Source organism: Camellia sinensis, chromosome 2 (assembly GCF_055761805.1).
Source record: "Camellia sinensis isolate YWXY chromosome 2, ASM5576180v1, whole genome shotgun sequence".
Taxonomy (NCBI): Eukaryota; Viridiplantae; Streptophyta; class Magnoliopsida; order Ericales; family Theaceae; genus Camellia; species Camellia sinensis.
This window is the reverse complement of record NC_138962.1, coordinates 181,860,647-182,004,825: the sequence shown is the minus strand read 5'-3', so window position 1 is coordinate 182,004,825 and position 144,179 is coordinate 181,860,647. Positions and strand designations below refer to the sequence as shown.

Below are 144,179 nucleotides of genomic sequence, written 5' to 3'. Positions count from 1 at the left end.
CAAAAGTACAACAACTCGATAAACAAATTGCAGTAACACAAGCGCGACTTCGCAAAATCATCACCGGAAGGCATTTGAAGTGGAACCAGTCACAAGTTCTCAACATGTTCAACACATATACAGCTCAGAGAATAAGGGGAGAGACCATCGGCCAAGAGGAGAGGCCATCGGCCACAAGAAATGGCCATCGGCGAACATTACTAGCCGATCGGCCAAAAAAAGATGGTCGGTCGACACTATTTTTGGTTGATCGACCAAAAATGGCAAGCACCTCCAGAATGTTGACACCTGTCTTCCACTCAACACCTTATCTTCTATAAAAGCCTCAGCTTCGTAGTTTTCCCCATTTCAGCTCAGTTTGCACCAAATGGAAGCATTTCTTGTCCAAAATATCACAGATTGGATTGCCAACTTGGATGGCTCGGAAAAGCTGAACTTTCGGGGCTTTGACATAAATGCACTATTCACGTTGAGTCGCACCCCGCTGCGTTTTCCGTTCCTCCATGCCGCGGTAAGGTTTTGGAATCCGGTGACACACGTCTTTAGCTTTGGCGGACAAGAGATGTGTCCCACTTCCGAGGACTTCTAAGCATTAATGGAGTCCGAGCGCGATGAAGAAATCTTGCCTCAATTCTGGTTCGGCTACGTCCAAGCCTTAGGACGGATGTGTGGCCTTACTTTGAATGATGCTCGGTCATTGATTCACGACAGAGAGTTGGACATTCCAAGCTTGATTCGTCAGTTTTCTGATGCCGACGACCGTGGCGATCATCATTGGCAGGGTTATCGGTGACATGCACTTTGCATATGCATGCTGTCTCATTTCTTGCTTGCCCCAAGCTCCGGTGGGTTTAGTACTCGTTTGATTGAGGTCGCTGAGGGCTTAAAAGAGGGCAAGAGCTGCATCGCCATGACGCTAACTGAGACATTGATGGGTTTAGACGTTTTTCATCGCCAGGAGACGACTAGATTCGCGGGGAGTCCACTACTACTGCAGGTAATGTTTCCCACCCCATCTCGCATATATTTCTCACATCACTCGGCCCTCAGGCTCGATTTTTCTCTCAAAACCTTTTTCTCACTTTTTCCCTCAACATACACCTCTCTATTCTTTAATCTCTCATTTTTCATCCCTCCCCAAGTATGGTTGATGGATAAATTGAGAGTGGTGGACTCATGCCTGACATATTCAGCTCGCAGTTACTTTTTCCGGCGACATCTAGTCGATGCCCCGGATGAGGGATGGTGGTGCAACTGGATGTGCAGTTTGTCTACTCTCGACATTGTTTGGCGCTGCCCCTGGCTTAATTTACCGACGATGAGCTATAGTATGACTCGCCAGCCCGGGATTCAGTTGATTGGCTTGACACATTGTGTCTTTTACTTTCCGTTCCAGATCCGGCGCCAGTTCGGACATGATCAGACTTGTCTAGAGGAGGGAATAGAGTACCCTGCTACATTTTTGGTCTGAGGTGCAGAGCTAGCTCGGTATGCCGCAGCATGGAGGACGAGAGAGCTTCTGGCCCCCCCCTCCCACTTTCAGTTGCACCCTCTCTGATGAGTGCATAGATTGGCTCAATGAAGAGGCACAGGTAAGGCCCACTTTGGCATCAGAGGCTTCGACCAGCTCTGGGAGGGGACGTAGGAACACCTGATTATGCCCCAGATTTATTTGCTTTAATCAGAACTTTCAAGTTTTCTATATGAGTGTAATGAAAAGCAACTTAAATTTGTATTCAATAGTAGAAGAACTCTGTATTGAAATCAATGTAATTGAAGGTTGTGGGTACTAAAAATTTTCCGTTTGGTCCAAAAATGGTCTAAGTTGTAAAAAGATTAATTTGAGCAAAATCAACTTTTATTAAAACTTTTCAAAGCCATTTTCGATATGGATCAGAACTAGACACGCCTGAGATCTATCACTGAGATGTACAACCTCAGATCCCAGCAACTGGAAAGTTGCCCCTAGTCTGAATAGCACTATATCGGACATCACAACTAAGCTCCTGAATGCGGAATAGACAAAGATGACCAAACATGATCACATGGACAAAGTTGATCGGGGAATTGTTTATGGCTGGACTTCAGGATGAAGTTGCCTACGTATCCCAAAGATGGGAATTAAGCCTTACGTAGTTCGGCTCTGGTTCACTTGTGTATTAACTCTTTTCTTTTGCGCTCTAATTTTTGCCAAGGCCGCCTTTTTTGGGTTTTCAACCTTGCGAGCTCAGTTTTTATCATTTCAAATTTTCTGTGCTCTAACTTTTGCCTAGGTCGCCCTTTCGGGTTTTCGGCCTAGCGAGCCACTCAGGGAAAGTATTTCTTCAACTTGTCCATGTTGATCTGTTGGGAGAACTCTAGGCCATCTAGGTCTATCAAAACGACAGCTCCACCTGACCAGATAGACTTGATGATGTAAGGGCCAGTCCAATTGGGTCTGAACTTGCCCCTAGGGTCGTGGATGGGAGCTCGGTTGTCTTTGAGCACCAAATCTCCTTCTTTCAAATTTCGGGACTTAACCTTCTTGTTAAAAGCCCTGGCAATTCGTCGTTGATAACCCTGAACATGATACAGTGCTTTCAGCTTTCTTTCATCAAAGAGCATGAGTTCTTCGAACCTGCTTTGCTACCAATCTGCCTCGGCTATCTGACACTCAGCCAGTACTCGTAGTGACGAAACCTCAATTTCGATAGGTAGAACGGTCTCCATCCCATAGACCAAGGAATACGAAGTCGCCCCAGTAGAAGTTCAAATTGAAGTCCGGTAGCCCCACAGAGCAAATGGCAGCTTATCTGGCCAGTCCTGGTAGGTTTCCACCATCTTCTGCAAAATGTGCTTGATATTCTTGTTGGCGGCGTCAATAGCTCCGTTGGTTTGCGGCCGATATGTAGATGACTTGTGAAAAGCCACATTGTATTTTTCCAACAAGTCGATCACTTCCTTCTTGAAGTGGGAACCATTATCTGAGATAATCTCGTTCGGGACCCCGTAGCGATAGATGATGTTGTTCCTGATGAACTTTGCAACGTGTGATGCCTTTAACACCGCATAAGATTAGGCATCAGCCCACTTTGTAAAATAGTCTATCGCGACCAGAATGAACTCATGTCCATTGGACCCCTTCGGAGTGACAGCCCCGATCACATCAATCCCCCAGACTGAAAATGGCCATGGCAAAGTCATGTTGTACAGCTTCGACGGCAGAATGTTCATGCGGTTTACATGGATCTGACATTTGTGGCATCGCCGGACAAAGCCAATACAATCCTCATCCATGTTGGACCAGTAGTAACCCTGTCTGAGAATTTTCCGGGCTAGCATCACCCCGTTCATGTGTGCTCCGCACTCTCCTCCATGGATGGCTTCCATCAGGCGCTTTAATTCTTCGGCATCAACACACAGCTTATGCATCTCGAGATGACCTCTCTTATACAGTTTTCCCCCGCAGACGATGAACTGAACAGCCATTCTCCGAATTGCCCTTTTGTCTTTGGCATTTGCCCCTGGTGGATACGCTTCTTTTTCCAAGAAGTTCCAGACATCGTAATACCAGGGGTTCTCATCTTGTACCTCATCTATGGCAGCAATCAGCTCGTAGGTCGGCGTAAATTCTGTTCGATGATAATCGGACGCTTCCGGACTCCAAAAGGGTTGTCTATCATAGAAGATAGAGTTGCTAGTGAATCAGTGAACCTATTATTTTCTCTTAACAGATGAGCGAAATTCAATTTCTCAAACCGAGGAATCAGCAAGTGTAAGGTCTGGTGGTAGATTCTCATCTTTTCTTCTTTGACTTTCCAATCTCCTTTAGCTTGAGATACAACAAGGTTCGAGTCCCCGATGACGTCCAACCGTTTTGTCCCTAGTTCCAGAGTTGCTTCTAGTCCAGCAATACATGCCTCATACTCTGCCTCGTTGTTCGAGACTTTGAACTGGAGTTTGAATGCTAAAGGTATGCGAAAATTGTCGGGCACTATCAGTAACACCCCTATCCCATACCCGTATTGGTTTGATGCTCGGTCAAAGTACGTCGTCCAGAACTCTTCTTCGATATGTAGAATGGCCTCGTCTAGGAACAAGTACTCAACTGCTTCATCCCCTTCCACTAGGTGATCGGCTAGGAACTCCGTTACCGCTCTCCCCTTCACTGACTTGCGCGTCATATACTTCAGATCGAATTCGCCTACCCGTAAGCGCTGGTTTCTTGAAGAGATATTTGATGGGATCTAATCTTGAAACCAGTATTACAGAGTGAGCTAACAGGTAGTGCCGCAGCTTCCTAGTAGCCCATACCAAGGCCAGACAAGCCTTCTCCAGCAGAGTGTAGCGGGTCTCGTAATCTAGCATTTTCTAGCTCATGTAGTAGATAGCTCTCTCCACCTTGTCCTCAGACTCCTGTGCAAGCATGCAGCCCATTGTAGTTTCAGTCACTGAAAGATACAGAATCAACGGTTTCCCCGGCTCAGGCAGTGACAACACAGGTGGGTTCTGTAAATATTGTTTGATTTGTTCGAAATCAACTTGGCATCGGCCGTCCTATTGGAATTTCTTTCCTTTCTTCAGGAGACCAAAGAGTGGTTCAAGAGTCAAGGTTAATTTTATAATAAACCGTCTTATAAATTGTACTTTACCCAGAAAGCCTCGCACCTCCTTTTTAGTCCTTGGTGGTGGCATTTCTAAGATGGCCTTGATTTTGGAAGGGTCGACTTCGATACCTCTCTATGTAATCAAGAACCCCAGCATTTTTCCTATTGTAACACCAAACGTACACTTCTGCGGATTCAGCCGCAACCGATATTTCCCGATCCGTTGAAAGAATTTCTGCAAGGCGGTGTAGTGGCCCTCTCTTTCCTTGGACTTGACAATCATGTCGTCTACGTACACCTCAACCTCCTTATGGATCATATCATGCAAAATTATGGTCGCAGCCCATTGATATGTAGCCCCAACATTCTTCAACCCAAACGGCATCACCCTATAACAATAGGTTCTCCACGGGGTGGTAAAAGCAGTCTTCTCCCGGTCTTCGGGTGCCATTAATATCTTATTGTAACCAGAAAAGCCATCCATGAATGAGAGCAACGCATGCCCAGCAGTGAAGTCCACCAATTCATTGATATGCAGCAGAGGAAAGTCGTCCTTCGGACTGGCTTTGTTTAAATCCTTGAAATCCACACATACCCGAATTCTGTTGTCCTTTTTCGGCACTAGAACTATGTTGGCTAACCAAGTTGGGTATTCAAATACCAGCAGGAACCCTGCGTTAATTTGCTTGGTGACCTTTTCTTTGATCTTGATGCCCAGTCCGGGCAGATCCTTCTGAGCTTCTGCTTAACATGTCGGGCCTCTAGGTCAAGAGGGATCTGGTGCTGTACAATCTCAGGATCGATTCCAGGCATGTCTTCGTAGGACCACGCGAAAACATCTTTGAAATCTTTTAATAAAGCGACTAAGTGCTCGCGCTCCTCCGAAGACAACGTGAACCCGATCTGGACCATCCGCGGGTCCTTCTTAGTACCAACATTAATTTGGATGATTTCATCAACCAATGGTTTAACAAACCTCTCCTGCTCTTGATCTAGCAAATATTTCAAAACTGGAGGAATTTCTTTCTCATCATTTTCATTGAAATTTTGAAAGTCTGAATTAATGCAATAAATCAAGGGCACAGAAAAATACTCAAAGACCACAGCCATTCCATTCTCATTAATCACTTCCAAGTCGACTGATTCTTCTGTTACAACAGACTCAAAGGAAAAAGAAAAATACGACCTAGATAGGACTGTGGCATCCGGGTTGTCACCTCCAGGAATACCGGACTCAGACTCAGACGAGCTGGAACCTGATTCCGACTCTACAGACTCAATGGAATCAGCTTCCGGCTCACTACCTGACCCGGTGCTGCTCGATAAGAATCCCTTCTCGTACTGCCAGACGAGGGAGGGTGCGATGGACGAATCCAGAATGTTTGAAAGTGGGCTCGCAGCCATTTCATTCCCGATCATAGACACTGAGAGGTCATCCCCCAAGCACTCATGTATGATCAGAGGATCTGAATGTAGACAAGCCAGTGCTACCCCCAGTTTAATCTCGGTGCTCTTGGAATCCACTTCCTCACACTGCTCAACCTCAGCTGATGGGTCTGTCTGCTCTTCGGCAACATCATCCCCGGACAACTGCAAGTCAAAGAATATTTCAAAACCCGACAGGCGCCTCTTCTCGGCATTCAACCATGGTTCTGGAAAGCCGCAGAATGGAAAGTCTTCCCTCTCCCGGACAAAGCGTCCGTTCAGGGTGCCTTGGATAGGTGGATGCATCAACTCAAAATGCCTCTCGGTCTGCTTGGCTCTGGCTCTCCCAGCCATTTCTTTGCCTTTCCTCACCCAGTCCTCTTTGATAGGTAGATAGCCTAAGCCAAAGGTATGCGGGTTATGCTGCACTTCGGCCGATACGGTAATGCCCTTTCGGCCACTTCTTCCTAGTCCCATCCCAGGGATGTGCTGGAGCTTGTTCATGAGGTACACTAACTGTGCGCTGACATACAACCCTTCATCAATAGCCAAAATGTTCTTTACGACCCGGGCCTCGGCTAGGGTAAATTCTGACAGGAACACATCCTCCGTGCCATGCTCGACTTCCAAAATCGGTGTAGACACCTCTGGCGGCGGATGGATTCACGAATTCTCAAAAACTATAGCTACTCCCTTCCCATGGGGGTATTTCAACATCTGACGCAGGATGGAAGAGACTGCCTTCACTTGGTGCAACCACGGCCGCCCTAGGAGTAGATTAAAGGTTGTGGGAACGTCCAAGACATGAAAGTCAATCTCGTGTTGTCCTGGACCAACCTGTGTTTGGATCTGCACAGTCCCCATCACCTCTCTGCTAGTATTGTCGTAGGCCCTTATCACCTGGGCAGTTGGCACAAAGTTCGTGGGCTTCAACTCGATTGCATATGCCGTCCTCGACGGGCACACATTAATGACGGATCCCGTATCGACAAGAACTACCGGTATCCATTTTTCTCTACACTCGACAGAGATGTAGAGAGGTTTGTTATGGTTTGCACCCTCAGGCGGCAGCTCCTTGTTAGTGAAGGTCAATGTTGAGGAAGCTCCTCCCGGAAAGACCAGTCCTACCAGCTACTCAGGCGTGGTATCTATTGAAAGTTTGGCCTTGTCCATTGCAGAAAGGACAGCTTGTCTATGTACTCTTGAGGCCATAAGCAATCCCCAGATGGGGATGTCTGCTTGTATCTTCTTAAGCTGTTTCAGCACTACCTCCTCTTCGAGCATTTTATTTTTCTGCTTCTCCGCCTCCTTGTCTTTCTTGGACGCTTCTGGTTGATCTAAGTGCGGGGGCTTGAAATACTGCCCACTCCTAGTCATGCGGTCTACTTCGCCAATGTACCAGGTATCATCCAGATGGCTTCGTCGCCAGTCTTCATCTGTGTGGGCAAGACACAGGTCATCATCTTCCCACCACATGCCATCAGCAGCCAACGGACACTTGTCTGGCTCCGTTACGACTATTCCTGTGCCCACAGCACCTTGTATTCCTGTGCTCACAGCACGCTCCGTTCCTGTGCACACAGCACATTCTATTCTTGTGCACACAACATATTCTATCCCCACAGGGGCTTTGGCCTTTCTGACGCTCTCAGAATCTTCGATCCTTTCTCGCTCAAATTGCTTCAGAGCAGCTTGTTGTTCAACATCTTCTGTATTCAAATTGCCCAGATCCCGAGCGAAATTCTTAACACCGGCGCTCTCCAGTGATGCATTCTAATTTTCGGCCCTTCCGGCCACTGTTGATGTCCCCGTCCCTAGCGGACCCTGTTCTAGCTAAGGTTGTTCAACAACATCTGGCTGGTCGTCAAGCCACCCTGTAGACTCTGTTGATCCATCCAAATCAAATGAGTTGACTGTCACATCTCTCGGATCTTGTTCATTGAAAAACTGAAGGTTAGCAATGTCCTCTCCCAAATCCGCTAGGTCATCTAGCCCCTGATTAGGTCCATCCTCTCGTACTACACAAATCTCTGCCCCCACTGAAAATTTCACATTCGGCCTAGCCTGGCCGGCTGATGTAATGTAACCGCGCGGGTTGTACATGAGGCTCGCAGACCCCTCAGGCTCTATAGAATCATTCTCATCTGCCCCCACAGTCGTCCCACTTCTATCTTCGATAGCCACCACCACTGTTTCAAGTTGGGTTTGGGAGATGTCCAACATGCACAAGTCAGTGCTGTCAGGAATGAACACCTCCGGCTTAGGTAGGTAAGAAGGGGTGATATATATGCTAGGAACCCCAGTTTGGATCATATTGATGCGTTTGGGAGGTGGAGCTTGGTTATGTGGTGGAAGAGGGTTGGTTGTGACATTTGGCTTCTCCGAAAGCACGATCACCCTGTTGTCAACGAGATCCTGAATCTCGTGACGCAATCTATAGCACTGGTCAGTGTCATGATCATGTTGTTGGTGAAACGCGTAGTATTTAGCTGGGTTGTGGGGGGGGAAGTTTTTCTGGCAACGGTCGCGGCTCTAGGGGCTTTAAGTGCCCTTTCCTGATCAAAACCCCTAAAGCCTTGGACAAAGACATGTATAGTGGGGTGAAGGTTCTTTGGCCTCGGGGTGGAAACTTGGTTATTTGTGACCTACTTCCGGACGCACCGATGAATGGTGTAGCTGAAAGGGTTCTTGGGGTGGTGGTGGTGGTAACCATACTCACATCTGAAGCTCTGGCAGCTACAGCACTACTTGTGCCTGCATTCGTACTGCGGTTGAATGCCCTCTTGGGTTGTTCTCTCTCATGATCAATGAGGCCCTGTTTCATAGTGTCCTTGATCTGCACCCATATCTCATGTAAATCTGCAAAGGTGGAGAGGGGGAGAACGATCATCTTCTGCATGAGCTTGGGCTGGAGGTTGCGCACAACCATCCGAATCTGATCTTTGTCAACAGGCCTGATGGTCATCATTAAGGCCTTGGCCCTCCACCGGGTCACAAAATCAGAGAAGCTCTCCTTCGGCTCTTGCCTAGTTGTCTCGAGATCACGAGTTATGACCTCGATCTGTGTATTGTAGGAGTATTGAGATACAAAGGCCTCAGTCATCTCCTCCCAGTTTCTCTTAACAGAGTCCTCCAGTTTTGCATACCAAATAGCCGCTACACCCGACAGGGTCCGGCCAAACAAGGAAAGTTCCTGCAATCTGGAGAGGCCCATCGGCCTTAGTATGTCCGAAAACAGCCGCAAATGCACCATAGGATCTCCAGATCCGTCGAAATGGTCTATGTGTGGCATTTTAAACCGATCTGATAGAGTCACGGCCGAGTCGGTATACCCGTCCTCTATATTCGGGATGGATTTCATGCCCTGAGACTTCTTGAATAGCTTTTCAAGCTTGCTCACTTTTAACGCTGTGGGGTCCACCTCAAACTCAAAGGGAGAATCCGGTAGGTTGATAGGTGCGTTGGATAGCTGGGGTAGGATCGGGGGCGGGGCCTGCCCCGTTGGATCGTCTGTATTATCCTGGACATTAGCTGTCTCCCCAAGTATTGAAACTCTTGGTGGGGAAGGAGCTAGGTGCAAAGCAGATGCTTCGGCTTGCTGTGGTGGTTGTTGTTGCTGCAGTCTAGCAATCAACTCTGCTTGTTGGGCCATAACCTCGGCCTGGCATGAGGAAAATTCTACTTGACAGGCAGCGTCCTGCTGCATGGCTTTCATACTCTCCTGGAGCTGACGCATCATCTCCTCTATACCTGCCATATTATGCTGATCTATCTGAACAACCGGTATATCTGTCCCTACAGTGGAAACTGAGACCTTAGCCTGACTATTCGCTAGTGGGGTAGACAACTGATCTAGCGATCGCTGTACTGATACACTGTGCCTTTTTGACCTCCGTCTGGTAACCGGGGGTAAAGAAAGGAACACTGCTTGTCCTGCTATCAGATCCCTGGATTGATTAAGCCTACGACCTCTAACCCATAGTGCTTGGGGAATATTTACCTGGTCAGATGCAATGGTGCTAAACTACCTTGCAAAAAGATAAATAAAGCATAATAAGGAAATAATGAACAAAAAAACGGATAGCATAACAGCTTAAATAAAGACAACACACAGTTGGCAAACACAAGCCGAAAGAACTGTCCTCAACCACTGACCACTGTTCCTAAATCACTGCCCCAAATCTGAATCTGATACTCACAGGAAAAACTGATTCCCCAAATACTGCTTCTTCGAATATGATGCCCGCAGGCCTGATACCCAGACTTGCAAACTGATATGTGCATTCCTGTAGAGGCCAACTCTAAAAGCACATAATAAGCAAGTGAGAGCCAAAACACCCTTATGGAGGGGTAGGGTTCCCCTGTCCTATTGTTAGGAGCTAGGGTTTCACTATACATGTAGCGGTTTCAAACAACCTATAATCGGGTAAACAACCTGTCCTAGCTTGGAATAGTCACTATGGATTCCGATATGCACTAGGTCGAATGGTCAAAAAGGGTGCCCCGGTAAAACCGGGGTTCATGTTCTTGTCGTAGCAGAGCCCGCAACCGCTCAGTCTGATGGCACGCTTCTCAAAGTGAGCCTCCGGCAAACCGTTCAGGAATAGCATACGGCAAACACGGTGTCCTAGGCGCACCAATGCAAATGCAATGCAAAGAGACACATAAGTGTAGTCAAAACAAGATATCATGAGTTCAAGTCAAGTTCTCTAAATCCCCAGCAGAGTTGCCAGAAACTGTAGACGTGAACGAACGTCTCGGCTCCGTGCGCGAAATGGCGCGAAAATTCGTTTTGTTCTTTGGGCTAGTACAGTTCGGACTCAAATGTCATAGTTCTGAATCTAATCTCGCAAAGTGCAATGCAAGACCGATAAATCACCAAAGAATCCAAATCTGGCAAATCGTTTTGGAAAACTGATTTTTATAAAGAAGTGCCAAACATGGACTGCTTTGCCAGATACCGAGTCGCCACCTAAATGTTTTATTTTTGGGGAAATTTAGGAAACCCTGACTCGTTGCCTAAGGCCACGTGTCCGTCATCACCAAAGTTGCCTCGGCTCGGGAACTTGGGTACAAGAGGGGAAGGTCATGTAATGAGCACCCCCGCTCGCCCGATCAAAGATCGGCCTTTACTAACATGATATCTTGTTTTTGAAAACACATGCGTGCATTCTTATTCTGGTTATTAGCCTAGAATTACTATGTGATGCGCACAACACACAAGTATAGACTAGATCGCCTAAGTTGGAACAAAACATCTCATGTTTGTTTGTTTGAAAATGGTTTGAAGGTGCTACTCGCAAGTAGGCTAAGACGTGGATTTGCCACCCTCAAGTGGGCTTAAGAAAACATGATTTTGCCATCCTCAAGTGGGCTTAAAGCACACATTCCAATGAATTGTTCCAATTCAGGTGCAGTTAATCAATTAAGCAGTTAGCCTCATGGCAAGCATGCTATCATGACAACACTCACAGTCATCCAAGATGCTAAAGCATAAAAGCTTACCTAGTACTCCGAGCCAAAACAATAGCTAGTTAGTAATCACGCATGACCCTAGTTTATGTTAAGATGGCTAATGCAACACATGCAAAATACAATTAGAAATAGGCTCAGCTATTCTAAAATGGCATATGAAATGCAACACTTGATAACATGTATTCAAGTAGGAATTGAAATACGATGCAGTTAGTATGATGCGCCGAGCCCGTTGCATGCAATACGAATGAATGTATGCAAACATGCTATCATAAGTATGCTAATTGAAACATGACCTAGAACTAACCATCGTAAGCGGTTAAGTAAAAGGAAGAAAGATGTGGGGTTGGAAGACATTCACACACTCACGCACACTTATTACAAAATTCGCCCTCTCGACGGAGGGTCCGAATAAATAATACAAACCAACTAATTAACTAACTATCCAAGCTAATTAATTATTACAAAACCTTAATTAATTAAGCAAATTAATTAAGTTACAAAACAGACTAAGTATGAAACTAAAGAGACTGCCACAGCTCCGCCTCGGAATGATTGAATGATGCATGCTCAATCGCCTCGCTTGGAAACCCATTGCCATGCCTCATGTTGCCTCTGTTTGCACTGTTTTGCACCTCTAAGAACTGTGAAAATATCTGTGATGCTTCTGAACCACTTCATGGCTATGCTGAGAGGTCATCGGCCAAAATATCAGGCCATCGGCTAGAGAACAATGGCCATCAGCCATATTTGATGATATCGGCCAAAAATTGTTAGCCGCTCGGCACTGAAAATAGCCGATCGGCCATCTCTTCCTGCAGACTGCTCCTTTTGCTGCAGCAGAGGACAAACAAGGGCATGGCAATACATTTGCAAGAAAATATTGTGCACCTACACCCCTTATCATGTTTGAGACTCAAAGGAGTGTAGTGTTCGACTCTTGGGCCATCAATCACGCATTTTGATACATGATGGTCAAAGATTGCACAAATCGATATGGAATGAATGCACAAAAACACATGAATGCCTCACACTCTATCATGTTGGATCAAGAGTGTCGGTGACCGAGGATTGAGGCACATTTCATCACTTCAAGTACGAAACGCCCCTCGGTCCTCGTGTTTGATTTGACACCCCAAACCAAACACAATGCAATGCATGCAACATGGAAAAGCTATGCAATGCAACATAAGCATGACAAATGCAATATGACTCAAATATGCACACAAGGCTAAGGTAACAAGCATGCCAAATGCAATGCAACCTAAATAAGCATGTGACAAAATACAAACTAGCAAGCATGCAAAATGCAACCTAATCATACAAACATGCATGGTATGCAAAGATGGACAAGTATGCAACAACATGCAAACTAGCAAGCATGAAACAACATGCAAGATGTCAAGCATGCAACAACACGCGAAGATGGACTTAAACCGAAATGGGCAGACCTCAGCCATGCTCAAATCAGTGGCCAAAATGATGAATTGGAAGTATGAAAGCACATACAAATATGCACACACTTTGGTCTATAAACAAGGCAACAAGACACCTACTCTTAAGAGCACTTAAAAAGTGAAAAGTGTGGACATGTGACAAGTATTATAAGCTCTAAAATCATGCATGAAATGGTGCCAAACCATCCAAATTACACAAGTATGGCATGCAAGAGGCTCAAAACTTGAAGCTAGCAAAAGAGACTTGTACTAAGGCTATGCAAAACATGAAGCCAATGGCAAGTACAACCCAAAACAGTCTTAGATCATGCCAAAATGAGTCTAAAACAAGCATGGTGCAAAGCCAAAACAAGCCAAGAACAAAAGACCAAAAGCATGAAGCATGCAAGGCTACAAAGAGGTTTTACACTACACCTATTACAACCAAACATGGCATGACTTAACCAATGAAAAATAGAGTTATGGCATGTCAAAATAAGCCCAAAAATCCACTGAGATGGCATCCCAAAGGCCCAAGCATGGAGGCATGCACAATGATCCATTCATGAGGCGTAAAACATCAACTCTTTAAAGCATTAAAGGAGTGACAAGTGCAAGTGTATGACCACTCTATATGGCCTGAAATCACATATGAAATGATGCCAAATCATGAAAATGGTCCAAGTAATGCATGCTAATGACTTGGACACTCAAAGCTAATAAGCTAGATTGAACCATGGCTATACAAAACAATGCATGCATGACTAAAACAACACCAAACAGAGCTTGAACATGGTAAAACATGACTAAAATTTTCTTTGAGTTGAGCCAAAATATGCAAAGCATGATGGTCCAAATGCATGATGTATGTTAAGGCAAATGAGAGGATTGCAAGACAAGTGCATGATGCATGTAAGAGGCTATCAAACCAACTTAAAATAGAGGTCTAGCATGGCCAAATAACACCAAATACTTGCTGAAATGAAGCCAAAACATTTCAAGCAAACATGCTACCATTATAAGCCATAAATACAAGCAAATGAGAGACAAGGAGAGAGGGGTGTCCCTCTCCTATAAAAGAATCTAAAACCACTTCTTCACAACTGAAAATCCTTTAGATTTCAGTGGTGAGAAGGTCAAAACAAGATGGTTCCAAAGCTCAAAAGAGAAGGCACAAAACAAGGCCAAACAAGGCCTAAGAGGGGGTAGACTACCCCCAACCAAAAAGTGACCTTAAACAAACTTCACAAGCATGCAAAATCAGAACTTTTTACAGTTTAGAGTTAAGCTTAAAACAATATGCAAATATGTCTAAAAGCTTAAGCAAGAATGGGGGATTAAAAGGGAGTTTACTCACCCTTGAAGAACACCTTCAAGAACACAACTCCAACAACTTTTTTTGACCAAAAACACTCCAAGAACTCTAAAACCAACTCCTAAGGACCTCAGCAACCAAAGGATGGTGTTCTACTAGGTGCTCTAGTGCAAAAGTATGAACAAAATGCACTTTCAAGCACAAACTCACACAAATATAGAGAGAGAGGGAGGAATATAGAGAGAGAGATATAGAACTTGTATATCAAATTTTCAGAACCTCTAGAAAGGGAGGGGAGGCTTCCTTCTTATAGAATTTCAATTCTCAAGCTTGTTGAACAAGCTTGAGTCTTGAAGCAAATCCCTTCATACACGTGTATAGAGGATGGGAATTGTGCCCACCAGCTGTCACAACTGGTAGAAAATATCTGCAAAAAACAGATGGAAAGGTCTCGGCTCAAAAATATGGCCGATCAACCAAACAAAGTGCCGATTGACCAAAAAAAGTGCCAATCGGCCACCACTTTTGGCCGATGGCAAGAAAACAATGTCGATGGCACAATGCCTTAGCCAATGGGTTGAGGGAATGGCCAACAAGCCACCCTCTTCCCTCAGAAGCAAAACCACAAGTCCTTGGTCCACAACCAGGCACAAAACAGACAAGTTGAGAGATCCTAAGGCAAGGCGTGCAGCCGAGACCTTCGGGAACTCAAAACAAACACGAGCATGGATGATCATCGAGTGTTCAAACGATGATGTCCAAGTCTTGATGACGGTAAAAAATGGGGTGTCTACACACTCCTAGAATATGGATCTCTAAGTTACCAAAAAATGCAAACAAATAAATTTGACAGCTATACATTTTGCGCTATAAATGCCACAAAATATGGTTGTTTTTCCTCTGTGATATAAAGAGATGCAACAACGGGGCCCACAAATCCATAACACAAAAATCAAACCCATAAAACAAAAATTAATACCATTTTGGACATGAAGAATTTCATAATTTTATAGAAATCAAACACTTCAACCAATGAGCCCTTAACCGAAATCAGTACAAAAATAAACTAAAAAAGCATATAAACCCTAGATGAAGTGTGAGAAATGGGGAAATAAGGGAAGGGGGAGAGAGAGAGAGAGGGAACCAGAGAGATGGCTTGATAAAGAGAAAGAGAGAGAGAGAGAGAGAGAGAGAGAGAAGCAGATTGTAATGCCCGGGACAGGACTGAACAGAAAGAGATAGAGACAAACCTGTGATTTACGGTAGTGTTGGTGGTGATTTCGGCATCGGTGGTGGTGGTGGCGACGTGCGACAGTGGGGACGGACGGTGGCCAGCGACGGTGGTAGTGACAATCGGTGGTGAGCGGGCCTCTGGTTTTGTGGTGAGTGGTCTATGTTTGTGAGACAAAATAGATGCAAAAAAAATAAGTGTGAACAAGAGGGTGCCAATTCAAAAGCTTCCCTCTAATTTTTTTTGGCCTACTTTTAGCGACCAAATTCTGTTTGGTCGGCAAAAATAGTCAATATTTGTCTAATTTGGCTACAAAGTATTCTTTTTGTCAGAAAATACAAACCATAAAACGACTAAATTATTTTAGTCATTGATAGTTTAGTAAATAAACCTATCTTTTGGCGACTAAACTTTTTTTTGGTCGCCAAAAGGATATATACGCCGACTAAAATCAATTTTAGTAGCCAAAAAATAGACAAACACCCACTAAAACATTTTTAGTCGCCTATTTAGATGAATTTTAGCGACTAAATTTTTTTTTAGTCACCAATAACTAATATATGGCTACTAAAAAATTTTAGAAGCTAAAATGCTAAATATTGGCGACCAACAGCAAGGTTAGTCGGTAAAAGTGTGACTTTTGGCGACTAAAAAGGTTTTAGTCGCCAAATTTGGTCGGTGAATGTGCAAATTGTTGTAGTGTTATATGATTTTTATAATATTTTCTTTTATATTTTTCTCTTCTTTGTTTATTATAAAATGTTTTGTTTTTTTATTGTATATTTTTCTTCTTAAAAAGCTTGCATCCCCATGAATTAGATGTTTGCCAGCAACATAAGTATTGTTTATTTCAATTTTCTTCTTTGTTTCATTTTTATGCATTATTGTTCTACCCCTTCTCTTAGATATCTAATTTTATTACCCAAGTTATCGCTTGTGACGTTTGCTAATTCTTTTAACCGTTTTCTATATTTTTCTTCTATATTAACATTTATAGGATAGGATAGTTTATGAAAAAACATAGTTAAATGAATTTTATTTCTACCTATTTGATAGTAGTAATAGGAGTATTTGCATATATAATTTTCTATATATTCCATTACATGTTTATATATTACTTTTAGTTTTCTAACCCATTCTCTTTTTCTTTTATCTTCATCCCACTCTTTTTCTACAAATTCATTTTCGATATATTTTACAAATAAATTTAATATATCTTCTGAGGTAGTTTCTGTCGTTAATTTTTCTTTGTCACTTTCTCTCAAGTTGTCGTACCAACTTGTTACTATACCCGTGAAGTTATGTTCAATATAATCAGAAAACTTTGGGTGCTCCAGCTACTGCTGTAGATATTTAGGTGAAACAAAAAAACTACATCCTTTTGGTTTTACTACTTCCATTTCAGTATCATAAACATTATTTGTTTCTTCGAAATCTTCTAGAATATTATTTTCTTTTTCTGCTTCACTATTTTTCATTATTTGTTTTAAGTCTTTAAGGGAAATGTGTTCCATTTGTCCCAGACTAATTAACCCTAATTATATATATATATATATATATCTTCTTCTAATTCTATGCAATTATTATTTATTTCTTCTATTATTTCTTCATCTGCTTTATCTAATTGTGTAGCTATCTCTAATATTATTTTATATTTTATTTCAATATCATTTTTTTTTCCAGCAATTTCTTTTAGTTGTTTTAGATTGTATTTACTTAACTCTATTATTTTTTTTTTGATTTTCAAGTGAAACTAATTCGAAGGTTCTTCTAGATTATTTACTTTATATGGATAAGGATATAGATACAAGTCTTTTTGTTTTTCTTCAAAAATAACTACTTGTTTTTTTGGATGTTGTTTCAAATGTCTAAATTCGTTTATTATTTCTAACTAATTATTTCTAAGATTTTCACTAATTTCTTTTAATAGCCTAATAAAAGTATTATTATTTAAGTTGCCAGCTTTGACTTCTTCACTATATTTAATACTCACGCAAATATTATTGGTTAGGTTGAGAAACCGAACTTTGATACCAATTTTAATTTTGGATTTGTAGACCTAATTTAATATTAAGGCATCGTTTGGCAAATGACTTTTTTAGCCAAAAAGTTAAAAAGTTACTAAAAAGATCAAAAAGCTAATAACATATACCAAAAAGTCAAAGATCCACTTTTCTCTTTACTTTTGGCACATCATTTCATAAAAAATTAAAAAGTCATCCCAAACATACTAGTTTTTTTTACATCGTATTTTAGTTAAAAAGTCAAAAAGGTACTAAAAAAGACTGTTCCTAAACGAGACCTAACTCTTATAAAAACTTTTGTTGGTAATCTACACTTGTATTTTCTAAAGATATTTTATTTTAACACTAGTAATTTTCTGACTATAATTTATTATAAATTGTTCAGAAGTAATAGTCAAGAGAGAATTTAATCTATTTAACTCACTTTCTAACTCATAATATAATATAAACTATATTTTATTTCAACTCTAAGTGCTATAATTAAAAACATGAAAATATTACTTATAATATTTTACATAAATATAATTTTTCCTAATGTTTTTATGTTTTTTTTTTTTTTGTAATTTTTCAAACTTTTTGGGATCAACTTGTAATATGATTGGGCTAGATGAGGTGGAGTGAGGTGTGTAAAGTGTATGCTCCATGTGAGATTCGGGTGATTCGAGCCTTATGGAATTCGATTGATGGAAAATTATTCTCTGTGTCAGTATAATTCTTTTGAAATTTGATGTGATTTATTCAAATTAGGACCTAAATCAGATGGAATTGTGTGGGGATATATTTTTTGAGTACCAACATGTGGCCAAGGTGACGCCGACGTGTCAGCCAGGGTGCCACGTGTCCTGGTCATGACGCCGAGGTGATCTCGGCTAGGTCGAGGTTATCTCCGAAGATATCGGAGTCCGGGATAAGCAGATAAAGGACAAGAGTCCTTGAATGAGGAAGAACTTCAGCCTGGACAAGGATAAAGCTCTTAAGGAGTTTATCTTTATCTATTGGAGAGTTCAAGATAAGCACTGAGCTGAAGTCCATGGAAGCTAGGCTTCTATTGGGACTGGGATTGAGTTGGCTATAAAACAGAGGCACCCCCAATGGGTCTAAGGTATGCAATTTGTACTCTGAATAGTGAATTGTGCACCTTTTTTTATTTTTATTTTTGAGAGATAACTGACTTGAGCATCGGAGTGCCCCCAGTGGACGAACCACTGCTGGAATCTCTTCTTTCTGTTGCAGGTCATTCAGGCGCCATCTATTCTGCCAGTGCTCTCCAGTTGAATACTGAGTTGGTAGTGTGGTCGGAAATTGACACACATAATTTGGCGCCGTCTGTGGAAAAGAAAGGAGAATAGATGGCCAACAATGGACAGAAAGAGAAAATTGGGGATGATACTCTTACTGGGAGTGGGAGACCTGTTGACCTTAACGTCGAAGAAAACAACTGCAACGAATAGACTCGTGATCAGAATCACAGCGGAAAGGACGTCGTCCAGGAAGGCGACGTGCCAAAGAAAACGGACCAAAGCGGGTACTATAACGAGGATAACCTCCAAGTATGGAAAGATAGATGCCTACAGAGGGATGAAGAGATGAAAGGGATGGCGAACAAATTGGCAGACCTGCAATCGGTCGTCAATTTCATTATGCAAAACAACGTCATGCAGCCATCATTCCCGCTGCAGGACACGCCGATTCCAGCGGCCAATACCCAGAAGGGAGGACAGAAACAATCCCAGTAGCCCCCCAACACACCAGGAGCGAAAAACATTCTCACCGGCCTTTGAGGGAGGTCGGGTGAGGAGAGTCGAGAAGGGAAGAATCTCGAAGGATACACCGCACCAAGGAAGCAGATCTCAGAGAACATCGGCATGTTGAAAGGCAGGAGTTGTGCTTCGATGCAACCAATGGAGAAAGGTCGAAAAGGCCTCACAACGAAGCTGAGAGTAGTGCACCTAAAAGATTGAAATCAGGAGATAGCCGAGCTCCTGGGCGGACCAAAGAGGACTTGAGAGATTACCTCAAGAGGAAGCAACAAAATGCTGAAGTAACTTCCCCTGTTAAGCCGAGAACACCATTCTCGGTGGAGTTGGACAAATTTGAGGCCCCGAAAAGATTCAGTATGCCGAGATTCCAGATATACGATGGTAAGTCGGACCCCAACTTTCACGTCGATTTATATCTAAACTCGATGGCATTGTACACTGGGAACGAGCCGTTGCTTTGCAAGGTGTTTCCCTCATCCTTCAGGGAAATTACATCGGATTGGTTTCACAAATTACCAAAAGGAAGTGTGAAGACCTGGGAAGGCCTGGTCGAGATGTTCGTGGCCAGGTTCGTAACAAACAAACTATAGCCATTAAGGGTAGAAGCCCTAATGGCTCTGAGAATCAGTGAGGATGAAGGCCTTAGGGCCTACACAAAAAGGTATTGTGAGGTGTTCAACCGAATGCCCGAATGCAACCAAGAGGTGGCGGTCGTGTCATTCAAGAACGGCCTAAAAGATGATTATGCATTACGAAAGTCATTGGCAAAGGCATTGCCAAAAAGCATGGAGGAGCTCATGGCCAGAATTGAGAAATACTCCAGAGCCGAGGAAGACATGCCAGGGATTAAGGTGACAAAGCAAGAGAAAGGAAACGGCTCGCCGAAGCGAGGTCGAGGTAACAACAGATCCAACAAACAAGAGGTAGGACTGAGGACTGCACATGCAGTCATAACTGTATTCCGAATCCCAATTCACAAGGTCCTGGATAAAATCTGAACCCAACCCTATTTTAGAGCACTAGCAAGGATACCGGGAGAGTTTATGGGAAGAAGCCTTGGAAAGCATTGTGCTTACCATAATGAAGAAGGACATCTGACTCAGGGTTGCAGAGCCCTGAAGTCACACCTAGAAGACCTGGTAAGGCAAGGCCATTTGAGGGACGTTGTAGATAAGGCCAAGACAAAGGAAGAGCAGGCAAGACTGCCTCAGGCACCAGCAGCTCCATCTCCCCCAGCACAGCAATCGCAGGTAGGCGAACCTCGGGTAATTAACGTAATTCACTCGAAGGTCAACGAAAATGAAATTCGGGGGGAGACCCAGAAGGTAAAGCACTTGCAGCATGTGTACCAGGTCCAGCAGAAAAGACCTCGGGCTGAGGAGTGCCAGAGACCAGTGGTGTCCTTTACTGAAGTTGACCTGGGGATGGTCCAACATCCGTACAACGATGCCTTGGTAGTATCCCTCCAGGTTGGGGAGTGCCAAGTGAATCGCATCCTAATCGACCAAGACAGCTCTTGTGACATCATGTATGTCAGGTGTTACAAGGAGCTTGACCTTCACCTAGACGATATGAAGCAATCCAATGGCCCAATGGTCGGGTTCAATGGAACGTCGATGTGGCCACTGGGAGTAGTAAGCTTGGAGGTGCAGGCTGGCACCAAGAAGATAAAGACAGAGTTTACCATAATCGACACACCCTCCCCTTACAATGTTATCCTGGAAAGGCCATGGTTACATGCAATGGGGGCTATTCCCTCAACATTGTATCAGCTATTGCGGTTCCCAACAGAGCACGAGATAGAGGAGGTCAGAGGGGATCAGCTGCAGGCAAAGAACTGCTCTATGGTAGCAATGAAATCCACCTGCAGCATACGAGAACCAGAAATGGCAGAGATCGAAGACGAGGACGTGGAAGTCCTAGAGGACGTCAGCAATAAGCCAGCCAAGAAGAGTGAAGAAGCCCTAAAGAAAATCCTCGTCTAGCAGGGGGATGAAGAACGCTTCTTCCTTCTCTGATCGGGCTTAGCCGAAGAAGAGGAAAAAGAACTAGAGGCTTTCTTGAGAGGAAATATCGAAGTGTTTGCCTGGACGCCTTACAAAATGTCAGGCATTGACCCTGAGGTCACTTGCCACAAACTGAACGTAGACAGGTCGGCTAAACCTGTAATCCAACGGGCAAGAAGACCGACGTTGATGCATGTTGAAGCAGTGGAAGAAGAAGTAGACAGGCTTCTGGAGGCCAGAGCCATTCGAGAGGTAAATTACTCAACATGGCTATCGAATACAGTGGTGTTGAAGAAAAAGAATGGTAAATGAAGGGTCTGTGTGGACTTTACCAGCCTAAACAAGGCCTGTCCCAAAGACAGTTTTCCTTTACCCAAGATTGACCAATTGGTGGATGCCACTTTAGGGCATGAAAAGATGAGCTTCCTGGATGCCTACAGTGGGTACCATCAGATAGCCATGTACCCCCCAGACGAGGAGAAGACTACGTTTATCACTCCAAAAGGGCTGTATTGCTACAGAGTAATGCCATTTGGGTTAAAAAATACAGGAGCAACTTACCAGAGGTTGGTGACCAAGATGTTCAGACACCTAATTAATCGAACAGTGGAGGTATACATCGATGACATGGTCGTGAAGACAAGGGAACCTAAGGACCATCTAGAAGACTTAAAGGCAGTCTTTGACATCCTAAAAACATATCGGCTCTGACTCAATGCATCGAAATGCGCATTTGGAGTTGGATGTGGTAAGTTCTTGGGATACTTGGTGACTAGAAGGGGCATTGAGGCCAGCCTAGATCAGATCAAGGCCATCCTAGAACTGAAAAGCCTAACATCGGCGAAGCAAGTACAGATGTTGACTAGAAGGGCTGCAGCCCTGAATAGGTTCATAAGCAGAAGTTCTGACAAATGCAAACCCTTCTTCAGCTTAGTGAAGAAGGCCACTGACTTCTTGTGGACAGAAAAATGCGAAGTCACCTTGGCCGACTTGAAGAAGCATTTGACCACGACTCCAGTTCTCTCAAATCCAGAACCTGGAAAGAAACTATTCCTATACTTAGCAGTTTCGGAACATGCGGTAAGTGCAGTGGTAATCCGAAAAGAAAAAGGGGAACAAAGGGTTGTTTACTATGTAAGCAAAACCCTGGCTGATACAGAAACCAGGTATTTACCATTGGAGAAGTTAACACTAGCTTTAGTAATGGCTTCAAAGAAGCTGAACCATTACTTTCAAGCCCACAAAATTGTGGTGCTAGTTGAACATCCTTTGAAGTCCCTGTTGTAACAGGGAGATCTGACTGGAAGAATAGCCAGATGGGCACTGACCTTGGGCCAATATGACTTGGACAGCAATCAAAGGCTAAGTCTTGGCCGACTTTGTGGCCGAGTTCACTCGAGGAGCCATCGTACATCGGGCTCCGTTGAGCCGAGGTGAACGATGTCCAAACAAGCAAAGAGGAGCCCAGTCGAGGGCAACAGAACAAAGGAAAGAAGAAAAACTCAGGCCCTGCAGCATTTATACCGGCGACTCCTTTCGACTGTTTGTTGATGGGAGTTCAAACCGACAAGGAGCGGGGGCAAGAGTAGTATTGGTATCTTCAGATGGACAGATACTAGAACAATCTATTCATTTGGGGTTCAAAGCCTCAAATAAAGAAGCAGAGTATGAAGCACTGATTACAGGACTGAAACTGGCAGTAGCAGTAGAAGCAGATGAGGTGATAGTCTTCTGTGACTCTCAGCTTATAGTCAACCAGAAAACAGGCGAGTTTGCAGCCCGAGACGAAAGGATGTCGGCCTATGTGAAGGAGCTAGGCAGATTGATGGCTCTATTTCAGAATTTCTAGTTACAACAGATTAGCCAAGATGATAACAGTCACACCGATGCCCTGGCCAACCTGGCTAGTGCAATACAACCTGGAAAGGCAAGGACGATAATGATTGACTACTTGTCGGGCCCGAGCATTGAACCACTGACCATAGAGCGTAAAACAATGTGTGTGGACATGAGACCAAGCTGGATGGACGCAATAATAGCATTCCTGAAAGAAGGAAAACTGCCAGATGATCACAAAGAGGCACACAAGATCAGATTGAAATCAGCAAGATTCAGTCTAACAGCAGAGGGACATCTCTACAGAAGATCCTTCATTGGACCTCTTCTGAGGTGTGTACATCCTTCACAAGTTGAAGATTTTTTGTACGAAATACATGAAGGAATATGTGGAAGCCACGCTGGGGGCAGATCACTTGCTCATAGGGCCATTACCCAGGGGTATTGGTGGCCCTACATGCAGAAAGATGCAGAGGCCTATGTCAAGAAGTGTGAAAAGTGCCAAAGGTTTGCACCTCTGATACACCAACCAGCAGCAGACCTAAACCCAGTATCCAGTCCTTGGCCGTTTGCCCAATGGGGCATGGATCTCGTTGGGAAACTGCCCAAGTAACTGGGCAAAGGAAGTACCTGCTGGTAGCAACAGATTACTTCACCAAGTGGATAGAAGCTGAACCCCTTGCCAAGATAAGAGATGTGGATGTGAAGAGCTTCATATGGAAGAACATCATCACCAGGTTTGGGATCCCAAGAGCAATAGTTGCAGACAATGGAATACAATTTGACAGTAAGCTAATCAAGAGCTTCTGTGCAAAATTTAAAATCAAGAATTATTTTTTGACCCTAAGTTTTCCTCAAAGCAATGGACAAGCAGAAGCGTCCAACAAAGTTATCTTGGACGGGATAAAGAAGAGGTTGTAAGCAGCAAAGGGAAAGTGGGTGGATGAGCTGCCCAGTGTACTCTGGGCATATCGAACTACGTCGAGAAGATCAACGGGGGAATCCCCATTTGCCATGGCTTATGGCACAGAAGCAGTCATTTTGCTGGAAGTCAACATCCCAGGAATCAGAACCCAAGCAGTGGAGAATGGAACTAATAATGTACTCTTAGCCCGAGATCTGGATCTGTTGGAAGAAAGAAGGGAGAGAGCTGTAATTCAGTTGGCGGCATACCAGCAGCAGCTTACCAGGGCTTATAATAAGAAGGTCAACCCAAGGGAGTTTCAAGTCGGTGACCTCATCTTGAGAAAAGTCGTCGGCAACAAGAAGGATCCCAGAGAGGGCAAGCTTGGCCCAAATTGCGAGGAACCCTATAGAATCACCTTGGTATTGGGCAATGGCGCATATTGGCTTGAAGATAGTGAAGGCAAAGAGTTGCCAAGGCCCTGGAATACTTGCAATCTGAAATTTTTTTACCATTAGACTTTCTTGTTCTTTGTTATTAGCCGAAGTAATAAATAAAGTTTTAGCTTGATTTTTCACACTTGTGACTGATAAGATAGTTGATGGTGTTTTTAGAATACATGCATAATGAGAACCCAAGTAGAACTTAAGTTCACATTAGGGGGCAGAAAGTTGGAAAATGGTTCCTGGCAAGGTAGAATATACAAGCTAAAATCAGTCTAACACTTGTTGAAATTTGAGAAAAATTTACAAGTTGAAGTTAGACCGAGATCATGTTTAACACTTGTTGAAATTTGTGAAAAATTTACAAGTTCAAGTTAGACCAAGATCATGTTTAACACTTGTTGAAATTTGTGAAAAATTTACAAGTTGAAGTTAAACCGAGATCATGTTTAACTCTTGTTGAAATTTGAGAAAAAATTATAAGTTGAAGTTAAACCGAGATCATGTTTAACATTTGTTGAAATTTGAGAAAAATTTACAAGTTGAAGTTAAATTGAGAGCATGTTTAAACACTTGTTGAAACTTGAGTTTACAAGTTGAAGTTAAACTGAGATCGTGCTTAATACTTGTTGAAATTTGTGAAAAATTTACAAGTAGAAGTTAAACCGAGATCATGTTTAACACTTGTTGAAATTTGAGAAAAATTTACAAGTTGAAGTTGAATTGAACACTTGTTGAAATTTTTGAAAAAATTTACAAGTTAAGGCCAAGGTTATATTAAAATAAGTACTTATGTACTTGCCGATGTAAACTGTTGGGGGGTATAACCGAGGTATTTCATCCCGAGAAGATTACACAGTTAAGGTGTACATTGAAGATATGCAAAATATTCTAAGTATAAGAGTCATACAACAGCAGTAAAGGGAAGACAAACATATAAGCATTCAAAAGAAGAAGTTGTATTTACATTCAAAAGATGACATGTCGGCCACATAAAGAGCTTACATTGTTTCAAAGAAAGAAAAAAAGTACAAAAGAGAAAAACATCAAGCTAAGGCTCTTCAGCGCCTCCAGCTGGTTGGGTCTGGAGTTCAAAAGACTGCTGAGAAGATATCTCGACAGCCTTCTTAGCCGCGAGCTCGACATCTATTTCTTGAAGGGTTTGGTCGAGGCTCTTGTCAGCGATAGGCACGTTCGATGTTGCCTTCTCAGGAGTAGCATCCTTGGAGACCTCCTCACCCTCCTTATCCTGAGTCAAGTCCAGGACTTGCTCATTTGGAGTAGGGGACTTGGCCCCAGCAGCTTCCTTCGACTTCCTCACCAAAGCTTCCTCCTTAAACTCAGAATCGTCTTCGGATTAGCTTGGAGTAGGGGGGAATGGCAGGGGTAGGACGTCGACTTTCTTGAGGGGGGAGTCCTCAGGGATGTCAAGCTTTTTTAGAGCGGCCATCTAACCAAAGGTGAAACCCTTGTTGCATGCCTGCTTCACTTATTTTTTATAAGCCTCCTTGACATCGGCTGCCCCCTCTGCATATGCCCTCTCATCGGTGGACTTGATCTCGGCCTCCTTTATGGCTAGGGCATCTTGGAGTTCTTTCTAGGCCTTGGCCGTCTTTTTTTCGGCCTCTTTCTTTTGGGCCTCAAGAACTTTGTTAATGGCCTCAGCAGCATCTGCTTTTTCTTCGGCATCATCCTTAGCTTTGAAAGCATCCTCGGCCTGGTCTGCCAAAGTCTTCATTTTTGCCTCGGCCCTTTTGATAGCCTTCTATAAACTAGAGACCTCCCTGGTCTTGTCGGCCAACTCCTTCCTTATTTCAAAAGATTGCATCGAGAAGGAGTGGGCGTTCTGGATCGCCTGAAAGAAAAATGAACAGAACAAAAGTTGGTAGAAGTTCTAAAGGTATGAAAAAATAGAGAAAGAAAAATACTAAGTGTAAGAGACTTACTTGAACGGAATGGTGCAGAATCAGAGCAAAATTTTCGTATTCGCTCATTTAAGCATTACGATTAAGATCTTCGGGCAAAAGTAAGGCGGTGGAGAGAGCAACGCCGACCTCAATGTTGTTGGCGCTGTCACCAGCCTTAACCGGCTTATCGTCGATTGTGATTGGCGGGGCCCAGGGGGAATCGTGTTTTAATGGCCTCGAGGTGGTCGCAGAAGACGACCTCGGCCTCTTTGATCTTGTAGATTCGGATGGTTGCGCCTCGGTGGGCCTCTTCTCGGCAGCAGAAGGGGTCTTCTCGCTCTCGGCCAATTTAGAAATTGGCAAGGTTCCTCAGTGTCAATTTGAGTCACCGTTGCCTTAGGTTAAGCCTTCTTCAGACGTTTTGGCTTTGGCTTTGGTTGAGGCTGGGTTTGTGCTGATCGAGCGTCAACTAAGTCAGGGATGTCGGCTAGAAGATCGTCAGCGACAACTTTCTTGCAACCCATCTTGGCGAAAATTTCATTTCTATGACGACGTTGGCATTGAGATGGTGGGATCAGATATGGAGCCGAGGTTGACGGCTGCTCTGCTGGATCAAAGGTCGATCCTTGATCTGGCCGAGATGTTGAAGTGATGGAAGGAGTAGTGGCGGACGGAGGAGATTGACTATTTTTCTTCTTCTTTGGAACGTTGGGAAGAACCAACTTGTAATTGGGAATGAAATTGAGCAGCAGAGGGGCTCTCCGCTTGTGGACTGGCAAATCCAATAGCTTCTTCAAGTCCTTGCTAGGGAAGAAAGACATGCAAAAGCCCTTTGGTGGTTGGGAAAGAACTGCAAAAAGAAGAGCACAGATGTTAGAACAAAGTATTGAAAACTTTAAAAAAGAGAGCAAGAAAAGGTGACACTTGACCCTTACCATCTCCCTCCCCGAAAACTGTTTGGCTTAGGGGATAAAGGTGGAGGTCATCGTTTGGTTGAAACTCCCAGTTGCCCGAGACGATGAAGTAATCATCTCCAACACCCTTGTTTGAGTCTGAGAGGTCGGCAATGAACTTGTACTCAGTAGACCTCGGCTTGAGGTAATAGATATGGCCTTTTTTCGATTTCAGGCGACACATAGTGCAACAGTACTGGATATCGACAAGAGTAACTATAGCATTCTCTTGTTTGGCTAAGGCTATTATACCGTTGATAACTCGGTAAGAGTTGATGACAAGCTGCATTGGGTTCAATTTATAGTTGGGAAGGATTTCTCGAAAAAAGGTGTCAAGTGGAAACCTAAGTCCACACTCGATAAATGCCACTATTGGGAAAGGCATGAGGTTCACATCGGGCATAATGGAATCCTCCTCCCCTGCCAACCTGAGGTGGACGTTGGCAGGGATGGAAAACTCCAGCCTAAAGTATTCTAACTTGGTCGGAGTGTCTATCCTATGCTTCCACATACCCATGACGTCGGCTTAATTGGAGGAGTTGGATTTCAGAAGAGAGTGTTTTGGAAGGGTTTGAGAGACCTTGGCTAAAACCTAAAAAATGCACTATGGTCAAAATTTGTGGGGATTCTAAGGGGAACTCGTTTCAATTTTTCCTAAAGTTTGTAGGTTCTACAAGCAAATCCCAAACCTAGATTTATGAAAACAAAGATTGAAGGCACGAATCTGGAAAAGACACAGAAAACAGAAAACAAAGAACGTGTTTCAGAATCAAGAACAGTGATGAACTATCAAGAACACTGTGATGAAGTGTGCACAAGGGTGTGAGGTCAAGAGCAGTGCAAAGGTGAACAAATTTGTGAGCAATGTGTGTATTCAAGACACGAATTGGGCAAAAGCAAAATCGTAAAATAAATATGCTCAGATACGTGATTTATAAATCAAGAACTTGAGCAAAACAGCAATGGCAACAAATAATAAAACTTTATCAAGAAATGGAAACCAGGAGGGAACAGAAGCTTACCAGAAGAGTGAAGCCGGTGTTGAAGACGCCGGAGTCAGGAGACGGTTACAATCAGAAGAGGACAGTGAAAGCTTCACTGGAGGAGAGGAATGAAAGCAGTTACAGAGCTTGAAAATCTGGAACAATGGCGTATTCTTAAGAGAGAAGTTACAGAGAGAAAGAGTTAGGAACTTGGGAACGAGGATGCAAAAGTGAAGAGACGGAGAAAGAGAATTGATTTTGATCAAAACGCGGAGAATGGCGGCAAAAAACCATCAAATGCATCTAGGGCGACGTGCTTGTCAGACGGCGCACCCAGACACAAGACAACTTACAAGCACGTATCGGACACGATCCAGTGGGGGATAAACGCATGGCAGAAACGGTTGATTTATTTTGCGTGACAGCTCATACGCTTGATAAAACTCTTGGAGTTCTTGGTTTTATGAAGCAATGACCTCGGCTGATAGGAAGATCTCGGCCAAAAAACTCGAATAAATTAGGTTATTGGTCCTAAAAGCCTTGATGAGACAGACTACAGGATCTGATCGTGTGAAGCTGACTTGTTATGACCTCAGTAAATGAATGATACAACAAGATCACCGACATGCACGATATAGGTTCCATCACCTCAGGATGCCGAGGTAATAGAACCTAAGGGGCAGTTGTGAGGATATATTTTTTGAGTATCAACACGTGGCCAAGGTGACGCCGACGTGTCAACCGGGGTGCCATGTGTCCTGGTCGTGACGCCTAGGTGATCTCGGCTAGGCCGAGGTTATCTCCGAAGATATCGGAGTCCGGGATGAGCGGATAAGAGACAAGAGTCCTAGAATAAAGAAGGACTTCAGCCTGGATAAGGATAAAGCTGTTAGGGAATTTATCTTTATCTATTGGAGAGTCCAAGATAAGCACTAAGCTGAAGTCCATGAAAGCTAGGCTTCTATTGGGACTGAGATTGAGTTGGCTATAAAACAGAAACACCCCCAATGGGTCTAAGGTATGCAATTTGTACTCTGAATAGTGAATTAAGCACTTTTTTTTTATCTTTGAGAGATAACTGACTTGAGCATCGGAGTGCCCCCGGGTGGACGAACTACCACCGAAATCTCTTCTTTCTGTTGCAGGTCATTCAGACGCCATCTATTCTGCTAGTGCTCTCCAGTTGAATACTGAGTTGACAGTATGGTCGGAAATTGACACACACAAATTATAACTTAGATGTCTCAATTTATATTTTTTACAACATGTAAATTGATTGTGTGCTACATTAGAATAAAATTTATATTTTTTAAAATCAATTTTAGCACTAAAATAATAACTTTCAGTGATTTTAAATTCCTTATTTTTTTTCTTAAAAATATGAAAAACAAAAATAATGAAAAATAAAAATGATCTTAAAACCTTTTCTAATGAGATCACGAACAAAATAAAAAGCCTGGGTTGTGTTTCTCACATATTACGTGAATTACCATGTTTATTTTCAGTTTTTCAACAATATTTTTCAAAAAAATTTATTTTTTTGTTTTTCATACATTTTTTTATTTTTGCTGAATTTTTTTAATATTTTAAGTAATTTTTTTTTTTAATTTTTAGACACATCTAACATAAATACATTTAGAAAATATAATTTTTGTGAAAAAAATCTTTAAAAGATTCGCTAAATACCAAAAATACAAAAAAAATAAAAATAAAAATTCAGTATATTTTTCACATTTTTTGTATATTTATTAATTTTTTAAAATATTTTTTCACAAATATTTTACTTTTTAGATACATCTAAGTAAGGTGCATCTAAAAAAATTAAAAAAAAAATACTTAAAATTTTAGAAATATTCACTAAAAATAAAAAAAAATACGAAAAACAAAAAACAAAAAACTCAATTTTCAGAAAATTGAAATCAAACACTATTTTTTTTTTTTTAGTACATTAATGTGGGGTTCATTTAGCAATACTATAGATAAGGTACTTAAGCTGTATTTGATTGGGGATATGAAAAGGATTTAGAAAAGGAAATGAAAAAGGTAGATAAAATGTGAATAAAATATATTTATATTTTATTTAATTTTATATACTTTTTTTTTTCTTTTCAAATCTATTTCCAAATTATTCAATCAAACACAACGTTATTGACTTTTAAATTTATTTGAGTCATATTATTTCTATTTTTTTATATGTCTTTTTATAATAAATTAAAGAGAATTTATAAATCATCTCCAAAACAATTCATAAAAGTTATGCGAATATTTAAACTCGAACCCTAACCATGAGTGCGGAATATACGATTCCTACCCACCTGGAGACCCGCCGTCCTCGTGAATAACGTTTTCAACTACCGTGACTTCATCATTTTGCTTGAAAATGTTTTTCAACAACCATGGCTTCGTCATTTAGCCCGAAAATGTTTTTCATGAATTTCACTATCGCGGGTCATTTTGGGGACAATGGTAAAAAATTAATTTTTTTATTTTTTTAGTTAAAAAAATTAATTTTTTTACTCAAAACAATCCAATTTTTTGTCAAAAAAATCACTAAAAAAGTCAAAAAGTTAAAATTAACTTTTTGCCAACTTACCAAAACACTACATTATTCTTTGAAACGCACGGTAAAAAGTTTGGATAAATTACCCTTCTCTCTCTCTGTTTTATTATTTTTTATATTTTGGTTCTTAATTTTTTTTTTCATTTTGTTTTCAGATGTTTTAATTTTTTTTTCAATTTACTTTCAAAAATAATTTATGTACAAAATTAAACCAAAAAAAAATATCATGTTGATTGTCATGTGATATAAAAAAAAAAATTATTATATTTGAATTTAAGTTTAGGTCAAAAGTGCAGGTTAAATATAATAATTTTTTTAGCCAATATCATTTTACTCTCTAAACTATCACTTGCAAATAAATTCAACCCCTATACTTTCAATTATATCAATTTTACATTAACCTATTCAATTTTAGATCAATTTCACTCCTACTGTCAGTTGTCGCCTATAATTTGACGACACTTGCTAACGTGATATCAAATTTCATTTAAAACATCAATGCCCCTCAAACTATCTGTAAAAAATAAATTAGAACCCTAATATAGAAAAAAAAATTAAACATTTAATAATAAGTTTTCATCTAAAAAAGTGAGAAAAATAAATTTTAAATGAAAAAATTGAGTATCAGTCCCGTTTAGTATTATTTAGAGAGTAATTGCTGACTTTTGCCTTAAATTGTCATTCAATCAATGATAAGACCAAGTAGGTACTAATCTCAAATTTTTAGGTAGATCTCGACATATTCATTTTTAGCATTCAATATAATTTTTCAAATGTCAAAAAAAGATGTTACTCTCATAATAAGTGGTCTAAATTTTTTCCCACTCAATTTCGAAATTAATATAAGTCGATTAATTCTATTGAAATTAATTTGTGAAATAAGCTAGCTACAATTGTGTGTGCGTAGACACATAGAGCAGTCAAGAAATTTTTGGCTCGATTAGTTTCTCTAGGGTTGATTCGATATAATTTGAAAGTTAAAGAGATAAATTTAAATGAGGATTTTTATATTTTCTTAATTATTTTTTGCAAAGTGTATTATTTAATTTTTTTTTTCATTTTTGAGATAAGAAAATTATTAATTAAATATTAAAATTTTTAAATTTTTTTGGGGGATCTAATTGATTTTTGAGGTATAGTTTAGGGGGGTAAAATGAAATTTTAAATAAAATTTAATGTCACATTAGCAAATTTTGTCTGATTTTAGATGGCAATGTACGACGGGGTGAAATTGATCCAAAATTGAATGATTTATGTGTAAAATTGATATAATTGAAAGTATAGGGGTGAAATTAATTTTTGAGTAATAATTTAGAAGGTAAAATGATATTTCCTCTAATATGTGGATATCTTGCATAGAACTCTTATGGGACGATAATAGTGATGAACATTTAGTGTTTGACAAGCATAGGAGTGGTGAAAATGTTGCAGAGCATCTATGCTTGGAGAAAACTAAGTTAATTAATATTGTCATTACTCCATCAAAGAAGTAATACTTTGACAAGGGAACGACTTAAATTACCCTTGGCAAGAGCTATGCTTATGTACTATTTTCAGAAAATAAAATGTACAATTTATTCGGATGGTGATTTAATTTGATTGTATTATGCATGACTATGAAATAATGAAGTCATTGTACTAGAATAATATATATGACATTGATAATATCAAAAGTTGATGTTGAGTTATATATATAGTTTTTGAGAGGGAGTTTTTATGTGCATTAGGGCCGAACTAGGCCCAGACTTAGTAACGGGCTGGGGTAAAAAGGGCGTAGCAGGATGGATCTTGATTGTTAGCTCGGTCCAAACATGTTTTCAATCACCACGATTGGAGTGGTGATAATTAGCTCAGTCATAGTATTCGGAGCCGAGGTGCTTGTACTTCTTAAGGTGGACTTTGCCTTGTTAACTCGGTCCAAACTTATGTACGGTTAGCTCGGTCTCAACAGGCCAAAACCGAGGTGCGAGTGAAAAGAGAGCCGAGCTATGAGTTGTAAGTGAAGACGTTGGATTAAGTATGACAAAGGGCAAGTGTTAGCTCGGTCATACTGTCATCCAACCGTGGTAAAACCATCTCACTTGGTTTAAGCAGTGAGGGGGGTGTTGAAGGATAAACATTATCTTTCAGGAGTGTGATTCACAGGAGGACTCTACGTGGAGGAATAAGAGTCCTACTAGGATTGTGCCAAGCAAAAACCATAAAAGCTCACAAAAGAACCTATGTAGAGGTAACACAACTTTGATTCTCGAATACACAGAGCTTTTGTCTATTTTTCTGACTTAGGCATCGGAGAGGTATCTGGCACACACCCGCCGGCTAGCTCACGTTTGTGTTTTCAGGGAGTAGAGCGACGACGTTTGGAGGAGCGCAGACTTGATCAACAGGATTATACGAGAAGATAATTTCGTGCTTACATCCAAGCAGATGCAGAAAAGTATGTCAAGAAGTGCGAGAAATGTTAGAAGTTCGCACACCAAATACATCAACCAGCCAGAGAGCTTCTACCATTAACTAGCCCATGGCCCTTCGCAATGTGGGGCTTGGACATAGTAGGACCACTTCCAACGGCGCCCGGCAACATAAAGTTCTTTCTTGCGGCAACAGACTACTTTACAAAATGGGTGGAAGCAGAAGCACTCTGTAGACACCCCATTTTTTACCGTCCTCAAGACTTGGACATCATCGTTTGAACACTCGATGATCATCCATGCTCGTGTTCGTTTTGAGTTCTCGGAGGTCTCAGCTACACACCTTGCCTCAAAATCTCTCAACTTGTCTGTTTTGTGCTTGGTTGTGAACCAAACACTTGTGTTTTTGCTTCTAAGGGAAGAGAGCGGCTTGTTTGCCATGCCCTCAACCCACCGGCCAAGTTTTGAAGCCATCGGCCTTGTTTTCTTGCTATCGGCCAAAAGTTTTGGCTAATCGACACTATATTTGGTCGGCCGGCACTTATTTTGGTCGATCGGCCATTTTTGGTGGCCGGACCCTATTCATCTGCTTTATGCAGATATTTTGTGCCAGCTGGAACAGCTGGTATTCACAATTCACCCCCTCCATACACGTGTATGGAGGGATTTGCCCTTTGCTTAGCTTCTCTTAGAAGCTTTAGAATTTGAACTTCTATAAAGAGGGAGCTCTTCCTCCCTCCTCCAGGGTTCAGAAAATTGCCTTAGAAAAGATAGATATAGCCTTGTATCTATCTTGCCTTGTTTCTCCTTTTTTGTGATTCAAAAGTGTGATTTTGTCTTACTATTGCACACAAACACCTAGCACTACACCATCCTTGGTTGCTGAGGCATTAAGGAGTTGTTGTTAGGGTTCTTGGAGTGGTTTTGATCAGAGAAAGGTGCTGGTGCTGTGTTCTTGAAGGTGTTCTTCAAGGGTGAGCATTCTTGCTTTAGATACCCCTTTCTTGCTTAAGCTTTTAGCCCTTCTTTCTTATTGTTTTAAGCTTAGCTATTAACTGATAAAAGTTCTGATTTTTATTGTTTAAGACCTTTGTTTAAGGTCATTTTTGTGTTTGGGGTTGTTTACCCCCTTTTAGGCCTTGTTTGGCCTTGTTCTTGTGCTTTATTTTTAAGCTTTGAGATCACCTTGTTTTGGCCTTCTCACCACTGAAATTCAAAGGGATTTCAGTGGTGGGGATGGTGTTTTAAGGTCTCAAATAGGAGAGGGTCCTCCCCTCTCCTTTGTTGTCTTGAATGTTTACATAAATGGCTTATGTTGGTGGCTTGTATGCTTAGCTTTTTTTAGCTTCATTTCAGTATATATTAGGCTTTGTTTTGCCATGATATAGCACTGTTTTGACTTGGTTTAGACATACCATGCATGCTTCATGTACTTGTCTTGTAATCCCATGATTTGCCTTAACATGCATCATGTTGTAACATGTCATTTTAGCATGATTTTGGCTCAACTTCATGAAGCTTCTAGCTTTGTTTTAACATGCTTGAGCTCTGTTTTTCATCGTTTTGGTCATGCTTACATTGTTTTGTATAGCTACCATGCAATCTAGCTTGTTAGCTTTGGGTGTTTGAGTCACTAGCATGCTCTATTCGGATCATTTCAGTGGTTTGGCATCACTTGTAATGTTATTTCAGTCCATGTTTCATGCTCAAACACTTGCACTTATTACTCCTTTAATGTTTTAAAGGGTTTGTGTTCTTATGCCTCATGAATGGTCTATTGTGTATGCCGCCATGCTTAGGCATATGGGATGCCATCTAAGTGAGTTTTGGGGCTTATTTTAACATGCAATAGCTCTGATTTTGGTTGCTTAAGTCATGCCATGTTTGGTTGTGTTAAGTGTAGTGTAACACCTCTTTTGTGGCCTTGCATGCCTCATGTTTTGGCATTGTGTTCTAGCTTGTGTTGGCTAGTTTTGAGCTCACTTTTGATCTTGTTTAGACCTGCCTTGGGACTGTTTTAGGTCCCCTTGACCCTTTGGGGCTTGCTTCATGTAGCCTTGGTTCGAGTCCCTTGGCTAGTTTCAAGTTTTTGGGCTTTATTGCATGCCTTACTTGCATTATTTGGTTGATTTGGCACCTCTCCTAACATGATTTCAGAGCTTAACATATTTGTCACATGTCCATGTTTATCCTCTCCTAAGTGTGCTTAAGAGTTGTTCTACTATGCTTAAGTGTTAGGCCAATTGGCATGCATGTTTGTATGTGTTTTTTGTCCTCATTTCCCTAGCATATTGGCCACTGATTTGAACCTATTTGAGAGCTGTCCATTTTGGTTTAAGACCATTATCGCATGTTGTTGCATGCTTGCCTTGCATGTTGTTGCATACTTGGCCTATTCCATGTTGTTGCATGTTTGAGTTATATTGCATTCGGTATGCCTTTTGTTAAGTTGCTTTGCATATTTGCATGCATTGTCCCTTGCATGTTGTTGCATGCTTGCCCCACATGTTGTTACATGCTTGCCTATCCTTGAATGTTGTCGCATGCCTTGCATGTTTGCATGCTTGTTTAGGTTGCATTGCATTTGGCATGCTTATTACCATTAGCCTTGTATGGCATTGTCCTTAACATGCTCATGTTGCATTAGTTTTTCTTGCATGTTTACATCCCTTGCCTCTTGATAAACCATGATAGAGGTTGGGGTTATTTATGGGTTTTTGTGTGCATTTCATTTGACATTAAAATACACACTTGGCTCCTTTGGCCATCATGCATTGAAATGCATAATTGGTGGTCCGAGGGTCGAGGGCTATACTCCCTTGAGTTCATGACATGATAGGGAGGGTAGTCGTGCAAACATTGCCTTGAAAATGCATTGCCATGCTCTGTCTGTCCTCTGTTGCAGTAAAAATAGGATTCTGCAGGAAGAGATGGTCGGTCGGCCATCTTAAGTGCCGGCCGGCTATGCATTGTTGGCCGAGATACCCACAAATGGTCGATGACCAGTTCCTCTTGGCCGGTGGCCTTAACTTTCGACCGGTGACATCCCATAGTGCTCAGAAGGTGATTTAGAAGCATTCTTGAGACTTGCACAGTTTTCAGAGGTGCAGAGCAGTGTAAACAGAGGCAGCATGAGCATGGCGATAGATTTTCGAGCGAAGCCGAGCATGCATGCATTCGTCCCTCTTCCCGAGGCTGCTTTACTGCTTTCATAGCTTAATTAATTTGTTTAATTAGTTAAGTGTTGTGTAATAATTAATTAGTTAGGATAGTTAGTTAATTAATTTGGTTTGTATTATTCTTTCGATCCCTCCGTCGAGAGGGCGCAATTGTGTAATAAGTGTGCGTGTGTGTGATGCATGTCTTCCAACCCCACGTCTTTTTCCCTTTTACTTACCGCTTACGATGGTTAGTCTTAGGGCATGTTTCTTTTAGCATCCTTATGCTATGCATGTTTGCATCCATCCATTTATATTGCATGCACTGGGCTCGGCACATCATACTAATTGCATTGTATTTCAATTCCTACTTGAATACATGTATCGAATTGTCGCATCTCATATGCCATTTTAGATTAGCTGAGCCTATTCTAGTTGCACTTTGCATGTGTTGCATTAGCCATCTTAACATGAACTAGGATCATGCATGATTTCTAACTAGTTTCTTGTTTTGGCTCGGAGTACACTGTGAGTGTTTATCTTTAGCATCTTGCATGCATGTGAGTATTAACATGACAGCATGCTTGCCATGAGGCTAATTGCTTATATGATATAACTGCCTGCATGCCTGTGGGTGAAGGTTGGGTTGCTTGAATTGGGACAATTCATTGAAATTCGTGATTTAGCCTACTTGCGAGTAGCAAACCTTGAACCGTTTTCCAAACAAACGGATATTCGATGCTTTGTTCCAAATTAGGCGATCTAGTCTATACTTGTTTGCTGTGCGCATCACATAGTAATTCTAGGCTAATAATCGGAATAAGAACGCATGTGTTTTCAAAAAACAAGATATTATGTTTAGTAGTGGCCGATCTTTGATCGGGCGAGCGGGGGTGCTCATAGATAACCTTCCCTAATCATACCCAAGTTCCCGAGCCGAGGCAACTTTGGTGATGACGGACACGTGGCCTTAGGCAACGAGTCAGGGTTTTCTAAATTTCCCAAATTAAAATATTTAGGTGGCGACTCTGTATCTGGCAAAGCAGTTCATGTTTGGCACTTCTTTCTTAAAAATCAGTTTTCCAAAACGATTTGCCAGATTTGGACTCTTTGGTGATTTATCGGTCTCGCATTGCACTTTGCGGGATTAGATTCAGAACCGTGATATTTGAGTCCAAACTGCTGAAAAGCATAAAGCCCTCGAGGGCGCGGCCACACACTCGCCTCAATAAAAGAGAAAGATGTGAAGAAGTTCGTGGGACAGAATATCATCACTCGGTTCGGCATACCCAAGGCTCTAATATCAGACAACGACACTCAGTTTGATGGTAAAATTTTTAGAGGCTTTTGTGAGGAGTACAAGATAGAATTCTACAACTCTACACCAGCATACCCCCAAGCAAATGGCCAGGCGAAAGCATCAAACAAAGTCGTCTTGGATGGATTGAAGAAAAGGCTGGAGAAAGCAAAAGGCAAGTGGGCTGAGGAGCTCCCTTATGTTTTATGGGCCTACCGTACCACACCTCGGCGGTCTACTGGAGAAACACCTTTTTCCTTGGCCTATGGCATGGAAGCAATAATCCCACTGGAAGTTGGCCTCCCCACCATTAGAAGTGAAAATTTTGACCCAAACTTAAATGGAGAAGCCATAGCATTGGAGCTCGACCTTGCAGAAGAGAGAAGAGAAAGAGCACTGGTTCACATCGCCTCATACCAGCAAGAGTTATCCAGAAAATATAACAAGACGGTACATCCGAGGCAATTCAAGATTGGAGATTGGGTGTTGCGCAAAGTAATAGGAAACACCCTAGTACCCGGTAATGGCAAGTTAGGGCCTAATTGGGAAGGACCTTACAAAGTGGTTGGATTAGCAGGAAAATGGGCATACCACTTGGAAGATAGAGACAGCAAGGCCACTCCCAGGCCATGGAACACTGTCAATCTCAAACTATTTTATTTTTAGCTTTTCATTAAAGTACTTGTAATTTTTCTTTTTTCCAATAAAGCAAGCAGTTTCCTTTTCAGCATAATGGTTTTCTTCTGTAGAAGTTGTTTTAGTAGCTAGGGGCAATGAAAGTAGTGTTGGTCGGAATAACCAACACTTCGCTCTAGGTTGGCAGGAATAACAAACTTTGAGCTCTCTTCAGACGAGATCAAAATCCAGGCTGAAGAGGTTGGCTGGAAAAACCAACACTTACTTCTCCTAAGCCGAGATGAGGATCTAGGCTGCAGGAAGTTTGGTCGGAATAACCAAACACTTGGCTCTAGGTTGGCCGGAATAACCAACACTGAGCTCTCTTCAGCCGATATCAGGATTTGGGCCGAAGAGGTTGGCTAGAATGCCCAACTTTGAGTACTCTTCAACCGAGATAAGGATCTAGGCTGAATAGTGGTTGGCTGGAATACCCAACTTTGAGTACTCTTCAACCGAGACAAGGATCTAGGCTGAAGAGTGGTTAGCTGGAATACACAACTTTGAGTACTCTTCAATCGAGATTAAGATCTAGGCTGAAGAATGGTTGGCTAGAATAACTAACTTTTAGTACTCTCCAGCCGAGATGAGGATCTAGGCTGAAAAGGTTGGCAGGTATGACCAAATAGATTACAAGGTTAAGACCGATAAAGGTATCTCGGCCAGAAAATGTTATAATGAATACAAATCATACTAGAAAAGTGCAAGCATGGAGTAAACCGAACAAAAAGTTGAGGAAATAAAAAAAAAAAAAAAGAAAGATTTCATTCAAAATTCAAATCAACATTACAAGAAGTGGGACTTTAGCCCGGTTACACATTCTTTCGAAGAAGAAAAAAGCAAAAAACACAGGATCAAGCAAAAAGGTCGTCGAGATCAACGTCCAGATCAACTCGAAGCCCGGTCTCAGTAGGTATCTCGGTTACATTTTCAACCAAGTCTTCTACCGGTGGCTCCACCAGAGCTGACTGAACAGTGGGATCATTGGCGACGACCGGGGCGTTGTTGGGCTCTGATGCTTCTTCTTCTTCTTCCTCAACTTGAAGAAATTTTTGTTGAATGGCGTTGGCATACTCCGCCATGTAGCTCGGTATGAAATGTGGAGGAGGGTTCAGGAAGACCTCGGTCTCTGGGCCATGACTGAGCTAGGCCACGGCTGCTTTCCACCCACATTTGAAAAATATATCCTTAGCAGCTTCGCACTGTAGGATATAGGTGGCTTCACCTTCTTTGTAACTGCGGTCTTCCGTGTCTTCCACCTTCTTCTCCAGATCGGTTATCTCGGCGTTCTTCTTCTTCTCGACCTTAGCTAGCTCGCGGAGATAGCGGTTCTTCAGCTCGGTCAAGGCCTTTTGTTTGTCCACCTCCGCCGAATCTACTAGCCCAGTGAGTCGGGCGACTTCTGATTGCTGCTCGGCCATTTTTTGCTTAGCTTCGTTTAGCTCAGCTGTCTTGCTATCGATCTCAACCATGGCCAGCCTTGTCATCTTGCACAGTTCTAGCACACGCTTATGCGCAATGTGGTTTTTCTGCATGGCCTACGAAAGAAGAGATAGCAAATATGAGTAAAAACCGAGCAAACAAATGGTATAAAATGAAAGACGATTAGAATGAGTACTTCCCAGCACCATTGACTTCGTCGCCGACTGGATGGCCTTTAGGTCAGTCAAATGGTCATGATGTTCCATGTCTGGGGACAAGCACACACTCCTAGCTAGGTTAAAGGTGAGTGTATGATCTTTGTCTGCTACCACAGAATCCTTGTTTTGTATAGCTCGGTTCCTAAAGGTAAGTTTTGGGGCCCACTCAGAAGAGTTAGCCGGTCGGAACATTCGGGTTCTGGGCTCAGTAGCGTGGTTTGGGGAAGTATGGTGTCTTCTTCGTCAACGAGGCGTGGCTCGGTTGAGAAAGTGCGAGCACGCTTACTTGGCCGAGATGATGAAGGCTGGGCTGTTGGAAGAGCCACCATGGCCACTTGTGTTTGGCCAGCTTGTGGTACCTCGGCTTGATTCGTCTCGGTAATGAGCGCTCTGACTACTCTCTTCTTGGCCATCTCTTGTTCTTCGGTTAGTGGGATGAGATTGATTTGGGATAATGATGGATCAGGTTCTGGGGAAGGTTCCAGAAAGAAGTCTGTCACCCTAGTCTTCCTCCTGCTGCTATATCTGTACGTCGGTTCGAAATTAAGTAGCTCGGCCCAACCTCTATGACGGTATCGGAGTGCGGCGCATAGTGCGTCAAGATTGGGGTAACTGTACTGCGACTTTAGATGGTTCAAGTCTGCATGGGGAAAAAAAAAAAACAACGGTTAGCGCGGTGCAAAACATATAAACAGGGTAAAGAACGCACACAAACTGAGCCGAGGTATATATACCGGCTACTTCTTTGTTCCAGTTAACCCGGTCTCCTGATATTTGGGCTTCTTGGTCTTCAAAATTCCCAGAAACCCAGAAAAAATGATCATCATTTACGTCTTTGTCTTGGGTGTTCTTTATTATTTTTTCTCGGCGGCGTCTTATTCTTAAATAATATACCCAGCCGTCTTCATTTTGGCCAAGGGAGTATTGGTGGAATAGCTTGGCTAAACCGAGGTTCAGGCCAAGGCGGCGATTTAGTTCGGTGATGCCATTTATTATTTTGTACGAATTTGTGGAGAGCTGGCTAGGGCAAAGTCTTGTTTGTCTGAGGAATTTACAAAGAAGAGGCTGTACAGGGAATCAGAGTCCGGTTTCTATAATAGAAAGGAGGGTGAAGGGAACGAAGCCCGATTTTTCCCAAGGAGTGGTGTCTAGTTCAACTAAACTAAGATGAACATCATCAGGGATGTTGTAGTCCCTTCGGAACTCGGCCATAACCCCTGGAGAGTTTACTAAGAATCTATATTTACCCATGTGGACTTAAATTAGGTATAAATTAGCTCGGTGTTGAGAAGGTGTTGAGTATCTCAGTTGAAGTGTTCAAAGGAGTGCCTGGGCAACCTAAGTCAGTCTGCAAAGTGAAAAGGACAAGTGTTAAGCACAGATCGTTGGACCGTGCTAAGTACAAAGGAAAAATAAGTATAAGCCTAGCTCGGCTATGAGGAATACTATATGTTCTTAGTTCGGTTGTTGCAAAGGATTTTTGCTCGGCTAAATGAAACTAAAAGTTTGGCATGAAGTTTTAGTTCGGTCATTTGAAGAGTTATCTAGTTTGGCATGAAGTTTTGGTTCGGTTATTGGGGAAGTCATCTAGTTTGGCTGGGTGCACACCTAGAAGGTTCCCTAGTTCAGTTGAACCTAAGCCTTGAGTTGCCCAAACAGGTTTTTAGCCCGGTCACACCACGATTCTAGATTCAAACTTTATGATTTTTGAATCCAGAGGGTGTGCTCTTAAACACGAACCTATGGTTTGGGGGTTTGGTTTTTGGTACTATCTGTTCTTACTCATAACATGTTTACAGAGAATATGTTTTGTGATATATATGAGTGTATATGTATCTATATTATGTATATTCACAGAATGAAAGAAAAGAAATAGAGGATTGAGCTACTTACGGTTTGAAGACGGGAGGACGTAGATCAAAAACCACGAAGATGGTGATAAGAACGCGGGATTTGCAGATGCTGTGGCTACAAAAATGGAGGCTCAAACGAACGAGAGAGAGAAGATGAATAGTAGAAATGGTTGGTTCAAAACATAGGGTTTTTGTATAAAGGCGTATGAAAAAGGCAGGACTGTTCAAATTTTTCGGAGTACGAAGACGGTGTAACAGCTACACTGGGCCAATGAGAGCTAGCCACGTGTCCATGGAATAGAAAGCGATCCAATTACAGCGACTGAAAAGACGTTTTGATCGGACAGATTAGTAGCCCGGTGTGAATTTAGCACGGTTGAAGGCCACTGTTTAGCTCGACAGATAGAAAGGTAATCCCAATCATGCTATGCAGATGGAATTAAGGGGCAATTGAGAGGGAGTTTTTATGTGCATTAGGGCCGAGCTAGGCCCAGGCTTAGTAATGGGCCAGGGTAAAAAGGGCTTAGCAGGATAGATCTTGATTGTTAGCTCGGTCCAAACATGTTTTCAATCACCACGATCGGAGTGGTGATAATTAGCTCAGTCATAGTATTCGGAGCCGAGGTGCTTGGACTTCTTAAGGTGGACTTTGCCTCGTTAGCTCGGTCCAAACTTATGTACGGTTAGCCCGGTCTCAACAGGCCAAAACCAAGGTGCGAGTGAAAGGAGAGCCGAGCTATGAGTTGCAAGTGAAGACGTTGGATTAAGTATGACAAAGGGCAAGTGTTAACTCGGTCGTACTGTCATCCAACTGTGGTAAAACCATCTCACTTGGTTTAAGCAGTGAGGGGGTGTTGAAGGATAAACATTATCTTTCAGGAGTGTGATTTTTAGGAGGACTCCACATGGAGAAATAAGAGTCCTACTAGGATTGTGCCAAGCAAAAACCATAAAAGCTCACAATGGAACCTATGTAGAGGTAACACAACTTTGATTCTCAAATACACAGAGCTTTTGTCTATTTTGCAGACTTAGGCATCGGAGAGGTATCCGGCACACACCCGCCGGCTAGCTCACATTTGTGTTTTCAGGGAGTAAAGCGACGACGTTTGGAGGAGCGCAGACTTGATCAACAGGATTATACGAGAAGATAATTTCTTGCTCATACAGTTTTTATTACAACAAATGAAAGTTTCAAAATACAACTTTAGGGGAAAAAATTATTTTTTAAGAACAAAATATTTTAGTTGTTAAGAGTATCATTGTTGTAAATTTAGCGATGAATTGGACATTTGGTGACGAAACAATTTTTTTGAGACCAAAATTTTTGTCTCTCAAAGTAAACCTTCCAGGGACCAATTTGGTTTTATCTCTAAAAATGCATTTATTAATTACATTTTTAAAATTTTGTTTTTAAAATATTTTGTTATTCTTTTTGGAATGACCTTCTAGCAACAATCAGGGCCAACCCTGAGGTGAGGTGACCAAGGCAGTCGCCTCGAGCCCCCAATTTTGAACAAAATTTAGGGCCCCACCTAGGGGTGTATATCATGTCGTATTTCATAATAACCTCAGTACTAGCTCAATCCATTTATTTTCATGTTGTCGTATAGTGTTTTTTTTTTAATCTATGTCTGATTGATGTTTAATGCGAAAACTCCTAGCAAGTGTATGTCGAGATTTAATTTTTTCCACAAGTTAAATTTTATAAAATTTATTTCTACTAAATAAAATTATCCATAAAATGTTTGATTTCAATTCAATTGCAATTTACTAATTAAAAAAAATAATATATTTTTTACTAGATTGACTCTAAAATAGGTAACAAAAAAAATATCTTAAATGAAAAAAGATATTGAACTTAAAATATTATTTTACATACTTTTTTTATTCAATTAAATGGAGTTAAATCAAAAATTAAAAAATATCATATCACCCCTTAGTAAACATTAAAATATATAACTAACAATTCATGTTATTGAGTCATATCATACCCTAACTTGCTAATTTTATATATTGCTTGAGTTGAGTAGAAAATTCTGATCCTTATCCCAAATTAATTTTAGCTCTTATAGCATTGGTAAACTAAAAAATAATGATTCGATTCAACTAATTGAAGTTCAACTATTTTATGTTTTTTTTCTCTTTTGTTATCTAAATTTTGTTAAATCACAAAGCAATAATACTATATTTGTATTCTTTTTAGTTCTTATAATGATTTTTCATGTCTTAATATCGTTTTATTCAAAAACCTTTTTTTTTCGCGGGGGGTGGGCGGTAATGATATATGAAGGGCTCAATTTTAAAAATTCGCCTCAGGTCCCTAATAACTCAAGGTCAGCCCTAGCGACAATCCTCACGGCGACATAAATTAATCCCCCATTTTTTTGTTTTTAAAGTTAAAGTAAAGGATAAAAAGTATAATTTTCCTAATGAATATTTTGTGTGAAACGAAATAGAAGCTCTTGTGTCTAGTTTATTTGTGAAGCAGTAATGTTAGAAAACCAACCACTGTACCAACAGATATACTACCACCAAAGACACAAGATATACATGTAAAATTTATCACTTAACGTGGGGCTTACTTAATATTGGGACTAGTTCATCTATTTGTTGGTCTAATGATTTTGTTTCTAACATTATTGTTGTAGGAAAAATAATACGTCTATAAAATAGCAAACGGTGTGTATTTAATAAAATCATTACTGGAAATAAAATTTTAAAACTAAATTTTAAAATGTAAATTTTAATTCCCAAAACTTAGAAAAGAAAATTTTTTGAAAACGAAGGAAAGGAAAGAAATTTCTTGTTCAAGTCTAAAACAAGAACAAAAACACACACTGAAATAAAACAGGAAAAATTTACATACTAAACAACTTATAGATTATTGCTGTAGAAATGCAGAAAAGAAAGACACCCGAGGCGTGTGTTGGACACACTTTCCTTAAGATTGTTACGTCCTCACTACGGTGCTCGAGAACAAATGACGCCGACCTTCTAGGATGCAACCACTATATCCCAGAATTGCAGTATTACAATCTGGGTCTGGCAAATAGACTGAATTGTATCTCTCTCTTTTACAGAATATATAAGAATGCAAAAGAGCAATACAAAGAAAATGAAGAAAAACGAATGAGAGAATTGGTTGGAGAAAGTCTGTATTTATAGGCAATCAGGTGATTGCTCGGATGGGTTTGGAAGCCCTCTGAACAAATGTGAGAAACTGTCGAAATAAAGTGAAGTGATCAGAGAAGGAAGGGACCCCATTGTTCAGGTTTGAATTTGAATTTTTGGTGCAAGTGTTTGAATTTTTCCCGTGAGGAATTTAAATTTTCCAGCAAGAATTGTGGAAATAAAATAAATAAATAAATAATTTAAACAAATTAAAGCTAGGACCCGACCCCGACCCGCACCCGTGTGTGGCCGGCCGGACGGCAGTGGCGACGACAGCACATGCAGTGGTTTTGGGCCGAGCCCACATTGTCCATAACTCCCCTCCTTACAAAACTTGGGATGCCCCTTGGGGCCTAACCCAAGTGTGTCAACCTAGAGCTTATATACTCACACTAGCTCTCTTAAAGTTTCAATGTAGGACAACCAATTTAAGGAAACCCACTTTTGACTCTTTAAATTCCCATTTCACGAACCTGAAAATGATGTCAAATTCCCCTTCACTCATAAATGGTTTTGACGAACGGTCTTCACTGTGTGACTTGCCACGCGTCAAGAAACACGTCACCTCTTTAAACTCACCACAAAAGATGTGTAGGCCCCACTCAAATTTGGGCTCAAAGGTGACCCAAAATAAGCCTATGAAAATCATAATTTCCAACAATCCCCCACATGAATGGAGTTGACGGAAACGGACGCGCAACAATATGCAAAAAATGTAAGAGAGTACATTGAGGAGATACCCTACTTCGGGATAGGTAGCTTTTGGCTTTGAACCTCCCCTAGTGAAAACCTATCGGACTTACTAGCTGTCTAGTGGACGTAATGCCTTGAATTGTTCAGTCGTTAGTGTAAGCCAAGACAATAGATGACACACAAAGTATTACCAAACACAGTATTGTTCTACGGTTGTGTTCATTTTGGCCCTGAATAATACCCGGTTTTGTGAGTGTTCTAGAGAATTCAGCCTTTTAATTCTCATAGAATCAGTCCAATTCACACTCGTATAGGTAATTCTTATTAAGAATGTCCTGCCACACTTCACTTGGATAACCAAGATATAAGAATCATTAAAAGCAAAGCTTATCTTGACTATGCTGCAGGGATCACTCTTCTTATTATAGAAAATGGGTAAGAGAAAGAACCTCTCTAGTGATCGGGGAATCTCCATAATTCGATTGTCCCATTGAACCTAGTTCTTAGGATCTCCAGTCTTCTAGCTTGGGTTGCCATTATGGCGATTCTTAGTTAATAGGCTTTAATCACATTCCCCTCGATAAACTAAACACTTGCTCTCTAGCTAGCCCTTTTGTTAACGAATCCACGATATTATCTTTAGACCTTATATAGTCAATGGTAATTATACCATTTGAGAGCAACTGCCTAACGGTATTATGTCGTTGACGAATGTGTTGAGACTTGCCATTATATATATGATTATGTGCCCGTTCTATTGCTGCTTCACTGTCATAGTGTATGCATATAGCTAGCACGGACTTTGGCCACATTGGAATATCTTCTAGGAAATTTTGAAGCCATTCTGCTTCTTCTCCTGTTTTATCTAAAGCTATAAATTCAGATTCCATTGTGGACCTTGCAATGTAAGTCTGCTTGGAGGACTTGCAAGAGATTGTTGCGCCTCCCAGAGTAAAGACATATCCACTAGTGGACTTTGAGTCTTTGGTATCCAAAATTCAATTTGCATCACTGTACCCTTCAAGTACTGGTGGATATTTTGTATAACGCAAACCATAATTTTGGGTATGTCTTAGATATCTAAGTACCCTAATTATAGCTGTCCAATGATCCTTCCCTGGCTACTTGTGTACCTACTTAATTTGCTGACTGCAAGGCCATGTGCAATTCATTAAGTACATCGAGCTTCCAATGATTTGGGAGTATTCTACTTGTGATATTCTTTCTCTTGTATTTTTTAATAAATGAGCATTAGCATCTATAGGTGTCTTAGCAGGACAGTTGTCATGCCTCTCAAATTTTTCCAAAATTTTCTCAACATAGTGAGATTAAGATAAGGCATACCCATCAAATGTTTTAAAAATTTTCATTCCAGGTATGACATTTGCTACTCTAATACCTTTCATGTCAAACCTTTTGTTTAACAATTTCTTCGTTGTTTTTATCATTTCGATATTGCTACAAATGATGAGCAAATCATCTACATAGAGACAAATGATGACATAACCTTTGTCGATATTCTTGACATAGACACATTTGTCACACTCGTTTATTCTAAACCCATCCGAAATTTTAACATGATCAAACTTCTCATACCATTGTTTTGGTGCTTGCTTTAATCCATATAAGGATTTGACAAGTCTACAAACCTTCTTCTCTTGGCCAGGAACTTTGAATCCCTCGGGTTGTTCTATGTAGATTTCTTCATTTAAATCTCCATTTAGAAAGGCGGTCTTAACATCTGTCTGATGTATTTCAAGGTTATACAAAGTTGCTATAGCAATCAACATGCAAATGAATGTTATTCTTGTTATAGGGGAATAGGTGTTAAAATAGTCAAGACTTTCTTTTTGTCTATATCCTTTGATTACAAGGCAAGCCTTGTATTTATCAATTGACCCATTCGCTTTCATTTTCCTTTTGAAAATCCACTTATATCCAAGTGGTTTGCACTCTGGAGGAAAATCAACCAATTCTCAAGTATGGTTTTGTAGAATGGACTCAACTTTGCCATTTATAGCCTCTTTCTATAATGGTGCTTCAGGACCTGACGTCACTTCCTTAAAGCTTTAAGGCTCATTTTCTAACAGAAAAATTAGAAAATCTGGACCAAAAGACTTAGATGTCCTTAGTCTCTTTCCACATCCAAGCTCATCTCCTTGTTGGTCTTTGCCACTTTCCATGGCGTCAGTAAAAGTTCGTTTATTAGAACTTGGCTTTTCTAATTCAGATGACTCGGCATGTTCAGCCATTGTCTCTGTATTTGTAGGAATTTGATTTTCTTCATCCTTTTTCCAATGAAAGATATGTTCGAAAAATGATGCATTTCATGACTCAATAATAGTATTTGTGTATATATCAGAAATAATTGATTTAACTACCAAAAATTGATATGCACTATTATTATTGGCATAGCCAATGAATACACAATCAACGGTACTTGGTCCAATTTTAGTCTTTTTAGGACTAGGGACCGCCACCTTTGCCAAGCACCCCCACACTTTTAAGTAATTATAAGAAGGTCGATGACCTTTCCATAGTTCATAAGGTGTTTGGTTAGTTTCCGTGTGAGGTATCCTATATAGGATATAATTTGTTGATAAAATAGCCTCCCCCCCACAAGTTCTGGGGTAAATCTGAACTTATCAACATAGCATTCATCAACTCTTTAAGAGTGCGATTTTTCCTTTCAGCCACTCCGTTTGATTAAGGAGAATAAAGTGCAATGATTTGGTGAATAACACCAAATTCTTAGCAAAACTCATCGAATGGTGCATCATATTCACCGCATCTATTACTTCTTATAACCTTAATCTTTTTTCCAAGTTGATTTTCAACTTCTACCTTATATTGCTTAAACGCTTCTAAGGCCTCATCTTTACTTCTCAATAAGTATACATAGGAATATTTATTGCAATCATCAACAAAAGTTATATAGTACTTTTTACCACCTCTAGTTTGCACAAATTTTAAATCACCAATGTCAGTGTGAATTAAAGCTAGTGGTTCAGTACTTCTCTTAATTTTATTAAATGATACTCTAGTCATTTTAGCTTCAACACATATTTCACATTTATGATTAGGATCAAGATTAAATTTAGGTAAACATTCTAGATTAACTAGTCTACGCAAAGAACCATAGTTTATGTATCTTAATCTACCATGCTATAAATGAGAAGAATCAACAATATAAGCAAAAGATGTGTTCTTATTATTAAAAGCAATAGTTGGTACAACAGTTAACACATTAAGCTTAAAAAGCCCATCAGTCATATACCCACGACCTACATACATTCCAACCTTAGTAAGTACAACTTTTTCAGATTCAAATACTAGCCTAAACCTGTTATTAATCAACAATGACCCATAAATTAAATCTTTGCATGAAATACATTGTTGAGAGTGAGTTCCTTCCCTAAGGTCATCTTTAGCACTATATTCCCTTGTCCTTCTACAATTGATATGGAGGAGTTTTCCATGAACAATTGTTTTTCATTTTCCACCATTTTGCAGGTTGTGAACATTTTCTTATCGGCACAAATGTGGCGGGTTGCTCCAGTATCCACCCACCATTCTTTAGGGTTGCCCACCAAGTTAGCCTTAGAGACTACTGCAGAAAAGTTGACGTTTGCCAATCCCTTAGAAAGATTGTATCCCTTCGTTATGTTGGCTTGTGCCTGTTTCTTACTAGAACTTACTCCATCTTTGCGGCTTCAACAATCCTTTACTCGATGTCCATCACCACCACACACATAGCACTTGTCTTTGAATCTTTTGTTGTTCTCACCTTTGAAGCCTTGCTTGGACCCTTTGCCATCACGCTTTCTCTTTTTGTTGTTAAACCTTGAACTCTGTCCTTGTTCCACAACATTTGCCTTAACCTGCATGACTTGGTTCCCAGACTTCTTCTCAGATTTTCGGTTGTCCTCTTCAATCCTCAGTCACATGATAAGTTCTTCCAACTTCATTTCCCTGCGTTTGTGTTTACGGTAATTTTTGAAGTCTTTCCATACTGGTGGAAGTTTCTCAATAATAGCAGCAACTTGAAATGATTCATTTAGAATCATTCCTTCGAAAATGATGTCATGTATGATCAACTGAATTTCTTGGACTTGGCCAACCACCGTTTTGGAATCTAACATTTTAAAATCCAGAAAATGTCTGACAACAAATTTCTTTGCACCAGCATCTTCAGTTTTATACTTTAATTCAAGAGATTTCCAAAGTTCTTTGGTCACCTTATTTACACAATATACATTGTATAAAGAATTATCAAGTCCATTTAGTATGTAATTTCGACACAAAAAGTCACCTTGTTTCCAGGCATCAATTGCAGTAACAAGTTAACGATCAGCGTCCTTCTCCTCTGTCTGTTTTGGGGCCTCCTCACAGATGTACCAGGCTAAATGCAAAGTTGTAAAATAAAATAACATTTCTCTGAAACACTGTTCCATTGAATTTTTCTGGTTTCTCTCCATGGTTTATAGGCACCGTAGGAGTCACTGGCGATGGTACTGAGACTGTTGGTGTCACGGTCCAAATAGTCTAAGCACCATCCGTTGCTATTTTTTTGAAAATCACAATTTCAGAAATGAAATAAATACACATAAAGCAAAACAAAAAATAAGGATCTTAAGTTGTAGGAAAAACAATACGTCTATCAAATAGCGAACTGTGTGTATTTAATAAAACCACTACTGGAAATAAAATTCTAAAACTAAACTTCATAATGTAAATTTTAATTCCCAAAACTCAGAAAAGAAAATTTTCTAAAAATGAAAGAAAGGAAAGAAATTTCTTATTCACATCTACAACAAGAACAAGAACACACACTGAAATAAAACAGGAAAAATTTACATACTAAACAACTTATAGATTATTGTTGTAGAAATGCAGAAAGGAAAGACAGTTGAGGTGTGTGTTGGACACACTTTTCTTAAGATTGTAATGCAGAAAGGAAAGACAGTCGAGGTGTGTGTTGGACACACTTTTCTTAAGATTGTTACGTCCTCGCTATGGTGCTCAAGAACAAATGACGCCGACCTCCCAGGATGCAACGACTATATCCCATAATTGCAGCACTACAATCAGGGTTTGGCGAATAGACTGAGTTGTATCTCTCTTTTTTACAGAATATATAAGAATGTAAAAGAGCAATACAGTGAAAATGAAGAAAAACAAATGAGAGAAATGGTTGGAGAAAGGCTGTATTTATAGGCAATCAGGTGACTGTTCGGATGGGTTTGGAAGCCCTCGAAACAGGTATGAAATTGACAAATTGCCGAAATGAAGAGAGGTAATCTAAAAATGAAGGGATGCCACTGTTCAGGTTTGAATTTGAATTTTTGGTGCAAGTGTTTGAATTTTTCCCATTAGGAATTCAAATTTTCCCTCAAGAATTGTGGAAATAAAATAAATAAATAAATAATTCAAACAAATCTTGTCCAAAATCAGCCGGACGGCGGTGGCAACACGCGCGTTTGTAATGGTTTTAGGCCAACCCCACTTTGTCCATGACTCCCCTCCTTACAAAACTTGGAGTGCCCCTCGGAGCCCAACCCAAATGTGTCAACCTGGAGCTTGTATACTCACACTAGCTCTCTTAAAGTTTCAATGTGGGATAACCAATTTAAGAAAACCCACTTTTGACTCTTTAACTTCCCATTTCACAAACCCGAAAACGACGTCAACTTCCTATTCACTCATAAATGGTTTTGATGAACCGTCTTCACCGTGTGACCTGCCACGCGACAAGGATCACGTCATCTCTTTGGACCCACCCCAAAAGGCGTGTGGGCTCTATTCAAATTTGGGCTCAAAGGTGGCCCAAAATAAGCCTATGAAAACCTATGTCTATAAAATAACAAACTGTGTGTATTTAATAAAACCACTACTGGAAATAAAATTCCAAAACTAAATTTTAGAATGTAAATTTTAATTCTCAAAACTCAGAAAAGAAAATTTTTTGAAAACGAAGGAAAGAAAAGAAATTTCTTGTTCAAGTTTAAAACAAGAACAAGAACAAGAACACAAACACACACTTATAAAATTTTATGTTCCACAGTTATCTTAGTTGTTTACATGGATTTTAATGTGTACTATTTTGGTATTGTTTTTATATATTTTTGAAGGGTGATACTTTTGCCAAGTAAATTTTCTACTTTTTGCTACGATATGTACTATGAAAATATGTCATGTTCCTAAATACTCTTATCTAGACTTTATGTCCCTAAATAATTTTTTGAAATATGTCATGTTCCTAAAGTAATCTTTCTTTTTTAATCTTCTTCCTTATTCATTCTAAATACTCTACCACTGTTGGTTGGATATGAATCTATAGGAATATGTTAGTTTTGATGCTCATTTTCTTTGAAAAAATTCACAATAGTTTAAAGTTTGTAATATTTTATTTACCAGTGTGAGCACTTCCAAATTGAGGCATGAGTTATAGTTATAAAGGTAAATTCATGATTTAATTGTTAAGCTTCGTTGGAGGGTTTATTTAATATGATTTGAATTTTTTGGATAGAGGATCATGTATATTTTTGGATCTCAATTAAAATATTATATTGTCCTTCGTCTCTCTTTTATTTTTATTTTGTATTTTTTAACCTTTATAATTAACATTGTTTCCAACTGGTTTGTTTTCTTGATGGGAACTCAAAGCAACATATTCATCCAAAAATGAATATTAAACACGAGGTAAACTTTAATTGTTTTTTGATTTTTTTTTTCATACTCATTTTATAAATTTGAATTTAATTATTTGTCGGTTTACAATCTTAAAAAATTCTTATCCATTGTTTAGTCATGATGTGTAGGCATAAAAATAAATAAGGTAAAATTATAACTTTTTTTTAAATATTTGGTCAGTCATGTAACTTTTCTTTTCTATGAAATACATGTCTCACACTCATTTTTGGGGTTTCCATTGAACAATACTCTCAATGAGTTAGAAGAGTGTAGGAATAGCCTAGACTCTTGCATTGGGAAAAAATACACAGATTAGTAGGTACTTGGATTATTTTTCTCTTACAAGATTGTCTTCCACTATCAACTGAATTTTGTTTTATATCATGGTTTTAGTATTGAATTTTGCTTTTTCTTTGGTTGTTTTCTTTTTCTTATTGTATCAAACATGATGTTTTCACTACAATAGGTTTTTAGGTAGCTACAGTTTTGAGGTTTGTATGATTTGTTGTCATTCTCAATTTCACTCTCTATGATATTGTTTTCTTTCTATTCATTTATCAACTATAATAGTGCAGACGCATGTCTATTCACTTGAACATGGAATGACACGTTTCAATTGACCATAATAGCTGCATTGCTTTAAACGGTGATGTTGGCATTTGCAAGAGAGTTTGAAGTTATTATATTGCGTTGTCGATATCTGAACATTGAATCATGTATCATATCAATTCTCTTTTATGTGGCATGCTACTTTCTTTCTACCAAGTTACTAACCTAACTTTCACAATTTGCATTAATTTCTCACAGGCCAATGGAAGCAAGAGCAAGATGGTGATAATCATGATCATGTTGCTTAGAGCTTTAGAGCCTTGAATAGATAACCATAAGTGATGATATACTTGGATGAAGAATATGACTCTGTTTTGTCATCACTTGAATTGTGAAGCTTTGTGAATTTCGGAAATTTAGGAATCATTGTTATTACATTGTTCTGTACTTTGTATCATTGTCCAAGTAGAGTGATTGGACAGTTGTCTCATGTATCATTTTAGATGGTCAAGATCAATTTTAAACAGTTTGTCGGATCTCATACAGCTAAGATCAAGAAGGCATCTTTTTTAAAGTATCTTGAATATTTTGGTAAGACTGATTATTTCTTTCTAAGATCAAATGGTGAGAGATTGTTTTTTCACCTTTAAATTCCCTCTCAAATGTGTCATGTTCGTTGATAAATTTCACCTTTAAAGATCTCTAAATTTTTTGTATCTTGCTTCACTTCAAAGCTCACTCCACAAACCTTTATCCATCTCTCCTCGCTTTAACCATCTGCATTTTATCCCATTCATTTTCTCTTAACATGTGGGTATGATCTATGTTTGATCTTGAGGGTTCATTTCTTTGGGATTGTGTACTTTTTTTTATTGTAGGTATGTGTAACTCATTTATTGCTTCAGGACTCAATTTATGGGTATGTGATTATTTGTGACTTTTGGTGAATATATGTTGACAGTTTTGTGAAATAATTGATTTCAATGTTTTCTTTGGTGGGTTTTAAAGGTAGAATGAGAGAAAAGCTTAACACTATGATAGATTTTTGACCTAAACAGAAAGAGCGACTTTAATTTTTTTTGTTCATATTTTTTAATTCATAGTTATTTATTTATTTATTTTTTTAGAGGTCCGTAGTTATTGATTTTTTGTTTGTTTTCTTATTATTATGCTATCCACTTTAACCAAGAGGAGTCTGGTTGATGGAATTGCATAATTTTAATTTTGGTGTCATTTTGAAAGAAAAAATGAGTAATATTGAATTTTCAAATTACTTTCCAATTAACTTTCTAGTTTTCTTCTAATCTCATTTTCTATCGGCTTTTATTTGTTGATCAGATTTTTATCTATTTTGTGTTTGAGTGATCTAATGAAAATTACTGTTTTTGTTTAAAACCGCTTAATTGAGCATAGTCTATTGATTGCCTTTTTTTAGCAATTACAGTATTAATTTTTAATCATAACTGTTTTCGAACTTATAACCCATTTGATATATTTATTTGAAATCATACAAAGAATTCATGAGATACGGTATGCAAAAATTGATAGAAAACATGCTTAGATATATATTTTTTTTTCTTTCCTTTTGGAATGTTTTTAGGCACAAGTCAATCGCTAATTGTCTTATATGAAAATGAATTAAAATAGCAAATGACCCGTGCCTGATTGGGAATAAAAAGATCTTAGTATCTTTGTAGAATTTTCACCAAGATTGCTTACGAAAATTGCAGGTTAAGCCATTTTTTTTATATTTTATTTCTTCGCATCTTGATTGTAACCCATTAAATATTTTCTATCCGTGACACTTAATTACTGGAATTAATTTTGGAAAAATTGCAAATCAGTGGTAAGACCAATTAAAATTGCAAAATCATGGGAAACTTTATCACTTAAATTATTAAGGTTGATAAGCTTTACTATTGATTTGCAATTTTCCTATTAATTTTTAGATTTTATTATCGATTTTACTATCAATGGTTTTATTTCGAAAAGTGGAGAGACGAGTTGACTTTTTGCTATTCGTTTTAAATTCTCAAAAGATGTACAAGTGATTTGGAAAAAAATATTTGACTGCTATTTATGGTTGTTACTTTTTGTAAGGTTGCTATTTTTCGTACAAGTGATTTAATATTTTTCATGGATGTACAAGTGATTTAGTATTTTCATGGATGTACAAGTGATTTAGTATTGCTCAAAAAATGTACAAGTGATTTAGTATTAATCAAAAAATATTGTTGATTACTCAATGACCCAATGTCTAGCTTTATATTGAACTGCCTAGGTATATTAGTTGTTTCTCAACTTAATTAGTTATATCTGAAAGTTTGCATAACATTTGTAGGTTTTTGGTTGATGTCAGATTGTGTTGAGAGTACATTTTTCTCATGTCACATTGTTTGTAGGCAAGTTAAATTATTATTATTTTTTCTATATTTTTCTCACGTAGTTTCAGGTTTATAATTTGCAAAGAACTATTATAATGTGATTTGCAGTAGTAGCACCAGCAGGTGTACATTACTTGGTATTTAAATTAATTTTTTTAGATTGCAGAGCACTGGTTGGTGTGCATTTCAATTTTAATTTTTCTTAGATTGCAGAGCAATAGCTAGTATGCGTAGGTTGGTATTTAATTTTAATTTTTTTTTTTTTGAATTGCAGAATACTGGCTGGTGTGCATTGTTTGGTGTAATTTTTTTTGGATTATAGAGTGTTAACAAATGTACAATACCTTGGTTTGTATGTTTGTTTTGTGTTTACAATTTTTTATTAACTTGCTTAGCAATGGTGCTTTTATTTTTAATGTTTGTACTGATATAAATTTTATACTTTAGAGTCATAAAATATTTTAATAAAAATGAAATGTGTATGATTGCGTTACTTGCCATACTTTAAATAGTTGATTGGAAAATGTTTATTTTCAAAATGTACAACTAAAAATATTTTCAAGTTTTTTTAATAAAAAATTCTTTTCAAAACTACCCAGACCTTCATTCATATTTTGACTTCAAATTTTTAACAACAAATGGGATAAATTACTTTTTAACCCAATAATTTTATATTTAATTACATTTTGATCTCATCATTATTTGCACCGTGCCTTTAGGCACAAGCATACACTAGTACACTTATATAATATACCCCAATAGTGCCTAAAAACAACTTTCGGCTTTAATAATTCTAGGCTGACAAGATGAATAGTTAGGCTTAATTTGTGATGCGGATTGATTTTTTGACTTTTTTATTATAATTTAGGTTAAAGGTCTTGTTTAAATTTGATTTTTTGATTTTTTTTATTTTTATAAAAGAAAAAGTAAAATAATTATAATTTAAAAATAATTTTTTATTTTACTAATTAATGATGTGTTATTTTTCAGTTGTACTCGACGACTTCTTCACGAATCACGTGTACACTTGTTCAACGCATGCAAAATGCGATGGAGATACGGACAAATGTTAGTGATGTGTCCTCTTCTGAGGAACAATTGCCAGAAAATAGTACAAAGAAAAAGATAGAAGAGACGCATAGGAAACAAATCTAACGATGAGATTGCATTATTACTTAGAGTCGGCACAATCAAATTTTATTTAGGTACATTATCACAGGTTTTAATAATTTTTATTAAAAATAAATTTTAAAAAATCATCGTTAAAAATAATTTTTAATATATGCTACTAAAAATTAATTATTAGTGACTTTTTTGTAGCGATTTTTATAATTGGTCGTTAAAACTTATAATTAGTGACTTTTTCTGTGATGAATTTTTCAAATTGTCGTTGAAAGTTAAAAATTAGTAACTTTTTGAAATAATTTTTTTAAACTGTCGCTAAAACTTTCAAACAAAAGTCACTAATTTTAAAGGGAACCCCTGTGAGATTATTATATCTTTTATGTGGAAATTATCTATTGTATAGAAATATCTGTTTTGGTCTATCAGTGGAGGATAGTTTTGATTGTTATAGAAATTGTATGGAGGATAATTTTGATTGTTAAAGAAATTATATGAGGATTATGTGAATTGAAACCATATATTCATACATCTTACATCGAGCATTGTTGCATACTTAAACATTAAAAATGTTCTGTTTTGAGAAAAAGATGTGAATACCTTGGCAAATTTAGTTAGGGGTTGGGGTTGTAGTTATTATGTTAGCTTGTGTGTCCTTAGTGAAAATCCAGAAATCCGCGCGGTTAAGTGTTGATCCTTCCAATTAGTACAAGTAAAATGGCTTTGGTAGTGCTTGTATAGCCTACTGGCAGACACGTATTTAGAGATTTTCAGTGTTATATATCCACTGCCATGTTTTCTGTTATAAAAGGATTATTTTCATGACTTGATATATAATTTGGCATTGCATAATTTTGAGATGAAAATTGAGGAATGTTTAACAAATGGCATGCATGTGTATTCACTGTATGACTTTGTTAAAATTCATCTATTACGTTAAAGTATCTTTACTGGATTTTGGCTCGCCATATGTGGAAAACAATTTTTAGGTGCTAATCAAGGACGAAGCCAGAATTTCAATTACGGAGGGGCCGAGATATGAAAAAAAAATCATTTATATATCAATTGTTATCTACTGTCATATTTCAATTCAAAAATCAAAAATAACTAAGATTTGATATTAAAATAAGGTAATCGTTATTCCCACTCAACTTTATTCCAAATACACTCCCTTTTTTATTTTTATTATATATAGAAGGAAGCGTATTTAGAATAAAGGAGAATGAGAATAGTAACTATGTATAATAAGGACAAAGAAGGGAGTGTATTTGGAGTAAAGTTGAATAGAAATAATGACTCCCTTAAATAATACGTAAAATTTATTATCTATTTAGTCTTCAGATGATCAAAAAGGAAGTCATATCTACTTAACTTTAATAAATAAATAACAGAGAAATCATAAATTAGTTGATTCTTTGTATATGCTAACTCAATTATCTATTAAAGCAAAAGTAATTTTTTCTTTTCTTTTCTTTTCAAATTTCAGAAGTTTTACTAGGTGTCACGTGAATCTCATTAATATAATATCAGCATTATGAGTATGCTTCATGTGGTGATAAATAAATTGTGATAACAATATATATATATATATATATATATAATTATGTATTATTACTGTTAAATTATGCTTTTATTAAATAAATTTAAAAAAATAATAATAATTCTATTTTTTTGGTGTTCCAATTCTTTCGTACAAATGAACTTATTTTATTAAGGCCCATTAAGTTTTCAATATTCCTAAGATAGAGCAGCAGGGGCCATTTGTAATAACAAGAAAGTTTTGGATAATATAGCATATCATCCTAATAGCATTGTTTCCTTTGAACATGGGGCAATGGCCCCTCACTGTCTACAAATAGATCCGTCCCTGGTGCTGATGATATGTCTCCACCAATGATATAGCTTGGGAAGACTTGGAGCCAAAAGCTTCTGTTTGTTTGATGTAATTATTTTGTATAAGCCTTGGGTTTAGTTGTATTGAGTTAAACTCATTTTGATATACCTAAGTGTCGATTTGGAAAGATATAGCCATTAGAACTAAAGGTGAGCAGCGGATATACCAATTCGCCAAAACCGACCGAACTGAACCGATGGACGGATGCGTAATGACGAGCTGACGGTTGTGGATTGATTTTCTCCAATCTGCCAATCTGACGGACGAATGGCGGATTTGAGATTCCTTTGGCCGCAACCAAACCATCAAATCGCAACCACCCCTAGTAATTTGTAAGACTTTGTGTTTTCAGTTTGTTTAAATATTCTCTTTGTGTTTTCAATTAAAAAAGAGTTTAAATATTCTGTTGAAAAAAAGTTTTCAACTCGAATATCTTTTTTGAATTGAAAAAAATAAACGTGTTATTTATCTATATTTTTTGGTGTTTAAATCTATCTCTAAAAATAATAAATAGAAAATATGATATATGCTGGTTGGTTTTTATTTTTCAAAAACAGATATAAATGTAACAATACAAAGACATACAATCTCTACTACTACTCTGTTCATGGTTTTGGTGATTTGAATTGTTTTTATATTTTAAGAATCACAGATTGTAATACTTTATATAGATGAGACATGCTGTGATTGTAGTATATGGATGAGGCATGCAGTGATTGTGATATTCTAAAGTTGCATGCAGTGATTGTAATATTTTTTTAAGTCATTAACTGTAATACTTTCTTTTTTCTTTTTTCTTTTTTCTTTTTTCTTTTTTCTTTTTAGGAAGTGCACAAGTTGAATTATGTTGAAAATTTAGAAAATTTTAAACCGCCAAACCGATTCGCATCCATCCGCCAAACCGCCAATCCATTCAATCCACATCCGCCGGATTGGCGAACGGATGCGGATTGATTTTTTCCAATCCGCCAGTCTGGTGGACGGATGGCGGGTTGGAGGTTTCGTGGCCGCAACCGACCCGCGCCCACCCCTAATTAGGACATATGATTACTTGATTTATTTTTATTTTAAATTCGTGTATCCATGTCATATATTATAAATTCAAGATTTAGAATTTATAAATGTATACCGCACATGTCATCTTTTGTGCGATCAAGATTATGAATAAAATATAAGATATGAGTTTATTGATTATTTGTAAGAAATATTACGAGATGGGATATTATTATTTATTTTGGAACGTTACACAAAAACAACTGTCACAATCTTCTCAAAAATAAATAAGTCAATATAATTTGTAAGGATTGATTTCTAAATTCCAACATAAGAATGTGCAAAAGTGGCCAACTAAGTTGGTTCAATTAATTAAAAACTAATTCTATTCAAGTATAACACACATTTTCTCCCTCCGTTTTTTTTCTCTCCAATCCCTCTACAGGAAAATGTCTAATTCAATATTAAAAATGTAATTTGTAAAAAAAAATAATCGGAGGGAACAGAGGAGAGCGGAGTGGAAAAAGAGCCTAGCAGGTACAATCATGTATGGCAACAATCGTCACTAAAAGAGGGCGAAGTCAGGTAAGAGTCTCCTACGATTGGCTTTCTTTCAATCTGTGACCAAATTAAAAGGTGTTATTAGATCCATGGGGCTCCATCACCATTTTTATTTTGATAATCTAAACCATTCAATATATAAAAATTTTCGAATACTATATGTCTGTAAAAAATCATGTTGATCAGATATCGATAGCTAGTTCATCGGATCAAATTTATATCAATCGTTTATTTTTTCACCGTCTATTTTTTTTTACAAAACTGGTTTGAACACATGGTTATCAATATCCGATCAATGTGATTTTTTTATATATATAATATTCGACGAGTTCTACACATTAACGGTTCAATTCATCAAAACAGGACCTGTGATAGGCCTTCACAAGTCCAATAACACCCCCGGTCCAATCATGAACAGGAGGGGAAGCCAAACCCCCTCTACTAATAGTTGTTCGTAGTGATCTTCCAGGATGAGTCTCACAATTTTAATTAATAAAAATTAAATTGTTGCATCATGTGTTATTGTCTTTGGAACAATAAATAATTTTTCATAAAATACAGTAATTATATATCTAAAGGCTTTTTTTGACCTAAGATTTGTGTAGCAAAGCGAAAAGAAGAAATAAATAAATAAAATCAATCAAATAAACAACCAATTTGTGCTTAGAAATGATAAAGAAAAATTAATAGATATATAAAATAAAATAAAAAGTTTAACAGATGTGATTCTTTTTTTTGGTACATCGGAAAATATAACAGATGTGATTCACAAGCAACTTATCTAGTCTTGGGTTGGAACAGAAAAAGGGGAGAAAAAATGAAAATGGTTTGCCTATGCATTTCCATGTGAAAAAAAAAAATGAAAATGGTTTGGCTATGCATTTCCATGTGAAAGGAGATTTACCAATAAATTTCATCTTACAAACAAGTATTTCAATTAGTTCTAAATTTTTTCTATTGATCTGTTAAGTTCTATTAGTAAAGAGTTTCTTTCTGTGTGGTTCTATTTTTTATTTTGATAGTGTTTTAGTGGACAATTATACCCTTTTATTAATGTGACATGTATGATATAATACTCTAATGTGGCAGGTATTAATGTAACACTCCAAAAAAATAAAAAACTCCTTAGTGTCTTTTTCTTAAATGTGACAACGTAGCGGGTATGATGTGATACTTCAAAACTTTTACTCAAAAAAAATAATAAAAACTCTTTAGTTTACTTTTCTCTAATGTGATAACGTGGCGAGTATAATAAAAACTCTTTAGTTTACTCTTTAGTGTATTTTTTCTAATGTGGCAACATGACAGGTATGATGTGATACTTTAAAAAAATCTTTAGTGTACTTTTTCCTAATGTGACAATGTGGCGGGTATGATGTGACACTTCAAGAAAAATAAAAACTCTCTAGTGTATTTTTTCCTAATGTGGCAACGTGACGAGTATAATGTGATACTTAAAAAAAAACTGTTTAGTGTACTTTTTCCTAATGTGACAACGTGACGAGTACAATGTGACACTTTAAAAAAATGAAAATTCCTTAATGTATTTTTCTCAAACGTAATAACGTAACGAGTATAATATGATACTTCAAAAAAAAATAAAAACTCTTTAGTGTACTTTTTCCTAATATGACAACGTGGCAAGTATGATGTGATACTCTAAAAAAAAAATTAAAACTCTTTAATGTACTTTTTCTAAATGTAACACTCTAACGTGGCAAGTATAATGTGATACTAAAAAACTCTTTTGTTGTATTTTTTCTTCAAATGTGACATTTCAATGTGGCGGGCAAATAAGTCATTACAAATCCAAAATGATTAAATGGATCACAAAAAAAAAATATGGAACTATATGAATTATAAGTCCAAAATATAATACTTTTTGGTCAATCTCCCTAAAATATTCATATTTTTTCGTTATTTTTTTTTACGGGAATCAAATAAGGAAAATTATATTTTCCTTAAAAATTCCAAAAAACTAATGCAGCATAAAAAAGAAAAAAAAATATATGAGACTATAAGCTAATGAAAAGACAAAAGCAAATTATTTCATCTCAAGTTGAAAAAGTCGTATTTGCCCCCAGGTCATCTATATATAGACCAGAAGGGCAAGGGCGGCAAACAAAGCAAACAAAGCAAACATGGAAGTCCAAAATGTTCTTCACATGAATGCAGGCAATGGAGAAACTAGTTATGCCAATAACTCAACCCTTCAGGTCTCTCTCTCTCTCTCTCTCTGTTTTATAAATAGGATAAATTTATCAAATGATAAATTTATTAATCTCTTTTGTTTTTATAAATAAATTTACAGTAATAAATTTATCAATCAAAACCTATAGATAAATAAGTCTAGTTAGTAGGACTAACTGGTAAGTATCCCTTTTAAATATCAATCAACATGTACCGTATTGGTCAATACATATCTAGTTTTTTCATTCTAACACCGATACATTCTGGTATATTGGTTGAAATGAAAATCACATGTGTATCGGTCAATTCCCAAAGCGTATCAGGTTTCACACCTGATATGGTGAGTTCAATTGCTATAAAGCACTTTTTTGCGACTGTTAATTTTAAAAACTCCTGACCGCGACAGTTGATTTTAGATGCATATCGTTTGATACTCTTCATAATATGACACCGCAATCAATACCGATATATGTCCAGATAGTACTATTTAAAATTATGATGCAAACCCTTGCATCACCTTTCACTACATCATATAAGTGTTTTACGGACCAAACTCTTTCATCTCTACAAGTGAAAATTTTGTTGCAAAAAATGACCTTAGCAACAAATGAAAATGTCGCTAATAAATATAGTTTTAGAGATAAAATAATTTTGTGCCAAAAGATTTACTTTTTGAACAAAATTTTTGGTCCCAAAAAAATAGTAATTCATTATTAAATGTCTAATTTTGTCGCTAAAAATACAATAATGACATTTTTGGAAATTAAGATATTTCAACTCTTATTTTTTGCATCTAAAACCTTAATTTACACCAAAATCAACATTACTTAAAAAGAATAATACATCATTTTTATTTATTATGGCATCTAAACAATTTAATCATATGTTTATTCAGAAAACAGCAATATTGATGGCGAGGCCAGTTCTAGAAGACACCCTCAAGAAAGTGTACAACAATGATGCCTTCCCAAAACACCTAAAAATAGCAGATTTGGGTTGCTCTTCAGGACAAAACACATTCTTAGTCATCTCTCAAATAATTAACATCATTCATAATTTGATGCAACAAAACAATTGCAAAGCACCAGAGATTGAAATATGTTTAAATGATCTTCCCCAAAATGACTTCAACAACATTCTATAAGAAGATCAAAACAGAGAAAGAAGAAAAGTTACACAGGACTTGCTTCGTATCAGGGGTGCCTGGTTCTTTTTATTGTAGGATTTTCCCAAGAAAGAGCTTGCACTTTGTTCATTCGTCTTATAGTGTTCACTGGCTATCTCAGGTTTGTGTTGTTTTTCTGGTATCAAACATATGCACACAAAAATCAAGTATAAATCAAATTAAGGGTCCTAAAGTGAAATAACATTTATCAACTTAGCTTATGATCAAACTAAATTAACTATTGAACTCCAAATTCAAACAAACAAAATATTCATAAAATTGTTACCATATCTTACTTTTTAATTTTTATTTATTGCGCGAGAGGTGTTGACATCACAACAAAATTAATTAATCAACACGACATGTTAAGTAATTTTTTATTTTTATTTTTTATATTAATGATAGGTTCCTGAAAGACTGGAGAACAAGGGAAATATATATATGGCAAGGACGAGTCCACTGACAGTTTTTGAAGCATATTTAAAGCAATTTCAAATGGACTTCTCAACATTTCTAAGTTTGCGCTATGAGGAAATTGTAGTTGGCGGGCCTATGATTTTAACGTTTCTCGGTAGGAGGATTGCAGATCCCACTGACAAAGATTGTTGCATCCTCTGGGAATTGCTCACAAAGTCACTGCTCGACTTGGTGCCTGAGATTTAATCCATTTCTCTTCGTATATCCCAATTAAAATTTACGATGCTCATTGCCTTTCTGTAGAACTATTTGAAAGTAACTGCAGCTATTTCATTGGTCGTAGGGACTCGTTCAGAAGGAAGCTATTGATTCATTCAATTTTCCTTTTTATTATCCACACAAGGATGAAGTAAAAGCAATAATTGAAAAGGAGGGGTCGTTCAATCTTGAAAGGCTGGAAGTTTCCGAGTGCAATTGGGATGCTAATGACAACAATGATGATGAACATTTTGTGTTTGACAAGGATAGGAGTGGTAAAAATGTTGCAAATTTAATAAGAGCGGTTACTGAACCTTTGGTGGTTAGTCATTTTGGAGAATTCATAGTTGACGATGTTTTCAAAAAATTCGCAAACCATGTTGCTGATCATCTATGCTCAGAGAAATCCAAGTTCATCAATATCGTCGTTTCATTGTCGAAGAAGTAATAAATTGATTTAAGAAAATAAACTGTTTTATTTTTTATATTGAACTTGCTTGTAGTATGCAGATGTATCTTTTAAAGAACAAGTTGTACCAGTTCTTGATATTAAACTGCTTATAGTTTGCATGTGTATGCATTACATGTTAAATAATAATAACTTATGTTTTTAATATGATTTAAAAGTTATGCTTTATTTACATTAATATGTGATGGGTTAATTTGCTAGTTTGTTGCATATTGGAGTAACAATGGAAGAGAAAATTCCATCTACCATACCAAGCCACCTATAATGAGAAAGTTTTGGCATTTGGATTTGGCAAGGGCTCGCAAGTAATTTTCAGAAGAACATCTATAATAGATTGTGATATTTCAATTGTGTTAATGTCACATTTTAATAAAGCATCAAAATATCATATTTTGATAGACTTACTCAGTAGTGTATATGCTACTTTTAAAATGACTTAATTTCTACCATAAGATAGAATAAAAAAATCACAATGATGAAATCAGAGAAAAATTACAAGATATAGCAATAACAAGAAGGTAAAAGTTTGATGATGTTGACAAAATCTGAGAAAATAACATTGTACTCCCTCCAAAGTCTCAAGTTTGAAACTTTTTAGGTACAAATAATTTTTTGTGGTCAATCTATATATACGAAACTTTTTCTCAGCTTTAATTGGTATTAATCGATTAGTTAGTTTAATTAACCGAATACCGAATTATAAAACAAAAAAAAAAAGACAAAAAAAGACAAAAAAAGGGGAGAATTCTTTGCAAGGCAAAGTTCCATAATAAACTTGACACCAAGAAAGGAAGATTCAAATGAACTTTTGGAACTAAAGTTGAGTATATCAGCAACTTTCTATGTAAGCTAGAAATAGTAAAATTTGAACCAAAATCAACTAGCTATATTCATAAATCTAAACTACCTTTCAGAATCAACCTTCCTAACAATCAGATCAATTTTAGCCTATGATTGTTTTATGAGGAAAAAAATTAATCAAAACAATGCAGATCTTACTTTTAGTAATCATAGACAACTTAATATCATTTGAAGAAGGGAAATTCATTCATTCACATTTCAAATAGTGACTTCACATAGCTTTAGCATACAGCAATAGTGTTCAAATAACAGCAAATAAATGCATTTATCTCACATTTCAAAAGTCATTAATTATAGAGAAAATTTCACTTTGCACCCCCAAATTATCATTTAAAAACCAATTTAATCCTTATTCTTTTAATAATATTAGTTTTACACAAACTATTTGATTTTGAATCAATTTACCTCCGTCATTAGTTGCCGACTATAATCAAATGAAAATTGATGACGTGATACTGAAACTTCAATTGAAATTTTATTTTATCCCCCAAATTATTCTCAAAATATCAATTAGACCCCTAAATATATTTATAAAAAATTTTAATTTAAATATCTAATAATAATTTTCATCTAAAAAAACGAGAAAAATAAATTTTAAATATAAGATTTATAAAAAAAATATTTAAAAAATATTCCTCATTTAAAATTTTTGCTTTTAAGTCTCAAATTATCTTGAATCAGCCCTAGAGCCCAAAATTTTGAGCCTACTCTCTCACTCTTTCCTAGCAATTGTAGATAGCTTATCTCTCAGATTAATTTGAACAAAACTGCTCGACTGGTAATACGTTGACAAATCGTGTGGGTAAAAATTTAAACCACACATAATCTGAGATAAATATCTTTCTCCGAGATTTAAAAAACAATATTGAACGACAAAATTATTATTAGATATTTAATTTTCATTTTTTTTTATATATATTCAAGGATTTAATTGATATTTTGAAGAATAGTTTGGAGGTAAAATAAAATTTCAAATGAAGCTTCGGTGCCACATTAACAACTTCTATTTAATTATAGACAGCAACAGATGATGATGGGAGTAAAATTGACTCAAAATTGAATAGTCTAAGTGTAAAATTGATAATATTAAAAGAATAGGAGTTGAATTGATTTAAACTTGGGGAATTACACTGACATGGTAGTCAAAAAAAATATTTACAAATAAGTGGTAAAGATTATAAATATTAAAAATTAAAATCATAAATCTTATCATCAATATGTAACATTTTTTCAAAACACCCCCTGAATGATAATTTTCCCTTTAAACTTTCACTACTCCAACCATTAAGGCTTCACATATATTACAATTTCATATTGCCAGTAGTCAGCCTTACAAAAAGACATATTCATAGTTCCGTTGTAATTGGTCAAACTGCATCATTTCCATGTATTCTTAAAAATAAGGGCATTCACAGAAGTAAATATATAGTAGTAATAAATATCTACCCTGCCCCAAATCAAATCCCCAAACTGACAATACAAAAGAAGAAGAAATTAAAGTAAAGATGCTACGAAGATAGGCTTCATACATGATGCAGGCATGTCTTCCCTCATCACAGCAGGTATATATACATGGCAGACTTGTTCAAAGTGAGGCACGGGGTTTTGGCTTAGAAGACATCGCTGAGAGGATCCTGGCGAGTGAGGACATGGAACTCACAGCCACATTCAACACTTCTTGTGAACAACCTGGTCTCACAATCTTCTTCACCTGTGCAAGGACATGCACCACCAAGCTTATAGTCAATCCATATTACGATCAAAATGCTAACTATGAAATCTAGTGATCAAACCACTAAAAATTAGATGTGTAGTATTTCTTGTTTAAGCCTTCTATCCTTTCATTTTTTTATTTTTGGATAAATAGTTCAAGCCTTCTATCCTAATGTACACAAATTCAAGTTGGTCCCTGCCAAGATCTAGGCCACAGTCTTTGTGATAGGAAAAATACATTTAGACAACTTGAAGCAACATTAAAAAATATCTTTCTAGTTAGGATGAGTGCCTAACGTCAAAAGACTAAAAATGTGACTAGTTGCATTGAGTTTGTCTGAAAACAAATTCATTAGAATACCATCAGTTATTAGGAAAAAGGGCGACCCAGTGCACGAGGTTCTGGCTAAAATAGGAATCGCAAACAAATATTTTGTGAAAAGTAAATAATTAAAAATTAAGATTGTGTTTGGTAGAGTTTTGTAATTATGATTTGAGAGTATGAATTGTATTTTGAGTTTGTGAGGTTTGGAATTATGATTTGAGTGTGAAAAAATTGTTTGGTAAAGAGTTTTGAATTGAATGGGCAATTGTTGATGTGACATTTGATATTTGATAAAAAAATTTACAACTCATAACCAAACATACAACTCAAAATTATTTTAAAACACATAAAAAAAATTTAAAAATTCAAAAAATATTTTTTTCAAATATACAAAAATTAACATATCAATTGCAAAAAAAAAAAATCACTATTCCAATCAACCGGCCGGTCAACCGGTGGGACGACCGGTTAGGCAAAATTTGTAAAAAAAAATTCCAAAACTCACGCCTGGTACAGACTTCTCTGCAGATTTTTGGAAACGTGTTTTCAAAACACGTTCCAAACATCATATTCAAAACTCGGTGTAGAATCACATTTTGAAAACATAACCAAATAGAGCCTAAATATTTCTACTGTGTTCTCAATTCTAATATTTTTTTATGACTTTAGGTGAAGATATTATAGTATGCATACTAATCAACTTGTCCATTCAAAGCCTAAAAAGAGCCCAAGTAAAATCATTTCACTTTCATATGGGCACCAAAAGGCCAAATTAATAAATTTACAGTTCAAAAGTAGAAAGATGCAATTTTTATTGTCTTTTGGGTCATGATAAAAAAATTGCAACTTGCCTTGTGGCTAAGTTTGATTGTCTCTTAATTGTTCATCATGATCAAGTGAAACAAGTCCCCCACATGGAGCAAATCATACATGACTTGGTTTCACAACATTTCTGTAGATAACATTTATGTAGTGGTAAGCTGCTAGAAGGCCACCAGGCCTGACATCACAAAGAAAACAAAAACTAAAAACAGTTGACTATCCAAACAATGCTAATTGTCATTACTGCATGTCCCAAGTTAGCTAAATTCTTAAGATTGATGCAATGGGTGGTAGGCTGTAGCTAGGTTCCTTTCACTTTTTGCATACAACATCTACGGTTTTGGTTGTAGATCTAATAGGACACTAAGCCTCTATGGGTACATTTGTCCAAATCTCAACCATGGCAAGTCAAGTCAACGCCATATGATCACCATGTCATTTTCCCCATGAACCATGTGTTACCCTCGTGGGGTGACACATACACCAATAAGCCATCTCCACTTGTCTTGGTGCTTCCCTCCGAGGTTGAGCCACGCCAGCTAAGTCTAACATACGTGATCCCTTAGCATCAAGTCTAGTCCACTCATCCATGCGAATCTTCAATCCATTGTGTTGCCTCTCCCACCAGTGATGACATTAGTACCATTAGCTAGGTCGAGCAACTCTCCAATCAAGCATGTTCCTCCTATTCCTCAGTCCCCTACTTCCAATGTTACTCAGAGGGGCCTCCTAGTTCACTCACCCAAACACACACACTGCATTTCCTCATTGAATCTTTGCTCGAACACATATCCTCTCCCGCTCATGATGACACACTCAGCACGTTCAACTTAATTCAGCAACCCTCCACCCAAGCGTATCCCTCCTATACCTCAGTTCCTTATTTTCAAGATTATCTCCGAAAGGCACCTTGAAGCTCTCAAGCCAACACATGTTAGGAGCAAGACCAAAGGAGCCCTCAAGGTTAGTGCCATGGTTATAGGGCAAACAAGCGACTTTATATCCCTCACATGAGACCTTCAAGGATATGTGACTTGGTGGCTAGAGTTGAGGGTCTGTCAAGGCACTCTTTAGTGGGAATTGAACCTTGACTGGTTTTAGAAAGAGAGAAATTTCCACTAAAAAATATTTTCTAAGACAAAGACACATAGATAAACTACCCTTGAGGCCTCTGACTGAGGATATCACCACCACTATCAGTAGTGACTATTACCTCCACGAATGTGGGGCCATGAAGAGGAAGCAACTTGTCCCTTTGTTGATACTCGGGCACATGACCCTAGCATGCTTAGGTTAGCTATCCTCAAAGACCAGACCCTCCTATAAATAGTAGATCTCCTCAATTTTCATCTACATGCATGCACAAAGAAATCCTTCTCCTCCAACCAGCCTAAAGGCTTCGGTTTTCCTTCGCAACCACACTCTCTCTCTCCTCAAAAGACCAACTTAACCAATAGCTCTCACCCTATCCACCTTCACTGGTTTCACACCACCTAAGAGCCAATCAAACTTCCCAGAGGTCTCCACACCCAACCCACTCACCCTCGGCTGTCCATTATGTGATATCAAACCCAAAACAATCCAAGTTGAACCACAACTACATAATATAACCAAGTTCATTACAAATTAGAGTACCGAAGAAGAAAGGGAGATGAATCAGGAAAACATAGTAGTTAACAAAACTTTAACTTTACCTTATCAAGAAAAGCCTGCACTTCTTTTATGTCCTCAGTGTAATCCTCATCTTGCAAAGGCAAATCTAATGGCCTTCTTGTTTGGACCTGGTTCAAGTTGAAAGAATCCAGAATTCTGGCAGATATCACCCATCAAAAGTTTCGCATCATCCATATTCACTTAGATATTTGCTACCTCATGCGAAAACATCAAAACATTTGATACTCAAATAAGGCACACAACACATCATGGTTATGGATGTGTTAAAATTTATCAATAAACCTACCACCACTACCACCTCACCTACTCCACTAAACCTAACCCACTACACCACTACCACCTCACCTACTCCACTAAACCTAACCCACTACACCTACATCTATATACCCACTACACCTACATCTATATAAGGAACCATTTGTAATAGACAGAAACATATACAACAAGATACATAAATCAATAATATATCATTTTTAACATGGTATCAGAGCAAGGTTGAGAACCTAGTAATTCCGCTTCACCGGCGGGTGGCAGCCTCGCCTTGGCCGCCCGCCGGACCTCAACCTATTCCGCTTATTCTCTACACATGCTCTCACTCCCCTCTTTCCTTCTTCTTCTTCTTCCAACAAGAATCTCCCCCTTCTGACCCTTCTGGGACCCACCTTTGCCATTGTCAATTTGCATGTTCTTCTGGTTATTGGCCTTTGGAGCACCCCAAAGCTCAGCATGTTTGCCGCTCTTGCTTAGCTTCTTGATCAGCGTGTTTGGGTCTACATTTCCCGACACAATGACCTTGCCAAGGTCTGAGTCTATATGGGTTTTGTAAACCCCATCAATTTTCTACAAGATTTTCCAAGTCTGGATCTTCAAAACCTCTTCTTTACTCATGTCTTTGTACTAAAACAGAGCAACCAAGGGCCCGTCGCCACCAGCAAGTTAGTCACCAGCAACCAGCACAACATCAGCTCCGCCTTCATCTATCTCAGCGCTCCAGATCTCTTTCGCATCTTTCCTCCTTCACCCTCCTCACAAGTTTTTTTTTCAGATCCGCAAGTTCACCTGTTTGACGTGGTCGCTACGCACAACCAAACCAAAGATTGCTGGCTACTTATAGCTGGCAAGGTGTATGCTGTCACTCCATTCATGGATGCTCATCCCGGAGGTGATGAAGTTTTGCTATCTGCAACTGGCAAAGCTGCAACGCACGATTTTTGACGCAGTATTACATTGGCGACATGACCCACGTGGTCTAACTTTTTTCTTTTTTTTTTCTTATTATTATTATTCTTATTATATCCAATAATCACTCCACTCATATTTCCCACTAACCGTCCCACTTTTGAACAGAACATCGGATGATGGAGGCACTTCTCTCTCTTTTCCTTTCTTTTTATTTTTTATTTTTTTGAGTGTTTAGTGATGTTTTCTTTTATTTTCTTATTCACTTCTCTCTCTCTCACTTTACGCCCACTCTCTCAATCCGACACACTGCTTTTCTCTCCCTTTAAACTCTCTCCTTTCCTTTCTTTTTATTTTATTATTCCCTTCCACTACATTTTGTCTTTAAGTAAACGCAAGTGTATGTCTCCCCACCTTCATATCTTTTATCTGCAGCGCACATGCTTTCCTTTCATATCTTATTATTATTTTTTTTATTAAAAAAAAAAAAAAAAAAAAAAAAAAAAAAAAAAAACATTCCAAATACCTTTGCTGTTTTTCACAAATCCGTGTGATCAAGATTTGCACTCCAACACCAAACCATATTTTATTCATCTCAGGGATCACCCCCGATTACCATTTTACACACACACACACACACACAAAAAAAAAAAAAAAAAAAACAGCTTTGTTTTCTTTTCTGCAGTCGGCCACCAACCGACCTCACTTCTTCGCCTATTCCGCCGGTCTTTTCTTCTTGCCTCCGTCCTGGGCGGTCCTTGACGGTGCTGCCTCCGTGTTTCCTTGTCCACCGAGCACGTTCACTCCCCCATACTCCTCCACTGCAGCATATGGCGGACCTCCGAATCGGAACATCACGGTGGCCTTCCGCTTCAGCTCCTTATTTTCTGCCTTTAGCACACTTATCTCTGCTCGCGCATCCTTATACATGCGTTGGAGCAGAGCCAGCTGGGAGTTTAACTGTTGCACCTCATTTGTCCTGCTCTGCAGCCGGTGCGACAAATTTGTGACCGCAGTCATGGTTTCCACGCATGACTTCAGAGTATACTGATTGGCCTCAATATCAGTTTGCACCGCCATTTTTTGCTCCACCGACCGCATCGGAAAGTTCAACGGAGCAAAACCAGAGGTGTTTGGATGCGGTTCACTGGCCACCGCACTAGTTATTTCTCTTGTGGACTCGTTCAGTTCTGGAAAGAGCGTGAGCAGCCCCCGGGAAGAGGAGGCCATGTTCTGGGTAGCTGGACGGGAAGAAGAGGCCATGTTGCTGAGTGTTTCAGAGACGGGTTGGTTACAGAGTATTCCACAGTTTCTCTCTCCGAAGAGGCAAGAGTTTTTTTTTTCGAGAAGGGTTAGTTTCAGAGGTTTCAGACTGGTATGCACAGCCTTCGCCTCAACCTTGGTTTAAATAGCCAGGGCCGATCCGCGCATCGCGCGCCACTTGCCGACAGACGACAAAACGGGCGCGCAAGCCAAGGCGCTCACGTGCCTCGCCATCATGTCCGGCACACTTTTTTATGGATTGGGCACGCCTTTTGATGGCACGCCTTTTGATAGATTGGGCACACCTTTTGAGGGTGCGACTTTTTAAGGGTCCGACAAGACTCTGTAAACTGTCCCGACATTGATTCCGGTTAGCTCCTTCAAGGGTCCGACAAGACTCTGTAAACTGTCCCGACATTGATTCCGGTTAGTTTCTACAAGGGTCCAACAAGACTCCGTAAACTGTCACAACAACTGTCACAGCATTGTCTGCTACAACGGTCCGACATGACCCCATAAACTGTCTTCTACATCGGTCTGACACCGCCATCCAGTGTCCTCTACACCGTTATGACACCACCATACAGTGTCCTCTACAACGTTATGACACCCCCATACAGTGTCCTCTACAACGGTCTGACACCACCATCTAGTGTCTTCACCAACGGTCTGACACGACCATACAATGTCTCCTATCCTCTTTTATTTTTATGTATTTTCTTGTTTTGTTACTCTCTCCAAACTCAAGTTGGTTAGTTCCTATCCCCCTTGAGTTTGCGGGGGGCTGTTAAAATTTATCAATAAACCTACCACCACTACCACCTCACCTACTCCACTAAACCTAACCCACTACACCACTACCACCTCACCTACTCCACTAAACCTAACCCACTACACCTACATCTATATACCCACTACACCTACATCTATATAAGGAACCATTTGTAATAGACAGAAACATATACAACAAGATACATAAATCAATAATATATCATTTTTAAAACGAGTTCTATATTCAACCAACAAAACAAAGTAGTAAGCAAGAACTAATATGGAGCCAAACTTTAACAAATTCAAAAATTTTGAAGTTTTTTTTTTTTTTTTGAGGGGGTTGGGTAAAAACATTTTGAAGTTAAAAATGCCATTCAACATCAATCATCCTACATAGACAACAATGAGTTTGTTTTAGATGAACGAGTAGATATAGAAAAAGTTACTGCATCAAAACATAAAATTCCCTTCTAATGAAAAGATGGACCACAAAATTACAAGCTATGGAGCAAGAAGTTATAATATATATATATATATATAAACTATTTAAAAGATGATATAATTGATTGAACAAACATTGGAAAAAGGGAGAGATCTTCCCATAAAAAAAAAATCTATACTCCCACTTGCTAATGAAGACTTCGATAGTCAATCACCTAGTCTAAAACTTGGCAAGCCAAAGTTCGCCTGAATTGAATCCACATCTCCTTTCGTACTGCTCTTTCATCCTCATTGGTCCTTTCTCTTGCTGGTTAAAATGCTCGATTGCAACTATCAGCTACCTCTACCTAGCTGATAAAACAAGATATTGTATGGGTGTGGAAAGAATGGATTGCTCCTCATGTGTGTGAGTGAGCAAGAAGCCAAAACATTTACCTTCTTCTCGTTGTGCACTTCTCTAGTGCTTTTTGTTATGTTATGCAATACATCTTTCCATTATCTCCCACAATTTGCTCACTTGTTGGCACCTGGGGCTCAAGACCTTGCAAATTGGATTATCCATATAATATACAAAAAGAAAACTATAGATTTGGGGCCAATCAGGTATAACCGTGTGTCAAACTATGTTAAGCAGGAGACAAAAGGAATATTCAGTTGATTCCTTTCCAATAAGAACTGGACATGCGTCCCACATCCCCATGTGCATAGACAGAGTCGATGCGGTTTTTAGACTCAAGGATTCATTATTTGCTTTGGTTTATCAAAAGAACCCAAAGAATATCATGCCTTCCTTGGTCAAACAAACTCAGTGTGCGATTTCTGACAAGTCTTTTGAATTTTTGAGCACGAAGCAGAACTATAAAAGTTGCCCATTCAAGAGGTAATTTGGCCATAGTGTTGGTCACGCCGATCCCTGGTTTGTATCATAGTAATGGTCAGTGGTGTCCTCCCTCATGCTCTTCCCAACTATCCATTTTTTATCATTTCAATTGTTTGCCCCTAGAATTTCATCAAACACCACATTTGTCACTTTTGAACCCTAAATCTATAACAAATGCATCAAACTATGGTTTTTTATGAAATTTGAGGAGCAAACGACTAAAACGATTAAAAATAGATAGTTGGGAAATTATTCTCCTAAATACCTTTTTCAAATGTAGGTTTTCGCTCAGTCCATAAGGTACATTTATGTTTATGTCTGTATTTGTTCTATAGTTGGCTCAACAGGTTTCCTTAGTATGTCAAGGGTGGATTAATGAATGGCTGCTTTAGCTCTATCGACAACATCCCTGCCTAAAGTTCTGACACTTGTTTCAAGCTCTGCTTTGGAAAAATGGCCCCACCCAATGTGATCAATGTAACATCTCGACTGTTCATCAACTAAAAAAGAAACTAACAGACATAGATGGAGGACTGACATTGAAGCACTTTTCATAGTTGAGGGCATAAATGGAGACAAAATGTAATTGAGGGGCTGAATTGAAACTGGTAACTCACCCTCGGTACAACATCCACTTTAAATATGTCGGACAGAGTTCCACCATCTTTCCTAAAACCGATTGCTGATAGAAGGGCTTCACTTATGTTTTCTATGGCATTCGACATCGTGCCCCATGGGTCTATTTTTAGAGCAGTCCACAGAGTGGCATTGAGTACCAACAAAATACTAGTAATAAATTCTAATTAGACTATGGGAAAGATTAAGAAAAAACAAGTAAATTACCAGAGAGCAATTTACCCCAAGTAAATCATCCAGTTTGAATACGTGATGAGAAATTCTACCTAAAAATATGGGAAATATTAAGAGAAACAAACACTTCAAGCAGTACACATACAAATACATAATCCAACACAGATACCTAAGTCCATGTAACAGAGCTATTTCAACAATCAAAAACCATGTGGGTAAAATAGTTAGATCTCTCAGGCATTTTAGCATACAGTTTATGTGCAAATTTTAGAACTTTACAAGTGTTCATTGGACACTAACCCAGATGAAAATTAAGAAGACCCAGAAAGAAATACACAATCATATAAAATTTACATGCAATACAAGCATTGATTGTGGCTTTTTCAGTATCTGAGAGATAGTTAAAAATCAAGGAATAGATGAAACATAGTGATGAGAGTTCAAAGACTAACAAACCTGAGTTCCGCCTGAGAAAGTAGAGGATTCAATGGATGATGAAGCTTCATCTTTGAATTATCCAAGTAAGAGGGAGAGAGAGAGAGAGAGAGAGAGAGAGAGAGACAGAGAGAGAGAACCCAAGGGATGGCAATTCAGCTACAGTGTGCCAGCCCTCGCCACACGGGGGTTTGTGTCTAACACCTTGTTTGGATGGACTGATTTTTTTATTTTATCAATTTAAATTATTTATCTATTTTTGTTAAATAAATTGATGAAAAAAAAAATATTTTAATTATTAAACTCAATCAAAAAAAATAATATTTTAATTATTTTACTATATATACCTACCTTGAGTTTAATAACTAAGGTGTTATTTTTCCCTCAATTTTTTACTTGATTAAAATAAATAAAATATCACATCATACATATATTAAATCAATTTTTTTTTCTCATAATTATCTATCCAACAAAAAAAATTATTACAAGCATATTACTCTTTTCACCTCATAAGAAAGTTAAAAAATCATTAAAAACGTCAAGTTTTCACAGGGGGCCTTTACCTCACTATATTACTCCTCTACTATCACTACACCCACTATCCTTGAACCTTTGCTACCATCGTAATCGGTAGCCAACTACTACTATTGTTGTCACCTCCTCCCTCTAGGAGTGCAATTTGGACTGACTCAATTCGAGTAATTCAAACTTAGTTTGAATTTTTTTAAGACTTAGACGAGATATTTTTAAATTCGATACAGGTTTAGATAAAAATTTAAAAATTTGAATTAAATTTGGACGATCTTAGACAAAGATATCAAGCAATCTGAAACCTGAATTATACATATATAGATATATAAAAATATTAAATATATAAATTATTAGTCATTACATGATATTAAAGTAATTTAGATTATTAAATCATATTGAATATATATTATATATACAAATAACACAAAATCTTTTTTTTTTATATTCTTACTCATAAATTGTAAATACTACTATAGCGGCATATCTCTTATATTATATAAGTTATTTATTTTGATGTTATTAATGATTTTCTTTAAAAAAATATAAATAGACTCAAATTTTAATAATTTAATAATGTAGCTGGCAAAAAAAAAAATAAATAACTGAAATTCATTTATAACTCGGGCAATTCAGGTTTAACTTAGGTCGGGTATGAGCAGACAACCACCGATTTCAATTCGGGCCTAGGCGGGCTTGGACAAGTCTCAACACAATGCTTGGCCTGAAAAACCTCCCAATCTGACTGAACATGCCCAAGTTGCACCCTACCTCCACCATCACCGCTACACCTAACAATAAAAAATTTTAAAGATATAATTTGAAAATAATAGGGAGCGTTTGGTCTTGTTTTGGAATTGTGATTTCAATTCAAAAATTTTAAAACTCTTTTCAAAACTTATAACTAAATACACAATTTAAAAACATATCAAATTACATTTAAAAACTATTTTCAAAACTCGTAACCAAACATACAATTCGAAATTCAATTCAAAACGCAAAATCAAACTATTTTCAAAATTCTATTTTCAAAAAATATTTTTATTTTATTTTTTAAAATTATTTTTAGAATCATAATTTGAGTGTGGAGTCATATTTTGAGTTATAAGTTTTGAGTTGAGTTTTGAAAAAAAAAATTTATTTGGTTATGAGTTTTGAAAAGAGTTTTGAATTGTATTTTGGAATTATTTTTTAAAATATTTAAAAAAATTCTTAATTTTATTTTTTTAGGGTAAATATTTATTTATTTATTTATTTTAATGTGCACTGTATTTCATACATTTGTTGTATATTTTAAAAATATTTTTTCAATATCAAAAATTTCATTTTTTTATTTTAAATATATAGTTTTTATTTTAAATATTTTTTATTTTTTATTTTAACTATTTTATTTTATTTGATAACTCTATTTTTAAATATTTTAGTTTTTTAGTTATGTGTTTGGTTACGATTTTAGTGTGGAGTTTTAAAAATAGTTGGAGTTTTGAATTATGTGGCTAGTTGTGAGTTTTGAAAATAATTTTCAAATTAAGTTTTGAGTTATATGTTTAGTTATGATTTGAGTGTGGAGTTGTATTTTGAGTTAAAAATATTAAAAAATTTAAAATATTTACAAAATATAAATTATATATCTAAAATAAAATAAAAAATTCCTAAATATTTTAAAAAATAAAATCTAAAAAATTCAAAATATATCAAACTTAAAGTACAACTCTACACTCAAATTATAATTCTAAAACTAAACCAAACAAAACCATAATTTTTAAATTTTATTTTATGTATATCAAACAATTTGTTTTGATTCTATTAGTGCATTATTTGGTAAGTATACCAACAGGTTCAATATTTAAATTATTGTCAAACAACTTTTCAATTTAAAAAATTTAAGATTCAATTTTCAATAATTAATTTTCAATTTTCAATTTTATCAAATTCTACCTATGATTTTCTCTTAAAATACAAACAAAAGGGAGGGAAAAAATCATATATTTTACTTACTTACGCATCTAAACATGAAAATAAAAAAACACAATTATCATCTCCTTCATTTTCTTACCTAATCATTATTTTTCTTTTACATTTCTCAATCCGCTCGAGCCAATGGTAGGCCTGAATGATTAGCAATTTGTAATATGAGTTGTTAGGAATAAACTAAATAAATGTATTTTTTGATTTTTATGAATACGCCCTCCTCTTAGAAACAGTTGCTAGAAAATAGTACAATGAAAAAGAGAAAAGAGACACCTCAGGAAACAAATCTAAAGATGAGATTGCATCATTACTTAGGTGTCGTTTGGTAACACTTACGTTTTCAGTTTTCTATTTATATTTATAAAAATTTAAAAACTCAAATAAAAACTTGTTTGGTAAAATTTTTGATTTATAAATCAGTGGTCTCAGTTTATAAATTTGGCCAAAAAATAAAAACACAAAAAATGTGTTTCCATTTTGAGTTTTCAGTTTTTTTTTTTTATCACCCAACATTAGCCACCACCTGCCACCATTTTCCACCACCGTCTTCCGCTACCACCACCCACCACCTACCCTCCACCACCACCTGCCACCACTACTCACCACCCACCTGCTACCACCAGCCACTACCCGCCACCACCACCAGCCACCAGCCACCACTCACTTGCCACCCACTCGCCACCACCACCCATCCCTCACCACCACTACCACCACCCACCCACCCACCAACCCCTCGCTACCACCACCACCACCACCACCTGTCATCCACCCGTCACCACCCACCACCTGCCACTACCATTCACCGGCCGCCACAACCATCCGCCACTTACTTGCCACCACCACTCACTACTCACCTGCCACCACCATTCACCACCAGCCATCACCAGCCACCCACCACCACCCGCCACCACCACCTACCACCACCACCACTACCACCATCACCCACCACCCACCCGCCACCCACCTGCCACCACCACCCACCACCACTCACTCGCTACCACTTACCATCTGCCACCATCACCCACCCACCCACCACCACCACCACCCGCCACCCACCTGCCACCACTACCCACTACCACCACCCACTCGCTACCACCTACCACTCGCCACCGTCACCTACCCACCCACCACCACCCGCCTCCACCACCACCACCATCACTCACTCGCTACCACCCATCACCCGCCACTATCACCTACCCACACACCCACCATCACCATCCACCCACTACCACCCGCCATCCGCCACCCACCCGCCACCACCACTACCACCACCCACTCGCTACCACCCACCACCCGCCATCCGCCACCGTCACCCACCCACCCACCACCACCACCCGCCACCTACCTGCCACCCACCACCACCCACCATCGGCCACTCACCACCCACCACCCGCCACCCACCACCACCCGCCATCCGCCATCCGCCACCCACCATCACCCACTACCCGCCACCACCACCTCTCACTCACTACCACCCACCACCCGCCACCGTCACTCACCCACCCGCCACCACCACCCACCCACCACCACCAGCTACCCACCACCCACCGTCACCACTTTCCACCACCGTCTTCCGCCGCCACTTGCCACCACTTGCCATTTCTCACTCTTTTTTATATTTTTAAATTTTTTTAAATATTTTGTCAATTACCAAACGTGTTTGTAGTTTATGTTTTTCTAAAAATAAATAAAAAATAAACAAAAACCAGTTTATAAAATTTTTGTAAATATAAACTGAAAATGTAAACGTTACCAAACACACCCTTAGAGTTGACACAATCAAATTTTATTATTATTATTATTATTATTTTTTTTGATAACTGAGTGTCTGGACCAGCACCCCTTCGGAGTGTCGCACCTCGACTAATCAAATTTTATTTAGGGTACATTATCCATACGTTTTAATAATTAAATTTTATTAAAAATAATTTTTTAGAATAATTATTTACATATAATACTAAAAATTGATTATAAGTGACTTTTTTTGTGATGATTTTTATAATTTGTCATTAAAACTTATAATTAGTGACTTTTTCTGTAATGAAATTTTCAAACTATTGTTAAAAGTTGAAAGTTAAAAATTAATGATTTTTTCAAATAATTTTTTTAAACTGTTGCTAAAACTTTCAGACAAAAGCCACTAATTTTAAGGGGAACCCCTGTGAGATTATATCTTTTATTGGAAATTATCTATTGTATAAAAATATCTATTTTTGGCTATTGATGGAGGATAATTTTGATTGTTGTAGAAATTGTATGACGATTAGGTGAATTGAAACCAATTATTCATACATCTTGCATTGAGCATTATTGCATACTTAAACATTGAAAATATTTTGTTTTGAGAAGAAAAAAAAATGTGAATACCTTGGTGAATCTGGTTAGGGGGTGTGGTTGTGGTTATTATGTTAGCCTATGTGTCCTTGGTGAAAATCCAGAAACTCGCGCAGTTAGTTGTCGATCCTTTCAATTAGTATAGATAAAATGGCTTTGGTAGTACTTGTACAGCCTACTGGCAGACACGTACCTAGAGATTCCTAGTGCTTTATATCCACTGTCTTGTTTTCTGTTATAAATTGATTATTTTCATGACTTGATATATAATCTGGCATTGCATAGTTTTGAGATGAAAATTGAGAAATGTTTAACAAATGGCATGCATGTTATGACTTTGTCAATATTCATATATTGTGTTAAAGTATCTTTATTGAATTTTAGCTCACCATATGTGGAAAACAATTTTTAGGTGCTGATGATATGCCACCACCATGACATAGCTTGGGAAGATTTGGAGCCAAAGGCTTCTTTTGTTTATTTGATGTAATTATTTTGTATAAGCCTTGGGTTTTAGTTGTATTGAGTTGAACTCATTTTGATATACCTAAGTGTCTGTGGGGGCCAAATAATGGAAAGATCAGATGGTGTGTATTTTTGAAAGACTGATATTAATCGGCTATATCCTACGAGAGCGGGGAGCCGAATAGAATATATGTGCCGAATAAAGTATAAGTACTTAGGGCCGAATAAAGGAAAGGACAATGATTAAAAAGTAGGCCCTGGCCCCGAGGATTAAGAAGAACAGGTATAAATACAGGAACAACGGTTATAGAAAGGTATGTAAGAATCACTTTACAAAACTGGTAAATAGGCTATCCTGAGCGTCTGAACTAACTTGTCCGTCGGAGTGCTAATTCCGACACCCCCGACTGGAGTGCTTGTTTCTTTTCAGGTGACTAGCTGAGGATCACTAGCGTCTCCCACGATCCGAAGAGTATTTCCAAACCACTTCCCTACAATTGGCGCCGTCTGTGGGAATACTCAAATACATCCATGGCAGGCGTGACTGAAGATCCTCCGGTAGCCATTGACGAGACCGCACAGGAAAATGACCTCACTCCAGCAAATATGCTCGGAAAAGAAACCATCGCTGCAAGACGCGCCTTGAACTTCGACTCACCAACGACCTCAGCGCAAAAGACAATGCAAGCGATCATCGAACAAGCAAAACAGAATGAACAAAGGCTGGAGAACATGATTGCTGAAAACGAACGTCTCCGTCAAGATTTGGCCCTTGAAGTCGCAAAATCGAGAGAAGCCATGCGCCAAGATCCCGAACGATCTCCGAGGGCCGGTGGACAACGACCTCGAGCCCGACCAAAGGATACCGATAGCGACTTCAACTCATTAACCACAGAGCTCAACAAGAAGAGACGATCCGAAACTTCCAACTCCTCCAAAAAGAGTCTGCATACAAGGAACAAGCGTAGGAGGAGCAGTTCAGACGAAGAGGACCAGTACGATCCTTTTGTCCGACGGATTGCAAAGGCGACCCTGCCTAAGAAGTTCAAAGCTCCGTCATTCACTCTTTACGATGGAAAATCAGACCCCACTGATCATATCCGTCACTACAAGCAGGCCATGACATTGCATGCAGACAACGAAGCCCTCATGTGCCGAATATTCCCTAGCAGCTTGGGGCCGTTAGCTGTCAGGTGGTATTACAAGTTGGAGCCGGCCTCGATCAAAAGCTTCCATCGATTACAGAAATCCTTCAGGGTCAGGTTCATCACCAACGAGGTGCAGCCGAAACAAGCCAACTCTCTTTGGGCTATGCAGATTCAGTCAGGAGAAACGCTCAGAGCGTATTCAGAGCGCTATTGGGAGTGCTTCAACCTCGTCGACGACGCTTGCAACGACTCCATGGCCATCACCACCTTCAAAATGGGACTACATCCTAACAGTCCCCTTCGCAGTTCCCTGACCAGAAGACCCCCTAAAACAGTCTGGGCGTTGATGAAGAAAGTTGAAGAGTATTGCAAGGTGCAAGACGACGCCTTGAGAATAAAAGTCGGCCAAATGTCCAATAAAATGGCCCCCCTTGAAATTGCTCAACCAATAAGTTCCGCGCCACCTCCTAGCTCAGAGCCTCGGCAACGCGCTAAATGAGACAAAAGGAGGGATACTCGTCGATCAAGCGATCAATGCTCCCACCGGACGAATGAACAACTGCAAGTCAACAGCAGGCGTTCGAGACGTGCCGACAAGAAGTACACAGAGTTGTCAGAACCGATCGCTGCAATAATGACCAAAGTCCAACAATTTCCATTCTTCAAATGGCCGTCAAAGATGGTGGGGCCGCCCGACATACGAAGAAGGGATAGGCGGTGCGAATATCACAAAGATCACGGCCACGAAACAGAGAGTTGTTACGCATTAAAAGATCACCTGGAAGAACTGGTGCAAGACGGCCGACTGCAACAGTACGTGAGAAAGGGAAAGCCAACCACGGCACTGGCCTTGAGGCAGGACTCACCTCCACTTGGCGTGATCCATATGATCTACAGCCTGCCTGAACCCCCAGCCGTGTACACAATTCAATCACATCCAATCCCCCAAAAGCAACGTATTCCGACTGAATGGCCCAAAGAAGCTCTGACAATTACTTACAATGAATCCGATCTTAGCGGCACAACAGCTTCCCACATCGATCCGTTGGTCATTAAATTACGCATAAATCGGTTCACCATCGAACGCATTCTCATAGACCCGGGGAGTACTTCAGAGGTTATGTACTACCAAACTTTCATCAAACTCGGCCTCAACAAGTCAGATCTGTCTCCGTCACCTTACCCATTGTTCGGCTTTAATATGAATCCCGATTATCTGTTAGGAAAGATCATACTACCTGTTCGAGCGGGTTCCAGAATGGTCGAAGTAGAATTCCTGGTCGTAAAGCTCCCTTCGTCGTATAATGTCATCATGGGGCGAACCTGGATACATATGATGAAGGCTGTTCCAAGCACTTATCATCAGCTTGTGCGCTTCCCAACAGCCCATGGCATTGAAGAAATCCGTGGCTCCCCCCAATCGGTACAAGTAGAGACTTAATGAAAACCCTATCACTGACCCGATCTGTGGGCTTTGATACTTGTATATGTATCACTTCTGCAATGTAAACCATTTTTCTTCGTGGCTCTATTCATCTCTCAAAGTCTCCGAATTCGGAGCCCCCTTTGGTGCATGATACCTTAGGGCCGACTAAGTCTCCGAATTCGGAGCGCCCTTCGTGGATATCACGATTGGCCAAAGTCAGTCTCCGGATTCGGAGCCCCCTTTGGTGCATGACACCTTAGGGCCGACTAAGTCTCCGGATTCGGAGCCCCTTTGGAACATGATACCTTAGGGCCGACTAAGTCTCCGGATTCGGAGCGCCTTTCGTGGATATCACGATTGGCCAAACAAAGTCTCCGGATTCAAAGCCCCATTTGGTGCATGACACCTTAGGGTCGATTAAAGTCTCTGGATTCGGAGCCCCCTTTGGTGCATGACACCTTAGGGCCGACTAAGTCTCCGGATTCGGAGCGCCCTTCGTAGATATCATGATTGGCCAAACAAAGTCTCCGGATTCGGAGCCCCCTTTGGTGCATGACACCTTAGGGCCGATTAAAGTCTCCGAACTCGGAGCCCCCTTTGGTGCATGACACGTTAGGGCCGACTAAGTCTCCGGATTCGGAGCGCCCTTCGTGGATATCACGATTGGCCAAATAGTCTCCGGATTCGGAGCCCCCTTTGGTGCATGACACCTTAGGGCCAAACAAAGTCTCCAGATTCAGAGCCCTCTTTAGTGCATGACACCTTAGGGCCGATTAAAGTCTCCGGATTCGGAGCCCCCTTTGGTGCTTGACACCTTAGGGCCAATTAAGTCTCCGGATTCAGAGCGCCCTTCGTAGATATCACGATTGGCCAAACAAAGTCTCCAGACTCGAAGCCCCTTTTGGTGCATGACACCTTAGGGCCGATTAAAGTTTCCGGATTCGGAGCGCCCTTCGTGGATATCACGATTGGCCAAACAAAGTCTCTGGATTCGGAGCCCCCCTTTGGTGCATAACACCTTAGGGCCGATCAAAGTCTCCGGATTCGGAGCCCCCTTTGGTGCATTACACCTTAGGGCCGATTAAAGTCTCCGGATTCGGAGCCCTCCCCTTCGGTGCATGACACCTTAGGGCCGACTAAGACTCTAGATTCGGAGCGCCCTTCGTGGATATCACGATTGGCTAAACTAAGTCTCCGGATTCGAAGCAACCTTTGGCATGAACAAAACAAAACTCACCAACATCACAAATAAGGTGCTTAACTAAGCATAAAAAAAAAATTCAGAATAAGACGCAAATGTTCAAAATAAAGCTTTTTGTTCAATCAAGCAGTTGTTACATAAACGCAACCCGCATTTGAGCGTTACAATTTTTATTTAATCACACAGTTGTTACATAAACGCAACTTGCATTTGAGCATTACAATACCCATCTCCAAACTTAAAAGCTAAAAAAGGGAGAAGACGCATTAGTAAAGCGGCAGCGCCGAATCACCTCCCGTCACCCGGAAGTCCTCCGCGATTTGCAATGCCTTGAGCCAACTGTGCCCAAGTTCTCCACTGATACCATTGACAATGTCAAGGCAAAGATCCAGGACAAAGAAGGATAAAAACCCGACGGTCGTTGCCTTTCCTTTCGGGGTGATTTGCTTCAACGACTCGAAGATTCATGCCAACGTTTGGACGCCCTACTTCCCATACGGATGGGTCCTCTGCCGCGCTCCATGGCAACACCAAGATCGGCTAAACTCGAGTCTCTCTAACTAACATCCCCACTTATTCCACCACGCATGAGTGATTGTTTATCTGCGCGAAGCGCCCACTCTTTTTATTTTCAATACTAGCAGCGATCTCGAGGCCCCAATCCTGAGGCGATTTCACTAACTCTAAACTCCACGAGAAAAATGTCGGTTGACATTCGCCACGGCGTAGTTATCCAAACGACTTTTTGAAGCACGTGCACCGTCCGAAAATCTAGGCCCCGAGCCGAGTTGAATTTGCCGCAGCCACCTTACCCACTGGCTTTTGGCTTCCTCAAGTAACAATAGCCTCATTCAGGGATAAACGGCTATCACGTATGGGTCGACCCTGTCGATCAACGTTTATACATCCATTCAAACATATACAGAAACGAAATGCATACATACCAAATACGAACTGCAACAAAATATTTATCATAGAACGCTTTTTATTTGATAAAACAGGCAATATATTACATAGTTTTCAACGCGATCTGCGTTTCAACCTTACAATAAGTACACTTATATGGTGTCACCCTTATCCTCACTCTTCTCGACCTCAAAAGAAGAAAACAGAAAATATTTACTGTGGTAGAATGGCAATGCCGAATCAATACCCGACGCTCGAAGAGCTTTTGTGGCTTGAGATGCCATAATCCAACCGTGCCTAAATCCACGATTTTCACATCGGCAAACTTCTTCGGCAAGTTTTTCCTTTGTCTTTTCGATTCCAACTTTTCGGTCGTCATGAAAGCCTTTCTCATAGGCCCTCCCCTTCGCGTTCTCCAGTACGAACATACTCGCCGTCTCACGATCGGCAAGCGTGGAACTGATGAGCCGACTGGTAACCCTTTCTTCCAGGATTGGGTTTCCGTGCCCGGCGGTTTGTGCCTGGGCCGCCTTGATCTTCCTTAACTCGCACTCAGCCGCCTCCACGCGAGCCTCCAAACTTCAAATATGTTCCTCTTTCTTCTCCATCTCTCGGCGGGCAGCGCGCAACCGCATGCCAATTTCATAGGCAGTGTAAAGCCTCTTCACTGCCCCGTGAATGCCTTCGCGAAATACTTCGTAGTCCTGACGACCTACCATCGATTACTAAACCTCAAGAGGAAAAATTTGTCGAGCAAACTCGACCGCTACATTTGGGTCCCGCACGATCGAATCCGCCTCTGTCATGGGTCTATTCCCCACAAACACCGCAAAGCTTAATGGGCACAGATTCGAGTCAGATCCCTTCTCAACTCGAGGTTGAGAAGACCTGCACTGCGACTGCTTGTCCCGCCTGGGCGACCTGCTCTGACGTCGGGGAGACTGACGCCTCTCTCGATCCCTGGAACTCCTACCCCCGGTGCGCGAAGGGCCACCACCTCGATGCATGTCTCCATCCAGCTCAGCTAGCGTCTTCGCTTCCCCTCTGCTGTTAAAGAAAAGTCTGTTCGACATTTACACGATTCTTTCAAAAGCTGGAGTCAGTTGTTTACTGTATTCATAAAAGTTGTACCCATAATCATTTATCCTTCACAGAGGCAGCACCCTCGAGGCAATTTCATTAATTGTGAAAACCTCAATCACCCAGCGCCGACTGGATAGACCCGTCGACGCCCGAATGATCATGCCCACCTGGGGCAAGGGCGGGATAGATTAATGAATCCATTCAGCTTAGGTGCCCCAGTCGGCTCACGAATCGATTTCAGAATGATCATGCCTAGCCTGGGGCAAGGGCGTGATAGATTAATCAATCTATTCAGCTTAGGTGCCCCAGTCGGCTCACGAATTGATTTCAGAATGATCATGCCCGCCTGGGGCAAGAGCGTGATAGATTAATGAATCCATTCAGCTTAGGTGCCCCAGTCGGCTCACAAATCGACTTCAGAATGATCATGCCCGCCTGGGGCAAGGGCGGGATAGATTAATGAATCCATTCGGCTTAGGTGCCCCAGTCAGCTCACGAATCGATTTCAGAATGATCATGCCCGCCTGGGGCAAGGGCGTGATAGATTAATGAATTCATTCGGCTTAAGTGCCCCAACCGGCTCACGAATCAACTTCAGAATGATCATGCCCGCCTGGGGCAAAGGCGGGATAGATTAATGAATCTATTCGGCTTAGGTGCCCCAGTTGGCTCACGAATCGATTTCAGAATGATCATGCCCAGCATGGGGCAAGGACGTGATAGATTAATCAATCTATTCGGCTCAGGTGCCCCAGTCGGCTCACGAATCGACTTTAGAATGATCATGCCTGCCTGGGGCAAGGGCGGAATAGATTAATGAATCCATTCAGCTTAGGTGCCCCAGTCGGCTCACGAATCGATTTCAGAATGATCATGCCCACCTGGGGCAAGGGCGTGATAGATTAATGAATCCATTCGGCTTAGGTGCCCCAGCCGACTCACGAATCGACTTCAGAATGATCATGTCCGCCTGGGGCAAAGGCGGGATAGATTAATGAATCTATTCGGCTTAGGTGCCCCAGTCGGCTCACGAATCGACTTCAGAATGATCATGCCCGCCTGGGGCAAGGGCGTGATAGATTAATCAATCTATTCGGCTTATGTGCCCTAGCCGGCTCACAAATCGACTTCAGAATGATCATGTCCCGCCTGTGGCAAGGGCGTGATAGATTTATCAATACATTCAGCTTAAGTGCCCCAGTCGGCCCATGAATCGACAACAAAACTAAGTTTGCCTCCTCAAGAACACGAATGATCATGCACCACCTGGGGTAAGGGTAGATTAATCATGATATTCAATCATAGAAAGGTCAACAGAGTAGTCATTCTAACTAAAGTAGTGAAAAGCAAACATTCTACACCAACATAACATCACAAACTGCGCATTAGTAATGACACAAGAAGATAATTTTCATTAATAAACTGAGCGCAACAATAGCCAATTTATACATGAAAACTACTCGGAACCAACAAAAGTCCTAAAAACAAAAACATACATTAAAGGGGAAAGTATTTCATAAAATTCGACTGACTCCCAGATTAATCCTCGGGGTCAGACTCAAGTGGCTCAACGTCCACCTGCTTATAAGGAATTGGCAAGGCCAATGTAGCCCCAGCGACACCAAGGGCCTTGAGCCACCCGTGTTTGAACCCCCGATTCTCAAACCTGGGGACTTCATCTACGTATTCTTTGAAGGCGGCGCCTTTTCCTACTTCGAATGTGGCAGAAGCCTCAGATTCTGCCTTTTCTTTGGCCGCCTTCAACTCTGCCAACTCAATCTCCATCCTGGTATGCGCCTCCTCGGCTAGCCTAAGTGATTCTTTGCTCACGTTCGCCCTATCTTTGACTTCAGAACGGTGCTGATCGGCAGCCCGAGCCCTTTCCGCTTCGGCTTCGGCTCGCGTAGCCTCTATAGCGGCCCTCATCATCTCAAACTCGACCCTGCTCTTTTGATCGACCACTTCCGACTGCAAACAGTCAATCCTCTCAAGGGCGTCATGTAGGCGGCGGCCCAAGTCGGCGATCTTGTCGACCGTCTGCAAAATGAGTTGCAATCGTTAGATGCCATAGGCAACCAAAATCAAAACAAGTCAAAGTTCACTTACCAAAAGGGCCGACTGCGCAGATAGGGCTATGGCCACCAAATCCGGCACGACATGAAGGACGCCTTATTAGCTGGTAGGGAGACTGACGCTGCCAGGCTCAAGGCTATCGCCGGGTCGGTAATGATGGATGCATCAGAAGGAATCGGCGTGTGTCTAATCTTTGGCTGAACAATAAAAGGAACAACCACGTCTGATTCTTCTAAGCGAGGCCTTTTGTCGGCAAAACTATCTTCTGAACCGGCCTCTCTCTCGGCGCTACGCTTCTTGCCCCGCTCTTCCGGAATCAACCGTTCATTAATGACCGATTGTTCGACCTCTTTCGCCTTTTCGGCCTCAACAATCTTAGCCGGCTCTTCAATAACGGGTTCGGAAGACTCAACCAAGGCAGGTCCAAAACGGGCGGCCTCGGCCTTTTTTCGGGCGGCCACACGCTCGACATTTTTCTCTCGAGCCATTTGCGTGAGGCTTTCCCCAACCATACCTTCAAAAAAATCGCCGGGTAAATCTCCCAAACCTCCAAAAATATCTCCAAAAGAAAACTCGACCGGACCCAAAGTGGACGGCGAGGTAGGCTGACTACGTCTGGCTGCCTCAAACGCCGAGTTTAGGGCCTCGCCAATCTCTTCGACCTCCTCAGCGAACTCTCTGTCTAGTTCGGTGACTACCTCTACCACCGGCTCGACGTCTTGCCCCGAGTTAGAGGCCTCGAGGCCAACTTGTCTGAGACTCTTGAAGCTAGGGAAAATAAGAGCCGCAAGCTGTCGATCGCCGGATGGAATTGGAATATTGTCAGCGGCCAAAAAAGTAGTGTAAGTAGGCTCGTATCGAAGAAGTATGTGGGCCGCTCTCCCTTGCTTCTAGTAAGTTCGGACGGCCGAAGTATCCGAGTGCAGTCGCAACCTGCGAAAGGACCGCGTCGTCGGCAGAAACCAGAATCTTCTTCAAATTACTGCCTGCAAAGGCAAGGGGTTAGACACAGGGGGAAAGCCGAGTAAAAGAAAAGTTCAGTAAAACACAAGGAGGCACACAGCAACCTGGTTCACCCATCCGTCTGGGAATAGGGTCTAGGCGATCCTCGCCTTCGCCAAATTTTCAGTTCCCTCGGATATTGACCATTACGTCATCCACACGCTTGCCAGAACTAGCGAGCATGGTTACCAAATGATGGTCAGTATCCTTGGCTCTAAGAAAGTACCACCCAAGCCAACCGGAGGATTTGGCTAAAGCATAGCAGTGCCGAATGGCCGGAACCCCAAGGTCGATCCTGAGGCGCCGGTTCAACTCTACGATCCCCATTACGATCCGAAAAAAGGTGACGTTGGGCTGAGAAGGAATCAAACCCCAGTAGCGGAGGACGGCCCTAAGGAACGGATGTAGGGGAACGCGAACCCCGCCCTTTGCAATGGATAGGAGAGAAAAGACGATTGAATTTTGATCCTCTCTCTATATCCAGACTGTTGTCCGTCACTAGAGATAGATGAACATCGTCGGGGATGGAAAAGTGTCGCCGGAATCCGGAGACACGACTCTCAAAAAAGAGGTCTTTCAAGTGTTTGGCCATTTTCACGGGGAATAAAGGGTTCACCAAAATGAAAGCGATAAACAAAAAGTAAAATTGCAAAGAAAAGAGAAGAAGACTTACGAGGAACAAGGGAGACGGGGGTAGACGGAGAAGAGTTGCAGAGAATGCGAGTCAGAGAAGGGATATCTGCTGGCGGTCCAAGAGTCTCGTATACTCGACGAACTGTGCATTCGAAAGGACTGAAATTTCAAATCACAATAAATGCGAGACGCAAGGTTGAGGTAGGAAAGCGTAATGATGAACGAAAAGGTGTGCGCATCCTGACATCTATATTGGGGTACGCGAAACCGCCTGACCTATTTTAACCTTTCCAATTCAAGACCGAACACACCGATTAACTTCCGTCAATGGGGAGTTCGGGGGGTAATTGTGGGGGCCGAATAATGGAAAGATCAGATGGTGTGTATCTTTGAAAGACTGATATTAATCGGCTATATCTTACGAGAGCGGGGAGCCGAATAAAATATATGTGCCGAATAAAGTATAAGCACTTAGGGCCGAATAAAGGAAAAGACAATGATTAAAAAGTAGGCCCTGGCCCCGAGGATCAAGAAGAACATGTATAAATACAGGAACAACGGTTATAGAAAGGTATGTAAGAATCACTTCACAAAACTGGTAAATGGGCTATCCTGAGCGTCTGAACTAACTTGTCCGTCGGAGTGCTAATTCCGGCACTCCCGACTGGAGTGTTTATTTATTTTCAGGTGACTAGCTGAGGATCACTAGCGTCTCCCAAGATCCAAAGAGTATTTACAAACCACTTCCCCACAGTGTCAATTTGGAAAGATGTCGCAATTAGGACATATGATTACTTGATTTTATTTTTATTTTAAATTCGTGTATCCATGTCATAGATTCAGGATTTAAAATTTATAAATGTATACCGCATATGTCATCTTTTGTACGATCAAGATTATGAATGGAATATAAGATATGAGTTTATTAATTATTTATAAGAAATATTACGAGATGGGATATTATTATTTATTTTGGAGCGTTATATAAGGATTACTATCGTAATTTTCTCAAAAATAAATAAGTCAATATAATTTGTAACGATTGATTTCTAAATTCATACACAAGAATGTGCAAAAGTAAATTAATTAAAAACTAATTCTATTCAAGTATAACACACTTTCGGCCTCCGTTTTTTTACTCTCCAATCCCACTACAGGAAAATGTCTAATTCAATATTAAAAATGAAATTTGTAAAACAAAATAATCGGAAGGAACAGAGCAGACCGGAGTGGAAAAAGAGTCTAGCAGGTACAATCATGTATGGCAACAATGGTCACTAAAAGAGGGCGAAGTCAGGGAAGAGTCTCCTAGAGATTGGCTTTCCTCCCATTGGTGATCGGATTAAAGGGTGTTATTAGATCTATAGAGGTTTATCACTGGTTTCATTTTGATAATTTGAACCGTTAATATGTAAAACTCGTCAAGTATTATATGCTTGTAAAAAATTATGTTGATCAGATATCGATAGCTATTTCATCGGATCACATTTCTATCAATCATTTATTTTTTCACTTTTCATTTTTCATTTTTTTATACAAAACTAAATTAATCATATAGCTATCGATATCCGATCAATGTGATTTTGTGTGTAAATATATTACTCGGCGAGTTCTACACATTCACCGGTTCAGATTATCAAAACAAGACCCGTGATAAATCCCTACAAGTCCAATAACACCCTCCAATACGGGTACAAAAATGCTTTCTACCCCCACTAGGGGTCGACCCCCAGTGAGGTGTCACTCCGGGATTGGCCCAAAAAAAATATATATTTTTTTTTTTTTTGTGTTTTCAGCGAATAGAGGGTCGCCACCTCACTGGGGGTTGACCCCCACTGGGTGTATATATCAGCGTTGAATACGGGTAATGATACATCCCACTAAAAGTAGTGCTTTAAAGCACCACTAATGAGTTGGCAAGCATTTAAAAAAAAAAAAAAACAAGACACAAGCAGTGGGCCCCGTCCATTGCCACATCACTAGTGGTGCTTTTAGAGTACTACTTTTAGTGGTCTCAAGCATTATTGTTTTAATTAATAAAAATTAAATTGTTGCATCATGTGTTATTGTCTTTGGAGCAATAAATAATTTTTCATAAAATACAGTAATTATATATCTAAAGGCTCTTTTTCGATCTAAGATTTGTGTAGCAAAACGAAAAGAAGAAATAAATAAATAAAATCAATCAAATAAACAACCTACTTGTGCTTAGAAAATGATAAAGAAAAAATTAATAGATATATAAAATAAAATAAAAAGTTTAACAGATGTGATTCACAAGCAACTTATTTAGTCCTTGGGTTGGAACAGAAAAGGGAAGAAAAAATGAAAATGGTTTGCCTATGCATTTCCATGGGAAATATTCGTATTTTTTCGTTATTTTTTTTATGGGAATCCAATAAGGAAAATTACGGCCGTGTTTGGTACAGTTTTCCAATCACAATTTCACCCCTTCACGTGAACAAACCATTTGGATGGAGTTTTCAAAAATTAATTTCACCACACATTTCAAAACACGTTTCTGTTTCACGTTTGGCAGAACTCCTTCCAAAACAAACTTCCCAACCAAAGCTTAATAACTCAAATTTTTAATTATTCTGTAAAATTTATACTAATATTATTTAATTACAGTTAGAAAAATATACGATTGATTTTGTATTATTATGTGTAATTTTATAAAATAATATAATTAGTAAAAATTTAAGGGTCAAAGTATAAATAAATAATAATAACAATAATAATAATAGATATGGTAGTAAAATAAATAATTAATTTTTTGTTAATATATAATAATGTATAATTTAATTATAAATTAATTTATATTAAAAAATTGAGTCAAAATATAATTACTTTAAATATTTATTATAAACAAGTATTAATCTTTATAATTTATTATCGAATATATGGGAGGATTCGCGCGGATAACGTTGTCACCTCCCTATATAGCGAGGAGGTGATATGTGTGGAAGGAAAAGAAAGAAAGGGAAAGAAAGAAAGAAAGAAAAGAAAAAGGAAAAAGGAAAAAGGAAGACAAGGGAAAAAAAAGGAAGGAAAAAATAATAGAAATTGAGAGGGTCTTTGGTAGTAAAAAAAAAGAGTGAGGTATTAAAATTAAAGTGATTTATATTATATCTTGAGGTACCATAATATATTTTATGTATGTTTTTACTTATCATAATTTGTTTTATACAAGTTATGTTTTATAAATTATTATTAATTATATTAATGTTTCGATTACGTGCATTAATTTCTGAACTCTATTTGTTAAAATGAAATCCATTGATATGTTTGTTTATATTTTAAAGAATATTTGACTATAACCTTATATACAATTATGTTTTGTAAGTATTACCACGTGAGTTCCAAGTCTTGGGAGACTTAAATAACTATTGGCTCTGTTTGGTCACTTTGTGGCCCTCTATTGTCAATGATCTATTGACCTCTATTGACCTCTGTTCTGTGCAGAGCAAAGTGTTGTGCGGAGATAAGTGTTACACTATTGTGGGAGCCACCTCTATTATTCATATAAACCACCTATTGAATCCGGTATCGTGGTTATGGATATTTATTTACATAATCTCAGTTTTGCTACTTAAATGATTATTTGTTCAGACTAAGTTATCTTAAATATTTTAGTTACATAATTATCTATGATTATTTTGTGTCCCTTATACTCTTGGTATAATGTTTCTCACTCTGCCATGTGCTTATAGCTGTTTACCAATTTTCAGGAAACAATGCGATTCAGAAATAACTTTTGGAAAGTCTTAGATGCGGGGCTGCGGAATAGACACACACAACATTTTTATGATATTTTTATATATAAATATCGGCATTTTGGTCAATGAATTTTGTAATAGAAAATAGAAGCTCCAATGATTATTTTGGTACCCTCACTTAAATATTACTTCCGCGTGCGTTTATTTATTTGTTCAAGAATTGGTCAGAGATAATTTTAGTTGCTGGCCATCACGATACTCAACCCTTGAGCACGGGGAGCGGATCGTGACAAGTGGTATTAGAGTAATGGTTTATAAAAAAATAAATAAATCATCATTGGAGCATAGGACACACACATATTTAAGAAGTAAGATAGCGGGTAATTAGTACCTAAATATTATATTTTGTTAGTCGATTTAATTATATTATGATTATATATATATATATATATTTTTTTGTGTTCCTAAATTGTGAAGGATATTAGATATAATTTATACTTGTTATAGCAAAAGAAGGAAAAGAAACCGAGGGTGTCAGGCTCAAGCACCCACCAAAATTATAATATAATTAAATACATATAATTTTCAATTCAGTATTCGGAAAAAAAAATTTATTTCAACTTTTTAAAAGTGGGTTCAAATTATAAAGGTACCAATTTTAAAACTATTTTTCGTCAGAGGAAAGTTCACGAATAAAAGAAAGGGCGTTCATCTTAAATTCCTTCAACTCTTACATATAATTTTGTCATTTCAATTCCAGTCGCTTGTTTGATTGTGTTCTAATTTTATTTTTTTTTTATTTTATTTTTCCGAAATAAAACTAATGAAAAGTTTTTAAAGTCACCGATTGTTTCTCATTTTAGCCCAAAACAATGTTTGACAACTAGACAGTGAGTTATTTTTGGTAAAAAAAAATTTTTGAGGTAATATTTTTTATCAGATTAATCATTTAATATATACTCCCTCCGTCCCAAAATATTAGTCCCTTATTCCATTTTTCATTGTCCCAAAATATTAGTCCCTCTTCAAAAATCAAGTACAAAAATAATATAAATTTCCTATTTTGCCCTTCTTTTAAATTAATAAACAATATAAAAAGTACAATTATGACATTGATATTCCCAAAAAATGTACTATCAAAAGGATAATTTTGGAAAATTAACTTTTTTCAAATACAATAATTGTACTACCAAAAAAAGTTGGATTCCCCAAAAGGGACCATTATTTTGGGACGGAGGGAGTATTTATCAAAGTGCGCAGCGGATAATCTACACTTATGAAAAATTTCGAGGACGAAATTTTAAAAGGAGGGAAGATTGTAACAACCTAGATTTTTAATTACTCTGTAAAATTTATATTAATATTATTTAATCACAGTTAGAAAAATATACGATTGATTTTGTATTATTATGTGTAATTTTGTAAAATAATATAATTAGTAAAAATTTAAGGGTCAAAGTATAAATAAATAATAATATTGATGATAATAATAATAATAATAATAATAATAATAATAATAATAATAATAATAATAATAATGGATGTGATAGTAAAATAAATAATTAATTTTCTGTTAATATACGATAGAATGTAATTTAATTAGAGATTAATTTATATTAAAAAATTGAATCAAAATGTAATTATTTTAAATATTTATTAAAAATAAATATAAATTTTTATAATTTATTATCGAATCTGTGGATGGATTCGCGCGGATAACGTTGTCACCTCCCTGTAAATAGAGAGGAGGTGATATGTGTGGAAGGAAAAGAAAGAAAGGGAATGAAAGAAAGGAAAGAAAAGGAAAAGGAGGAGAGGAAGATAAGGGAAAGAAAGTAAGAGAAGGAAAGAAAAAATAGTGGAAATCGTGACGATTTTTGATAGTGGAAAGAAATAATGAAGTATTAAAGTTAAGGTGAGTTATATTATATCTTAAGTTATCATAATATATTTTATGTATGTTTTGATTTATCATAATTTATTTTATATAAGTTATGTTTTATAAATTATTATTAATTATATTAATACTTCGATTACGTGGATTAATTTCTGAATTCTATTTGTTAAAATGAAACCTATGAATATGTTTGTTTATATTTTAAAGAATATTTAACTATAACCTTATATACAATTATGTTTTGTAAGTATCACCACGGGAGTCCCAAGCCTTGGGGGATTTAAATAACCATTGGCTCTGTTTGGTCACTTTGTGGCCTTCTATTGTCAAGGATCTATTGACCTCTGTTCTGTGCAGAGCAAAGTATTGTGCGGAGATAAGTGTTACACTATTGTGAGAGCCACCTCTATTATTCATATGAACCACCTATTGAATCCGTACCTTTGTTCTAACTGTCACTGTTGTGACCTCTATTCTGTTCTGTTCGGTACTGTGGTTATGGATATTTATTTACATAATCTCAGTTTTGCTACTTAAATGATTATTTGTTCAGACTAAGTTATCTTAAATATTTTAGTTACATAATTATCCATGATTATTTTGTGTCCCTTATACTCTTGGTATAATGTTTCTCACTCTACCATGTGCTTATAGCTGTTTACCAATTTTCAGGAAACAATGCGATTCAGAAATAACTTTTGGAAAGTCTTAGATGCGGGGCTGAGGAATAGACACACACAGCACTTTTATGATATTTTTATATATAAATATCGGCATTTTGGTCAATGAATTTTGTAATAGAAAATAGAAGCTCCAATGATTATTTTGGTACCCTCACTTAAATATTACTTCCGCTCGCGTTTATTTATTTGTTCAAGAATTGGCCGAAGGTAATTTTAGTTACTGGCCATCACGATACTCAAATCTTGGGTACGAAGAGCAAGTCATGACAAAAGCTCTCACATTTTTATACAGTTTTTGAATTTTTAAGTCTACTCAGTCGTCCCTCCGAACATCTTCCTGAATGTCTGGCCAGTTGACCGCTATAGTGCACTTTTTTTTTATTTTTTATTTTTATTTTTATTTTTTTTGTGTATGTGGCAATTGCCAAGAGAAAGTGAAGAAGATAAGACATCAACATCAAGAAAGAAATTGATAAATTATGAGATTAATTATGAAGATGGTAAAGTTGTTGGTGGTTCAACCTCTGATATAAAAGTTGGTGGTTGAACAAATGATATAAATGATGACGTACATGAAGGATGCATGTTTCACGAAATTGATGAAAATCAACAAATAAAAAAATTCGAATAAAATTGAATTGTGTCTGGTAAACTATATAGATGCTAACAAAATAATATTCTAATTTTTTTTTTTGACTCCCATATAGATAATACCTGATAAATTTTTTGGTCATTTATTTGAAAATAGCAATACAATAAATAGCAAATAATTTGTGACAGTAATTATTAAAAATATAAAAATATTTTAACTGAAAAATATTTTTAAAAAAATTCAAACCAAATATACAATAAAAATTTATTTTAAATCAGCAATTGAATATTTATTTTGAAAAAAAAAATTTATTTCCTTCGTAATATTTTCAATTAAAAAAATTGATTAATATTATTTTCTGTTAATAATTAATTTTTTTAATTGAATTTTAATAAGAGTTTGCTTATGAGTATTGATCAGAATTTTCAATAGAGTTTTAAGTAGTATGTTTAGTTATGAGTTATGACAATTTGAATTAAGTTTTGAAAATTCTTTCCAAAACTCATAACCAAACAAATTTTCTTATTTCACATATCATATCAAACATTAAGAATTCAATTCAACACTCAACTCAAAATTCTTTTTAAAGCTCATAACAAAACAATTTTTTTATACTCAAATCATAATTTCAAAACTCACAAACTCAAAATATAACTCTATTCTAAAATTATATTTAGCAAACTTTATCAAACGCTAGTTATATTTTCCTTAAAAATCCAAAAAACTAATGCAGCATAAAAAAGAAGAAAAAAAATGTGAGACTTAAGCTAATGAAAAGACAAGCAAATTATTTCATCTCAAGTTGAAAAAGTCGTATTTGCCCACAGGTCATCTATATATAGACTAGAAGGGCAAAGGCGGCAAACAAAGGAAACATGGTGGTCCAAAATGTTCTTCACATGAATGCAGGCAATGGAGAAACTAGCTATGCCAATAACTCAACCCTTCAGGTCTCTCTCTCTCTCTCTCTCTCTCTCTCTCTCTCTGTTTTTATAAATAGGATAAATTCATCAAATGATAAATTTATTAATCTCTTTTATTTTTATAAATAAATTTACAGTAATAAATTTATCAATCAAAACATGTAGATAAATAAGTCTAGTTAGTAGGACTAATTGGTAAGTATCCCTTTTAAATATCAATCAATATGTACCGTATTGGTCAATACATATTTGGTTTTTTCATTCTAACACCGATACATTCCAGTACATTCCGGTATATTGGTTGAAATGAAAATCACATGTGTATCGGTCAATTCCCAAAACGTATCAAGTTTCACACCTGATATGGCGAGTTCAATTGCTATAAAGCACTTTTTTGCGACTGTTAATTTTAAAAAACTCCTGACCGCGACAGTTGATTTTAGATGCATATCGTTTGATACTCTTCATAATATGACACCGCAATCAATACCGATATATGTCCAGATAGTACTATTTAAAATTATGATGCAAACCCTTGCATCACCTTTCACTACATCATATAAGTGTTTTACGGACCAAACTCTTTCATCTCTACAAGTGAAAATTTTGTTGGAAAAAATGACCTTAGCAACAAAATGAAAATGTCGCTAATAAATATAGTTTTAGAGATAAAATAATTTTGTGCCAAAAGATTTACTTTTTGAACAAAATTTTTGGTCCCAAAAAAATAGTAATTCATTATTAAATGACTAATTTTGTCGCTAAAAATACAATAATGGCATTTTTGGAAATTAAGATATTTCAACTCTTATTTTTTGTGTCTAAAACCTTAATTTATTGTAGTGTTTATCAACTCTTCCTTGTACACCAAAATCAACATTACTTAAAAAGAATAATACATCATTTTTATTTACTCATTCTTTTTATTTATTATGGCATCTAAACAATTTAAGCATATGTTTATTCAGAAAACAGCAATACTGATGGCGAGGCCAGTTCTAGAAGACACCCTCAAGAAAGTGTGCAATAATGATGCCTTCCCAAAACACCTAAAAATAGCAGATTTGGGTTGCTCTTCAGGACCAAACACATTCTTAGTCATCTCTCAAATAATTAACATCATTCATAATTTGATGCAACAAAACAATTGCAAAGCACCAGAGATTGAAATATGTTTAAATGATCTTCCCCAAAATGACTTCAACAGCATTTTCAAATCGCTCCCAACATTCTATGAGAAGATCAAAATGGAGAAAGAAGAAAAGTTACCGGGGGCTTGCTTCGTATCAGGGGTGCCTGGTTCTTTTTATTGTAGGCTTTTCCCAAGAAAGAGCTTGCACTTTGTTCATTCATCTTATAGTGTTCATTGGCTATCTCAGGTTTGTGTTGTCTTTCTTGTATCAAACATATGCTCACAAAAATCAAGTATAAATCAAATTACGGGTACTAAGGTGAAATAACATTTATTAACTTAGCTTACGATCAAACTAAATTAACTTTGGTGAAAACATTGAACTCCAAATTTAAACAAACAAAACATCCATAAAATTGTTACCATATCTTACTTTTTAAATTTTATTTATTGCGCAAGAGGTGTTGACATCACAACAAAATTAGTTAATTAACACGACATGTGAAGTAAATTTTTTTTTTTTTTTTTTTTTTAATTAATGATAGGTTCCTGAAAGACTGGAGAACAAGGGAAATATATACATAGCAAGAACAAGTCCACCGACAGTTTTTGAAGCATATTTAAAGCAATTTCAAATGGACTTCTCAACATTTCTAAGTTTGCGCTCTGAGGAAATCGTAGTTGGCGGGCCTATGATTTTAACGTTTCTCGGTAGGAGGATTGCAGATCCCACTGACAAAGATTGTTGCATCCTCTGGGAATTGCTCACAAAGTCACTGCTCGACTTGGTGACTGAGGTTTAATCCATTTCTCTTCATATATCCCAATTAAATTTACAATGCTCATTGTCTTTCTATAGAACTATTCGAAAAGTAACAGCAGCTATTTTATTGATCGTAGGGACTTGTTCAGAAGGAAGCTATTGATTCATTCAATTTTCCTTTTTATTATCCATACAAGGATGAAGTAAAAGCAATAATTGAAAAGGAGGGGTCGTTCAATCTTGAAAGGCTGGAAGTTTCTGAGTGGGACGCTATTGACTACGATGATGATGAACATTTTGTGTTTGACAAGGATAGGAATGGTAAAAATGTTGCAAATTGTGTAAGAGCGGTTACTGAACCTTTGCTGGTTAGTCATTTTGGAGAATTCATAGTTGACGATGTTTTCAAAAAATTCGCAAACTATGTCGCTGATCATCTATGCTCAGAGAAATCCGATAAGGTCATCAATATCGTCGTTTCATTGTCGAAGAAGTAATATATTGACAAAGGAATGACTTCAAAATAAACTATTCCGATTTCCTTAGATTTTAAGAAAATAAACTGTTTTATTTTTTATATTAAACTTGCTTTTGCAGTATGCAGATGTATGTTTTAAAAAATAAGTTGTATCAGTTCTTGATATTAAACTGCTTATAGTTTGCATGTGTATGCATTACATGTTAAATAATAATAACATATGTTTGTAATATGATTTAAAAGTTATGCTTTATTTACATTAATATGTGATGTGTTAATTTGCTAGTTTGTTGCATATTAGAGTAACAATGCAAGAGAGAATTCCATCTAGCAAGCCACCCATAATGAGAAAGTTTTGGCATTTGGGTTCGGCAAGGGCTAGCAAGTAATTTTCAGAAGAAAATTTATAATAGATCGTGATATTTCAATCGTGTTAATGTCACATTTTAATAAAGTATCAAAATTTCATATTTTGATAGACTTGCTCAGTATGTATATGCCACTTTTAAAACGATTTAATTTCTACCATAAGATATAATAAAAAAACCACAATGATGAAATCAGAGAGAAATTATAAGATATAGCAATAACAAGTAGGTAAAGAACAATTGAAAAAGTTTGATGATGTTGACAAAATCTGAGAAAACAACATTTTACTCCCTCCAAAGTCTCTGATTTGAAACTTTTTAGGTGCTAACAATTTTTTGGAATTAGTCTATATATACGAAGCTCTGTCTTAGCTTTAATTGGTATTAGTCAGTTTAATTAACCGAATACCGAATTTAAAAAAAAAAAAAAATTGACAAAAAAAGAGGAGAATTCTTTGCAAAGCAAAGTTCCATAATAAACTCGACACCAAGAAAGGAAGATTCAAATGAAATTTTGGAACTAAAGTTGAGTATATCAACTTTCTATGTAAGTTAGAAATAGTAAAATTTGAACCAAAATCAACTAGCTGTATTCATAAATCTAAACTATCTTTCAGAATCAACCTTCCAAACAATCAGATCAATTTTAGCCTATGAATGTTTTATGAGGAAACAAATTAATCAAAAGAATGCAGGTCTTACTTTTAGTAATCATAGACAACTTACTATCATTTGAAGAAGGGAAATTCATTCATTCACATTTCAAATAGTGACTTCACATAGCTTTAGCATACAGCAATAGTGACTTCAAATAACAGCAAATAAATGCATTTATCTCACATTTCAAAAGTCATTAATTATAGAGAAAATTTCACTTTGCACCCCCAAATTATCACTTAAAAATCAAGTTAATCCCTATTCTTTTAATAATATTAGTTTTACACAAACTATTTGATTTTGAATGAATTTACCTCCACCGTTAGTTGCCAACTATAATCAAACGAAAGTTGATTACGTGGTACTAAAATTTCATTTGAAAATTTATTTTGTCCCCCAAACTATTCTCAAAATATCAATTAGACCCCTAAATATATTTATAAAAATATTAATTTAAATATCTAATGATAATTTTCATCTTAAAAAATAAGGAAAATAAATTTTAAATATGAACTTTACAAGAAATACACCTCATTTAAAGATTTTGCTTTTAAGTCTCAAATTACTTGAATCAGACCTAGAGCCCAAAATTTCGAGTCTACTCTCTCTTTCCTAGCAATTATAGATAGTTTATCTCTCAGATTAATTTCGATTTAAAAAACAATATTGAACGATATAATTATTATTAGATATTTAAATTTAATTTTTTTTTATATATTCAAGGATTTAATTGGCATTTTGAAGGACAATTTGGGGGTAAAATAAAATTTCAAATGAAGCTTCGGTGCCACATCAACAACTTCTATTTAATTATAAACAACAACAGACAATGGGAGTAAAATTGACTCAAAATTGAATAGTCTATGTGTAAAATTGATATTATTAAAAGAATATGAGTTGAATTGATTTACACTTGGGGCAATTACACTAACATGGTAGTCAAAAAAAATATTTACAAATAAGTGGTAAAGATTATAAATATTAAAATTATAATTATAAATCTTATCATCAATATGTAATATTTTTTCAAAACACCCCTTGAATGATAATTTTCCCTTCAAACTATCACTACTCCAACCATTAAGGCTTCACATATATTACAATTTCATATTACCAGCAGTCAGCCTTACAAATAGACATATTCAGAGTTCCGTTATAGTTGGTCAAACTGCATTATTTGCATGTATACTTAAAAATAAGGGCATTCACAAAAGTAAATATATGTGCTGATAAATATTCACAAAAGTAAATATATAGTAGTAATAAATATCTACCCTGCCCCAAATCAAATCCCCAAACTCACAATACAAAAGAAGAAGAAATTAAAGTAAAGACACTAAGAAGATAGGCTTCATACGTGATGCAGGCAGACTTGTTCAAAGTGAGGCACGGCGTTTTGGTTCAGAAGACATTGCTGAGACATGGAACTCACAGCCACATTCAACACTTCTTTTGAACAACCTGGTCTCACAATCTTCTTCACCTGTGCAAGGACATGCACCACCAAGCTTATAGTCAGTCCATATTACGATCAAAATGCTAACTATGAAGTCTAGTGATCAAACCACTAAAAATTCAATGTCTAGTATTTCTTGTTTAAGCCTTCTATCCTTATATTTTTTTATTTTTGGATAAATAGTTTAAGCCTTCTATCCTAATGGACACAAATTCAAGTTGGTCCCTGCCAAGATCTAGGCCACAGTCTTTGTGATAGGCAAAAATACATTTAGACAACTTGAAGCAACATTAAAAAATATCATTCTAGTTAGGATGAGTGCCTAACATCACAAGACTAAAAATGTGACTAGTAGCATTGAGTTTGTCTGAAAACAAGTTCACTAGAATACCATCAATCATTAGGATAACACCATTGTTCCAGAAGTATTTGAAGAAGGGGCGACCCAGTGCACAAGGTTCTGGGCCAAATTAATAACTTTACAGTTCAGAAGTAGAAACATGCAATTTTTATTGTCTTCTGGATCATGATAAAAAATTTGCAACTTGCCTTGTGGCTAAGTTTGATTGTCTCTTAATTGTTCATCATGATCAAGTGAAACAAGTCCCCCGCATGGAGCAAATCATACATGACTTGGTTTCACAACATTTCTGTAGATAACATTTATGTAGTGGTAAGCTGCTAGAAGGCCACCAGGTCTGATATCACAAAGAAAACAAAAACTAAAAACAGTTGACTATCCAAACAATGCTAATTGTCATTACTGCATGTCCCAAGTTAGCTAGATTCTTAAGATTGATGCAATGGGTGGTAACCTGTAGCTAGGTTCCTTTCACCTTTAGCATACAACATCTATGGTTTTAGTTGTAGATCTAATAGGACACTAAGCCTCTATAAATCTCCAACATGGCACGTCACGTCAACACCATATGATCACCATGAATCTCCAACCTCGTGGGGTGACACATACACCAATAAGCCATCTCCACTTGTCTTGGTGCTTCCCTCCGAGGTTGAGCCACACCAGCTAAGTCTAATGTACACGATGCCTTGGCATCAAGTCTAGTCCACTCATCCATGCGAATCTTCAATCCATTGTGTTGCCTCTCCCACAGTGATGACATTAGTATCATTAGCTAGGTTGAGCAACTCTCCAATCAAGCATGTTCCTCCTATTCCTCAGTCCCCTACTTCCAATGTTACTCAGAGGGGCCTCCTAGTTCACTCACCCAAACACACACAGTGCATTTCCTCATCAAATCTTTGCTCGAACACATATCCCCTCCTGCTCATGATGACACACTCAGCACGCTCAACTTAATTCAGCAACCCTCCACCCAAGCATATCCGTCCTATACCTCAGTTCCTTATTTTCAAGATTATCTCCAAAAGGCACCTTGAAGCTGTCAAGCCAACACATGTTAGGAGCAAGACCGAAGGAGCCCTCAAGGTCAGTGCCGTGGTTATAGGGCAAACAAGCGACTTTATAACCCTCGCACGAGACCTTCAAGGATATGTGACTTGGTGGCTAGAGTTGAGGGTCTGTCAAGGCACTCTCTAGTGGGAATTGAACCTTGACTGGTTTTAGAAAGAGAGAAATTTCCACTAAAAAATATTTTCTAAGACAGAGACATGTAGCTAAACTACCTCTGCAACCCTTCAGGCCTCTGACTTGAGGATATCACCACCACTATCAGTAGTGACTATTACCTCCACGAATGTGGGGCCATGAAGAGGAAGCAACTTGTCCCTTTGTCAATACTCAGGCACATGACCCTAGCATGCTTAGGTTAGCTATCCTCAAAGACCGGACCCTCCTATAAATGGTAGATCTCAATTTTCATCTACATGCATGCACAAAGAAATCCTTCTCCTCCAACAAGCCTAAAGGCTTCGGTTTTCCTTCGCAACCACACTCTCTCTCTCCTCAAAAGGCCAAGTTAACTAATAGCTCTCACCCTACCCACCACCTCCACTGGTTTCACACCACCTAAGAGCCAATCAAACTTCCCAGAGGTCTCCACACCCAACCCACTCACCCTTGGCTGTCCATTATGTGATATCAAACCCAAAGCAATCCAAGTTGAACCACAACTACATAATATAACCAAGTTCATTACAAATTAGAGTGCCAAAGAAGAAAGGGAGATGAATCAGGAAAACATAGTAGTTAACAAAACTTTAACTTTACCTTATCAAGATAAGCCTGCACATCTTTTATGTCGTCAGTGTAATCCTCATCTCACAAAGGCAAACTAATGGCCTTCTGTTTGGACCTGGTTCAAGTTGAAAGAATCCAGAATTCTGGCAGATAGCATCCATCAAAAGTTTCTCATCATCCATATTCACTTAGATATTTGCTACCTTATGCGAAAACATCAAAACATTTGATACTCAAATAAGGCACACAACACATCATGGTTATGGATGTATGAAAACGAGTTCTATATTCAACCAACAAAACAAAGTAGTAAGCAAGAAACTAATATGGAGCCAAACTTTAACAAAGTCAAAAATTTTGAAGTTTTTTTTGGGGGCGGGTGGGTAAAAACATTTTGAAGTTAAAAATGCCATTCGACATCAATCATCCTACCTAGACAACAATGAGTTTGTTTTTGATGAATGAGTAGATATAGAACAAGTTACTGCATCGAAACATAAAATTCCCTTCTAATAAAAAGATGGACCACAAAATTACAAGCTATGGAGCAAGAAGTTATAATATATATATATATATATAGAAACTATTTAAGAGATGATATAATTGATTGAACAAAAATTGGAAGAACCTTTCTAATAACCCAACCCATGGGGAAGAACAACAAACAACTCATTCAATCAAATCTTTTTTGCAAGCACAAACTAATTTCTATCTTTGGAAAGGAAGGAATGTGGTTCCTTTCCATTGGTTCTTCCAAGCTATTTCAACGATTAGAATAATGGAGAAAGGAGAGGTCTTCCCCCCCAAAAAAGAAAAAACTATACTCCCACTTGCTAATGAAGACTTCTATATTCAATCACCTAGCGCTCAAGACCTTGCAAATTGGATTATCCATATAATATAAAAAAGAAAACTATAGATTTGGGCCCAATCAAGTATAACCGTGTGTCAAACTGTGTCAAGTGGGAGACAAAAGAAATATTCAGTTGATTCCTTTCCAATAAGAACTGGACATGCACCCATATCCCCATGTGCATAGACAGAGTTGATGAGGTTTTTAGACTCAAGGATTCAGTATTGGCTTTGGTTTATCAAAAGAACCCAAAGAGTCTCGTGCCTTCCTTGGTCAAGCAAACTTAGCGTGCGATGTTTGACAAGTCTTTTGAATTTTTGAGCAAGAAGCAGAACTATAAAGGTTGCCCATTCAAGAGGTAATTTGGCCATAGTGTTGGTCACGCAGATCCCTGGTTTGTATCATAGTGTTGGTCAATGGTGTCCTCCTTCATGCTCTTCCCAACAATCCATGTTTTATCATTTCAGTTGTTTGCCCCTAGAATTTTATCAAACACCACATCTGTCACTTTTGAACCTAAATCTATAACAAATGCATCAAACTATGGTTTTTTTATGAAATTCGAGGGGCAAACGACTAAAATGATTAAAAATAGATAGTTGGGAAATTATTCTCTTAAATACCTTTTTCAAATGTAGGTCTTCGCCCAGTCCATAAGGTACATTTATATTTATGTCTGTATTTGTTCCATAGTTGGCTCAACAGTTTTACTTAGGCACCGTTTGGGAAGAAGAATATGGGGTTTTTTTGGCTATTTTAGCCACAAAAAACAAAATAGGCTATTTTAGCTAAAAAAATTCAAAACATCATATCCAACCCATAATCATTACACTCTTCTCTCACAAAAAAAAATCAAAAAAGCCAAAAAGTCCTTCCCAAACCAAGCTTTTTAGCCCAGGCTAAAATAGCCAAAAAAGCCAAAAAGCCAACCCACTTCCCAAACCAACCCTTAGTATGTCAAGGGTGGATTAATGAATGACTGCTTTAGCTCTATCGACAACACCCCCGTCTAAAGTTCTGACACTTGTTTCAAGCTCTGCTTTGAGAAAATGGCCTGCAAATGAATAGAGCTATTCATGAACAAGCTCGACTCGGCTCGTTAAGGGCTCGGCTCGTTTATCTTTATTTAAATTATATAATAAAATATATTATTTATATATTAAATAATAATATAAATACATTTTTGATATATTAAATAATATAAATAATATTTTTTATTTAAATAATATGAAAAAAAAATTTATCGAGCCGAATCAAGCCGAGCTTGAGTTTCATTAATATTAACGAGCTGGGCCGAGCCGAGCTTGAGCCGAGTTCCTCATTGAGTCGAGCTCGAGCTCAATAAACGAGCTCAATAAGTAAACGAGCCGAGCTTGAGCTCAGCAAAGCTAAGCACAGCTCGGTTCGTTTGCAATGTGATCAATGTGACATCTCGACCGTTCATCGACTAAACAGGCATAGATGGAGGACTGACATTGAAGCACTTTTCATAGTTGAGGGCATAAATGGAGACAAAATGTAATTGAGGGGCTGAATTGAAACCGGCAACTCACCCTCAGTACAACATCCACTTTAAATACTTCGGACAGAGTTCCACCATCTTTCTTAAAACCAATTGCTGATAGAAGGGCTTCATTTATGTCTTCTATGGCATTCGACATCGTGCCCCACGGCTCTATTTTTAGAGCAGTCCACAGAGTGGCATTGTGTACCATCAAAATACTTAGTAATAAATTCTAATTAGACTATGGGAAAGATTAAGAAAAACCAAGTAAATTACCAGAGAGCAATTTACCCCAAGTAAATCATCCAGTTTGAATACATGATGAGAAATTCTACCTAAAAATATGGGAAATATTAAGAGAAACAAACACTTCAAGCAGTACACATACAAATACATAATCCAACTCACATACCTAAGTACATGTAACAGAGCTATTTCAACAATCAAAAACCATGTGGGTAAAATAGTTAGATCTCTCAGGCATTTTAACATACAGTTTATGTGCAAATTTTAGAACTTTACAAGTGTGCATTGGACACTAACCCAGATGAAAATTAAGCAGACCCAGAAAGAAATACACACTCATATAAAATTTACATGCAATACAAGCATTGATTGTGACTTTTTCAGTATCTGAGTGATAGTTAAAAATCAAGGAATAGATGAAACATTGGGGGTGTTTGGGAAGTAAGGTTTTTTTATTTTTTTTTGTAAAAAGACAAATTGGTTACAAAATCAGAAAAAAATTAATTCAAATAAAATATCACATCAAACTCCATAATTATTTCACTTTTGCTCTCACAAACCTCATATTCAACTACAAAAAAACTCAACTATCTTTCTAAACGCAAAAAAAAAAAAATTCTCCAATAATATCCTACAACTATAAAAACCTACCCAAAAAAAAAAAAAAACTCATTTCCCAAACACTCCCATAATAATGAGAGTTCAAAGACTAACAAAACCTGAGTTCCGCCTGAGAAAGTAGAGGATTCAATGGATGATGAAACTATCATCTTTGAATTATCCAAGTAAGAGGGAGGGAGAGAGAGAGAACCCAAGGGATGCAATTCAGCTACAGTGTGCCAGCCCTCACCACATGGGGGTTTGCGTCTATCTCCTTGCTTGGATGGACTAATTTTGAAATAATAATAATCGTAGGATTTGAACTTTATAATAAAATAAATAGTAAATATTTATCTATTTTTGTTAAATAAATTGATTAAAAAAATATTTTAGTTATTAAACTTAATAAAAAATAATATTTTAATCATTTTATTATATATACCTCCATTGAGTTTGATAATTAAGACATTATTTTTCCCTCAGTTTTTTACTTGATTGAAAAAAGCCAATCATCTAGATTGAAAATAAATTAAAACAAGAAGATTTTTTAAATTAAAAATTAAAAACAAATTAAAACATGAAGATTTTTTAAATTAAAAATTAAAAATTTATTTTGCAACAAGGGTTAATTCTTGGAGTTTTTTTATTTTATTTTATAATTTCCTCTAATAATATTATGTTTGATTTATAAATTATGTTTGAAATTACAACATTGGTGGGATAGGAAATTCTTTTATTTTGTTTTATCCTTTTTATTTCTCACAAAAAATAGTGAAATTGGATGAAAAACAAGTTGATTGGTTATAAAATATTTATAATATTAAGGTTGTATTTGATAACTCAATTCTACAATTAAAATTGGATGTATTAATTGAAAATCAATTAAGTTCGTTAGATAATTATAATTAATATTACTTAAAAGGTTAATGATTAGTAAAATGAAAGCTAAAATTTAAGAAAATTTTAAATGATAAAAATCTTACTTAAGGTTCATTTGGCAATAATTTTTTGGGCTCAAAAGTCCAAAAGTCACACATAAAAAAAAAATAAATAAAATATCACATCATGCATATATTAAATTAATTTTTTTTTTCTCCCAACTTTCTATCCAACTAAAAAAATTATTATAAACACATTACTTTTTTTTTTTTTTTTTTTTTTTTTTTTTTTTTGAGTGAATAACACATTACTCTTTTCACATCATAAGAAAGTTAAAAAATCATTAAAAACGTCAAGTTCTGACGTTGGGCCTTTACCTTCACTATATTACTCCTCTACTATCACTGCAGCCACTATCCTTAAACCTTTGCTGCCATCATCATCTATAGCCAACTATTATTATCGTTGTCACCTCCTCTATCTAGGGGTGCAACTTGGACGGACTCACTATCCTTAAAAACTTTCGTTGGTAATCTACGCTTGTATTTTCTAATGATATTTTATTTTTCACATTAATAATTTTTTGACTATAATTTATTATAGACTGTTCAAAAGTAATAGCAAAGAGAGAATTTAATATATTTAACTCACCTTTTAACTCATAAATATAATCTAAACTATCTTATATTTTAGTTCTAAGTGCAGTAATTAAAAACATAAAAATATTACTTATAATATTTTACATAAATATAATTTTTCCTAATTTTTTTATGTTTTTTTTTGTAATTTTTCAAACATGTAAGGGTCAACTTGTAACATGATTGGGCTAGATGCGGTGGAGGGGGGAGCTTCTATTTACACACACAACATCCACTCTCTACACATCTCTCTTTACTACACTTCCTACACACCTCCTTCATTAAGTGTGTGTATTGAGGGTGTTTGGTGTGTGTATATAGAAGCTCCCGGTGGAGGGAGGCCTATAAAGTGTATGCTCCACGTGAGATTCGGGTGATTCGAGCCTTGCGGAATTCGATTGATGGAAAATTATTCTCTCTGTTAATATAATTCTTTTGGGAAAATGATTTGTCCCCTTAAAAAAAAAGTCTCTCCTAATCCCCTAATTTCCAAAACGACGTCGTTTTGAGGATTTTTTATTTTTTATTTTTTATTTTTTTTTTGCCTTGGTTTGAAATTTAGGGGGATTAGGGGGCAAAAATTAAGGAGACGTAGCATGGCCCATTCTTTTGTAATTTGATGTGATTTGTTCAAATTAGGACCTAAATCAGATGCAATTGTAACTTAAATGTCTCAATTTATATTTTTTTCAACATGTAAATTGACTGTGTGCTACGTTAGAATAAAATTTATATTTTTTAAAATGAATTTTTGCACAAAAATAATAAATTTCAGTGATTTTTAAATTTCTTATTTTTTTTTCTTAAAAATATGAAAAACAAAAATAGTGAAAATTAAAAATGATCTTAAAAAGTTTTCTAGATCTCTTGGGAAGTAGTTTTTTACCCAACCTTTAATTTTTTATCTATTTTGAATCATATTACCTCTCACATTTTTTACCACCATAAAGACAAAATAAACTAAAATCCTTTTTACTAACTTTCTAAAACATTCGAACAAAATAAAAAGCCTGGGTTGTGTTAACATTTTTGTTTTTTTTTTTTTTAAGTACATTAATGTAGGGTTCATTTAGCAATCCTGTTGATAAGCAACTTAAGGTATATTTGGTTGGAGATATGAAAAGAGATTTAAAGAAGAAATGAAAAAGATAAGTAAAATGTTGATAAAATATATTTGTATTTTATCTAATTTTGCACATTTTTTCTTTTTTCTTTTTCAAATCTCTTTCCAAATTATTCAGTCAAGCACAACATTATTGACTTTTAAATTTATTTGAGTCACATCATTTCTATTTTTTTACATGTCTTTTTATAATAAACTAGAAACAATTTATAAGTCATATCCAAAACATCTCATAAAAATTATGTTAATATTTGAACTCGAACCCTAACCATGAGTGGGCATTAGGTGGTGTTTGGGAACTTGGTTCCCATATTTTTTTTTTTTCCAGTAAAAGCCAAATTTTTTGCAAAATCAAAAAAAACAAATTCAAACAAAATATCACATCCAACTTCATAATCATTTTACTTTTTCTCTCACAAACATCACATCCAACCACAAAAAAATCCAACTACCTTCCCAAACACTAAAAAAAATTTATCTAATAATATCCTACAACTAAAAAAACCTACATAAAAACTCACTTCCCAAACATCCACTATGATTCCTAACCACCTGGAGACCCGCCGTCCTCGTGAATAACGTTTTCAACTACCATGGCTTCCGTCATTTTGCTTGAAAATGTTTTTTTAACTACCATGGCTTCATCATTTAGCTCGAAAATGTGTTTCATGAATTTCACTATTTGTAACGCAAGGTAAAAAGTTTGGATAAATTCCTCTTCTCTCTCTCTCTCTCTCTCTCTATATGTTTTATTATTTTTTTTTATTTTGGTTCTTAATTTTTATTTTTTTCATTTTGTTTTCAAATGTTTTAAATTTTTTCAATTTACTTTCAAAATTAATTTATGTACAAAATTAAACAAAAAAATATCACATTGATTGTCACGTGATATAAAAAAATATATTATTATATTTGAATTTAAGTTTAGATCAAATGTGCAGTTTAATATAATAATTTTTGAGAAAATATCATTTTACTCTCTAAACTATTACTTGAAAATCAATTCAACCCCTATACTTTCACTTATATCAATTTTACATTTAACCTATTCAATTTTAGATCAATTTCATCATTACTGTCAGTTGCCGTCTATAATTTGAGGGCACCTACTAACATAATATCAAATTTCATTTAAAACTTCATTTTGCCCCTCAAACTATCCATAAAAAATCAATTAGAACCCTGATATTGAAAAAAAAAATTAAATACTTAATAATAATTTTTCATCTAGAAAAGTGAGAAAAATAAATTTTAAATGAAAAAATTGAGTATTAGTCCTGTTTAATATTATTTAGAGAGTAATTGCTAACTTTTGGTTTAAATTGTCATTCAATCAATGATACGACCAAGTAGGTTCTAATCTCAATTTTTTTGGTAGGCCTCAACATATTCATTTTCATCGTTCAGTATAATTTTCCAAATGTCAAAAAAGATGTTACTCTCATAATAAGTGGTCTAAATTTTTACCCACTCAATTTTGAAATTAATATTAGTCAATCAATTCTATTGAAATTAATTTGAGAAATAAGCTAGCTACAATTGCGTGTCCGCAAACACATAGAGTAGTCAAGGAATTTTTGGCTCGATCAGTTTCTCTAGGATTGACTCGATATAATTTGAGAGTTAAAAAGATAATTTTAAATGAGGATTTTTATATTTTCGTAATTATTTTTTTGCAAAGTGTATTATTTAATTTTTTTTTTCATTTTTGAGATAAGAAAATTATTAATTTTTTTAAATTTTATTTAGGGATTTAATTGACTATTGAGATATAGTTTAGGGGGTAAAATGAAATTCCAAATAAAATTTAATGTCACATTAGCAAATTCTGTCTGATTTTAGACGACAATTTACAACGGGGTGAAATTGATCTAAAATTGAATGGTTTATGTATAAAATTGATATAATTGAAAGTATATGGGTGGAATTAATTTTTGAGTAATAGTTTAGAGGATAAAATGATATTTCCTCTAATATGTGGATATCTTGCATAGAACTCTTATGGGACGATGATAGTGATGAACATTTTGTGTTTGACAAGCATAGGAGTGGTGAAAATGTTGCAAACAGTACAAGAGCTGTTACTGAACCAATGGTGGCTAGTCATTTTGGTGACTTCATAGTTGATGATCTCTTTAAAAAATATGCAAAGTATGTCGCAGAGCATCTATGCTTGGAGAAAACTAAAGTCAATTAATATTGTCGTTTCTCTATCAAAGTAATTTTTGACAAGGGAACGACTTAAAATTTCCCTTGGCATGAGCTATGCTTATGTACTATTTTAAGAAAATAAAGTGTATAATTTATTCGGATGGTGATCTAATTTGATTGTATTATGCATGACTATGAAATAATGAAGTCATTGCACTAGAATACTATGCCTCTGTTTGGCAACTTAGGTTTTGGGCTTTTTTGGCTATTTTATCCACAAAAGACAAAATAGGTCATTTTAGTTAGAAAAAACAAAACATCACATCCAACCCATAATCATTACAGTCTTCTCTTACAAAAAAAGCCAAAAAGTCCAAAAGTCCTTCCCAAACTAAGCTTTTTAGCCCAGGTTAAAATAGCCAAAAAAGTCAAAAAGTCAACCCACTTCCCAAACCAAGCCTATATATGACATTGATAATATCAAAAGTTGATGTTGATTTATATATATATAGAAGTTGTTTGAGAAGTGCAAAATTAGGAGTATAATTTTTGACTTTTTATGAAAAAATATGAAATATGAGTTGGATTTGAAGTGATGTGCTAGAGAAATGATATGACTCAAATAAAAAGTAATATGACCCAAATAAGATGATTGTGATTCAAATAAGATGGCGTGCTATTTTAGCACATGCCAAACAACTACATAGTGTTCATTACAACAAATGAAAGTTTTAAAAATACAACTTTAGAGAAAAAAAATTATTTTTTAAGGATAAAATATTTTAATTGTTAAAAGTATCATTGTTGTAAATTTAGCGATGAATTGGACATTTGGTGATGAAACAATTTTTTTGGGACCAAAATTTTTGTCTCTCAAGGTAAACCTTCCAGGGGCCAAATTGGTTTTATCTCTAAAAGTACATTTATTAATTACATTTTAAAAATTTTGTTGCCGAAATATTTTGTTATTCTTTTTGGAATGACCTTCTAGCGACAATCTGGGGCCAGCCCTGAGGTGAGGTGACCAAGGTAGTCGCCTCGGGCCTCCAATTTTGAACAAAATTAGGGCCCCAACTAGGGATGTATATCATATCGTATTAATTCATAATAACCTCAATACTAGCTCAATTCATTTATTTTCATGTTGTCGTATAATGTTTTTTTTTTTTTTTTATCTATGTCTGATTGATGTTTAATGTGAAAACTCCTAGCAAGTGTATGTCGAGATTTAATTTTTTCCACAAGTTAAATTTTATAAAATTTATTTCCACTAAATAAATTATTCATAAAATGTTTGATTTCAATTCAATTGCAATTTACTAATTAAAAAAATAATAAATTTTTTACTAGATTGACTCTAAAATAGGTAACAAAAAATACATATCTTAAATGAAAAAAGATATTAAACTTAAATTATTATTTTACATACCTTTTTTATTCAATTAAATGGAGTTAAATAAAAGACTAAAAAATATTATATCAACCCTTAGTAAACATTAAAATATATAACTAATAATTCATGTTATTGAGTCATATCATATTTGAATTCATATCAAAAAATGGTAAACCCTAACTTACTAATTTTATATATTGCTTCAGTTGAGTAGAAAATTCTTATCCTTATCCCAAATTAATTTTAGCTCTTATAGCATTGGTAAACTAAAAAATAATGATTCGATTCAACTAATTGAAGTTCAACTATTTTATGCTTTTTTTCTTTTTTGTTATCTAAATTTTGTTAAATCATAAAGCAATAGTACTATATTTTTATCCTTTTTAGTTATAATGATTTTTCATGTCTTAGGCCTCATTTGGGAATCGGCTTTTTTAATAATTTTTTGGCTTTTGACTAAAATGTGATGTAAAAAAACTAGTATGTTTGTGATGACTTTTTAGTTTTTTACGAAAAAGTGTGCAAAAAATAGAGAGAAAAGAGAATCTTTAATTTTTTGATATAAATTATTGACTTTTTGATTTTTTTAGTAACTTTTTGACTTTTAAACTAAAAAAGATAGTTCCCAAACGAGGCCTTAATATCGTTTTATTCAAAAACTTTTTTTTTTCACAGGAGGGTGAGGGGTAATGATATATGAAGGGCTCAATTTTAAAAATTCGCCTCAAGTTTCTAATAACTCAAGATCAGCCCTAGCGACAATTGTCACAGCGACATAAATTGATCCTCTTTTTTTTTTTTTTTTTTAAAAGTTAAAGTAAAGAATAAAAAGTATAATTTGCCTAATGAATATTTTGTGTGATAGGAAATAGAAGCTCGTGTGTCTAGTTTATTTGTGAAGCAGTAATGTTACAAAACCAACCACTGTACCAACAAATATACTACCACCAAAGACACAAGATATACATGTAAAATTTATCACTTAACGTGGGGTTTACTTAATATTGGGACTAGTTCATCTGTTTGTTGGTCTAATGATTTTGTTTCTAACATTATTGTTGTAGGAAAAACAATACGTCTATATAAAATAGTAAACGGTGTGTATTTAATAAAATCATTACTGGAAATAAAATTTTAAAACTAAATTTTAAAATGCAAATTTTAATTCCCAAAACTCAGAAAAGAAAAATTTTGAAAACGAAGGAAATGAAAGAAATTTCTTGTTTAAGTCTAAAACAAGAACAAAAACACACTGAAATAAAACAGGTAAAATTTACATGCTAAACAACTTATAGATTATTGTTGTAGAAATGCAGAAAACAAAGACACCGAGGCGTGTGTTGGACACACTTTCCTTAAGATCATTACGTCCTCACTACAGTGCTCGAGAACAGATGACGCCAACCTCCTAGGATGCAACGACTATATCCTAGAATTGCAGCATTATAATCTGGGTCTGGCGAACAGACTGAGTTGCATCTCTCTCTTTTACAAAATATATAAGAATGCAAAAGAGCAATACGGAGAACATGAAGAAAACGAATGAGAGAAATGATTGGAAAAAGTCTATATTTATAGGCAATCAGGTGATTGCTCGGATGGGTTTGGAAGCCCTCCGAACAAATGTGAGAAACTGTCGGAATAAAGAGAGGTGACCGGAGAAGGAAGGGATGCCATTGTTCAGGTTTGAATTTGAATTTTTGGCACAAGTGTTTGAATTTGTCCCATGAGAAATTCAAATTTCCAGCAAGAATTGTGGAAATAAAATAAATAAATAAATAACTTAAACAAATTAAAGCTAGGACCCAACCTCGACCAGCACCAGTCCACGACCGGACGGATGGCAACAACGGCGACGGCACGTGTAGTGGTTTTGGATCGAGCCCACTTTGTCCATAACTCCCCTCCTTACAAAACTTGGGATGCCCCCTTGGGGCCCAACCCAAGTGTGTCAACATAGAGCTTATATACTCACACTAGCTTTGTTATGACCCGAACCCGCCCCGTGGGTTAAAGACATAACCGGCCAATAATCATGAGATTACCTACGACCTCAAACCAAATCAAACGTATTTTAACAGAGTTAACGGGGGCCAAACGGAAGCAATTTAAAACTTTGTCCATAGAGCTGTGCTTACATGGCACATCATAACAAACCATACATATGTACATTAATAACTCATAACAGAAGTATAGTACCATGAAGTTCTGTACAGACAGGATCATCCAAAACTAAGTCAACCCATGAAAACTATATACAGACATGTTCAAAAACTTCGCCAACATGACAACATAAAACAAAATGGCAAAAGGCGAAGACGAGTCTCGTGCATGAGACGCAAGGGCTGACTCTTCAAAACCTCTGTTGTTCCGCACATACTTCACTAGGGCTGGGTTTAGACTTCTCTTGGCTCACCTACAAACACATGAATGAGCGTGAGCGATAGCCCAGTGAATAATATCAAATAAAAGAGTTATACAAACGGTATGTAGAACAACATGCTTCAAACGGCCTTGGGCCCAATTCATATTTCTATTTAACATATATATGTACACAATTTAAGTCAAGTGACTGTGGTTCCAAACATACTAGCCTTTGGCCCATTTATCTTCCATTTGTCAAACTGGCCTTTGGCCCATTCAGATTTTCATGTCAAACTGGCCTCTGGCCCATTCAACTTTCATTCATGTCAAACTGGCCTCTGGCCTATTCATTCATGTCAAACTGGCCTCTGGCCCATTCATGCATGTCAAACTGGCCTCTGGCCCATTCATGCATGTCAAATTGGCCTCTGGCCCATTCATGCATGTCAAACTGGCATCTAGCCCATTCATTCATGTCAAACTGGCCTCTGACCCATTCATGCATGTCAAACTGGCCTCTGGCCCATTCATTCATGTCAAACTGGCCTCTGGCCCATTCATGCATGTCAAACTTTCATTTGTGTCAAAACAGCCTTTGGCCCAATCATTTATGTCAATCGGCCTTCGGCCCAATCATTCGTTCTTGTCAAAACGGCCTCTGGCCCATTCATTTGGTATAGCAAACATTGTCCACCAATCGAATCAACGAATCTTATAAAACTTACATGGACGTAAGCAATTGGACAAATACAAACTTCAGATATCTTTGTTAGATATTAGTCACAGTGAACAGCTGATTGATTTGCCCTGGAGCTTGACTCTACACATCACATAACACATATGGGTCACAACCGATTCAATCCGTTCTTAATTCACATATTCCTCTTTAGGCTTAATTCTTATTCTTCTAACTCATTTACAATGATCAATGTATGCCTAAGAGTACTCATAAGTGAAAGAGAACAAAAAACGAAACACAGAATGCCTTTTCAAAGTTTCAGAAAACAGGGTCCCTGCTCGAGCGTGGACTTCCCCGCTCGAGCGGACCCATGAGGCCTGCAAAAGTACTGGCTATGTCAAATTTACGCTCGATCTCGAACTCTGGCGCTTGAGCGAAAGGCCTCTCTACATGGCTCCCCGCTCGAGCGTGAACTTCCCCGCTTGAGCGGACACCATGTCTGCAGAAAATACTGAGAACACGAATTTCACGCTTGAGCAGCGGTTTCCCCACTCGAGCGGACATCAAAATTCTGGAAAATCCAGAACATGTTCTTGAGCTTCAATTTGGTGTTCAAAGGTTCCAAATGCATGATTTTGGCTCAAACTTCGCATATACATATCCTAACATGGTATAAACACCAAATTACAACATAATGAAGCTCGATTTCACAATTTAATCACATGCATGTCTCAAATTAACTCAAACTCATCACCAACACACTAGATTCAAACATGCAAGACTCAAACTCCCATGATTTGCACTTGCATGTGAAATTACACAATATCCTCAACTTAATTGGTGAAGAGATGATCAAATACATGGACTTAAACCAAAAACCCAACATGGATCATACACATTGTGCTCAAATATGGAAATTCATAGTAATTTTCTACATGCATGCATCTGTTGACTTCACATTCATCAAATACAACACAATTCCATTTCTTGATCACCAACCAACTTGAATTCACAAAATCACAACATTAAACTCATGAATTAAGGGTTAATTACTCACCTAGGAGCTTTAATCTTCCAAACTCTAGCCAATTCTTGAGTTTAATCTTCAAATTCCAAACCTTGAGCCAAGATTACACAATTCTCTCCCTTTCTCTCTCTATAGCTGGCCCTCTCTCTCTCAAGGCACAAAATCTAATTTTTGAGCTCAAGTGTATCAATTAAGTGTATAGTGCCTCTTTACATAAGTTCCCATTAGCACTAATTTAATAATAATAAATAATTGGGCACTAATTCATCAATTTAATCTGATTCGAATCAATTTTCAATCAAATTTTACCGTAGGCTCTAAAAATTATGCCAATCACAATGGCGTGACCAATTTTGGTTTTTACGGCCGATAAGGCCTTCAATTTAAATTCCAAAGCAGGTAATCAAACAAATATTTTTACGGTGAACAGATAGAAATTCAAAACCACATATTTTCACATAATAGCACACAAAATCATATCAAACATATAATCACATTCATAATAAGGACCAATTAACTAAATACGGAACAGGGTCATCACAAGCTCTCTTAAAGTTTCAATGTGGGACAACCAATTTAAGGACACCCACTTTTGACTCTTTAAATTCTCATTTCATGAACTCGAAAACGACGTCAAATTCCCCTTCACTCATATATGGTTTTGACGAATTGTCTTCACCGTGTGACTTGCCACGCGTCAAGAAACACGTCACCTCTTTAGACTTACCCCAACAGATGTGTGAGCCCCACTCAAATTTGGGCTCAAAGATGACCCAAAATAAGCCTATGAAAATCATAATTTCCAACAATACCCTACATGAATGGAGTTGACAAAAATGGACATGCAACAATATGCAAAAAATGTAAGAGAGTACATGAGGAGATACCTTGCTTTGGGATAGGAAGCTTTTGGCTTTGAACCTCCCCTAGTGAAAATCTATCGGACTTACTAGCTGTCCAGTAAACGTAATGCCTTGAACTGTTCAGTCGTTGGTGTAAGCCAAGACAATAGATGACATAGAGTATTACCAAACACGGTCTTGTTCTACGGTTGTGTTCACTTTGGCCCTGAATAATACCTGGTTTAGTGAGTGCTCTAGAGAATTCAGTCTTTTTATTCCCATAGAATCGGCCCAATTCACATTCACATAGGTAATTCTTATTAAGAATGTCCTGCCACCACTCCACTTGGATAACCTAGATATAAGAATCATTAAAAGCAAAGCTTATCCTGACTATGCTGCAGGGATCACTCTTCTTATCATAGAAAATGGGTAAGAGAGAGAACGTCTCTAGTGGTCATTGAATCTCCATAATTCGATTGTCCCATTGAACCTAGTTCTTAGGATCTCCAGTCTTCTAGCTTAGGTTGCCATTATGGCGATTCTTAGTTAATAGGCTTTAATCGCATTCCCCTCGATAAACTAAACACTTGCTCTCTAGCTAGCCTTTTTGTTAATGGATCCATGATATTATCTTTAGACCTTATATAATCAATGGTAATTATACTATTTGAGAGCAACTGCCTAACGGTATTATGTCATTGACGAATGTATTGAGACTTGCCGTTATACATATGATTATGTGCCCGTCCTATTGTTGCTTCACTGTCACAGTGTATGCATATAGCTAGCACGGACTTTGGCCACATTGGAATATCTTCTAGGAAATTTTGAAGCCATTATGTTTCTTCTCCTGTTTTATCTAAAGCTATAAATTCATATTCCATTGTGGACCTGGCAATGCAAGTCTGCTTGGAGGACTTCCAAGAGATTGTTGTGCCTCCCAGAGTAAAGACATATTCACTAGTGGACTTTGAGTCATTGGTATCCAAAATTCAATTTGCATCACTGTACCCTTTAAGTATTGGTGGATATTTTGTATAATGCAAACCATAATTTTGGACATGTCTTAGATATCTAAGTACCCTAATTATAGCTGTCCAATGATCCTTTCCTGGGTTACTTGTGTACCTACTTAGGGGTTGTTTGGAGTGTCCTAAATAAGTGTACTTTTTATCTTTTTGGACTAAAAAATTGAGGAAGAAAATATGGATGTTTGGGTTAACTTTTTGACTTTTTATGAAAAAATGTGTAATAAAAAATTGTAAAAATTGATTTGTAAGGAAAAATTAAGATTGAGAGTTGTGCAGCCGTAATTGTTGACTTTTGATGAATAGTGTTAACTTTTTAACTTTTTGACTTTTTGACTTTTTTGCAATATGCCAAGCTTGGCCTTAATTTGTTGACTGCAAAGGCTATGGCAGGCCATGTGCAATTCATTAAGTACATCAAGCTTCCAATGATTTGGGAGTATTCTACTTGTGATATGCTTTCTCCTGTATTTTTTAATAAATGAGCATTAGCATCTATAGGTGTCTTAGCAGGACGGTTATCATGCCTCTCAAATTTTTTCAAAATTTTCTCAACATAGTGAGATTGAGATAAGGTATACCCATCAAATGTTTTAAAAAATTTCATTTCAAGTATGACATCTGCTACTCTCATATCTTTCATGTCAAACCTTTTGTTTAACAATTTCTTTGTAGTTTTTATCATTTCGGTATTGCTACCAATGATGAGCAAATCATCTACATAGAGACAAATGATGACATAACCTTTGTCGATATTCTTGACAGACACATTTGTTACACTCGTTTATTCTAAACCCATCCGAAATTTTAACATGATCAAACTTCTCATACCATTGTTTCAGTGCTTGCTTTAATGCATATAAGGATTTGACAAGTCTACAAACCTTCTTCTCTTGGCCAGGAACTTTGAATCCCTCGGGTTGTTCCATGTAGATTTCTTAATTTAAATCTCCATTTAGAAAGGCGGTCTTAACATCCATCTGATGTATTTCAAGGTTATACAAAGTTGCTATAGCAATCAACATACAAATGGATGTTATTCTTGTTATAGGGGAATAGGTGTTAAAGTAGTCAAGACTTTCTTTTTGTCTATATCCTTTGATTACAAGGCGAGCCTTGTATTTATCAATTGACCCATTCGCTTTCATTTTCCTTTTGAAAATCCACTTATATCCAAGTGGTTTGCACTCTGGAGGAAGATCAACCAATTCTCAAGTATGGTTTTGTAGAATGGACTCAACTTTGCCATTTATAGCCTCTTTCTATAATGGTGCTTCAGGACCTGACATCGCTTCCTTAAAGCTTTAAGGCTCATTTTCTAACAGAAAAATTAGAAAATCTAGACCAAAAGACTTAGATGTCCTTAGTCTCTTTCCACATCCAGGCTCATCTCCTTGTTGGTCTTTGCCACTTTCCATGGCGTCAGTAAAGTTCGTTTATTAGAACTTGGCTCTTCCAATTCAGATGACTCGACTTGTTCAGCCATTGTCTCTGTATTTACAGGAATTTGATTTCCTTCATCCTTTTTCCAAGAAAAGATATGTTCAAAAAAGGATGCATTTCTTGACTCAATAATAGTATTTGTGTATATATCGGAAATAATTGATTTAACTACCAAAAATCGATATGCATTATTATTATTAGCATAGCCAATGAATACACAATCTACGGTGCTTGGTCCAATTTTAGTATTTTTAGGACTAGGGACAGCCACTTTTGCCAAGCACCCCCACACTTTTAAGTAATTATAAGAAGGTCGATGACCTTTCCATAGTTCATAAGGTGTTTGGTTAGTTTTCGTGTGAGGTATCCTATATAGGACATAATTCGTTGATAAAATAGTCTCCCCCCCACAAGTTCTGGGGTAAATCTGAACATATCAACATTACATTCATCATCTCTTTAAGAGTGCGATTTTTCCTTTCAGCCACTCCATTTGATTGAGGAGAATAAGGTGTAATGGTTTGGTGAATAACACCAAATTCTTAGCAAAACTCATCAAATGGTGCATCATATTCACTGCCTCTATTACTTCTTACAACCTTAATCTTTTTTCCAAGTTGATTTTCAACTTCTACCTTATATTGCTTAAAAGCTTCTAAGGCCTCATCTTTACTTCTCAATAAGTATACATAAGAATATATATTGCAATCATCAACAAAAGTTATATAGTACTTTTTACCACCTCTAGTTTGCACAAATTTTAAATCACCAATGTTAGTGTGAATTAAAGCTAGTGGTTCAGTACTTCTCTCAATTTTATTAAATGATACTCTAGTCATTTTAGCTTCAACATATATTTCACATTTATGATTAGGATCAAGATTAAATTTTGGTAAACATTCTAGATTAACCAGTCTACGCAAAGAACCATAATTTATATGTCTTAATCTACCATGCCATAAATGAGAAGAATCAACAATATAAGCAAAGATGTATTCTTATTATTAGAAGCAATAGTTGGTACAACAGTTAACACATTGAGCTTAAAAAGCCCATCAATCATATACCCACGGCCTACATGCATTCCAATCTTAGTAAGTACAACTTTTTCAGATTCAAATACTAGCCTAAACCCGTTATTAATCAACAATGACCCATAAATTAAATCTTTGCATGAAGTACATTGTTGAGAGTGAGTTTCTTCGCTGAGGTCATCTTTAGCACTATCTTCCCTTGTCCTTCTACAATTGATATGGAGGAGTTTTCCATGAACAATTATTTGCTATTTTCCACCACTTTGTAGGTTGTGAACATTTTCTCATCGGCACAAATGCGGCGGGTTGCTCCAATATCCACCCACCATTCTTTAGGGTTGCCCAGTTAGCCTTAGAGACCAGTGCAGAAAGGTTGATGTTTGCCAATCCCTTAGAAAGATTGTATCCCTCAGTTATGTTGGCTTGTGCCTGTTTCTTGCTAGAACTTGCTTCATCTTTGCGGCTTCGACAATCCTTTGCTCGATGTCTATCACCACCACACACATAGCACTTGCCTTTGAATCTTTTATTGTTCTCACCTTTGAAGCCTTGCTTGGACGCTTTGCCATCATGCTTTCTCTTTTTGTTGTTAAACCTTGAACTTTGTCCTTGTTCCACAACATTTGACTTAGTCTGCATGACTTCGATTTTCAGACTTCTTCTTGGATTTTCGGTTGTCCTCTTCAATCCTCAATCGCATGATAAGTTCTTCCAGCTTCATTTCCCTGCGTTTGTGTTTAAGGTAATTTTTGAAGTCTTTCCATACTGGCGGAAGTTTCTCAATAATAGCAGCAACTTGAAATGATTCATTCAGAATCATTCATTCGGAAATGATGTCATGTATGATCAACTGAATTCTTGGACTTGGCCAACCACCGTTTTGGAATCTAACATTTTAAAATCCAGAAAATATCCGACAACAAATTTCTTTGCACCGGCATCTTCAGTTTTATACTTTAATTCAAGAGATTCCCAAAGTTCTTTGGTCATCTTATTTACACAATATACATTGTATAAAGAATTATCAAGTCCATTTAGAATGTAATTTCGACACAAAAAGTCACCTTGCTTCCAGGCATCAATTGCAGCAACAAGTTAACGATCAGCATCCTTCTCCTCTATTTGTTTTGGGGCCTCCTCACGGATATACCAGGCTAAATGCAAAGTTGTAAAATAAAATAGAATTTTTTGCTGTCATCTCTTAAACTTTGTTCCATTGAATTTTTTTGGTTTCTCTCCATGGTTTATAGGCACCATAGGAGTCACTGGTAGTGGTATCGAGACTGTTGGTGTCACGGTCTGAATAGTCTCAGCACTATCCGTTGTTATTTTTTTGAAAATCATAATTTCAGAAATGAAATAAATACACATAAAGCAAAACAAAAAAATAACGATCTTAAGCTGTAGGAAAAATAATACGTCTATAAAATAGCAAACTATGTGTATTTAATAAAAACCCACTACTGGAAATAAAATTCTAAAACTAAATTTCATAATGTAAATTTTAATTCTCAAAACTCAAAAAATAAAAATTTCTGAAAACGAAGGAAAGGAAAAAAAATTCTTATTCAAGTCTACAACAAGAACAAGAACACACACTGAAATAAAACAGGAAAAATTTACATACTAAACAACTTATAGATTATTGTTGTAGAAATGCAGAAAGGAAAGACAACCGAGGAGTGTGTTGGACACACTTTCCTTAAGATTGTTACATCCTCGCTATAGTGCTCGAGAACAAATGACGCCGTCCTCCCAGGATGCAACGACTGTATCCCAGAATTGAAGCACTACAATTAGGGTTTGGCGAACAGACTGAGTTGTTTCTCTCTTTTTTACAGAATATATAAGAATGCAAAAGAACAATACAGAGAAAGTGAAGAAAAACAAATGAGAGAAATGGTTGGAGAAAGTTTGTATTTATAGTCAATCAGGTGATTGTTCGGATGGGTTTGGAACCTCTCCAAATAGGTATGAAATTGAGAAACTGCCAGAATCAAAAGAGGTAATCGAAGAATGAAGGGATGCTACTGTTCAGGTTTGAATTTGAATTTTTGGCGCAAGCGTTTGAATTTTTCCCGTTAGGAATTCAAATTTTCCCTCAAGAATTGTGTAAATAAAATAAATAAATAAATAATTCAAACAAATCTTGTCCAAAATCGGCCGGGTGGCGGCGGCAACAAGCGTTTGTAGTGGTTTTGGGCCAACCCCACTTTGTTCATAACTCCCCTCCTTACGAAACTTGGGGTGCCCCTTGGAGCCCAACCCAAGTGTGTCAACCTGGAGCTTATATACTCACACTAGCTCTCATAAAGTTTCAATGTGGGACAACCAATTTAAGGAAATCCACTTTTGACTCTTTAACTTCCCATTTCACAAACCCGAAAACAACGTCAATTTCCTATTCACTCATAAATGGTTTTGACGAACCGTCTTCACCGTGTGACTTGCCACGCGGCAAGGATCATGTCACCTCTTTGGACCCACCCCAAAAGGCGTGTGGGCTCCATTCAAATTTGGGCTCAAATGTGGCCTAAAATAAGCCTATGAAAACCTATGTCTATAAAATAGCAAACTATGTGTATTTAATAAAACCACTACTGGAAATAAAATTCCAAAACTAAATTTTAGAATGTAAATTTTAATTCTCAAAACTCAGAAAAGAAATTTTTTTGTAAACGAAGGAAAGAAAAGAAATTTCTTGTTCAAGTCTAAAACAAGAACAAGAACACACACTGAAATAAAATTGAAAATATTTACATACTAAACAACTTACAGATTATTGCTATAGAAATAAAGAAAGGAAAGACAACCGAGGCGTGTGTTGGACACATTTTCCTTAAGATCGTTATGTCCTCGCTACGGTGCTCAAGAACAGATGACGCCGACCTCCTAGGATGCAACGACTATATCCCAGAATTGCTGTAACGCTCCAAAATTATAACACCATTAAAGTACGTCCACCAACACTCATTATAAAGAGAAAAGTAATTCTCCAACGTTTACATTACATGATCTTAAGGGTCATACAAAATAATTCCACATGCGAATATACATTCAATGATTTCTAGTACATGAATCTATAGCATGTAGAACCTTCAATCCAAAAATAAATAAAAACTCTTGTGGGCTTACAATTTCCAAGACTCAAGCCCGGTTACACAAAAATGGTCTCTCGAACCCATACAATTATAGCCTTTGGCTAGCAAAATATACTAAAACAAAAATAAGAGCCTTGTGCTCTCAACATATACATCCATGCCCTAACTCAGTGGAATCGCCACATCTTTTCCTGCACCAAAATCCCATAGGGTGAGTACAAAACCCAGAACGAAATTCTTAACAAAGTATATACATTTTATGCAAGCCTCACAAAATGAAATGCACATGTCATGCTATGCTATTTGAAAGAAAATCATATTTACATCTTTTGAAACCATCATGCCCAATGATAATTTGAAATCTCGACAATTCAAAATTTATCAATTCAATTCAATTCAATTCAAGGGGGCGGTAAATACGACTTAGGTAATTCCTAGGTTGGTGTCTGCAAGTAGGCATAGCTAGCACTACCAAAACCCCACTTTACCGGTTGCTAACCAGAAGGGAAGTGATACCTCCTCCGCACGTGTTTTCGGTCTTTCACCTCGGACACTCAGGCTAACTTTAAACAATTTCATCTACAACTCCTATCCGGACTTACCAACGTATTTACCCCAAAACGATTCCATGAAAATTTATTAACCAACTTTTTTTTCTCAATGCAAAGTTTCCAAACTCAATTCAAATGTGTAATAACCAATTGAATGGATATGCAATACAACAATTATCGATGCCTCGTAACGTTTGTCTACTTTCGATTATCTCAAACCGTAATTCCATAATAATCAAAATTTCCATTTTCTCCTTTCCATACTATCTCGCAAGATAACCACATTTTCATTTAAATCAATCAATAAATAACCACATTTCCATATTTCATGCAATCCCAACACTTTAGTCATTTTAACACTATAGCAACATTCGAACAACAACTTCCAATATCAACAATTCTCATATTTCATGAAATTCATCATTTATATATATATATATATATAAATAAGAAATTTTCCTATCGTTTACTCATGTTGGCACACAAAATAATATATTAACAATGTCAACCATGTGTTCTCAACATCCTTAAAAAATTCCCAAATTTCTAGGTTTTTTTCACCACAACAATACACACCCAAATCATTTGAAAGAATTTCTTCAAAAATATTTTTCCTCAATCAATATAGTTCAAAATCCTCAAGAAATTATTTCAAAAGAAACAAGGAGCAAATCCCCTCCCAAACTACCCACATTGTTGAGCCAACCATCAAGTTTCAATATTAACAAGGGAAATTTTGAAAATCAACAAAATCTTATAAAAACATATATATAACGCTAAGAAAAATCCCTACCTCAAGTTTAGAGAAGAAATGCGATGAAACCCCTAAAATCAACGGTGTTGAAACATGATCTTCATCGCACACAACGAAATTCTTGAGAAGTTATCCAACTTTAATGTAGGATGTTGGGTCAAAAATCCAATGGATTTAAAGAAATCAAGGATTTGATTTTGTTTGGTGTAGGAAATGTAAAGAGAAGGGAGAGAGAAAGATATTTAGAGAGAGAGAAAGAGATTGAAAAAGTGATATACACTCAGCCCCAAAGAGGAAAAGACAGAATTTTTTGGACTCAGTGGAGTCCCGCACGTGCAGCACCCATTCCCGCACGTGTGAAGCGTGCCTCCCGTACGTGCGGCACCCCTACCCCACACTTCCATCCACACTTGCATATAATGCAGTGTGGCACCTTAGATCTCCCCTACTCTCCGCACGTGCGGTACCTCTCTCGCATGTGCGACCCAATCCCCCGCACGTGCGGCTCTGCCCTTCAGCTTGGAAAAATTGCAGCTCAACCCAAGACACACCAAACCCAACCTCGCACCTTCCAAAACCTGTGAAACTCGGGATAGCAATAATTAAGAATGAAAATTTTAGAGAATAAGTTTTCAAAATAATAACCCAACGGTTAATCCAAAACCTTGCACTAAAACCCGACACTATAACAACAGTAAACCCAAGGTTAAGCAAAGGGGAACGACATGAATAACATACCCGGTCGTCACAATTGCAGCACTACACTTTGGGTTTGGCGAACAGACTGAGTTGTATCTCTCTCTTTTACAGAATATATAAGAATGCAAAAGAGCAATACAGAGAAATGAAGAAAATCGAATGAGAGAAATGGTTGGAGAAAGTTTGTATTTATATGCAATCGAGTGACTGTTCGGATGGATTTGGAAGCCCTCCGAACAGGTGTGAAACTGAGAAACTGCCAGAATGAAGAAAGGTGGCCGGAGAATGAAGGAATGCCACTGTTCAGGTTTGAATTTGAATTTTTGGCGCAAGTGTTTGAATTTTTCCCGTTAGGAATTCAAACTTTCCCTCAATAATTGTGGAAATAAAATAAATAAATAAATAATTTAAACAAATTTTGTCCAAAAAATTAAAGCTAGGACCCGCACCCGCGCCCGGCTCAGACGTCGGCGGCGCTCGTGTGTGTGGTAGTTTTGGGCGAATCCCATTTTGCCCATAACTCCCCTTCTTACAAAACTTACCGTGCCCCTTGGGGCCCAACCCAAGTATGTCAACCTAGAGCTTATATACTCATACTAGCTCTCTTAAAGTTTCAATGTAGGACAACCAATTTAAGGAAACACATTTTTTACTCTTTAACTTCCCATTTCACGAACCTGAAAACGACGTCAACTTCCCATTCACTCATAAATAGTTTTGATTAATTGTCTTCACCGTGTGACTTATCATGCAGCAAGGAACACGTCACCTCTTTAGACCTACTCCAAAAGACGTGTGGACCCCACTCAAATTTGGGCTCAAAGGTGGCCCAAAATAAGCCTATGAAAACCATAATTTCCAACAATTGTTTGCATCCCAAATGTACCAGCTGCTAATAGAACTAATTACTGCTACAACTCGGTAGCCTCATCCTAAGCTTAGCCCAAAATTTTTAAAGATTGGGTAATATATTTTCAAATTAAATTTTTTTTTTTCAATCCAATCAATCTTTTGGTTTTGGAATTTTTTTTTTTTATTTTTTTATTTTATATATCAATATGTTGATTCTTCTACACATCCACTTCCATTCCATAATGGAGAGTCATAATAATTAGGATTCATTAAAAAATCAATAATCCCCACACGGGAAAAACCTTTCCCGCAACAAGCTCAATGTTATATTGGTTATGTTCTACCAACGAAAAGCTAGGAGCCTAAAGAAAGCACTAAGAAAAAGATAAGTGTTCTATATAGGCTTGTACTTGGGGTAGACTTGAACATAAATTTAGATGCCTAAATTAAATTTAAGTCGGGCTTTGATGAAAAATGCTTGGCTATTGAGTTCTTGGAACTCTTGGGTAGGCAAAGCAAAGGGTAAAAGTACTAGTAGATGTGAAATGACATGTGTTTGGAATAGTTTGAGATTCAGTCCGAACATGGAAAATGGCGTCATGATCAATATACATTGCTTTTCCAAGGAGTACAATGAATTTCAGCCAAATTCCATTGTTTAGGCCTTCAATTGCTCAATTTTGCCGTTTTAGGAACGATTTGATTCCTTAATTACTTGGTCTAAACAAATATGTTTGACGCTAGGTTTTTTCCAGGATTCTTAGTTTTCATTATGTTTTCAAGATTTGAGCTTAACTCGAATCTTTTCATGCTTGGCAAATTTCGTGTTTTATTTGATTTAGGCATAATTAGTAAGCTTTACCTTTTATGGTATATATCCTAAGTTGAATTAGGGTTAGTCCTATTATAAATGAGCTTGTAAGTCTTAGGACAAAACAACTTTGATATATTATAAACACTTTTGAGAGAGATTTCTCTTATTTTTCCTGTACTTCTGGTAATCTTTTGATTCTACAGATTTGTAGAAGAGTTGCTGCTATCTTAACTGCGTGATTCCGTTGCTGCTACATTTCTACATTGTGTCAAGCTTCGACACTAATACTAAATAACCCAAACAATTTGAAGTCCAAACTATATATAAATTATTAGTTGTTGCATGATATTAAAATAATTTAAACCTTAAATTAAATTCACTATATGTATCCCATACGTGAATAACACAATACAAAACTTATCCTTTTTCTACTCACTTAGAAGTGACAAAGATCACCATGACGATTCCTCGAGTCTCATCTCTCTCTCTCTCTCTCTCTCTCTCTCTCTTTCTCATTATACAAATTATTGGTTTCGATGTTACTAATAATTTTATCCAAAAAACATTAATATGGTATATCTTTAATAAATTAATTATTTTGGAAAAAGCAAAACAAAAAACAAAATTTTTAAATTTGTGGACAATTCGTTCCATTCAAGCCTAATCTGAGTTCAATTTATTATGTTCGATTCGGACTTACAATGACAAATTTAACCTAAAAGTCGAGCTTAAAAGGGTCTAGACAACTCTTAACATAATTCAAATTGACCTTAAGCAATTTGTCAACCTGCCCAAGTTGCATCCTTAGCATTGATATTGAAATCTCTTTGTATGGAACACCCCTCTGCTTGATTTTGAGTTTTCAAAAATAATTTTTAAGTTGATTTTCGTGTTTTGTTATCTTTAGTGAAATTTATTTTAGTCAATTTATTTTTTACTTTTAAGACATACCTAATCTAAATATACTTAAAAATAAAATATTTTTAGAAGAATTCTACAAAAAATCAATAAATATAATAAATAAATAAATAAAAATATATATTGAATTTTGGGCACTCAGTCCATAAGTCAATGTTTGAATTTGTTCAATCTAAAAATTCACACACTAAATTATTGAAAAATTCTATTCCCGCACACCTACTTACCTTAATGCATATCATTTCTCAGTGCACACACTTATTAATTTGATTTTTGATTATTTTTTTCATTCCACACACTTGATATTCCAATTATACCGTAACTCCTTGTACATACACCACCTAAAACCTCTTTCCACACACATTTATCCCCTTTACCCATCCCCAACTATGCCTCATGCTGCACCAAAAAGCTCCCCTAATCTTCATCCATTCTTTCTTCAAAATTCAGATCTCTAAATCCACAAGAATCCATAAGATCTCAACAAAAAACCAACTAAGAAAAAGAGAGAAAAAGTGTGTGAGAAAAATGAGAGTTGAAACAACAACGAGTTTGGTGTAGCAATCACAGTCGATCCAGCTTCTTTAGTACCTTCTCATCAGTCTCTTTCCCAAGCACCACTTGGCACGTCTTTTTCGATTTCTAGAACTATGTTTCTACCAAAAGGCACTGGTTTCATCTTCTCTTCTGCTCCTTTGTCATCTGCCTCTACTGTATTTTCTGTTGATAAGAACTCACGAGCAGTTACAACATCACTGATCAAAGGTCGAGCTCTAACTTCATCTTGGAAACACACTACCTCTATTGCAAGAGCCTGGTACAAACCCTTTGTAGGGTAGTTTGCCTTCTAGCTTTGGATCGGCCATTAATGTAAACATCATTTTATCTTTGAAGAGAGGTTGTGCATGCAAAAGGCACAAAACAATAACATTATAACATACATGACTAAATTACCAAGCCAAGCCACAAATTTTTCAAAATTTGAAATCCTAGAGTTAAATTCTTTAAAGTTCCCAGTGCATTGAAATTTTTTTGTTTTAAAACAATGTGTATAGAGAAAATTCTAATATAATATTGGGTGTGTTTTGATGTCCATTGTAATAATTTTGCTTTAGGGCACAATTATCATTAAAATAAAATTTCATTAAGTGTGTGCACAGAGGTAAGTATGTGTGTGAAAATAGAATTTCCCTAAATTATTATATTTCACAAAGACATACTTCTACAACATGACCAAACTAGCTACATATTTCTCGCCTCATCCCTCTTTCTCTTTTCTCATCTTCTCTTTAATCTCCTTCTCTTTCATCTGATCTCCGACGTCATCGTTGCCTAATCTCAGCCATTGATCGCCACTCTAGGCACCACTTCGTTGTTAGGGATTTGAGGGATGTCATCATCATGATCGATCGGGAAAAAATGAGAGAGAGAAATCCTAACCGAGAATGAAATTCTACAGGTGGCGGTACCGGTGCAGTTGCAACTCCACTGCCTAGGGTTAGGGTTTCGTTTGGGAAGAAAACGATGGTGAAGAATGAGGATTAGGGTTTCATTGAACCACACCTCCGATCAACCATCTCGTGATCGATCTTAATTTGGTTGACTCGCTTAGAGGCCTCGGTAGGGATCTCCTTGGACTAGAAGTATGTTTCGATCATTTCTGCCCGAGAAAGTGTGAGGTTCTTTGAACAAAATCGGGTCTGACCCTATTTCATCGTTGTTGTTGTTTCGATACAATGTTCGTGTTGATGAGAGCTGAATCGATGACAACCTGAAGTACCTAGACTGTAATGGAAAATGATGTTGGAATGGTTGAAGGAGATTAAAACTAGGGTTTTGAGAGGCGATGGTAAGAGATAAGCGTAAAGGTGAGGTGCAAATGGAAGAGACTGTAGAGATTGGTCTACGGTGCTTGATAAGGAAAGAGAAGATAGATAGGACTCGACAGAAACGGAGAGAGGACAGAGCCATGGAAATCGATGCTTAGAAAGAGAAAATATTATGTATATTGTGATTATAGTACAGTTATTCATATGCTTGGTCTCTCTCTGCAAATTTGTGTGTGAGTTCTTCTTATGCTTGTGTGAGTTCTTCATATGCTTGGTATCTCTCTCTTTCTCTCTCTCCAAATATGTGAAATCAATTTGTACAAATTTGAACGGCCTAGCCTCTCTCTTTCTTTTTGCAAACCTGTGTGTGAAATCAATTTGGACAAATAAAAATTGAACAAATAAAATAGGCTTAGTAAAATTAAACAAATAGAGGAAATAGGCTTACTGAATCTCAACAAATAGAATTTGAACTGATAGATTTTCAACAAATAGATTTTTTGAACAGATAATTTCAACAGATAGATTTTTTAAATGGATATATTTTTTTAACTTTTGATAGATAGATATAAATTTGACTAGATAAGTTCAAAAAAATTGAACAAATAAAAACGATTGGGATAGGTAAGTTAAAGGACAGTAATTAAACAAAATGTCCTCGAAAAGAATAAAATGTACTTCTCACCATAATATTCTACAAAAAGTGTACATCTCACTCAAAAAAAATACTCATGGGACTTAACAGCTCAAGCAATTCTCAGATTAAATTTATTATCAATTTTTTCTTGAATATATATATATATATATATAGATATTGTAACTTTGTAATTAGTGAATTTCTGAAAGACTTTTTGACAAATTTTATACTTTTTAAGTGCAATTTCATTTAGAAAATCTAAAAGATCAAAAAACTAATTAAAATATCAAAAAATTATTAAAAATAAAAAAAAAATATGAATTAAAAATTCAAAAACTATTTTAGAAAACTCTTAAACTAAACAGGAGTGTATGGAGATACTCTCTTCTTTGTTTTGAAGGTTGGTTGAAATTATTTAAATAAATATATTTTTTAATTTTTTATAAAAGAATATATAAAAAAAATAGAGAAATGATTAGATTAAAAATAAATAAAAAAATAAAAATATATATATATATAAATACACTTATATAATGTACCTCAATAGCGCCTAAAAACAACTTTCGACTTCAATGATTCTAGGCTGACAAGATGAATAGTTAGGCTTAATTTGTGAGGTAGATTAATTTTTTAATTTTTTTATTATAGTTTGGGTTAAAAGATTAGATATTTTAATTTTTATAAAAAAAATAAAATAATTATAATTTAAATATAATATTTTATTTTATTTATTTTATTTTATTTTATTTTATTTTTATTCTTTTTTATGACTATTTTAATATTTTAACTCCTAAAATTAACCTGCCAAACGAGGGCTTACGAATTAATGATGTGTTATTTTTCAGTTGACCTCGACGACTTCGTCACGAATCACGTGTACATGCCACATTGTTCAACGCATGCAAAATGTGATGGAGATACGGACAAATGTCACGAATCACGTACATGCCACATTGTTCAACGCATGCAAAATGTGATGGAGATACGGACAAATGTCAGTGATGTGTCTCTTCTTAGGAACAGTTGCTAGAAAATAGTACAATGAAAAAGGGAGAAGAGACACATCGGCACAATCAAATTTTAGTTAGGGTTTTTATTAAATTTTATTAAAAACAAATTTTAAAAATTTATCGTTAAAAATAATTTTTATCTATGTTATTAAAAATTAATTATTAGTGACTTTTTTTGTGGTGATTTTTATAATTTGTTACTAAAACTTATAATTAGGCCTCATTTGGGTACATGTTTTTTTAGTAATATTTTGACTTTTTAGTTAAAATGTGATGTAAAAAAAATTAGTATGTTTTGGATAACTTTTTGACTTTTTACCAATGTTTTGAAAACCGGACCGGTGAGCTAACCGAAAAAGGGACCTGGTGGACGGGTCACCGGTTCAACCGTCTGGTCAAAGCGGTCGAACCATGACGTCATAATTAATATTATATAATTAAAAAATATAATTAAAAATTATAAATAAATAAAAATATGTATAAATACTCAAATAAAAATAAAAATTGTTGTATAATATTTATTAATAATATTTAATAAAGTCATAATTGATAAAAAAAAAAAGTCACTTGTTTTAAACATTACCTCCAAACAAATTGATTGAATGTTAGGTTTAATTTTGGAGGGAAATGAAATTTTCAACTCTCCCTACAATTAATATGTTTCAAATAATTTGAATGAATCCCACATAGAATTTTGTAAGTTCTTTTTGAAAAATCTTTTCCTATAAATAGGAATAGACTTTCATAATCTTCTCCAACTTTCAATGAGACTCTTCCTTATGAGAGGAGACTCTTAAAATAAGATTTTTTAGTCAAAATTTTAAAATATATTTATAACATATATATATATATATATATATAAGAGAAAGAAAAGAAAGAAAGAAAAAAAAAAAAAAATCACCGGTCTAACCTGCCAAAACCCGGTCTGGGTCACCGGTTATCCCGATTTGACCGCCGGGTCCAGCGATTTTTCATTTCCAGGCCGGTTTTGCTCCTAGTTCGGTTCTAGGGGATTGACCGGACCGGAAGAAGGCCCGGTTCCCGGTTCGACTGGTCGGTCCGATCCGGGTTTCACAACATTGCTTTTTACGAAAAGATGTGCAAAAAGTAGTGAGAAAAAGGAATCTTTGACTTTTTTACATGAGTTGTTAGTTTTTTTAGTTTTTTTAGTAACTTTTTGACTTTTTGGCTAAAAGGGCACTTGCCAAACGAGGCCTTAGTGACTTTTTCTTTGATAAAGTTTTCAAACTGCTGTTAAAAGTTAAAAATTAGTGACTTTTTTAAATAATTTTTTTAAACTGTCGATAAAACTTTCAAACAAAAGTCACTAATTTTAAGAGGAATCCCTGTGAGATTATATCTTTTATTGGAAATTATCTATTGTATAGAAATATCTGTTTTGGACTATCTATAGAGGATAGTTTTGACTATTATAGAAATTGAATGAAGGATAGTTTTGATTGTTATAGAAATTGTATGAGGATTAGGTGAATTGGAATCACTTATTCATACATCTTACATCAAGCATTGTTGCATACTTAAACATTATAAATGTTCTGTTTTGAGAAAAAGATGCAAATACCTTGGCGAATTTAGTTAGGGAGTGAGGTTGTGGTTATTATGTTAGCTTGTGTGTCCTTGGTGAAAATCCAAAAACCCGCGCGGTTAGGTGCCGATCCTTCCAATTAGTACAAGTAAAATAGTTTTGGTAGTACTTGTATAGCCTACTAGCAAACACATACCTAGAGATTCTCAGTGTTTTATATCCACTACCCTGTTTCTGTTATAAAAGGATTATTTTCATGACTTGATATATAATCTGACATTACATAATTTTGAGATAAAAATTGAGGAATGTTTAACAAATGGCATGCATGTGTATTCATCATGACTTTGTTAAAATTCATATGTTACGTTAAAGTATCTTTACTGGATTTTGGCTCGCCATATGTGGAAAACAATATTTAGGTGCTGATCAGAGACGAAATCAGAATTTCAATTACGGAGGGGCCGAGATATGAAAAAAAAAACCATTTATATATCAATTGTTATCTACTGTCATATTTCAATTCAAAAATAAAAAATAATTAAGATTTGATATTAAAATAAGGGAATCGTTATTCTCACTCAACTTTATTCCCAATACACTCCCTTCTTTATTTTTATTATACATAGAAGGGAGTGTATCTGGAATAAAGAGGAGTGAGAATAATTACTATGTCTAATAAGGACAAAGAATGGAGTGCATTTGGAGTAAAGTAGAGTAGAGTAGAAATAATGACTCCCTTAAATAACACATAAAATTTATTATCTATTTAGTCTTCAGATGATCAAAAAAGAAGTCATACCTACTCAACTTTAATAAATAAATAACAAAGAAATCATAACTTAGTTAATTCTTTATATATGCTAACTCCCAATTATCGATTAAAGTGAAGGTAATTTTTTTTTTCTTTTCAAATTTCAAAAGTTTTACTAGGGCTAAGTTTGGGATGTTTCAAAAAAGTTAAAAAGTCAAAAAGTTACTCAAAAAGTTAAAAAGTTAACACTATTCATCAAAAGTCAACAATTACGGCTCCACAACTCCCAATTCAAATTTTTCCCTACAAATCAATTTTTACAATTTTTTATTACACATTTTTCAATAAAAAGTCAAAAAGTTAACCCAAACATCCATATTTTCAACCTCAATTTTTTAGTCCAAAAAGACAAAAAGTGCACTTATTTTAGTCTTCCCAAACTTGGCCTAGGTCTCACGTGAATTTCATTAATATGATATTAACATTATGAGTATGCTTCATGTGGTGATAAATAAATTGTGATAAAAAAATATATATATAATTATGTATTATTACTGTTAAATTATGCTTTTATTAAATAAATCTATAAAAAAAAGATAATAATTCTATTTTTTTGGTGTACAAATTCTTTCGTACAGATGAGCTTGTTTTTATTAAGGCCCATTAAGTGTTCAATATTGCTAAGGTAGAGCAGCAGGGGCATTTCTAATAACAAGAAGGTTTTTGGTATCATAGCATATCATCCTAATAGCATTATTCCTTTGAACAAGGGGGCAATGGCCCCTCACTGTCTACAAATAGATCCGTCTCTGGTGCTGATGATATGTCTCTATTAAGGACATAGATTGGGAAGGCTTGGAGCCAAGGGCTTCTTTTATTTGTTTGATGTAATTATTTTGTATAAGTCTTGGGCTTAGTTGTATTGAGTTAAACTCATTTTGATATACCCAAGTGCCGATTTGGAAAGATGTAACCATTAGGACATATGATTATTTGATTTTACTTTTATTTTAAATTCATGTATCCATGTCATATATTATAAATTTAAGATCTAGAATTTATAAATATATACCGCTTGTGTCATCTTTTGTATGATCAAGATTATAAATGGAATATAAAATATGAGTTTATTGATTATTTGTAAGAAATATTACGAGATGGGATATTATTATTTATTTTGGAACGTTACACAAAGACTACCGTCGTAATCTTCTCAAAAATAAATAAGTCAATATAATTTGTGACGATTGATTTCTAAATTCAAACATAAGAATGTGCAAAAGTGGCCAACTAAGTTGGTTCAATTAATTAAAAACTAATTCTATTCAAGTATAACACACATTTTCTCCCTATGCTTTTTTTCTCTCCAATCCCCCTACAGGAAAATGTTTAATTCAATATTGAAAATGTAATTTGCAAAACAAAATAATCGGAGGGAACAGAGGAGAGCGGAGTGGAAAAAGAGTCTAGCAGGTACAATCATGTATGGCAACAATCGTCACTAAAAGAGGGCGAAGTCAGGCAAGAGTCTCCTAGGATTGGCTTTTCTTTCAATCCTTGACCAGATTAAAAGGTGGTGTTAGATCCGTAGGGCTCCATCACCGGTTTTATTTTGATAATGTGAACCGTTCAATATGTAAAATTTGTCGAGTACTATACGCCTGTAAAAAATCATGTTGATCAAATATCGATATTTATTTTATCGGATCAGATTTCTATTAATTGTTTATTTTTTTACCGTCTATTTTTTTTATACAAAACTTATTTGTTCACATAGTTATCGATATCGAATCAATGTAATTTATATATATATATATAATACTTGACGAGTTATACACAACGAGTCCAATAACATCCTCAACTGGAGAGGGCCAAACCCATGCACTAATAGTTGTTAGCAGTGATCTTCCATGATGAGTCTCACAATTTTAATTAATAAAAATTAAATTGTTGCATCATGTGTTATTGTCTTTGGAACAATAAATAATTTTTCATAAAATACAGTAATTATATATCTAAAGGCTTTTTTTGATCTAAGATTTGTGTAGCAAAACGAAAAGAAGAAATAAATAAATAAAATCAATCAAATAAACAACCTATTTGTGCTTAGAAAATGATAAAGAAAAAATTAATAGATATATAAAATAAAATAAAATAAAAAGTTCAACAGATGTGATTCACAAGCAACTTATCGAGTCTTGGGTTGGAACAGAAAAGGGGAAGAAAAAATGAAAATGGTTTGCCTTTGCATTTCCATGTAAAACAATATTTACCAATAAATTTCATCTCACAGACAAGTATTTTAATTAGTCTTAACTTTTTTCTATTGATCTGTTAAGTCCTATTAGTGGAGAGTTTCTTTTTGTGTGGTCCTATTTTTGATTTTGATAGTGTTTTAGTAGACAACTATACCATTTTATTAATATAATACTCTAATGTGGCAAGTATTAATGTGACGCTCCGAAAAAATTAAAAACTTCTTAATGTATTTTTTTTCTAAATGTGACAACGTAGCGGGTATGACGTGATACTCCAAAATTTTTACTCAAAAAAAATAAATAAAAACTCTTTAGTTTACTTTTCTCTAATGTGATAACGTGGCGGGTATGATGTGACACTTCAAAAAAAATAAAAACTCTTTAGTGTATTTTTCCTAATGTGGCAACGTGGCAAGTATGATGTGACACTTAAAAAAATTAGTGTACTTTTTCCTAATATGACAACGTGATGGGTATGATGTGACGCTTCAAGAAAAATAAACTCTCTAATGTATTTTTCCTCAATGTGGCAACGTGACGAGTATAATGTGACACTTAAAAAAAAACTGTTTAGTGTACTTTTTCCTAATGTGACAACGTGACGAGTATGATGTGATTTTTAAAAAAATAAAAATATTTTTCTCAAACGTGATAACATAGCGGGTATAATGTGATACTTCAAAAAAAAATAAAAACTCTTTAGTGTATTTTTTTTCAAATATGACATTCCAATGTGCCGGCAAATGAGTCATTACAAATCCAAAAGAATTAAATGGATCACAAAAAAAACATATGAGACTATATGAATTATAAGTCCAAAATATAATACTTATTGGTCAATCTCCCTAAAATATTCATATTTTTTTTTTTACGTATTTTCCTTAAAAAATCCAAAAAACTAATGCAGCATAAAAAAGAAAGAAAAAAATGTGAGACTATAAGCTAATGAAAAGACAGAAGCAAATTATTTCATCTCAAGTTGAAAAAGTCGTATTTGCCCCCAGGTCATCTATATATAGACCAGAAGGGCAAGGGCGGCAAACAAAGGAAACATGGTGGTCCAAAATGTTCTTCACATGAATGCAGGCAATGGAGAAACTAGCTATGCCAATAACTCAACCCTTCAGGTCTCTCTCTCTCTCTCTCTCTCTCTCTCTGTTTTATAAATAGGATAAATTTATCAAATGATAAATTTATTAATCTCTTTTGTTTTTATAAATAAATTTACAGTAATAAATTTATCAATCAAAACCTGTAGATAAATAAGTCTAGTTAGTAGGACTAATTGGTAAGTATCCCTTTTAAATATCAATCAACATGTACCGTATTGGTCAATACATATCTGGTTTTTTCATTCTAACACCGATACATTCCAGTACATTCCGGTATATTGGTTGAAATGAAAATCACATGTGTATCGGTCAATTCCCAAAACGTATCAGGTTTCACACCTGATATGGCGAGTTCAATTGCTATAAAGCACTTTTTTGCGACTGTTAATTTTAAAAAACTCCTGACCGCGACAGTTGATTTTAGATGCATATCGTTTGATACTCTTCATAATATGACACCGCAATCAATACCGATATATGTCCAGATAGTACTATTTAAAATTATGATGCAAACCCTTGCATCACCTTTCACTACATCATATAAGTGTTTTACGGACCAAACTCTTTCATCTCTACAAGTGAAAATTTTGTTGGAAAAAATGACCTTAGCAACAAAATGAAAATGTCACTAATAAATATAGTTTTAGAGATAAAATAATTTTGTGCCAAAAGATTTACTTTTTGAACAAAATTTTTGGTCCCAAAAAAATAGTAATTCATTATTAAATGACTAATTTTGTCGCTAAAAATACAATAATGACATTTTTGGAAATTAAGATATTTCAACTCTTATTTTTTGTGTCTAAAACATTAATTTGTTGTAGTGTTTATCAACTCTTCCTTGTACACCAAAATCAACATTACTTAAAAAGAATAATACATCATTTTTATTTACTCATTCGTTTTATTTATTATGGCATCTAAACAATTTAATCATATGTTTATTCAGAAAACAGCAATATTGATGGCGAGGCCAGTTCTAGAAGACACCCTCAAGAAAGTGTACAACAATGATGCCTTCCCAAAACACCTAAAAATAGCAGATTTGGGTTGCTCTTCAGGACCAAACACATTCTTAGTCATCTCTCAAATAATTAACATCATTCATAATTTGATGCAACAAAACAATTGCAAAGCACCAGAGATTGAAATATGTTTAAATGATCTTCCCCAAAATGACTTCAACAACATTTTCAAATTGCTCCCAACATTCTATAAGAAGATCAAAACAGAGAAAGAAGAAAAGTTACACGGGACTTGCTTTGTATTAGGGGTGCCTGGTTCTTTTTATTGTAGGATTTTCCCAAGAAAGAGCTTGCACTTTGTTCATTCGTCTTATAGTGTTCACTGGCTATCTCAGGTTTGTGTTGTTTTTCTGGTATCAAACATATGCACACAAAAATCAAGTATAAATCAAATTAAGGGTCCTAAAGTGAAATAACATTTATCAACTTAGCTTATGATCAAACTAAATTAACTATTGAACTCCAAATTTAAACAAACAAAACATTCATAAAATTGTTACCATATCTTACTTTTTAATTTTTATTTATTGCGCGAGAGGTGTTGACATCACAACAAAATTAGTTAATCAACACGACATGTTAAGTAATTTTTTATTTTTATTTTTTATTTTTATTTTTTATATTAATGATAGGTTCCTGAAAGACTGGAGAACAAGGGAAATATATACATGGCAAGAACGAGTCCACCGACAGTTTTTGAAGCATATTTAAAGCAATTTCAAATGGACTTCTCAACATTTCTAAGTTTGCGCTCTGAGGAAATTGTAGTTGGCGGGCCTATGATTTTAACGTTTCTCGGTAGGAGGATTGCAGATCCCACTGACAAAGATTGTTGCATCCTCTGGGAATTGCTCACAAAGTCACTGCTCGACTTGGTGCCTGAGGTTTAATCCATTTCTCTTCGTATATCCCAATTAAAATTTACGATGCTCATTGCCTTTCTGTAGAACTATTTGAAAGTAACTGCAGCTATTTCATTGGTCGTAGGGACTCGTTCAGAAGGAAGCTATTGATTCATTCAATTTTCCTTTTTATTATCCACACAAGGATGAAGTAAAAGCAATAATTGAAAAGGAGGGGTCGTTCAATCTTGAAAGGCTGGAAGTTTCCGAGTGCAATTGGGACGCTAATGACAACAATGATGATGAACATTTTGTGTTTGACAAGGATAGGAGTGGTAAAAATGTTGCAAATTTAATAAGAGCGGTTACTGAACCTTTGGTGGTTAGTCATTTTGGAGAATTCATAGTTGACGATGTTTTCAAAAAATTCGCAAACCATGTTGCTGATCATCTATGCTCAGAGAAATCCAAGTTCATCAATATCGTCGTTTCATTGTCGAAGAAGTAATAAATTGACAAAGGAATGACGTCAAAACAAACTATTCCGATTTCCTTAGATTTAAGAAAATAAACTGTTTTATTTTTTATATTGAACTTGCTTGTAGTATGCAGATGTATCTTTTAAAGAACAAGTTGTACTAGTTCTTGATATTAAACTGCTTATAGTTTGCATGTGTATGCATTACATGTTAAATAATAATAACTTATGTTTTTAATATGATTTAAAAGTTATGCTTTACTTACATTAATATGTGATGGGTTAATTTGCTAGTTTGTTGCATATTGGAGTAACAATGGAAGAGAAAATTCCATCTACCATACCAAGCCACCTATAATGAGAAAGTTTTGGCATTTGGATTTGGCAAGGGCTCGGAAGTAATTTTCAGAAGAACATCTATAATAGATTGTGATATTTCAATTGTGTTAATGTCACATTTTAATAAAGCATCAAAATATCATATTTTGATAGACTTACTCAGTAGTGTATATGCTACTTTTAAAATGATTTAATTTCTACCATAAGATAGAATAAAAAAATCACAATGATGAAATCAGAGAAAAATTACAAGATATAGCAATAACAAGGTAAAAGTTTGATGATGTTGACAAAATCTGAGAAAATAACATTGTACTCCCTCCAAAGTCTCAAGTTTGAAACTTTTTAGGTGCAAATAATTTTTTGGGGTCAATCTATATATACGAAACTTTGTCTCAGCTTTAATTGGTATTAATCGATTAGTTAGTTTAATTAACCGAATACCGAATTATAAAACAAAAAAAAAAAAAAAAAAAAAGAAAGACAAAAAAAGGAGAGAATTCTTTGCAAGGCAAAGTTCCATAATAAACTTGACACCAAGAAAGGAAGATTCAAATGAACTTTTGGAACTAAAGTTGAGTATATCAGCAACTTTCTATGTAAGCTAGAAATAGTAAAATTTGAACCAAAATCAACTAGCTATATTCATAAATCTAAACTACCTTTCAGAATCAACCTTCCTAACAATTAGATCAATTTTAGCCTATGATTGTTTTATGAGGAAACAAATTAATCAAAAGAATGCAGATCTTACTTTTAGTAATCATAGACAACTTAATATCATTTGAAGAAGGGAAATTCATTCATTCACATTTCAAATAGTGACTTCACATAGCTTTAGCATACAGCAATAGTGTTCAAATAACAGCAAATAAATGCATTTATCTCACATTTCAAAAGTCATTAATTATAGAGAAAATTTCACTTTGCACCCCCAAATTATCATTTAAAAATCAATTTAATCCCTATTCTTTTAATAATATTAGTTTTACACAAACTATTTGATTTTGAATCAATTTACCTCCGTCGTTAGTTGCCGACTATAATCAAATGAAAATTGACGACGTGATACTGAAACTTCAATTGAAATTTTATTTTATCTCCCAAATTATTCTCAAAATATCAATTAAACCCCTAAATATATTTATAAAAAAATTTAATTTAAATATCTAATAATAATTTTCATCTAAAAAAACGAGAAAAATAAATTTTAAATATAAGATTTATAAAAAAATTATTTAAAAAATATACCTCATTTAAAATTTTTGCTTTTAAGTCTCAAATTACCTTGAATCAGCCCTAAAGCCCAAATTTTTGAGCCTACTCTCTCTCTCTCTTTCCTAGCAATTGTAGATAGCTTATCTCTCAGATTAATTTGAACAAAACTGCTCGACTGGTAATACGTTGACAAATCGTGTGGGTAAAAATTTAAACCACACATAATCTGAGATAAATATCTTTCTTCGAGATTTAAAAAACAATATTGAACGACAAAATTATTATTAGATATTTAATTTTCATTTTTTTTTATATATATTCAAGGATTTAATTGATATTTTGAAGAATAGTTTGGAGGTAAAATAAAATTTCAAATGAAGCTTCGGTGCCACATTAACAACTTCTATTTAATTATAGACAGC

At 36.6% G+C, this 144,179-nt stretch overlaps 4 protein-coding genes across 16 annotated transcripts; 3 read left to right on the top strand and 1 right to left on the bottom strand.

Annotated features, from left to right (window-relative positions):
* Nucleotides 1-61,977: 61,977 nt before the first annotated feature.
* LOC114306756 (S-adenosyl-L-methionine:benzoic acid/salicylic acid carboxyl methyltransferase 3) lies at nucleotides 61,978-64,419 on the top strand. The gene is given in 5 exon segments (XM_082913630.1): nucleotides 61,978-62,157; nucleotides 63,027-63,262; nucleotides 63,264-63,417; nucleotides 63,702-63,951; nucleotides 64,055-64,419. Coding segments are annotated over 5 exon segments (1,080 nt in total). The 5' UTR covers nucleotides 61,978-62,082.
* A 2,245-nt stretch (nucleotides 64,420-66,664) lies between these two features.
* LOC114321180 (pyrophosphate--fructose 6-phosphate 1-phosphotransferase subunit alpha-like) lies at nucleotides 66,665-108,707 on the bottom strand. Of its 13 annotated transcripts, XR_014362166.1 has the most exons (5): nucleotides 75,636-75,819; nucleotides 73,925-75,271; nucleotides 73,705-73,840; nucleotides 69,856-70,030; nucleotides 66,665-67,012 (listed from the first exon to the last, which is right to left on the bottom strand). XR_014362166.1 is itself a non-coding variant. In XM_082916328.1 (3 exons), exons 1-3 carry the CDS (start codon nucleotides 75,683-75,685, stop codon nucleotides 66,887-66,889), a joined length of 291 nt encoding a protein of 96 aa, XP_082772454.1. In that variant the 5' UTR covers nucleotides 75,686-75,834; the 3' UTR covers nucleotides 66,665-66,886. The 13 variants fall into 13 exon arrangements, 1 of the variants encoding a protein (XP_082772454.1); XR_014362164.1 differs by having other exon boundaries at nucleotides 73,705-75,271; XR_014362173.1 differs by having other exon boundaries at nucleotides 69,856-69,942; nucleotides 73,705-75,271.
* LOC114321136 (S-adenosyl-L-methionine:benzoic acid/salicylic acid carboxyl methyltransferase 3) lies at nucleotides 95,881-100,813 on the top strand. Its single transcript, XM_082916322.1, has 5 exons — nucleotides 95,881-96,018; nucleotides 98,103-98,225; nucleotides 99,167-99,577; nucleotides 99,876-100,127; nucleotides 100,231-100,813. The coding sequence occupies exons 2-5, from the start codon at nucleotides 98,151-98,153 to the stop codon at nucleotides 100,588-100,590; spliced, it is 1,098 nt and encodes a 365-aa protein (XP_082772448.1). The 5' UTR covers nucleotides 95,881-96,018; nucleotides 98,103-98,150; the 3' UTR covers nucleotides 100,591-100,813.
* On the top strand, nucleotides 96,016-142,440 carry LOC114321176 (S-adenosyl-L-methionine:benzoic acid/salicylic acid carboxyl methyltransferase 3). The gene is made up of 5 exons (XM_082916320.1): nucleotides 96,016-96,890; nucleotides 139,748-139,870; nucleotides 140,805-141,215; nucleotides 141,513-141,764; nucleotides 141,868-142,440. Exons 2-5 carry the CDS (start codon nucleotides 139,796-139,798, stop codon nucleotides 142,228-142,230), a joined length of 1,101 nt encoding a protein of 366 aa, XP_082772446.1. The 5' UTR covers nucleotides 96,016-96,890; nucleotides 139,748-139,795; the 3' UTR covers nucleotides 142,231-142,440.
* The last annotated feature ends 1,739 nt before the right edge of the window (nucleotides 142,441-144,179 follow it).

Coding starts and splice junctions, on each gene's coding strand:
- LOC114321176 (XM_082916320.1), top strand. CDS start 139,796: ATGGTGGTCCAAAATGTTCTTCACATGAATGCAGGCAATGGAGAAACT. Junction 139,871..140,804: donor CCAATAACTCAACCCTTCAG/GTCTCTCTCTCT, acceptor ATGTTTATTCAG/AAAACAGCAATATTGATGGC. Junction 141,216..141,512: donor GTGTTCACTGGCTATCTCAG/GTTTGTGTTGTT, acceptor TATTAATGATAG/GTTCCTGAAAGACTGGAGAA.
- LOC114321136 (XM_082916322.1), top strand. CDS start 98,151: ATGGTGGTCCAAAATGTTCTTCACATGAATGCAGGCAATGGAGAAACT. Junction 98,226..99,166: donor CCAATAACTCAACCCTTCAG/GTCTCTCTCTCT, acceptor ATGTTTATTCAG/AAAACAGCAATACTGATGGC. Junction 100,128..100,230: donor TGCTCGACTTGGTGACTGAG/GTTTAATCCATT, acceptor TATTGATCGTAG/GGACTTGTTCAGAAGGAAGC.
- LOC114321180 (XM_082916328.1), bottom strand. CDS start 75,685: ATGAAGCTTCATCATCCATTGAATCCTCTACTTTCTCAGGCGGAACTC. Junction 69,971..75,635: donor CTTTCTCAGGCGGAACTCAG/GTTTGTTAGTCT, acceptor GATATCTGCCAG/AATTCTGGATTCTTTCAACT. Junction 67,013..69,855: donor TGCAGGCTTTTCTTGATAAG/GTAAAGTTAAAG, acceptor GTCCTTGCACAG/GTGAAGAAGATTGTGAGACC.